The following is a 144,179-nucleotide window of genomic DNA, read 5'->3' on the forward strand; positions in this document are numbered from 1 at the left end:
TTGGCAAAAGTGTACCAAGTATATATTCCATCTTCAGACATAGACTTATTTACTGCAAAAGCTTCTTTAACAAGAGGGTTTATTTCATGGCAGTGTATTCGACAAAAATATAATAAAACTTGAGTTTTAATAAAAGAGTCAAGTGGAAATCGTCCTAACTCAGACTTTGCAGCTATATTACATGAGGTTTTTTTAATTCCAAGAACAGTTTTACAAAACTATGATGCACTTTCTCAAAGCTGAATCTATCTGTCAGTGATAAAATATCACAGTTAGTTCCATGCAAAGTGGCTCTATTTATGGCTCTATAAATTGAGTAATAATCTTCCATAAACCAGATCTCGCTATTATATAAAATTATGGGTTTAATAAGTGAATCAAATAATTTACATGATAAATCAACAGGGACATGATGAAAATTAGACATATATTTTTTTAGTGAAAATAACGCTTTAAGCGCTTTTTCGGATAGTTCATGTGTAGATCTCTTAAATTTTCCTTTATTATCAATAATGTTCCCAAGAAAATTATACTCTTTAACTTCAGTTAACTGATTTTGTTTATAAAAAAATTTTGACTCAAAAGAATTTCTAGAATGAAAAATCATAACTTTTGTTTTATTTGTATTTACAGTCAGCTGCCATTAGAATGATTTTCTCCAAGGAATGATGAAAGGTTAGGCATACGAACATAAAACATAATTTATTACTCAATATTTGCATATGATATTGCCATTATTGATATTTATGTTTTATAACTGATGAATTAAAAGTTGCTGTAGAAGTTATAGATATAATTTATTAATTGTACTGTTCCAAACTTGATAAGTTGTGGTACGTTTGGTTATATATATAATTTATTAATTGTACTGTTTCAAATTTGATAAGGTGTGGTACATTTGGTTATAGAGATATAATTTATTGATTGTACTGTTCCAAACTTGATAAATTGTGGTACGTTTGGTGAGAAGAAGCATTGCGGTTAATGTTTATGTTATCAAGTATTCCTTTTGATGCACGTAACTTGTATCTAAAACTACAACATTCTTTCAATGTAAACGATTACATGAAAGAAAAATATGTAATGTTTACCCTTTATTACATTTTTTTGAAAGTCTGCTTTTATAACATGGATGTAACATATTTCCTTCTTGCGTCATTTAGTACGTCTAATTGAATATTTTCTTATAATTACAATCTATGTACTAAAAGATAGAATTCTATAGTCATTTGCACTGAGGGGAGTGGACACAACGCCTGCATAAATATTACTGTTTTACCATTTTATATATGATGTTTAATATGTTAATTTTTCTATTGTGTATATTGTATTGTATTGTTTGTATATGCCTTCAACCCCCAGGGGTATAAATGTGCATTTCATTAATAAATAAATTAAAACTTTAATGGAACAATAACTAAATGTATTTAAAGTTATGAAACTCTTACGTAGGTTGTCACCACACGTTATACAGGATTATATCGAAAAATCTAGAGAAACCTCAAAACTCATTGCATTTAACACGGTTTGTATTTAAGATAAAATACGTTACTTGAAATGATTGAACAAACTTTTCGATGAAATACTAAATTGTTAACCTTTTTGTTTATAAATCAAGAGAGAGAGATAAATAGAGTATATCGTTGGATTACTTGAGTGTTTTATACTTGGTACATACAGGGACTTTCTATACTATTTCTTAGTAAAGAAAGTCCCTGGTACATATTACAAGTATAGATCGTTTGACCGAGCTTTGTTAGGGTTTGGAAACTTATTTTATAACATGGTTTGCTTTATACCGGCGTTTGACGTTTCCGCAAATTGGCATTAATTTTCCGGGAAAAAAAGATGACGTTTCCGAAAAAAAAAGTTTGCGTTTCCGCAAATAAATATCTTACTTTTCGGGGAAACAATATAACTATTCAGGAAAAAAATCAATTATCACTTTTCCGCAAATGATTAATTTACCTGTTGATTGAAAGCATTTATAGCCATACCACATCTTCTTTTTAATATTATAAAAACAAAATACATATTATAGCTCGTTTGCCCTAGCTTAGTTAGTAAACTTATTTTATAATATCGTTTGCTTAATACATATTATAGCATGTTTTCTTGGATTATCCTCTCGGTCAGGGTTAACTGATTAGCTGATGAAGCTTAGTGTACGGCAATACTTAAAACTTCACACGTCATTTAAATAATTAATTTGTACGTTGAATATTTTTCGACATTCTTTGATTAGTTATCCTACACATAGTTTACCACATATGGGAACTCTGTGTTTATTGATCTAGAAGTTATTCATCTTACTATTACTATAATTTAGAACAATCAATTCAGCTATTTTATTTTCCTTGAAAAATTAATGAAACACAGGCATTTAATTCTAACTGCTAATTACAAACTTCCAATAATATCTCAAATGAGCTGTTTCGTAGCTTAACCATCGAAGCCAAATGTTTATGATAATAAAACATATTTGATTGCATATTCCCCCGTCGAAACAGGTATATAATCGATCATTGGAATAACAAAACGTATAATATGTAATGCTACAATTGTTAAGAATAAGCCATTACTGTTTGTTACTAAAGACAACGATACAATCCGTCGAAATAAGTCCATAACTGTTCGATATCGTTACTCCATACAAAAATACAATCACTCTGAATTATCCTACTATTGTTATGCATTGTCACTCAAGAAAACTATACAATCGTTCTGAATAAGCCCACTATCACTACTGATATACATTGTCACTCAAGAAAACCAAACTATCGTTCTGAATAAGCCGACTATAACTACTGTTATACATTTTCACTCAAGAAAACCATACTATCGTTCGAAATCAGCCCACCATCACTACTGTTAAACATTGTCACTCAAAAAAACAAAATAATCGTTCTTAATAAGCCGATTATCAATATTGTTATACATTGTCACTCAAGAAAACCACAAACTCTTTACCTTATCGGTATCTGGTGGCATTATGTAGAGAACGTTTCATATTCAGCACAAGCTCTTTACTTTACCGATATCTGGTGGCCTTGTGTTGAGAACGTTTCATATTCAGCACAAGCTATTTACTTTACTGATATCGGGTGGCCTTGTGTTGAGAACGTTTCATATTCAGCACAAACTCTTCACCTTATCGGTATCTGGTGGCATTGTGTTGAGAACGTTTCATATTCAGCACAGGCTCTTTACATTATCGATATCTGGTGGCATTGTGTAGAGAACGTTTCATATTCAGCACAAACTCCTCACCTTATCTGTATCTGGTGGCATTGTGTTGAGAACGTTTCATATTCAGCACAAACTCTTCACCTTATCGGTATCTGGTGGCATTGTGTTGAGAACGTTTCATATTCAGCACAGGCTCTTTACATTATCGATATCTGGTGGCATTGTGTAGAGAACGTTTCATATTCAGCACAAACTCTTCACCTTATCGGTATCTGGTGGCATTGTGTTGAGAACGTTTCATATTCAGCACAGGCTCTTTACATTATCGATATCTGGTGGCATTGTGTAGAGAACGTTTCATATTCAGCACAAACTCTTCACCTTATCTGTATCTGGTGGCATTGTGTTGAGAACGTTTCATATTCAGCACAAACTCTTCACCTTATCTGTATTTGGTGGCATTGTGTTGAGAACGTTTCATATTCATTACACGCTCTTTGCCTTATCTGTATTTGGTGGCATTGTGTTGAGAACGTGTTATGATATTGTAATTATTATGTTTATTTATGTTGGCCTAATTTGTGTTGTATGGCCTGATAGTTGTTTACCAAATAATCTTATAACTGTGCAGTTTAGGAATCACTGGAACAATCACAGAATGATTAGAACTTTCTAGAATGATCCTTATAAAAGATGCGTAATTTAAACTTCCACGTTATTCCAGAAACTTCCGTTGTAACTTTCCAGGATTTTCCACAATGTTCCGTTCTAGCGTGTTCTAGAATAATCCGTCACAACTATATATATACAGACACTAAAGTTAAACTCATATAATTAAACTTGGACATAGACTTTGATAGACATTAGTATTCACAGCATTTGGATTGACACTTTTATTCTACAAACAACATCATACTGGATTGTGACATTAGTAGTGAACGTAATATTCAAATTGGATTCCGAAAGATTTCTGGATACAGATAAAGATAACAGATTGGACTCATATTTTGACAGTTAAGTTAACAGTAATATTTGTGTAATACCTTTTGTAAACTTTTGTATATTAAATATTGTTAAATTTTACTATTGATTTGTGTCTTTTGTTGGCTACAATTTAAAGGCGATTTCTGGCCGTAACAGAAATTGGGGGCTCGTCCGGGATACTGAACATATTTTATTCAAAATTTGTTTAATATTTTTATTATAACTAGCCAACAAAATTCTACAAAATGGCATTTGATGCTGGTAAATTTTTGAAAACGCCAGACCTGGAGAGTTTTGATAATTTAAAGAAAGAGGAATTAGTGTTGCTTGCTAAACAACTGAAATTAGCTTTTAAAGTATCTATGAGAAAACAAATTATAAAAAATTTGGTTATAGACAAACTAGTTGACGCAGAAATTTTAGGTGAAGAGGCTCTTGAACTTAAGGTCGAAAATGTTGACGCCTTTAAATTAAAACAGCTTGAATTAGAACATGAACTTAAATTAAAAGAACTGGAAATGAAGGAAAGATTGGAAATGGATAAACAAGAAAAAGAAAAAGAAGATGAATTCAAATTAAAACAAGATGAACTTAAATTAAAACAGGCAGAACTTGAAATGAGGGAAAGGCTAGAGATGGAAAAACTGAAAATTGAAATGGTCAAAGAAGAAAGCAACACTAAAGTCCAGCCAAAATCAGATTATTTTGATGCAGCAAAAAATATACGTTTGGTACCAAAATTTTGTGAAAAAACAGTCGACAAATATTTTCCACAGTTTGAGAAAATTGCTAATAATTTGAAATGGCCAATGCCGTATTGGACTACGATGCTGCAAAGTGTTTTTGAGGGTAAGGCAGCTGAAATATACTCCGCACTTCCATCAGAAAAAAGTTCTGATTATGACACTGTGAAACAGGAAGTTTTGAAAGCCTATGAGCTAGTACCAGAAGCATATAGACAGAAATTTAGATCTTATAAAAAGTTTGATTCGCAAACCTATGTGGAATTTGCTCGGGAAAAAGAAGATCTATTTGATAAATGGCTTACTTCAAAGAAAACAAATAACAATTTTGATCACCTAAGACAATTGATGTTATTAGAAGAGTTCAAACAATGTGTTTATTCAGAATTAAAAACACATTTAGACGACAAAACTGTTGAGTCAATACATGATGCAGCTGTTATATCAGATAATTATACTCTTTCACATAAAAGAAGTTTCAAGGGTCAAAATTATAATACTTCCAGTGGAAATTACAAAAATCAAAGCACTGAGCATACTGATAGTAAGCCTGTTCCACAGAATAAGAGTCAGTCCAGTTATAATATGTCTAGTTCAAAATTTGATACTTTTGAGAAGAAGTCACTGACTTGTGCTTATTGTAAGAAGATTGGTCACCTGATGGCTGATTGTTTTAGACTCCAGAAGAAGAATGAACGAGATATTAAGCCAAAGACCAGTGCTTGTACGACACCTTATATTACCAGTACATTGGAATGTCCTGCGCGTCAGGCTTTTAAGTCCAGTTTTTGTGATTACATGGAGGAATATAAACCCTTTATGTCTGATGGGTTTGTTTCTATTGTTGATGATACCACTCTTCAGCCTATTAAGATTTTACGGGACACTGGAGCTTCTCTATCTTTATTGTTAGAAGGTGTGTTGCCTTTGTCTGAGAAGACTTCTGTTGGTGCCTCCGTTTTGTTACAAGGTGTAGAGTTGGGTTGTATAGATGTTCCTCTTCATCGTATTTATCTGAAGTCAGATTTGATAACTGGACCAGTTGTTGTAGGTGTTCGTCCTAATCTCCCTGTTGAGGGTGTTACATTATTGCTAGGAAATGATCTAGCTAGGAACAAAGTGGTTGCTGAACCAATTGTTACCAGTGAACCGGTGGTGGATGTTAAATCACCTGAAGATGATGCTGAATTGTATCCAGCTTGTGTTTTTACTAGGGCGATGGCTAGAAAACAACAAAATGAGAATTTGCAAGAAGACAAATTTGATTACATGGACCTTTCTGACACTTTTATAGCTGACATTGAAGGTCCTGGTAGCTCAGAAAAGGCCATTACAAAACCACCTAGTGTTAACAAGAATGTTATTATGCCATGGCCAGACGTTAACAGCCATTCATTAGACCGAGAAAATTTATCTGAAGAACAACATAAAGACCCTGAGGTTCTTCAGCTCGGCCAGAGAGCTCAACCACAGGAGGAAGCAGACAAAGTGGCCGAATGCTATTACCATCAGGACGGCATTTTAATGAGAAAGTGGAGGCCTCCTGATGCTACCCCAGAGGAGGAATGGAGAGTTGTGTACCAAGTGGTGGTGCCTAAAGTTTATAGGCAAGAAATTATTGGTCTTGCCCATGACACCCCCTTGGCTGGACACTTAGGTATAAGGAAGACTTGCCTAAAAATATTGCAACATTTTTACTGGCCCAGACTTAGAAATGATGTTGCAGAATACTGCAAATCATGCCATATATGCCAGGTTGTTGGTAAACCTAACCAGAAAATACCACCAGCACCACTTCTGCCTATTCCAGCCTTTGACGAACCTTTCAGCAGAGTTCTAATTGACTGCGTTGGACCTTTACCAAAGACCAAGACTGGAAATGCGTATTTATTGACAATCATGTGTACATCTACTCGCTTTCCTGAAGCTATTCCGCTCAGAAATATCAAGACACCGACTATCGTCAAAGCTTTGATCAAATTTTTCACATTAGTAGGACTTCCTAAGTCTATACAGTCCGACCAGGGATCAAATTTCATGTCAGGTTTATTTCAGCAAGTCGTGTACCAGTTAGGGATTGCTCAGTACAGATCAAGTGCTTATCATCCAGAATCTCAAGGTGCCTTAGAACGTTTTCATCAAACATTGAAGAACATGATTAGAACTTTTTGTCTTCAATTTGACAGAGACTGGGATGATGGAGTTCACTTTCTACTTTTTGCGGTCCGAGAGGCTGTTCAAGAATCCCTTGGATTTAGTCCCTTTGAGTTGGTATTTGGTCATACTGTAAGGGGACCGTTAAAATTGATTAAGGAAAAGTGGCTTACTGAACATACTGACTTGAATCTTTTAGACTATGTATCTAGATTTAAAGAAAAATTGTTTACTGCTTGTCAAATTGCTCAGAAAAACTTAAAAAATGTACAGAACAAGATGAAAATATGGTATGATAAAGATGCCAGGGACAGAGTTTTTGAGCCTGGTGATAAGGTACTTGTATTTTTGCCAGTCCCTGGACATCCTTTACAGGCTAAATATTGTGGTCCTTATACAATAGAGAGTAAAATTAATGATTTGAATTATATTGTAAAAACTCCAGGTCGGCGCAAACAAAATAGAGTGTGTCATATTAATATGTTAAAACCATATTTTGAGCGTACTAATGTACTATGTGATAGTAAACCAGTTGCCACTTTAGGCATGGTTAAATTTGAGAACAATTATGACAAACCAGATGTAATTGAACCAACTTTTAGTTGTAAAACTATGGAAGAGACAGTTAGATTGAAAAATTCAGAAATTTTGTCAAATTTAGATTCAAAACTTGCACATCTGTCTTTCGATCGTAGAGAAGAAATAAAAACTTTGGTATTTTCCTTTAAAAATCGTTTTCCAGATGTGCCTAACAAAACAACTGCTGTTTGTCATGATGTTGATGTAGGAGATGCTTCTCCAATTAAGCAACATCCTTACCGGCTCAATCCACTCAGACTTGAAGTTATGAGAAAAGAAATTAAATATATGCTTGACAATGATATTATTGAGCCGAGTAACAGTGAATGGAGCTCTCCTTGTCTCCTTGTGCCAAAACCAGATAAAACTTTTCGTTTCGTGACTGATTTCAGAAAAGTAAATTCAGTCTCAAAATCTGATTCCTATCCGATTCCAAGGATAGACGATTGTATTGACAATATTGGTCAAGCAAAATTTGTGAGCAAATTTGATTTATTGAAAGGTTATTGGCAAGTTCCATTGACACAGAGAGCTCGTGAAATATCAGCTTTTGTTACACCAGATGGCTTATTTCAATATACTGTAATGCCGTTTGGCATGAAAAGTGCTCCAGCTACATTTCAAAGAATGATCAATAATGTTATAAAAGATTTAGACTGTTGTTATGCTTATATTGATGATCTAATTGTATGTAGTGATAGCTGGGAACAGCATTTAACACATTTGTATGATACTTTTGATAGATTGTGTCAAAATCAAATTTGACTGTTAATCTTGGTAAAAGTGAATTTTGTCAGGCCACTGTTGATTATTTAGGGCATACAGTTGGCCAAGGTCAAGTAAAACCTATAATGGCTAAAGTGGAAGCTATTTCCAAAATTCCTCCTCCTACAAATAGAAAACAACTTATGAGATATTTAGGCATGATTGGATTTTACAGGAAATTTTGTTCAAATTTTGCTACTGTTGTTCAACCATTGACTCATCTTTTACGAAAAGACTCTAAATTTATCTGGAGTGAAAATTGTCAAAACGCTTTTGAAAATAGCAAATCACTTTTAATTAATAGTCCAGTTCTGATTACTCCAGACTTTGAAAAACAATTTAAACTTGCCGTTGATGCAAGCGATGTAGGAATAGGAGCTGTTTTATATCAAGAGACAGATGATAATGTTGAAAAACCTATATCATATTTTTCTAAGAAATTAGATAAACATCAGAAAAATTATTCAACTATTGAAAAAGAGTGTTTTGCAATGTTGTCAGCACTTCAACATTTTGATGTATATTTGAATCCCACTGTATATCCTATTCTTGTTTATACTGATCATAATCCTCTCACCTTCATGCATAAAATGAGAAACAAGAATCAGAGGTTGACTAGGTGGAGTTTATTGTTACAGGAATATGATGTAATTGTAAAACATATTAAGGGTATAGATAATGTAATAGCTGATGCTTTATCTAGAGCTTATTAAATCACTTTGTATATATTATGTATTTTTGTTCATATTATTCATGATAAGTTTTTGTTACACTAAAACTTCTTTTAAGGGGGGAGGTGTTATGATATTGTAATTATTATGTTTATTTATGTTGGCCTAATTTGTGTTGTATGGCCTGATAGTTGTTTACCAAATAATCTTATAACTGTGCAGTTTAGGAATCACTGGAACAATCACAGAATGATTAGAACTTTCTAGAATGATCCTTATAAAAGATGCGTAATTTAAACTTCCACGTTATTCCAGAAACTTCCGTTGTAACTTTCCAGGATTTTCCACAATGTTCCGTTCTAGCGTGTTCTAGAATAATCCGTCACAACTATATATATACAGACACTAAAGTTAAACTCATATAATTAAACTTGGACATAGACTTTGATAGACATTAGTATTCACAGCATTTGGATTGACACTTTTATTCTACAAACAACATCATACTGGATTGTGACATTAGTAGTGAACGTAATATTCAAATTGGATTCCGAAAGATTTCTGGATACAGATAAAGATAACAGATTGGACTCATATTTTGACAGTTAAGTTAACAGTAATATTTGTGTAATACCTTTTGTAAACTTTTGTATATTAAATATTGTTAAATTTTACTATTGATTTGTGTCTTTTGTTGGCTACAATTTAAAGGCGATTTCTGGCCGTAACAAACGTTTCATATTCATTACACGCTCTTTACATTATCGATATCTCGTGGCATGGTGTTGAGAACGTTTCATATTCAGCACAAGCTCTTAACCTTATTGTTATCTGGTGGCATTGTGTTGAGAACGTTTCATATTCAGCACAAGCTCTTTACATTATCGATATCTAGTGGCATGGTGTTGAGAACGTTTCATATTCAGCACAAGCTCTTCCCCTTGTTGATATCTGGTGGCATTGTGTTGAGAACGTTTCATATTCAGCACAAGCTCTTTACCTTATTGATATCTGGTTGCATTGTGTTGAGAACGTTTCATATTCAGCACAAGCTCTAAACCTTATCGATATCTGGTTTTTTTCTGTTGAAAACGTTTATATTCAACACAAACTCTTTACCTTATTGATATCTGGTGGCATTGTGTTGAGAACGTTTCATATTCAGCACAATCTCTTTACATTATCGATATCTAGTGGCATGGTGTTGAGAACGTTTCATATTCAGCACAAGCTCTTCACCTTATTGATATCTGGTGGCCTTGTGTTGAGAACGTTTCATATTCAGCACAAGCTCTTCACCTTATCGGTATCTGGTGGCATTGTGTTGAGAACGTTTCATATTCAGCACAGGCTCTTTACATTATCGATATCTGGTGGCATTGTGTAGAGAACGTTTCATATTCAGCACAAACTCCTCACCTTATCTGTATCTGGTGGCATTGTGTTGAGAACGTTTCATATTCAGCACAAACTCTTCACCTTATCGATATCTGGTGGCATTGTGTTGAGAACGTTTCATATTCAGCACAGGCTATTTACATTATCGATATCTGGTGGCATTGTGTAGAGAACGTTTCATATTCAGCACAAACTCTTCACCTTATCGGTATCTGGTGGCATTGTGTTGAGAACGTTTCATATTCAGCACAGGCTCTTTACATTATCGATATCTGGTGGCATTGTGTAGAGAACGTTTCATATTCAGCACACACTCTTCACCTTATCTGTATCTGGTGGCATTGTGTTGAGAACGTTTCATATTCAGCACAAACTCTTCACCTTATCTGTATTTGGTTGCATTGTGTTGAGAACGTTTCATATTCATTACACGCTCTTTGCCTTATCTGTATTTGGTGGCATTGTGTTGAGAACGTTTCATATTCATTACACGCTCTTTACATTATCGATATATCGTGGCATGGTGTTGAGAACGTTTCATATTCAGCACAAGCTCTTAACCTTATTGTTATCTGGTGGCATTGTGTTGAGAACGTTTCATATTCAGCACAAGCTCTTTACATTATCGATATCTAGGGGCATGGTGTTGAGAACGTTTCATATTCAGCACAAGCTCTTCACCTTATCGGTATCTGGTGCTTTTGTGTTGAAAACGTTTCATTTTCAGCACAAGCTCTCAACAATATATATATCTGGTGGCCTTGTGTTGAGAACGTTTCATATTCAGCACAAGCTCTTTACATTATCGATATATGGTGGCCTTGTGTTGAGAACGTTTCATATTCAGCACAAGCTCTTTACCTTATTGATATCTGGTGGCATTGTGTTGAGAACGTTTCATATTCAGCACAAGCTCTTTACATTATCGATATCTGGTGGCATGGTGTTGAGAACGTTTCATATTCAGCACAAGCTCTTCACCTTATTGATATCTGGTGGCATTGTGTTGAGAACGTTTCATATTCAGCACAAGCTCTTTACATTATCGATATCTGGTGGCATTGTGTTGAGAACGTTTCATATTCAGCACAAGGTCTAAACCTTATCGATATCTGGGTTTTTTCTGTTGAAAACGTTTATATTCAGCACAAACTCTTTACCTTATTGATATCTGGTGGCATTGTGTTGAGAACGTTTCATATTCAGTACAATCTCTTTACATTATCGATATCTAGTGGCATGGTGTTGAGAACGTTTCATATTCAGCACAAGCTCTTCACCTTATTGATATCTGGTGGCCTTGTGTTGAGAACGTTTCATATTCAGCACAAGCTCTTTACATTATCGATATCTAGTGGCATAGTGTTGAGAGCGTTTCATATTCAGCACAAGCTCTTTACCTTATTGATATCTGGTGGCATTGTGTTGAGAACGTTTCATATTCAGCACAAGCTCTTTACATTATCGATATCTGGGGGCTTTGTGTTGAGAACGTTTTATATTCAGCACAGGCTCTTTACATTATCGATATCTGGGGGCTTTTTGCTGAGAACGTTTCATATTCAGCACAAGCTCCTTACTTTATCAATATCTGGTGGCATTGTGTTGAGAGTGTTTCATATTCAGCACAAGCGCTTCACATTATCGATATCTGGTGGCTTTGTGTTGAGAACGTTTCATATTCAGCACAAGCTCTTTACATTATTGATATCTGGTGGCTTTGTGTTGAGAACGTTTCATATTCAGCACAAGCTCTTTACATTATCGATATCTGGTGGCCTTGTGTTGAGAACGTTTTTTATATTCAGCACAAGCTCTTTACCTTATTGATATCTGGTGGCATTGTGTTGAGAACGTTTCATATTCAGCACAAGCTCTTTACATTATCGATATCAGGGGGCTTTGTGTTGAGAACGTTTTATATTCAGCACAGGCTCTTTACATTATCGATATCTGTTTTTTTTTTACTGAGAACGTTTTATATTTAGCACAAGCTCCTTACTTTATCGGTTTTTGGTGGCTTTGTGTTGAAAACGTTTCATTTTCAGCACAAGCTCTTAACAATATCGATATCTGGTGGTCTTGTGTTGAGAACGTTTCATATTCAGCACAAGCTCTTTACATTATCGATATCTGGTGGCCTTGTGTTGAGAACGTTTCATATTCAGCACAAGCTCTTTACATTATTGATATCTAGTGGCATGGTGTTGAGAGTGTTTCATATTCAGCACAAACGCTTTACATTATCGATATCTGGTGGCTTTGTGTTGAGAACGTTTCATATTCAGCACAAGCTCTTTACATTATCGATATCTGGTGGCCTTGTGTTGAGAACGTTTTTTATATTCAGCACAAGCTCTTTACCTTATTGATATCTGGTGGCATTGTGTTGAGAACGTTTCATATTCAGCACAAGCTCTTTACATTATCGATATCAGGGGGCTTTGTGTTGAGAACGTTTTATATTCAGCACAGGCTCTTTACATTATCGATATCTGTTTTTTTTTTACTGAGAACGTTTTATATTTAGCACAAGCTCCTTACTTTATCGGTTTTTTGTGGCTTTGTGTTGAAAACGTTTCATTTTCAGCACAAGCTCTTAACAATATCGATATCTGGTGGTCTTGTGTTGAGAACGTTTCATATTCAGCACAAGCTCTTTACATTATCGATATCTGGTGGCCTTGTGTTGAGAACGTTTCATATTCAGCACAAGCTCTTTACATTATCGATATCTAGTGGCATGGTGTTGAGAACGTTTCATATTCAGCACAAGCTCTTTACAATATCAATATCTAGTGGCATGGTGTTGAGAACGTTTCATATTCAGCACAAGCTCTTTACCTTATTGATATCTGGTGGCATTGTGTTGAGAACGTTTCATATTTAGCACAAGCTCTTTACATTATCGATATATAGTGGCATGGTGTTGAGAACGTTTCATATTCAGCACAAGCTCTTCACCTTATTGATATCTGGTGGCATTGTGTTGAGAACGTTTCATATTCAGCACAAGCTCTTTACATTATCGATATCTGGTGGCATTGTGTTGAGAACGTTTCATATTCAGCACAAGCTCTAAACCTTATCGATATCTGGGGTTTTTCTGTTGAAAACGTTTATATTCAGCACAAACTCTTTACCTTATTGATATCTGGTGGCATTGTGTCGAGAACGTTTCATATTCAGCACAATCTCTTTACATTATCGATATCTAGTGGCATGGTGTTGAGAACGTTTCATATTCAGCACAAGCTCTTCACCTTATTGATATCTGGTGACCTTGTGTTGAGAACGTTTCATATTCAGCACAAGCTCTTTACATTATCGATATCTAGTGGCATGGTGTTGAGAACGTTTCATATTCAGCACAAGCTCTTTACCTTATTGATATCTGGTGGCATTGTGTTGAGAACGTTTCATATTCAGCACAAGCTCTTTACATTATCGATATCTGGGGGCTTTGTGTTGAGAACGTTTTATATTCAGCACAGGCTCTTTACATTATCGATATCTGGGGGCTTTTTACTGAGAACGTTTTATATTTAGCACAAGCTCCTTACTTTATCTATATCTGGTGGCATTGTGTTGAGAGTGTTTCATATTCAGCACAAACGCTTTACATTATCGATATCTGGTGGCTTTGTGTTGAGAACGTTTCATATTCAGCACAAGCTCTTTACATTTTCGATATCTGGTGGCATTGTGTTGATATCGCTTCATATTCAGCACAGGCCCTTTACCTGATTGATATCTGGTGGCATTGTTTTGAATACGTTTATTGTATCTGAAAGTTCAGAGCATGAGTTCAACTTCAGTTTTATTGCGGGATTTGTTTAGCTAAGTATTTAGTTTTCTATGTCATGTTTTGTGTACTGTTAGTTGTCTGTTTTTCTTTTTATCCATGGCGATGTCAGTTTATTTTCTTTTTAGTTTAAATATTCCTTATGTATTTTTCGCTTCTCTTTTACTTTAAATTCAGAATAAACGAATAGTTTGTCATTGAAATAAAACGGTAAATTCAATTAATATTTAGAACTTAAACATAATAAACGCATCTAAAGTATGAGTATCACCCTATTCAATTTAACGGCCATTATTGGGAACGTTTATAACAAAATACAAACAACTCTTATATTTACAGAAATATAATCCAAGAATGAAGTTAGTACTCTCACTGACTACATAAGTGTGTTAAATAGTTCTATTCTTTAAAACGTTTACATTTATTCTTTGTAGAAGACTTTCATCAAGTCTCTTCCACATCAAGCAGAATAATTAAGTTTCTTCAGACAATATAACATGCCACTTGTTCGCTTAATAAAACATCCAAGGACTGTTCAACGATTATTGAGTTTGTTTTCTTCTATTTGTCTCATGCACAAGACTTAATTGGAATCTGTTTCTCTACTCGTAATTTAATAACAACGTGAATAAAAATAATGCCTGATATTTATTGACTATCAACATAAGAAATAGATTCGGATATTAAACTCAAGATAGCGGTGATTGGTTTGGGACATTCTGATTATCAGAAAAAGATGCATAAAGTAGGCTGATCGAACATTCTCATTGTACCAAAACTGATGCATTGCATTCAATACCATTTTATAGGAAAATCAATGAGTGTTTTTCACACGGAGTGAAGTGATTAGTTCGATCAACAATATTCTTAATCAGTAACACCAAGGATCACATTCCAGGATACAAGGTAGGACAATTATTTTATTATAGATTAAACATCGGCTCGTTTCACCAGTTCGTTTCAATTAAACAACAAATATCTGTTAATTGGCTAATTAAATTATTTGTATGTACGTGTAACGCTATCTCTTAGCTATATAACAAGCAAGCACTCGTTACATTAAGTCCGTGGATATATTATTATATTAGGACAGGACTACTGACTCAACTATCAGTCTGATACTGATCATAAAATAATACATATTCTTTAGATAATATATAAATTTTCAAACCATTAATTTAGCATTACAAATATACAGTTAACATTTGAAAAATTAATAATAAATTGTTAAATGTAGATTAACTATGAAATATAACCAAAATTCAAACATTCTATATAATATAATAAAGTTGGCAAGCATGTGTGTGTGTGTTTATGTGCGTATGTTCTGACTGTCGTTTCATACCAAGAATAGAAGAGTATATGCAGTCTATACATTACCGAGTACATAATTCTTGGTTTTTAATAGGAAAGAAGTCAAATGCAATAGATATAAGAATCAATCATTATCATACGGATAGTATAGCAAACATTGGTGATATACCTCTTCAACTGTTGCATTTCCTATACATTCATGGCTTTCGGATATTCTTTTGAGAATTTCTGATAAGGGTAAATCCAGAAAATTGTGTCGGACTCAACATATTTATAAAGTGTTGTTTTAAAATTGTTTAATTATTTAAAGGCAAACGCCCAATTAGGGAACAATATGTTTTGTTTTCGTTCAAATTTATATTAATTCCTGCCGAAATTAAATTAACTAAAGTTTCTACATGAGAATGACTATGACCTATGTGTAAAAAGAGATACATGTACATTAGATTTCTGTTGACATAAACAAGTGTCTAAATAATATCTCACTTTTTTTCTAGTAATTGTATTCCAGAATAATATGATTTCTCTGAACATACAAGCACAAGGTGTTTATAATTCATAAGTACAGACCAAACATGTCTGTTTCAAAACCATAAAAGAAAAGAGAATTCCGTTATTTCTAGATATAGCAGTTTATGTGGTGAGAATAAGAAGTACTTTATATGTCGTCACATGCCGTAAATCTCTATAATCTGAGAGAATAAAGATGTACAACGTCGCCGACTGGACACTTTTACGACAAACTGCAGAACACATTTGAAATACAATTGTCTTGGAATTGCTTCAAAGTACAAATTATAGCTGTCATTCTGAAATTATAACTGTCACTCGGAAGAAGTTCAAAATAAATGTTGCTTTTGAAATGTTCTTAAGGCAATTACAACTGCTCGGTTTCAAATCAACTTTCGTGTCAGTTAATAAACCTTACCATATTAAAATGAAACATGCAAATATAATTGCCGTTTTGAGGTGTAAAATGTCTTAACTTGACTTGATCAGTGACTTTTACATTTTCAAGGCTTTCGATGTCTATAAATAAGTGTTATGGTTCTGCTCGAATTTAATCCTGTCTACTAGATATAACAAACGTGCCTTTTTTCATTGTATTCTATAGTTGAGTATAAGGCACTTCATATTATCACGCCTGTAACAATTTTTCCAAGATATTTTAAAACGTAAGACCTCTTAATGTAGAGTTGTCGTTGGTACTCGTACCACATTTACATATATCTATTCTAAACTTTCGCCAAACAACGTTAATAATCATAAAAATAAAATGAATAAAATCACTTAATATTTTATTCGTTTGTCATTTTTATTTTTGTTTAACATGTGTGATACATTTAAGTTTGGATATCAGATTTCTAACTTTATTTCATTTAACCTATGTATCTTGAATCTACAATCACATAACTGTAGTTTATGTAGCATATACTATATGTGACTCTATACTAATTCTTACATTACTATAGTTAACATATGTTGTGTGAAACTATTACAACAAAACTTTGATCTACATTTTTTTACCCATAACGTTATGCATATGTCAATCTTAAACATAATATTGTGTGGACACTATTAACACGTGTAAATCGGAATCTATCACAATACCATATGTGTTTGTAACCCATGTTATATGAATATTTAGAGTATACAACATTTTTTTAAAACCTGATTGCATAACGTGTTTTTGTCATTTTATTCGGCCGCAAGTGAGGTGACCGTCACACATTTGCCTGAAGCTCTTAAAATTGTCAACAGAATCACAACACTTTTTTTTATTACATAGATGATTGTGATTTATATGAATTTCCCCATCTGTTATCTCGCATGTGAAATAACTTTTTTTTCATTCTACAGACTCCCATCCCCCTCCTTTTAATGTACCCTTACTTGAGAGTACACGCAAAAAGTAACGCCTAAGTTGGAAGTAATGTATTAAGTTAAGACTATTCCCTCCTTTTACTGTACCTTAATTGAGACCACTCACCAAATAGTGCATGTAACGCCTAAAGTTGGAAATCATTTATTACGTACAGATTTTCCCCTCCTTTTACTGTACCTTAATTTGAGACCACACGCCAAACAGTAACGCCTAATTTTGAAGTTATTTATTAAGTCCAGACCTTTCCCTCCATTTACTGTATCTTAATTTGAGACCACACGCCAAACAGTAACGCCTAATTTGGAAGTTATTTATTAAGTCCAGACCTTCCACTCCTTTCACTGTACCTCAATTTGAGACCACACGCCAAATAGAACATGTAACGCCTAAGGTTGGAAGTCATTTATTAAGTTTAGACTTTCCAAATGGCAATCATTTAATTGTACCTTAATTTGAGACCAGACGCCAAACAGTAACGCCTAATTTGGAAGTTATTGTTTATGTCCAGACCTTCCACTCGTTTCACTGTGACTCAATTTGAGACCACACGCCAAATAGTACATGTAACGCTTAAGGTTGGAAGTAATTTATTAAGTCCAGACTTTCCCCTCATTTTACTGTACCTATATTTGAGACCACACACCAAACAGGAACGCCTATGGTTGGAAGTCATTTATTACGACCAGACCTTCCCCTCCTTTTACTGTGCCTTAATCTGAGCCCATACACCAAACAGTAATTCGTCCGCCGAACAAGTACACTGATATTTTTTCACAATATTGTGTGTCCAACTACCGCCAGTTATACATACATGATGTAAAATGTTTGTTTTTACCATTATTTATCGTGGACTCAGTCTGTTTCTTCCAATATTCATCGTGGACTGTTACTATCGTTATTTATCTTGGACTGTTTCTACCAATTATTTATAATTGACTGTTCCTATCATAATTTATCGTGGACTGTTTCTTCCATTATTTATCATGGACTGTTTCTACCATTATTTTTTTCGTGGACTGTTTCTATATTTATCGTGAACTGTTTTAATCGTTATTTATCGTGGACTGCAGTTTCTATCATTATACATCGTGGACTGTTCTTATTAATATTTATCGCGAACTGCTTAAACCATTATTTATCATTGACTACATTTGTACTTCTTCCATTATTTATCTTGAACTGGTCCTATAATTGTTTAACATGGATTGTTTCTATCATTATTTATTGCGGATTGTTCCCAATATTATTTATCGTGGATGGTTTTTATCATTATTTTAATTTTATCGTGGATGGTTTCTAACATTATTTATCGTGGACTTTCTATCATTATTTATCGTGGACTGTTTCTACCATTATTTATCGTCGACTTTCTATCATTATTTATCGTGGACTGTTTCTACCATTATTTATCGTGGACTGTTCCCAACACTATTTACCGAGGACTGTTGTAACTATTATTTATCGTGGACTGTTTCTACCATTATTTATCGTAGACGTTCTATCATTATTTATCGTCATACGTGGTATTACATTTGTATATTCAAATATTGCGATTATTTATGCTTTTTAGTATTTATCTATACAAACATATGTGTGTGCCTATAAAACGCCAAATTGCGTAAGAGGAAAAGTTAAATAAATTAAAAGAATGGCAAAACGAATAAACAAAATATTTATTAACCTCTCTGTTTTATTTAACTGTTTTGCTTCTAAAATATTTTCAAAAGCTTTCTATAAAAAGTGGTAGAATGTTAAATCTAGTTACAACACATGCATGTATATCATTCAGTTAATCTGCTGTTTTATTGAAATATATGTAAGACAAGATGAAATCTTTGAATTAAGAAAGCAAATCCGATCCGGTTTGCTGTTTAAGCTAATCACTTTATTGACTATCTTTGAAATTAATGGAGCTTTATATCAGTATAATAACACGCAATTATACAGGAAAAAATGAAAATCAAATAGATTGAACCGGTAATGACTTTCATTGACAGCTTTCATAGAAAATGATAATCTTCAATGTGGAGATTAAAGTGTTCAAATGGATTTCATAATAGTGTACAGCAAAACTGCATAATGATTGCAAAGAATTAAACATGCATCCGTATCCGTAATACTAAATTTCTTGCTGTATTGCTATTTTACAAGCGACATCATCTACATATATTATCTTCATAACTCCTTGGTTAGTAACAAAACTTTTGGCACACAAAGCATATACTCCTACATAATAAATTTGCTATTATTAAAGACTTATGTAATAGTGCTTTGTCAAGTTTATACAATTATGCATTCTAGGTTTAATCGAAAGGTAAACTTTGCTTTGGCTCGGAAATCGTAAGAATTCTAAATTTAAAAAGTTAGTCTGAACTACAATTTACTATTAAAGTTTATGCGACCTACAGCAGTGTAATATTATAGGTATATAAATCAATATTTACTCATGTTTTATGCATTTTTAGCATTTTCAAATGAAGAGAGACTGTCGCTAGTTAACCAAGTCTTTTAATACCAAGTGAGTGTATGAGTGTAAGTGTGTTGGAAATAAGAATAATTTAAATACGATGTAGTATCTATGAAATAAACTAGAGGTATCTTGTACGCAGTTTACGAGGGTATCACCAGCCCAGAAGTCAACATTCGGTGTTGACATGAATATCAATAATGTGTTCATTTTTATAAATTTCCTGTTTACAAAATTTTGAATTTTAAAAAACGAAGGATTTTCTTATCCCAGGCATAGATTACCTTAGCCATATTTGGCCTAACTTTTTTAAATTTTGGATCCTCAATGCTCTTCAACTCTGTACTTGTTTGGCTTCATAAATATTTTGATACGAGCGTCACTGATGAGTCTAATGTAGACGAAACGCGTTTCTGGCATACTAAATTTTAATCCTGGTACCTTTGATCACTATTTACGAACATGTAGTTTGAAGTTTGTTAATGTCATCATGATTTGGCTCTAATATTACAGCAACAGTTACACTCGTCATGCAATGTAACTGTGGCTCCATGACAGTATATCAAAAAATAAAACCGGCCTTTCGACACTAAATATAAAACATGGGGAAAAAACTCATTACCCACCAAAAACTTGCAAAGAAAGGTGTGGGTGATCAACAATTAAGATGATTTCTGATTCATAGTACTTAAAAAGATCGAATTCTGTAATGATTTTTGAATGTTAAATGATTGATTATTGTTAACTTAGCTTCCAGTGGCAAATATTTGATGCTTATCAGGACGAGAGCTTATAAACAATAGTTTCAATATAATTGTTTTGTATAGCAGATCGACGGGTATCGAGGAGCTTTACAATGCCACTAACAAGTACTGATGTCATAAACTCTCAGAAATTAAGCTTTGCATATCATCGAAATATTGCAAGGATTCCAACATTGCAGAGAGCGAGACGCTATCTATATACGTAGAAGACACATGCAGTCCAATTTCCGAACGGGCTTTTTGAGAGAAGGTCTGAATACAGCCTTCGGTAGATCGTTGACTGAATAACAATTTAGTAGATTCTGTATCATGACGGCAAATGAGACCCCCCCCGGAAATAAAAAAAAGCGTTGACTTTAACGACTGTAGGTTATCGTACGACCTTCAGCAATAAGTAAACCCATACTGAATAATAAGCTATAAAAGGCAATGAAATTACAAATGTAAAACAACAAATCTAACGAGAAAAGTAATATGCATTAAATTATAACTCAAATAAATCGAGTGAGTAATATTAGCCAACATAACATCTCAATAATTGATATCGCTGTTTTAATTGTAATTTGCCCAATCCTCCCGTCATACCTCCAACTATCCCACCCTTTTGTCAAACCTAAAACTATCCCATCTTTTTGTCATGCCTGCAACTATCCAATCTTTCTGCCAAACCTCTAACTATCCCACCGTCATGTCAAACATCCAACTATCCCACCCTCATGTCACAAATCCAACTATCAAATCTTCCTGCCGTCCCCCGAACTATCCCTACCTTCTGTCAAACCTTTAACTATCCCTACCTTCTGTCAAATCTTTAACTATCCCACCGTCATGTCAAACCTCCAACTATCCCACCCTCATGTCAAACCTCCAACTATCCCACCCTCATGTCAAACCTCCAACTATCCCATCTTCCTGTCATCCCCCGATCTGTCACTACCTTCGGTCGAACCTCTAACTATCCCACCGTCATGTCAAACATCCAACTATCCCACCCTCATGTCACAAATCCAACTATCCCACCCTCATGTCAAACCTCCAACTATCCCACCGTCATGTCAAACATCCAACTATCCCACCCTCATGTCACAAATCCAACTATCCCACCCTCATGTCAAACCTCCAACTATCCCACCGTCATGTCAAACATCCAACTATCCCACCGTCATGTCAAACCTCCAACTATCCCACCGTCATGTCAAACATCCAACTATCCCACCGTCATGTCAAACCTCCAACTATCCCACCCTCATGTCAAACCTCCAACTATCCCACCCTCATGTCAAACATCCAACTATCCCACCCTCATGTCAAACATCCAACTATCCCATCTTCCTGTCACCCCCGATCTGTCCCTACCTTCTGTCAAACCTTTAACTATCCCACCCTCTTGTCAAACCCCTAAATATCCCATCCTCCCGTCATACCTCCAACTGTCCCACCCTTTTGTCAAACATATCCCATCTTTCTGCCATGCCTGCAACTATCCAATCTTTCTGCCAAACCTCCAACTATCCCACCCTCATGTCAAACATCCAACTATCCCATCTTCCTGTCAACTATTTCAGAAATGTCCCTTTTTTAAACCTCTCATTAGCTAACAACAGAGACACATACGTTGATCTTATTACCATACATATGACATATGCATGTATTTCCTAATAATAAAACTTCAAATTAAATTTCCAATAGATTTGGAATATTTTTCAAACTCAAAATAAATTGCTTATTATATCTTCAGTAAGTATTTGCATTGCAAACAACAAATAGCATCGCAATTAGCAAATCGCATGTAAAACATGACTATGTAAAACATAACTATGTAAATATCAAATTGATTACAGCTTAATTTGATTAATAGACACGAGAAATCAATTAATACGTCCGATTGATGTTTGTTATTAACAACGGAAAGATCGTCATCTAATATTCTAGTCATGTCTTTTAACCAATAAAAATCAATTCCTTCAATAATGAACAATTATAATAATCAAGAAGATCATAAGTAACATCCGATATACCACAGAAAAAGGGGGTAAAAAAGGGGGCAATACACATTTCATTCTAATGTCATTCGTCTGTAACAATAATTTTCATTGCACGTTGAAAAATATTTTGAAGGGTTAGATTTCACGCTTTCTACTTTGAGTTGCGATGTTTTAAGGCAAGTAATTTCTTACAAAATAAACAAGAAAGTTACATTTTGAGCCTCAAAATCCTCTTTTTGTCACTTTTGAAACCATATTGTATTCTCAAGCGTACGAAATGTATAAATACGTCTAGTGTTTATGTTTGAAATCGTGAGTATATGTTCCAGACCTTATGAGTATTTGGACCGTACGCGTACGGTCTGGACCGTATACGTACAGTATACTCGTACGGTCCGACCATACGCGTACGGTCGGAACGTATGAGTATACGCGTATGGTCCAGTACGAGCTAACCATACATGTCATCATATGGGTTAAATTTAAGTTTTACAAATTGATATTATTACAATAAGATTATATGCAAGATGCTCAATTCTCGATTTCATAACTACACCTGTTAGTGGTACTCTAACTTGTTTCGGGATAATCAAAATAGAAACAATACGTTTTATGGCTGGCTGACGTTAGCAACAATACGTGCCGTGACTGACGTTGTTAGAAAAAATACCTGTCTTGTTTAAACATATTTATTTATAACCTTTATTGCAAAATTACACCCATGAGGGTCAAGCAATACAATCAAACAAGACTATGTATAAAATTATTGCAACTTGAATATTCCTCAGACTGACAATTAGTTTTTAATTTCCCATAAAAACAAAGTTTGGATGTGGAATCCATTTTTGAAATTTTAATTAAAGTATTTTTTTCATATTCCTCTGAAACACACTTTTTTATATTACATTTTAACATGTTTTTTTGGTTGCTTAAAAGGTACATTATTATTAGAGTGTTTTTCTGGGTTTATTTTCATTTCTTTAAATTTTTTATCTGCAAATGAGTACCAAGAAATAAATTCCTTCTGAATGTAAATTTATGTTTGTTTGTAGAGATTCTTTAACCAGGGGATTAATATCATTACAATTTATTCTATAAAAATACATGAGTGTTTGAGTTTTTATATAAGAGTCCAAAGTAAATCTACCTAATTCTGATCTAGCACCTATGTAAGTGGCTGTCTTTTTCAGTCCTAATACTGCTTTACAAAATTTAGAATGAACCTTCTCAAAAGGATGTTTTTCTGCTAATGCAAGAGTATCACAAAAAGAATTATTTACTGCAGCTCTATTAGATGCCCTAAAAGATCCATAAACCAAATTTCAGAGTTGTATGTCAAAATAGGTCTTATAAGAGTATCAAATAATTCACATGACAAATTGGTGGGAACAAAATTAAAATTGGACATATATTTTCTCAATAAAAATAAAACTTTAATGCCTTTTTTTGACAGCTCTTCAGTAGTTTTTGTAATTTCCCCTATAGTTAATAATATTCCCTAGAAATTTAAAGTCCTTTACTTCAGTCAAAAAATTATAATTGAACAAGAGGGGTGGGGATTGTTTATAGATATTCTGAAAAAAAACTAGAATTTTAGTTTTGTTTGTATTAATACCCAACTAACATTTAGTGCAATATTTATTTAGTTTATCCCTGATTTTAATTCTTTTATACAGTTCTTTACTGTTGATATTGAAAATGGACTATCAGTACAAATTTTATGTTCTTAAGTACTCTTAAGCATATTTATATCTTTTTTTTTTTTAACTTTTTCTTTAAAAGAGTTATCATACTTTTCAGCTTTACCAAGATTTTGAAAATGTTCTTCATAGTTATTTAATTTAATATTTGAACAATCATCCTGTTTAGTGTCATCATTTTTTAATTTTTTAAGGAGTTCCCTATATTTTTTCGGGTCATTTTCTTGCAAATTTGTAAATGTTTCATATAAGTTCTTTTTAAATATAATTTTCTTTCTCTTTACTATTTTTTTAAAGTTTTTTTGCATGTGTAAAAGATGAAACAATACCTGACGTGACTGACAATATAAATAATATCTGAAGCGGATCACGTCAATACCTGACACGATTGATTAAAGAAACAATACCTGACACGATTGATTATAGAAACAATACCTGACGTGACTGACAGTAGAAACAATACCTAACGTGACTGACGTCAAAAACAATACCTGACGCGATTGATTATAGAAACAATACCTGACGTGACTGACGGTAGAAACAATACCTGACGCCACTGACGATATAAACAATACCTAACGTGACTGACGTCAAAAACAATATCTGACGTTGCTGACTATAAGAACAATACCTGACGTGACTGACGTTATGAACAATACCTGACATGGCTGACTAACGTTAGAAACAATACCTGGCATGGCGGACTGATGTTATATATAAACAATACCTGACGTGACTGACGTTGAAAGCAATACATGCCATGGATGGTTGACCTAAGAAACAATACCTGACGCGACTGACGTTCTTGTGGTATAACGTATCTTCTTTTTAAATTGTTTAGTTTATCTTTTATTTTGCTAGAGTTCCAATTTGGATTTTTTTTTATTAAGGATTGAGAAAAGGACAATCTTATGGAAAATATCTGTAATACACGAAGTTTGAATGACTTAAACAGTTAGAACAAACAAGAAATGAAACAGTTAAAACTAATAAGAGATACAAAGATCGAGAAACAAGAAATGAAACAGCTAAAACTAATAAGAGATACAAAGATCGAGAAACAAGAAATGAAACAGTTAAAACTAATAAGAGATACAAAGATCGAGACAACACACAACTATCAAACACTATAATTAATCTTAGAAATTCAATTAATGTGTCTTGAAGGACCAGACAAGATTGAGCGAACCTTGATAAATGTTTCTGTGTTCTCTGTAGAGTTTGATTTATTAGTTCCGGACTGTGACTGGTGAATTGACTAAAGTAGAAACCATATAACCAATACATATATAAGTTCTACATTAACCGGCTTATGCCTCGATTGTTAAGGTGACAGACCGTGGAACAGACATGAAGTTGGTTCCCGTAGATTGGAAAATCATTGATGGAGTCGCCAAGAGAATAAATTATTTAACTTCAAATTATAGTGAAAGCTGACAAATGATGAATAATTTATCTTTTTTTCTTTATTTGTGTTTTGTTTGTTATATTTATTTACATTTATATTGATAATTATATTTTCCGAGTAGGACTATTTAAAAAAGTATACATAGAACGCCTACACGGATAATTTCAAACAATTAAATCTAATAACCAGGACAACAATTAAATAACTGTTTAGTTATCAATTAGTTATATATCATTTTATTCTGGTATCTCCTAAGTTAAACAAAGGTATACAGAAAAACACATTAGTTAACATTACATTGCATATATGTACATATGTTAGTAAACTATTTGTAGAAACTCAAGCGGTGAGAGTTAATATAGATAATTTCCATACGAGATACTGTCTCACTTAACAATTTAAATTATTTGTTTAGCAAACAGGTAACTTTAAACTTGTATTAATAAGCTTTTATCCTATACCATGTATTAATAAGCTTTTATCCTATACCATGTATACCCATGTTAGGATTGATTGATTAAGTGTAGATTCCTTAAATTTCAGAGGCAAATGTTTCATAGATATAGGAAGATGTGGTGTGAGTGCCAATGAGACAACTCTCCATCCAAATAACAATTTAAAAATTAAACCATTATAGGTTAAAGTACGGCCTTCAACACGGAGCCTTGGCTCACACCGAACAACAAGCTATAAAGGGCCCCAAAATTACTAGTGTAAAACCATTCAAACGGGAAAACCAACGGTCTAATCTATATAAACAAAACGAGAAACGAGAAACACGTATATATTACATAAACAAACGACAACTACTGTACATCAGATTCCTGACTTAGGACAGGTGCAAACATTTGCAGCGGGATTAAACGTTTTAATGGGCCCAAACCTTCTCCCTTTTTCTGAAACAATAGCATAACATCACAACATATAAAAACATACGATAAAATATCAATTAGCAGACTTAACTCAATCAAAAAACGTATGATTATATACATGTTCAGGACGAGAACAAATAAAAAAAAATGCAATAGGTGCGATAGGTAATGGAGATCAACTGGGTTAAATGTCGGGAAAATTTGGACTGCCACGGAAAACGAGGGTACATTGAATAGGGACCGAAGTTCAGCCTTACCAGTCTATAAAAGAAGGGAATCGATAAAAACGTTTCTTATATCATATAGCGCTATTGTCTTATATCAATTGTAAATATGCAGTCATTCCATGCGGACAATGTTGTTTTCGGCAAAGAAAAATTAAGAAAATACTAACTTTAAAACTTATTGTTCAAATATAAACAACAATTTAGTCTAAATATACATTCAGAAGTTAGTTAACAGCAAAAGTTTATGTCAGTGTAAAATTTGTCACCCTGTTTTAAGAAAAGAGTCATTATTTTATTTGGGGAAATCTGCCGTTCTTCCTACAAATGTTAACATTCGTCTGAAATTTCCCACAATGTAACTCGTTGATATTATAAGACAATATCGTTCGTTGATATATGACACGTTTATATCGATTCGCTTCTTCCATAGACTGCTTACAACGGGCTACCGACAGACCCTTTAGGTGTAATACCACCATTGATTTTCCCCTATTAGTCTTTGTTAAATTTGCACTTTTCAAAAAAATGTGCAGAATTTATCTTTGTTTCAAATAAAGAAATACTTGGCATGAGTAAAGTTTTATCCTGTCTAGTTCTATAGAAAAAAGTTTCACATAACATTTCATTGCATATAAGAAAATAACCATCATTGGAAGTTAACCAATCAAATGTCTCCCCTTATTCTATCTGTGTACAAGGTTTAGTCACCATGTAACCTCAAGATTACAAAATTTTCTATAGAAATCACAAATAAAAAATGATGGTGTTTTGAAATACCCAAGACATATGTTTATGACACAGAAATAGTTTTACTGCAATAAAATGTAGGATTAATTACCTACAACGGTCAAATTCAAGGGAATATTTTTTAAGACCTACTTTCGTGACGTACCATGATTTGGTGGTATTACACCTTTAAAGACTTGTTACAATAATTATTTACATGCTGAGAGCGTGACACTACTCTCTCTACACGAGGCATTGGATTTTACGTCCCCACTCTGACCGGACGTGATTGTGTACTTAATACATCCCGCACTGCCAACCGGATGACACCTTCGGCAAGGGGTTTATTGTCGGTTAGAAGAAGGAATGTAGTAACCATATTTTGATTCACAAGTCAGTCACCGTTGGGGACCCCGTGTTATGACATATAGAGCACGCGTGTTGGGAAACAAAGTATAATCCATTCGACATGTTAAGATGTTTTGTTATGTTTTACATCGTAAGTTGTGATTGTCCCGGACTATATTCGGAGGCGGAGGGTTGAGAATGTTCATGTGCATATCAAAAACTTTAGATTGTGGTTGTCTTTTTTCATATCTTAGTATTTTTGTGAGATAGAGGATTGTTGCTGACATTTCTGTTATAGTTTCTTTAAATTTAAAGAAATTCTCTATTTTTACGACAAGGAGATATACAGCGTGGTATACTATAAAGGCAACATTCTAGATAGTGTTGAAGACCCGCATGTCCAATTTTATTGCATGTCGATACGGTTTTCTATTTTGTTTGGTTCCCGTGCCCTTACGTTAACAACTCTCTTCACGTCTGTTTGGTTCATTTTATAATAAATACACTTGAGCTTTATTCTTATTTCATACGTTGAAAAACAGAACGCAAGCATATGCTTCAAGCCATTTCGGTATTTGTACTATACGCGTTTATGATACATGTATGCGTATATACTAATAAGTCCAATCATACGTGTATGGTCCGGGTTTCTAACAGGATGACCGTTGTAAAGTTGTTCGATGAATTAAGAGAAAATAACAATAAGACATTTTGACTTAGCATATGGTAGTCAGTGTATAAAATGAATTTATAATACATGTATGCATTTGCAGTTATAACGAATGAAAATGTCACAAGATAACTGCAATCAAAAATAAAATACAATTCACTTTTTTTCTTTATCACTAAAGGTTTTCTTTGCTCTTTTAATAAAACCAGAAAAGTCACTATCTAACTGAGAAATACTTTTTTTTATTATAATTTTACATAGTGTGTAACTGATAAGAACTGGATGAGTTTTATCGACTTAATGTGTTATGTCATAAGAATACATTGTAGTGTTAAACTTTTATACAATCGTATAAATGGAAAAGAAAATGGTGTAAAAATGGAGCGTCAGTATTCTCTTAATTCTCTCTAAAGTCTCGAAAAAATGCAGGAAACCTATAGAAATGTCGTAAAAGTGAAGCAAATCTACATTTAGCAATGGTATACGTTTCCAAAGCCATTAGTTTTAATACCAATTATTGTTTTTAACTGCAGCAGTATTTTCACAATTGTCGTTGATTATGACGTCACCAAAAAAAATGTGATATTTGTAATAAGTGAATAATAACAAATTATCTTAAACGTGTGAACTTTACGCAGTAGAACGATTACATTTTGTGTTGCAGTCTCGTTGAAATATATAAAGCTTTCTTTTAATGAAAAAAAATATGATTTGATCCATTTTTAACCGGATTTTTGTGACAAAAATGTCGGTTTTTGCTGTGGGGATGTACGGCGGCCGGCAACCAAATGTTGTCAGTGCACATTTACTCATGAACCGTTCGAACAAAGCTTTTCAAATTTTAATATGTTGTTACACACAACAAAATGAAGGTCAAGTTCAATAATGACGATTTTGACTTTTACCGTTCAGGAGTTATGGTTCTTGAAAGATTGAAAAATGGCATTTCCAGTCGTGTCCGTGCATTTACGCATGAACTGTTCAACCAAAGCTTCCCAAATTTTAGTATGTTGTTACTGATGACAAAATGGAGGTCAAGTTCAATAAAGACGATTTTGACTTCCACCGTTCAGGAGTTATGGTTCTTGAAAGATGGAAAAATGGCATTTCCAGTCGTGTCTGTGCAAAAATTTACGCATGAACTGTTCAACTAAAGCTTCCCAAATTTTAATATGTTGTTACTGATGACAAAATGGAGGTCAAGTTCAATAATGACGATTTTGACTTTTCCGTTCAGGAGTTATGGTTCTTGAAAGATTGAAAAATGGCTTTTCCAGTCGTGTCCGTACATTTACTCATGAACCATTCAACCTAAGCTTTTCAAATTTTAATATGTTGATACTGGTGACAAAATGGAGGTAAAATTTGATATTGACGATTTTCACTTTCACCGTTCATCAGTTATGGTTCTTGTGATATTGGGAGGACACATATAAATGTTAATAAATCCGGTTTGCTGTCGTTGTTTATCGCTTTAACTGTTGTGTTTCCTGTATTTTTATTACAGTATTTTTCCGAGTTTTCATTTGTACGTTTTTACGTTTCACTAACCGAACTGGTTTTGAAGTCGTTTTAAAACAATTTATAAAAATAAAGAATGTTACATATAGATGTCATTGTAAGTTGATTGCATTTTAATGTCATTTTAATCCAGAGAAGAATTAAGGAGCTTCAGAAATTCAAATTGCTGCTAGAAAAAATGAAACCAAAATCGATTTTAAATCGAATTATTCAGCTATTTATGTAAAACTGAACAAATGAGTTATATTTGTACAATGAATTGTATTTGATATTTAAATCTGATATGCATTTCAGCAGAAACAAAGGCACGCATATATAAACTCATTGTTCAATACAATTAGCGATTTAGTGTCTCTCAAGTTTGATTTAGCTGTATTTTATTAGTTTAATTGAATTTCATTGACGTATGACAAAAGCAATAGTTTTCCAATATATCATATAACATACTTTTCTATAGATGCACAAACGAGTAATTAATACCAGAAAGCGCAATTGATCATCGAAAAACACTATTCAAACATAGAATGGCACTGAGAGAACAAACACAGAAATATTAATAAACAATTCCACTATTGAATGACTAATCATTCTAAGTGCCAATATTTACTCCAGTTAAATGTTGAAATAGTTAAATTGATTATTATTTTCTTCCTGTCGAGTGGCAAGTATGTCATGCACGACCTACTATAAAAAAAAATAGGCAAGTAATTACATTTGTAATGTATGGTACAACTGTTGTTATTACTCTTGTCTAATAATTAGAATAATGATATCTTTCAGCTTTATGTTTGAACCCTCGTGTTTTCAAGCTTTTGACACAGTGATCATATATTCCTTTCTTGATCCTGTGACCTCTCTATCTAACATGCCTTTGTGAAGCCTGTGATTTAGCGTTCTTGGCTCATATGTCGATTATGTATACCAGCTATCCTTTGGCGAGCCTGCGATCCAGGGATACAACATTCCGTGGCGAACCTAAGATCTACATGTATTCCGTAGCCTACATTTATTGACACTGTGACCTAGAGATCCTTTACAGATACTTTGGCGATCCTAAATTCCTCTGATATTATTGCGACATTTTTATTAGCAAATCGTTAGGTCATATATGCCTACCAAAGGCCCTACGTTGTACAGTTCCTACATGAAAACGGAGATATTCTATTTATTTCATCACAAATCTTACTATTAGATACAAAGATGTTTACCGTTAGAGAAACATATATAAAAACTCGTGAGAATTGAATATTGCTTGATATCAACTCTCGTTATTGAATTTAAAAGTAATTAAAGTAACTCCGCTAAATACTTCTTTGTTATAATATGGAAATTAAAGAACGAATCATTATTAATATTAATGTTGTTATTATTATAACTGTTATGTTACCTATCCGGTTAGACATGTTTTATCGCGTTTAATTAACTATTATCAGAGATATTTGCCTACTCAACAGATAAAATTTCTGGAGGAAATTCCTCATTTCACTTTTTATGTGACTTTAATGAACAGTTAAAGGTAATAATTCTTCTGTATTTCCCCCGAGGTTATATTTTCCTAGCTGCTGTGACAAGTCAAGTATCACTTTTATTTGGTTTTACTTTTTAATAACGTGCTGCTTATTGGTTCTTTTGTAATAAAGCAACAGGACGATGTCGAAAGTAATTACAATCACAAATGTACAACTCATTGCTTAGTTCCTGAGGGTAGTAATTAAATGTACGAGGTGAAATAAGAAGCAGATAATATGTAAAGTTATGTAATTTTGAAACATTTTATTAAATATTTTAATAGTAACTTAACAGTACAATTAGTCAATATTATTACAGAAATCGATTACGATTCTTTGTTACATGTATGACGTGGCTTTGTACTTATACATCCTGTCATTGTGTAATTGTACTTTATGGTAAAGTTGTGTATGCTTGTCTTTAATTTTTGCTAATATGCTCGGTCTATATGCCATTTTGTTCTTCTTTGTTACATATTTTTGTTTTAAGTGATTCAGATTATAAAACAATGTTGGCTGCTGTATGTTTTGCATTTTTACCTATACATTTTATGTCTGTTTGTTTTTTCCACGCATCGTTGTCAATATATTGTTTTTTTATGCGACTGTCATACAAGGGAGAGGTTGAGCAAGCTATAAACCAGGTTCAATCCACCATTTTTTACATTAAAAAAGTCTGTACAAACACAGGAATATTGACAGTTGTTATCCTTTTGTTTGCTGTGTTTGAGCCTTTGATTTCTCTATTTGATTAGGGACTTTCCGTTTTGAGTTTCCCTCGAAGTTCAGTATTTTACTTTTTACTTTTTTTTCATTCTAGGGACGATTAAGGGCTTAACTTTTTACCATAAGTTCTTTGTTTCCTTCAGTATGATCTTTTGAATTGTGTTGCAAAATAAGAGTTTTGACCCCTATTTCACGGTCTACTGAACATAGACAACAATAGTGCGAGTAGGGCATCCGTGTACTATGATCACATTATTGTGTGTTGTTATTTTTATCTATTGTCATTGTTTTTGGAAGATGCTGTTTATTTTTAGAACATTGAATTTCATGAATATCTCACTACGTCTTTTATTCAGATCCCACTCTTTATTCTTAACAATATACTATAGACATGCGTAGCTTTACCTTTAAAAAAAAATACAGTTCACATCAAATTCGTGATGTCTTCTACGCGAAATACCGTAAATTTCTATATATTCAAATACAATTATAAAGTAACTAGTCATATCGTTAAAGACTTTCAGGAAAATTTAATGACTGATATCTCATCATTTTTTAATGTGAACCATTTTCATTCTTAAGATGTTTGTAATAATTCCCTTTGTGTTGCTACTTTATGTGTGTCTATTGCTGTAGACCTTGTTTGTAATAATCCCTTCAGTTCTTTCACTTAGTGTGTCTATTACTGTAGACCTTGCTTGTACTAATCCCTTTTGTTCGGTCACTTCGTGTGTGTCTATTACTGTTGACCTTGCTTGTAAAAATCCCTTCAGTTCTGTCACTTCATGTGTTTCTAGTACTGTAGACCTTGTTTGTAATAATCCCTTTTGTTCTGTCACATCATGTGTTTCTATCACTGTAGACCATGTTTGTAATAATCCCTTTTGTTCTGTCACATCATGTGTTTCTATTACTGTAGACCTTGTTTGTAATAATCCCGTTTGTTCTGTCACTTCATGTGTGTCTATTACTGTAGACCTTGCTTGTAATTATCCCTTTGTTCTGTTACTTCATGTGTGTCTATTACTGTAGACCTTGTTTGTAATAATCCATTTGTTCTATCACTTTATGTGTGTCTATTACTGTAGACCTTGCTTGTAATAATCCCTTTGGTCTGTTACTTAGTGTGTCTATAACTGTAGATCTTGCTTGTAATAATCCCTTTGTTCTGTCACTTTATGTGTGTCTATTACTGTAGACCTTGCTTGTAATAATCCCTTTGTTTTGTCACATCATGTGTGTCTATTACTGTAGACCTTGTTTGTAATACTCCCTTTTGTTCTGTCACTTCATGTGTGTCTATTACTGTAGACCTTGCTTGTAATAATCCCTTTGTTCTGTCACTTTATGTGTGTCTATTACTGTAGACCTTGCTTGTAATAATCCCTTTGTTCTATCACTTTATGTGTGTCTATTACTATAGACCTTGCTTGTTATAATCCCTTTGGTCTGTCACTTAGTGTGTCTATTACTGTAGATCTTGCTTGTAATAATCCCTTTGTTCTGTCACATTATGTGTGTCTATTACTGTAGACCTTGCTTGTAATAATTCCTTTGGTCTGTCACTTAGTGTGTCTATTACTGTAGACCTTGCTTGTGATAATCCCTTTTGTTCCGTCACATCATGTGTGTCTATTACTGTAGACCTTGATTGTAATAATCCCTTTTGCTCTGTCACTTCATGTGTTTCTATTACTGTAGACCTTGTTTGTAATAATCCCTTTTGTTGGCACATCATGTGTGTCTATTTCTGTAGACCTTGCTTGTAAAAATCCCTTTTGTTCTGTCACATCATATGTTTCTATTACTGTAGACCTTGTTTGTAATACTCCCTTTTGTTCTGTCACTTCATGTGTGTCTATTACTGTAGACCTTGCTTGTAATAATCCCTTTGTTCTGTCACTTTATGTGTGTCTATTACTGTAGACCTTGCTTGTAATAATCCCTTTGTTCTATCACTTTATGTGTGTCTATTACTGTAGACCTTGCTTGTAATAATCCCTTTGGTCTGTCACTTAGTGTGTCTATTACTGTAGATCTTGCTTGTAATAAACCCTTTGTTCTGTCACTTTATGTGTGTCTATTACTGTAGACCTTGCTTGTAATAATCCCTTTGGTCTGTCACTTAGTGTGTCTATTACTGTAGAACTTGCTTTTAATAATCCCTTTGTTCTATCACTTTATGTGTGTCTATTACTGTAGATCTTGCTTGTAGTAATCCCTTTGTTCTGTCACTTAGTGTGTCTATTACAGTAGAACTTGCTTTTAATAATCCCTTTGTTCTATCACTTCATGTGTTTCTATTACTGTAGATCTTGCTTGTAATAATCCCTTTGTTCTGTCACTTAGTGTGTCTATTACTGTAGAACTTGTTTGTAATAATCCCTTTTGTTCTGTCACTTCATGTGTGTCTTTAACTGTAGACTTTGTATGTTACAATCCCCAGAAGACAATCAAATCGTATATTGTCAACATAAATCAATCCAGTTACCTTGTATACAAACCACAACATGGTAATGTAGAAGGCACTAGTAAGTCACTACGATGCCTCGATGTCGTTTTTACGATTGCTTCGACTTCATAAAACAATAAACTGGATGGTTGAGATATTAAATCACATCTTACTGTAGGTCTTATGTTTACTTGATGATTACATCAGTGTATACCTAAGTAATCAATTATAGACAATATATACAAGATGGAACTAATCAAACATGTCTTTCCGTGGTTCTTCTTATTTACCTTGAAGTTCATACATTATTTGTTTTTGTATTCAATTATCATTTAGTGTATCTATATCGTTGTTACTGCTAACTGTTTAAATTGTGCTATTTATAAATTCATCAGTTATGCATTATACGTATATGGAACTCAACACAGTGAACATACATACAATCGTCACATATTCTATATTGAAGCAGTTTTTATTATTTTAATCTGGTTAAACAAATAAGTTCTCTTGTAAAAAGTAAAAAACAAAAAACAAAAAAACTCCGAGAAAAATTCAAATGAAAAGTCCTCAATAAAAATCAAAAGTTCAAATTTCGGTCGTTATTCTAAAATTTAACTTTCTACGATGGACAAAATGTTAAAATATTTTTGAAGTGGTTCAATGCACATTTAAATTTTCTTAAAATTCAAGTTATGTTTTGAAGGACTATCGATAATTTTCAGAAAACTGCAAATCTACGAAAGGTAACTTCATTAAATTAAAGCAAGCAATACCGGTATATTCCCATTAGGATAGATTGACGTATTCCCTATAAAACATACACCTATGTTAATTAAGAAAAAAACACCACATAGACATGTACGACAATACACAAATATATTCGTTGATTTAAATAAGAGACAACATAAATTAAATAAAACTCGTGAAACAATTAGAAACATACCGTACATTTATTCAAATCATTAATTCGATACACATTAAATTTATTAAGTTGTACACTAAAGACAAACCTTGAAAGAACTGATCCAATAAATAGAGACAACCCTCTCAATTATATTTTTTTTTAAAACAACATACTTAAAGATAAAAATTCGAACAAGCATAATGAAAATAATTTTTAAATCAATTTGTGACACTTTCCCAGGAATCCGAAGGATATTCATAAGGTTTTAAATTGTAAAATGTGACAAAATAATATGAATACTTTATTTTTCAGATGGAACAGTGTAAGAGGATTTTTCAAGCATTCGGACGAAGAAAGAATGTCGATCCAAAGAATCTGTTGGTCAGTCGTTTTAGAAGAAATTTAAATACCTTCGACCTTATTGGAATAGGTGAGTGAATAAACGTACCATTAAAGAAATAATAAATAAAGAATAACCATACATTGTCTCGAAATATCAATGTTATTTGTACAAGGCTTGGAAACGGGTAGAAAGCAAGGCTGTGCCGCGCATTTCTGGTATGGTTATTCTTTCTATACTGCAACTCTTATTACTGTTCTAAATAAACTTTTCATGGTGAAAATCATCGATTTTTAATTTGGAGAAGATTACGTTAATTTTCCGCGAACCTGTATGTTTTATTCTTTAGTTTTCTATGTTGTGTCATGTGTACTATTGTTTTTCTGTTTGTCTTTTTCATTTTTAGCCATGGCGTTGTCAGTTTGCTTTAGATTTACGAGTTTGACTGTCCCTTTGGTGTCTTTCGTCCCTCTTTTATTGACGTTATGAAAAAAAACTCTACAGGAATCCATTGTCAACGTCATAAACAAGGTGATATATGGTCAGTGACTGTATATCACATATGAATATACAGTCAATGCAATTTGACTGCTCAAATAACACAGTTGCAGTATATAATAGGATTAAACACATTTTTTCTAGAGGTTTCGATGTGTAAACCGGGGCGGTTAACTCGCAAACTGAATAAAAAGTCCGAAGGACTTTTATGTCAAGTTTGTGAGTTAGAGACCAGGCCTTGAAGGCATAAAACTTTGCTCAGTGCTCGGAGCACAAAAATCATGCTCGAAAGTTTTATGACTGTGAGGCCCGGTTTACACATCAATAATCTCTAGAAAAAATGTGTTTAATCCTTAAAATTCTTCAGTCAAACATACGCTATTATTAATTTACATTATTACTTTCAAATTGATGGCTACTATATGTACCATCAGAAGCACAATGACATGTCGTAACTAAGGAGTACGCCGCCATCTTGACTTTCTATAAATTTAAATGTTCGATAAATGCAACAGAATCTAAAATGAACTAGCACCTACCTCAAAAACTTCATTTCAATAAGTTAATATCCGAATTTGAAGCGTACAAGTAACGAAATAATCTTTCGTCTGAAAGTTTTCAATTGTATGACTTCGTGTTTTGCCATGACGTAACTTCGCCAAATCATTTGTGAAATTTCCCGGAATTTTGTTCAAATTTTATTTTATACATTTTCAAAGCTTTAGTGCATTTTTTTTATTTCTCTTTTTTTGTTATATATGCATTAGAATAGAAACAACTGTTATGCAATTGTTTTATAATCTCAACTTGCTAAAAAAAATCCCAGTATCCCTGCAAGAGTGTTTATCGCGCAAGAATAGATTACAAAAGTAGTTTCGGAAACATGGTTTATCGAAGTGTAAACCAAGAGAAAAATTATACTTGACCAATCCAATTCAAGTATTTTTAGATATGCAAATGATATAAGAATTATATGCAAATACTGCTTGTGGAGTTTTAATTCCTCGAAGGTATCACCATTCCAGTAGTCAGCACTTCTGTGCTGACATGCATTATCATAGATATGGTCATAATTATAAATCAACTGTTTACAAAACTTTTGAATTTATGAAATACAAAGGCTTTTCTACCTCTGGAATAGATAACCGTAGCTGTATTTGGCCAAATGTTAAAGAATTTTGGTCCTCAATGCTCTTCAACTTCGTTCTTTATTTGCCATTTTTAATTTGTATGGATTGTGTCACTGGTTAGTCTTTTCTAGACGAATAAACGCATCATAGATACCATGATTGAAATTTTATATTTACGCCAGACACGCGTTTCATCTACAAAAGACTCATCAGTGACGCTCGAATAAAAAAATGTTAAAAGGCCAAATAAAGCACGAAGTTAAAAAGCATAAACGCGCGTCTGGTGTAAATACCAAATTTAATCCTGGTATCTATGATGAGTTTATTCACCAATACAGGATAGTAATACAACAATAATAAGTGTGATACAAAGTATCTTAAGATTCAATTTGGAATTCAACTTGACAATAATCCAAAGCGCACACAGGATGACATTAGACGATACGAAAATACATATCATAAAACAAGTGTTTCTTGTGGATTGTCGAAACTACACGATAATTGACTTAAGAGGCCGAGGTGCCACCAATTAGCATAGCACAACAACTATTGATTAAACGACACTAATTCTAGCAAACTCTGCGAATAAATCGAGCGGAAGTGCTTGAAAGCTAATCATGCATCTCTTTATGTTTAAGTAAATGTAAAACAGACTGTAATAAGTACCTGCAGAACGTCAGTTCACCTAAAGATGTCCCTTCTTTTATTTTCGTTTAGTTGCTTCTAAAATGATGTAAATACCCGATTTGCTTCTGTAATACATGAATGACACGCACTTATTTCAATTGCTGTTGAGATTAGTTAGCAAAAATATAAACGAGACCAACAACTTTAAAGATATGAATGACAATGAACCTTCTAATTATCTATTTGAATTTCCGTCTCTTTCATTATGAAAACGATAATTCATCATAACATGTATCCACTTTGATCTTTCTGTATTCCAGAAAAAGCACATGTAGGTCAAATGAGAGATCTACAAAAGCTGCATATTATGTAATAAAAAAAAAAATCCCGCCCCTAAAACATAATTATGTGTACTAGTTATGTAAAATTGTACGTCACAAAAAAAATCCGAAACCGAGAAAAGAACGAAAGAAACACACGAACACATACAATGAACACATACAAGAATAAAACAAATGATACAGCCTTCTGACGTTAGGGCAGTCGCAAAAACGTGGCGGGTTCGAACACAAACGTTTTGCAGCTTACCTTTGTGTTCAAAAAAATTTTCAGCACACTATTGCAATCAGTATAAAACAACATCTTAACACCATTGTAATCAAAATAACAAAAAAATCGGAATACCATTGACAAAACAATAAAAAGCAGAACCGAAAGCGGTGTTTCATAGTTGTTTAAGATAACATATATTTTTCAAAATGAAAATTAAGATCTGTATAATTTTACTATCCTACCATAAATATATCATAAACATTACAGGTATGGGAGGTTCATTGGGAATTGGAGTATATATAGTAATATCATATGTGATTAAACATCAAGCTGGTCCATCCGCAGTGTTGTCTGTTATAATAGCAGGTGTTGCAGCGTTGTTATCTGGTATGTAGTATATAAAGTAACATCATATGTGATTAAACATCAAGCTGGTTCATCCGCAGTGTTGTCTGTTGTAGTAGCAGGTGTTTAGCGTAGTTATCTGGTTAGAAATGCATATAGTAATATCATATGTGATTAAATAAAAGTCGGTCCATCCGCAGTGTTGTCTTTTATTATAGCAGGTGTTGCAGCTTTGTTATCTGGTTATGTTTCATCGAATCCATGCAACCACGTTATCATATTTTAACATTGTATATATTTGCGAGTTTATTTTTATGTATAAAGTGTTAGTTATATGCTGTTATTGCTTTTAATGACATGAATGAAATAGAGTAGTTTGAAAAACAAACTTTCGTTATAAAAAAAACCCTACAACATTGTACAAGTTGTTATAGTCCATCAGCTGGTAGGGCAAAAATTCAGTTCTGTGTTACACCCCAGGGTACCGCAATTTTTTTGCATAAATTTAAAGAGTAATATCTGAAGAATATTTTAAGAGGTGTTAGACTTTTGAAAAAGTGTCCAAAAGGGGTTAAAAGGGGACTTATTTCAGGGTATATCAAAAGTTTTGTTTTGCACATTATTACAGAAAAATGTAAAAATAACCAAGTATTCAGTACTATACTTTTTATTAAATGGAACACATCATATCTTATTAAAACGCAGGCTAATTTTTAATTAATTTTTAAATCGTAGAGGACCAAGAAAAAAAGGGAGAGAGTCAATTTCCAAAAGTCATGATTTTGAATGAAAAGAAGCATACGTACTAATTTTCTTGATTAAATGGTATATTTTTTTCACATTGAAACATATAGCATAAAGTATATAAAGCCTGTTGGAAAAAAAATTAAAGGTAAGAAACAAAAACATAGAATCAACGACAATCACAAACATAGGCAATCGCATTCATGAATTAACTCACATATTAAAACACACAAAACTGTCAGGGTTTCTAGATTTCTATTTTTTTTTAATTTAACAACCGCATCACCACATTTTAAGGTCACACATAAGGTCAATCCATAGAATCATCATCAGTTTAGTCACCTGCATCTACCGAAATATCATTATCATCTTTTCCATTATCTTTGTCGTCATCATTAGCAATATCAACGATTTGATAATGCTTATATCTACAAGCTTTCGAGCATTAACATACAGCTATTTGTTCAGGATAAACCTTGTTGAACAAATGAACATCTTTTTTGGCTCAACCAGCTTTACACGAACAGCACATCAGAATTACCAAAGCATCTAACGCTGGTGGTTGGTCTAGAAAATTGATACTGATTAAACCGCTCTAAACAATCCAACCATATTTGTTTGGCAACAGACCAGTGTTGTGTTTAAGAGAAGATTTACAAATCTTCGTCTGAAAGTTTGCTTGTTTAATGTGCTTTAACATTGCATCTTTTGCATTTCAAAATATTCTGATCTTTATTTATCGATATTTTTAATTTCGTAGCCATATATAGAACACGAAAACCTCTCGAGTGTTTTGACAACTCTTCGCCAACCTCTTCCAAGGTTTCACCAAGATGGAATAGACCTTCTAAAAACTCCACATAACGTTTAAAAAAGCCGAATGCTTTGCCTTTTTTATACCAGACAAAACACGTACTGAATCACAACCTGTATTGGCGAAAAATCCTGGCAGTTTTCTACAAACATTCTCACCAAATTTGCACACATTGATTGCACATTTAATAATCTGCATTTGGGGGATGTATCTGTCAGACTTACAATGTTAGAATTGATATGCAACTGTGAAAATAGTAAGCACATATTTCCACAACAGTGTCAGAAGGTATTTTAACAATGGAGTCGTTACCTTTGTCAGCTGCTTGTTTTTGCATTTTATTAAGAAACATTTTTTATCGGCGTCTTCCTATTTAATTATAAGCTAAAACCATTCTACGCTATTTCATTTTCAGCATATATTTTGTGGCACATACTTCCTTGTGATACAGATAAATCAATACATTCAAGTGTACATCTGTAGGATTGTTTACTCTTTTCAAAACAAAAGAATTCAACAAAAGCAACTTTGTTTCCCCCAACTAACAAACATTTCTTCCATTCCCAAGAACACGACTGTTATGGTTTAGAACTTATGGTAATGATTTGCCCTCCCAAGGACCTGCCGTTCTAATTTCGTTATGAATATTGTGCGAAACTATTCAGAGACAAAATCAATGCAGGACCACTTTTCGTAACTAAAAGAATGGTTTTTAAAATAACAATTGCCAAATCAAAAAAAGTGCTTGGTATCCTAGTTATGGTTTGAATAACTGCCATGTCATCAAATATCCACATATACTTTCCTTAGGAATGAGCCTTTTCAGGACAGGTTTTTATTTTTCATTACATGTGTACCATCAAAGTTTGCAAGAGACACTGGAAGAGGGCCTAATTCAAACTGGAGAACCTATCGCATAACTTGTCTGGGATATGACAAGCAGGCGACATTTTTTTTCATCTGCTCTCAATGTTTTTTTGTTCTTATCAGCCATTAACTGGTTGCATTTTATTTCCTTTTTTGAATATGTAAGCAATGATTTTCTTTTGAGTGTTTTGAAGATATCGGTTGACTTTTGAATAAGCCGTTCCGTAATGAAAATTTCTGAAGCAAAATTACCCTTTTCATACGCATTAAATATGTCGCACATTGATTCCGAAGAAGCAACAGAACTCGAGAACAAGCCATATAACTGCTCAGATGTTACAATGGAATTGGCCATATTTGCAGTGTCTGAAACAGTTTCAAAACATCAGTTTCGACTCGCTTCATTGGAGTTTTTCTGAGTTCTTTTGGGGTGGATGTTTCAGGGTTAACCATTCTTACCAATTCTCGAAATTTTAATGATATTGAAGCTCTTTCATGTGCATTTATCAACCAACGCTTATCAGAATTTTTATTTTAACTGAAACCAACAAAGCCATTTGTTTGTATCTTTAAGAAACCTAAGAAAGTAAAAAGTATTGTCAAACCCCACAACTGACTATTTGACGTTCGTTCAAAGCGATGTTTGTCGAATGAATGACTTAACAATCTAAAGTCAATCACTTTATAGCTAAAACACAAAATGTTATCAAGCACACCTTTATTGAGTTCGATAGAGTGCACCTTTTTTGAACGCAAAAAAAATCACCTTAATTTGTATTTTTTTCATAAATATTTCGTTACACATTCACTATATAAAATAACTTGACTCACAAAAACATCATAAATCGACAATTAAAGGTTTGTTTTCAGTTGCAAATTGATAATGCTATTGTGTGAATACATTGTACATGTTGTATACTGAATCAAAGACGGTAATTTGATGATTTCCGGTATTTCACGAGTATTTGCACGTACATATATTTTATTAATTAATTCATATTTTAGATGATAAATAAATACTGCAAATGATTTAAACATTGCATAATGATTAATTCTCAAAAGTTTAATTAACTAAAACGGCGCGGGTAATTGTATAACGAATGTCTTTACGAAAGGAGAAAATATGCCTCAATTTGAACCCAAAAAATCGGATTGTTTGTAATGTAAAAAACATGTTTTTTAAACAAAAAATCTTCCGTGTTACATTTAATATGCTAAGTTTTCTATCTGTTTTAGTTGTTTAAACCTATACTTTTTTTTTAATCGATTTATATTAAAAAAAACTTTTGGAAGGGACGTTTTTAATTCTCTTTTGGACACTTTTATTTTAGTCTAACACCTTGTATTTTATCAATAAGATAATGAAGTTGAATTCTATCCAAAAAAATCGCGGTACCCTGGGGTGTAACACAAACTCCTTAACTAGCGCGCTTTTGAGAACTAGCTGATGGACTATTACATGGTGAGGATACTATTATCTTTATAGTAGACAAACAAAATTCTATAGGTTGTGCACATACTAAATGATAACAAAAAATCACAGTTATAAAGAGAAACAGTGCTTTGTGTTAGTACATACGATTATGTCCGGAAATTTGTTCAACAAAATTATCAATTCTGGTCCCGTTACAACAATAAATTTATTGAAAACCATTTACAAACAAATAGCTTAAACAGAGAAATCCATTGTTCATGTAAAGTATTCTGATTATAGGCAAAGAGAGAAATTTTATTAGCGTAATAATTCAATCTCTCCATTAATAAAAAAGCTGTAACGATATGTATGGTATGTATAATGCTGGTAATCAATATAGTTATATCAATACTATTATGTTGCAAGCATTTAACCAGGAAAATGTATCGGTGCAGTTTATTATAACCGTTGGTCCCAGTCTCTGACCAAAAGCCTGTTTATTGATGTTTATTATGTAAACCGTGGGTCTTAATACTACCAAACAAACAGAAACTGGTGTCTGCATACTGCTTAAATGCACCATATGTGGACGGTGGAAAAATTCCCTTAACTACCACTACCTCGGTGCAGGTTCTGTATGAACTGAAAGTCCAGAATGGCACCGTATGAATAAGATCAAGCGTCTTGTTTTTTTTGTTGTTGAACTGAGCCTCAATTGGTAGATGTGAAACACAAGATCAGGATCAAGCGCATCGGTGCTTAGGCTGATCAATTAAAATCATTAACTGTATATTCTAGAAGGAGCCTTTGTTCTGTGATGCTTCTGTATTTCTGCAAGTCCCTAGTTAAATGTATTGTCCAAAAGAGCACATCGAGCAATAAAAACTGGTAACCTGGATGTTAATTAATTTACACATGGTCTAAATGTATTCACCTCCCCCATAATACTAGTAATTAAAAATTTAAAGATGTGGTAGGATTGCCAATGGGACAACTCTCCACTAGATTGTTCATTTTCCCTAGCTTTTTACTTTCTCATTTATGTATTTAGTTTCATTACTTGTTAAATTATTTTATCGTTTACTGATGGTTGATGTCTTTATGTCCAGTGGCAAAAGTTCTATGCATGCATGATCAGGACCAGAAGATATTTTCAACAAGTACAATGTGTACGGTCTGAAAAAGAGGGTGTCCGACATGAAGCTGGGGATTTTATACTGCCTTATGAAAACTAGGTTATATTGGATATGAATCGAAATTATTTCAAAGGGCTACCTATGGAAAACTGCAAGAGCGTGACATTCTCATTCAACGAGGCATTGAATTTATCTTACAAATTCTGACATGATACGGCTGTGTACTTGTACACCCCGCAGTGCCAAATGAACGGCTCATTTTCGAAAACAGATTTTTCTACCGGTCAGAGGAAAATAATATCGACTAAACTTCTTGTGATCACTAATAGGGGTGCAGTATCGCTTTTGACTATATTACGATATATGTTGTTAAATGTTGAGTTATTATGTATTGTTATATATTCATAACAAGATACGATGTTATATTCCCTTAGAATAACATAATAGCAAATGATAAGACTTTTCAAACTGTTCATTTATATATGTTTCTCTTTTTATATGTTATCGCAAAACAATGGTACCTTCAAAATTTTCTGTTAATGTTCAGAAAGTACATTATTAAGTCCTAAATTGTTTTACGTTGATTAATGAATATGGGGATATAAATATGCATAATATTTTGAACATAAAACTTTTAATATCCATTTTTGTGTTAAATGATGAAAACCAAACACACGTTTTCCATTAGGAACTGCATTACACACATGTGGATGTTTTTGTAGAAAAATTATAAATTTTAAGGTGAAATAACGCCAGTCTGACTGTGAACAGTAATAAACGAAGCATCCCATCGATTTATATATCATAGTTTTATGTCACGTCGACTCCGGCTGCAACAAAATGAGCAGTGAAAAATTGCCTAAAACTTCAATCAGGTTAATGGCATATTGTTGTATAATATTATCAGATGGGGGACTGTTTAACATCAAGCATGTATATCGATGACCTTAATAGGGTCAAGTATTACGATGAATTAATCTTAACTAGCAAACTTGCGGTCTGATATTTATGTAAAAAACAATAAACCATTAACCAAAACGACATACAACAACCGACAACCGCTGTTATACATGTTCCTGAATTTTGAACAATTTAAAAAAGGCCATTGGATGAGATAACATTTTAAATAATCTATACGTTTACTTTTCTACATTGGCTAAAGGAATAGGGGGAGGGTTGAGATCTCATAAACATGTTTAACCCTTCCGTATTTTAGCGCGTGTCCCAAGTCAGGAGCCTCTGGTCTTTGTTAGTTTTGTATTATTTTAATTTTAGGTTCTTGTGTACAATTTGGAAATTAGTATGGCGTTCCTTAATCACAGAAATAGAATATATTTGTTTAAAGCCAGCTGAAGGACGCCTCCGGGTGGGGGAATTTCTCGTTACATTGAAGACCTGTTGGTGACCTTCTACTGTTGTTTTTTTATTTGGTCGGGTTGTTGTCTCTTTGACACATTCCCCATTTCCATTCTCAATTTTATATTATACGAGAAGACCTCGTTTTGTGTGTCGCTTCTCTTTCTTTCCAAAATAAATAAATCATCATGACTCTGTGTTCTTTAGGTAACATGCATGTTACGTTGAAGGCCGTACTTTAACCTATAATGGTTTAATTTTTAAATTGTTATTTGGATGGAGAGTTGTCTCATTGGCACTCACACCACATCTTCCTATATCTATAGTCGTATTTGTCATCCATTCTTATGATTATTCAGATGGAGTTATCTTGGGAGACAAAATAGGTGTTCGGATGTTGTTTCCGTTATCAGACTAACTTATAGTCACAGATAAGACTTCCGGTTTTAAACATACACAAGAACAACCAATCGTATGATAGATTACAAAAATTAAAAATAAATAAGCCAATCAGGGCGTTTTCCATATCATGGGTTTTAGATCACAAGAACCACAACTATTAAACAGTTATGTTTACCTGTTATCTACCTGTAAAAGAGGAACGAAAGATACCAAAGGGACAGTCAACTACGATTATACTACTATAATATACTGAGACTCTCTGTATTCTGTCTACTTTTTTTCTGAAATATTTACTATCTAAGGGGTCATACCAGTTGCATATACATTGAAATAAGTAAAACATGTGGAAACAAGAATGTGTCCATAGTATACGAATGCCAAATCGGCACTATCATTTACTATGTTTAGTGGACCGTGAAATGGGGTAACATCTCTAATTTGGCATTAAAATTAGAAAGATCATATCAAAGGCAACATATTTACTAAGTTTCGAGTTGGTTGGACTTCAACTTCATCAAAAACTACCACGACACCAACTTCAACCTGAAGCAGGACAGACGGATGGACGAACGAACGAACGGACGAACAGACTAGAAAACATAATTCCCATAAAGCGGGCATACAAATTTATTGTTGAAGGTGAAAAAGTGAAAACTTTAACCTAAAGCCAAACAGAAGGACAGACGAACTAATGAACGGACGAACAGACTAGAAAACATAGTTCCCATAAATAGGGCATACAAATTTATTGTTGAAAGTGAAAGTAGGGTAGAGATTAGAGGGAGGCATGACTTGTTCGGGACGTCGGGATCGAGTGTTATGAAGCACGGGATTTCGGGATTGATCTTTACGGGATGCGGGAATACCTTTTTTTTAGCTCATCTGGCCTAAAAGGCCATGTGAGCTTTTCTCATCACTTGGCGTCCGTCGTCGTCGTCGTCGACGTCGTCGTCGTCGTTAACATTTTTTCAAACATCTTCTCCTCTGAAACTACTGAATGGATTTGAATGAAACTTAGCATGACTGTTCCTTAGTATATCCTGCACAAAATGTGCGCTTCGATTTTTGATCCGTCAAACAACATGGCCGCCGTTACTTAAAATAGAACATAGGGGTCAAATGCAGTTTTTGGCTTATATCTCAAAAACGAAAGCATTTAGAGCAAATCTGACATGGGGTAAAAATGTTTATTAGGTCAAGATCTATCAGCCCTGAAATTTTCAGATGAATCAAACAAACAATTGTTGGGTTGCTGCCACTTAATTGGTAATTTTCAGATGAATCAAACCAAGCATTGTTGGGTTGCTGTCACTTAATTGGTAATTTCAAGGAAATTTTGCAGTTTTTTGTCATTATCTTGATTATTATTATAGATAAAGATAAACTGTAAACAGCAAAAATGATCAGCAAAGTAAGATCTACAAATAAGTTAAAATGACCAAAATTGTCAATTGACCCCTTAAGGGGTTATTGTCCTTTAATGACAATTTTTCACAATTTGTTCATCATATTTGCTAACTTTAAAAAATCTTCTCCTCTGAAACTACTGATCGGATTTGGTTAAAACTTAGCATGATTGTTCCTTAGATTATCCTGCACAAAGTGTGTGCTTTGATTTTTTATCCGTCCAAAAACATGGCCGCCGTTACTTAAAATAGAACATAGGGGTCAAATGCAGTTTTTGGCTTATATCTCAAAAACGAAAGCATTTAGAGCAAATCTGACAGGGTAAAAATGTTCATTAGGTCAAGATCTATCAGCCCTGAAATTTTCAGATGAATCAAACAAACAATTGTTGGGTTGCTGCCACTTAATTGGTAATTTTAAGGAAATTTTGCAATTTTTGGTCATTATCTTGAATTTTATTATAGATAAAGATAAACTGTAAACAGCAAAAATGATCAGCAAAGTAAGATCTACAAATAAGTTAATATGACCAAAATTGTCAATTGACCCCTTAAGGGGTTATTGTCCTTTAATGACAATTTTTCACAATTTGTTCATCATATTTGCTAACTTTAAAAAATCTTCTCCTCTAAAACTACTCAACTAAATTCAACCAAACTTCAACTGAATGATCTGTAGGGTGTATAAAATAAAGTTTGTGCTTTATTTTTTATTTCGTCAAAAAACATGGTCGTCATGGCTAAAAATAGATCACAGGGTAAAATGCAGTTTTTGGCTTATATCTCAAAAACTCCAGCATTTAGAGCAAATAAGACAAGATGTTAAAGTATTTATTAGGTCAAGATCTACCTGTCCTGTAATTTTCAGCCGAATTGGGTAACTGGTTTTTCAGGTATAATGCCCCTGAATTGATGATTTTAAAGAAATTTTGCAGTTTTTGGTTATTATCTTGAATACTATTATAGATACAGATAAACTGTTAATAGCAAAAATGTTAAGCAAAGTAAGATCTACAAATAAGTCAATTTGACCCAAATTGTCAATTGACCCCTTAAGGAGTTATTGCCCTTTAAAGACTTTTCACAATTTGTTCATCATGTTGACTTACTTTAAAAAATCTTCTCCTTTGAAACTGCTGTATCAATTTCAGCCAAACTTAGGCTAAATGAGTTTTAGAGTATCTAGTATAAATTTTATATTTCATTTCCTTGTATGTCAAGAAACATGCTCATATGGCTAAAATAGAACATAGGAGAAAATGATTTTTTTTTGCTTTTGAAGAAAATAGGACGATTCAAAGAACATTTAAATAAATTGAAAAGCCAAAATAATCATTGATGAGAGATTTAATAAAAAAAATTCAGGTGAGCGATTCAGGCTCTTGAGAGCCTCTTGATTTTTAATTTCGGGATGTCGGGATATGAATTACGTTAAAATACGCACCTCGTGATTTCATGTTTTTAAGCCTGGGGTTTATGAATCAGGGCCCCTCAAACCACCCCTAAAATGAGCCTTAGTTATTTATACGAGATTCAAATCATACCATTGGCATGTTAATAGGGCTCTAAAAAGAAAAACACTGATGGATTGTCCTAGAAGCACATTTTATTAGAATAATAGTTATCTATAAGCAGTTTAATTTATTTCATGTTTGAAGCGGTGCAAATTTTCAATTAAATTTGACTTTTACCCCAAAAAAATACATTGTAGCAAAGGGGAATAATAATTGTGGTATAAGGCCAGAAACACAAAACTAATTGAATTTAACAGTAAGGAAACACATAACGGCCGTTGGAAAAAAAAGGGAGAGGGCTTTTGAAACCTTATATGAAATTCTCCAGTCATATATCATTTACAAAATGATATCCTACAACAGTTTACAAGCTGTATCGTAACTATATCCCTTCTTACGTAGTCTGTGTATAGGTTTTGTAGATGACTTACTACACAGTCCACACACATTAAACGTTATAAAATAAGACCTTAAATACCAGGCCATACGCTACAAGAACTCAGTTGCTGTATACAATACTGTATAGCGGGTTCTTTTTGCTATGTGTAAATAAAAAAATACTTATAAAATACAAAACATGGATAGCTATAATGTACAAGTCATGCACAGCTGTATAATACAATCATATATGTTTGAAAGAGTGCTATTGTCGTTGAATGCGTTCTACATAGCAAACACAGAAATCATTTCTTCTTTTTCAGGTTTCTGTTATTCAGAATTCACCACACGTCTCCCGCAAGCCGGGTCATCTTATGTTTTTGTATATGCCTCCTTGGGTGAGCTGTCCGCCTTTGTGATTGGCTGGAGTATGATACTAGAGAACATTGTCTTAGCTGCAGTAACTGCTAAAGCATGGGGTCAATATTTTGATGGTTTACTAAATGGTACAGTACAAAGGTTCGTAACAGTACATTTATCAATAAAATCATTATCAAATTCAGAATTGATACGTTTTTTTTAAATAACCAAGTCGTGTTAAAAAAAGTAGAATGAAATCTGATATTACATTACATAAGTTGGAATTTGCAAAAACATACTTTGTTAATAAAAAAATCTAGCGTTCTGGATGGAGGTTCCAGTAAATCTCAAAACAATCTTAGGAATTGGTTGATTGCAATATCATCAAAGCTGCGATTGAATTATCATTTTTCGTTCTAAGTCTACATGTCGATTAATACTTTTTTTTAAAGGTTATCAGGTCAAATAATAGATTATTGTTTAAAGGTGTAATTGTCGATTCACATCATCTGTAGTTCGAATCACGTCTCCATGAGACATCGTCGGTAGTTCGAATCAAGTTTCCATAAGACATCGTCTGCCGATAGACATCGCCGGCAAGCTAAATCATACCTCCACAAGAACATGCTTATAGGTGGGAAAAGCTAGTATTTGATCTGAACAAAAAGACACAAATGCGGTCAAATACATTTAAAGTTTTAGTTTTACAAAAATTCTCATCAGTATTACCAGCATAGCAAATAATACTCACAATGATCAACTTGAACAAAACACACGTATATCAAATTCTTCTACACAGTGTTATTACTTTGATATATTTTGTACTTACGTTCACCCGGTGTTTTTTGGTTGTGTTGATAATTGTTTTATCTGAAATTTAATTAAACCCCGATGTCTTACATGCAAGTGAACTCATCATAGATACTAGGATTGAAATGTTTTGTATCTTTGCCAGACGCGCTAGCTTCGAGGACCAACATCTCGTAATATGTTTGCGAAATACAGCTAAGTTATTTCATTTCCGAGGTAAACAAGCCTTGGTTTTTCCAAAGTTCATTTTTTTGCGAACAGTTAATTTTTATTGATGGCCATAAGTGCTTTCTACACTTTGTACAATGATACAACAAAAAATCGAGACTTATTGGAATGAATTGTTGCACATGCTTTCCATCAAAATATATTTGATTTTGTTGCTTGCAGTTACACCTGTGATCATTTACAATGGAAGGGAGATGAATTTTTGACCGACTGTCCAGATATATTACCATGTGGTATCTTGTTTATAACTTCACTCCTGTTCGTATGTAACGCAAAGGTAACTATACTTTGTATTCCCATTTCGTTGATACTATGGATTTATTATTATTCGTTGAATATCAATTTCCGTGGATTTCAAGATAATCTTGGAAACCACAATTTCCGATGTCCAACGAATTACATATTTTGTATAGTAGTATATGAAGACTTTGAGAATACCATGATATCAAATACTCCTGATATGCAAATTTCCCTTAATCCAAGAAAGTTGATTCCCACGAAAATGAATGGACCCACATTATTTTATCAAGAAAACTTCTCCTATTAACGCAGATTATGAAATGTTATATGTTCTCAGTATTATTTCACACGTAATTTTTCTCGTATTGAATTACAAGGAAAATTTTGTAACATTATGATTAAACAGATGTAGGCAATGCGTCAGTAATTCAACTATGTAAACATATTACAAAACAACTAGTTGTCAATATAATCAACACAGCAAAACACTTCATTTATTAATACAAATAGGTTCTTAAAATGTTGAAACTAATCGAAGTAAAAATGAAATAAAACCTTTTATTCAGAATACCCAATATACTTGTCATAAGCGCTTGTCATTGACTATATAAGAACATGAGAACTAGTCTATTTTTCTTCTGAAAATCTTTCAAAAATTATGTGAAAGTCATCACAATTCAATGAAGCTGCGCTTTTGTTGCAATACTGTTTCATACAATTAAAGGCTAACTATCAATCCGAAAAGAAACCTCATTTAAATAAAAGTGTTGTTGACGAAAAGGAACTTTATTTTTTTGTATTGTAATATAAACCTCCAAACCAGCTGCATAATCGATCAATACCTGTTATTTGGTTCGTAAGCTTGGCATATTTGATGATTTTTGTTCAAAAAACACATTCGTCAGCTTTACAGGACTTTATAAATAATAAAGTTTAAAATTTGAATTCAAAACAAAAAATATCAACGAAATTGAATTTAACATATTCTGTCAAATTAGTAATGTTACAGTTATTATGTGAATATCAATAATAAAAAAAATGTAATTCACATCATAGCAATACAAAACGACAAAATATATATATACTAGAACACACCCGCGAAAGGTATATAACTATGCGCAAGCCTTATTTTAGTTTTGGTATTGTCATCTGATAAAGTCATGCCGATTATAAGATACACAGTTTTTCTCTGCTTTCAAATCTTTCTGTTTGAACCCGTCGAACTGGAACTTATCAATTATTGGTAATATTAATTATTTGGAAAACAAAAGGTCCTGGAATGGAGTACTTTTTAATCAACAACATTGTCCTATATTAGTTATAAATAAAGATGAATTCTTTGATTCACTGTTTTACGTCATGTATGCCCACTAACAAATTGAAAACTGTTCCTCATTTTTAGTCTTGTTATCGTAGAAAGTCTTACTGATTAAAATACTACAATAGGTAGCTATTTGACAATTTAGTAGTAACAACCCTGTGATTATGACCTGTGTAAATAGCATATTAACCCTGAATACACCATTTGGTGGTGCGCATGTCAGTGAGGAAAGTATAGATTAGGTAATAGGTAACAGGTGAATATACTATTGGTATCGGTATCGGACTCGACCCGGAACTTCTTAATGATTGGCAATATAAATTACTATACGTGGAAAACAAAGGGGCCTGGAGTGGTGTAATTTTCAATCTACACCTTTGTACTATATTAGTGATATATAAAGTTGAATTATTTGATTCGTCGTTTTTACGTGATGCCGGCTGAAAAATTGGACTTAGTAATTTTAGTATTATAGACTGTAGCTAACACACTAACCGACCACCGATTAATGGATCCATGATCTTGTTTGATTTTGCATGTAATATAAGTCCTTGTATTTCTTTTACTCTTAGGTCATGTAATGTCTAAATCACAATTTATAAAATTTTAAATCATTTACACTAATCAAGGAATGAAATGCGTAAACAGGAAGACACGCATTAATTTAAACATTACCCTGATCACGAAAACGATTCTTGAACAAATCATTTAATCCTTGACAACTTTCATAAACTCCTCGTTTGTAAGAGAACAATATACCGTTTTTTGCTCTTTAATTCTTGTACGTAATCACGAAGAATGTTTTATTTTATTCATTCTTTTACATATTAAAAGAACCACATTTGTAAACAATCAGATTACCAATTGTGTTAAGAGAGACTTAATGAACAGTGACACACAGTTGTTTTCATCTGTGTAATTAAGAATATTTGAAGAGTTGTTTCATGAGCAAGCTTACCACATCTTCATATACAAGACAATTGATTATAAACATTTCTTGTATTATTTTAGGCGTCCACACTGTTATCGTTTATCCTTACTACAATGAATGGCCTAGTCGTTATTTGTATTATATGTGTTGGTATCTTCCATGTTCGTCATGAGAATTGGACGGACCCACCAGGCTTCTTTCCTTTTGGTTTGACAGGGGTACGTATTTTAAGGTTACATTTCATACTTCTTAAAATCAAACTTTTTGTTTCAATAGTGTTAGGCTCAAGGGTTTGACCGTCATTCCAGTAAGTAAATGACGGTTCGTTTGCTGGTAAATGCTTCATGATGAGGCATTGAAACATGCGACATATGATATTTTATTATGAAACAACTAAACGTTTACAGAAATTAATCTGAAATGAATTCAATGAAGGCCATTGTTTCTTGTAACATCTGGAAATAGCCACGACATTCCCTTTTTTATTTCTTTTCAAATAAGTGTTTTTGATTCAGTTTGATTTTGCTGGATATAAAATATAACATGGCGTTTAACAAACTTCAACTTGAAATTTGTAATTAGCTCGCAGAACAAAAGTTGACATGAAAGAGGCATGGTTGAACAAATTAATGGTAATCAGGACGTTAAACTAAGAAAACTAAGGTATAAAACAGGACGTATATTTAACGTAAACAGAACTTAACGCTAACGTACAGGGTAAAACAGGACACAAAACAAGTGAAATCAGGATGGTAGACTAAAGTAACACGAATCAATAAAAGATTAAACGGAAAGTTTAACAAAGGTTAGTAAGAAGGTCAACCGAACGCAGAAAAAGGTAATCGTCGTAACGTACACTTTAGATAGAGAAAGTTAGTCAATGGTAAAAAGAAAATATGAAAAAGGTAAAATTGAAATAAAAGCAATTCAAAAAGAAAACAAGACAGAGGTAAATAGAAAAAAAGACAAAGGTAAATGCATTAAGTAGTTACATAGGTAATCAACGGTAAATAGGACCCAATATAAATGCAATTAAGATTAAAAACAAAAACAAAGATAAACAGGATTAAAAACAAAGGTAGACAGGATGTAAAAAATCATTGGTGACGATCTAATAAAAGAAAAGATTTAAATGCCAGATAATGTACGAAGTTGAAGAGCATTAAAAACCAGAAATTCCTTAAAGTTTTGCTTTATACGGCTAAAGTAATCTAGTCCTAATCCTAACCACGTCAACTTGCATTGGTAGTATTTGTATCCATCTGATGAGTAACGTCTTTGTCAAGTGATTTTTATAGATTTTGTATTATGCTGTATTGTTACACCACTGTCCAAGGTCAGGGGGAGGGTTGGGATTCCGCTAGCATGTTCAACCCCGCCACGTCACAACACAGAAGTCCTGACTACAGGGCTGGTGATACCCTCGGGGAATACAAAAATCGTGTTAAAGACAAAGATAAACAGGTTTACATGTATAACAAAAATAAAGAGAGGTAAATATGACGTAAACAAAGGAAAATAGGAAGTGAGACAGTAGTTAACAGGACACAATACATTTTTTGCAAGTTCAGAGCAAATGAAAACGGGACGCAAGGCAAATTATCAAGTTTGCCCTACGCCAACAATTAAAATGCATTTATCAGAAACTGACGTTGACTATAGCATTATTTAAAAATGTGCTTATCTTTGATCTTTGAATGATTTTATGTCATATGGTATATCTTTTAAATCATTTTTTTATTATATACTAGGTACTCTATTTCGTGATCTTATGTAGTTGTAAAAGGCATCAATTGAGATATCAACTGGATATAAACTCTTCCGTTTTTTGTCCATTTCAGTCAAAGTAAAAGATTCACTAAATAAATCCATTAATTAAATTACGGCCTGACATTTACGAGGAGATAATGTTGGAATCAGCTAAACGATTCTAGTAAGAGCAGATCATGTCATAATATGGTAAAGATTTATAGGTGCTGTTCTCAAGATAAGAAATAGCTGTCCATTGCCCTGCTTTCATTATTTTTATATTTGCCAGAGATAATTAATGAACGCATTTTTCACTTAAACATAATGTCAGTGTAATAACAGATTTAGAGACGTCGATCGATACATAAATAGGTTCAATTTATAACAAAGCTCCAAAGAAAGATGGCATACGTAATAATTGACGAAAAATCACTTGATTTTACAAAATTGTACGTTGCATATTGCACTAATACAATCCATTCTTAATGCTTTGAAATGTATTACTTATTTAAAGATTGTGTTTAATACAAAGGGTACAATACAAACCATAACTAGTAAAAAGCAGAAAAGAATTAAACTTCTTATGATAGAAAACTAAACTCTAAAGACAAAACAGATTTTACTCAAAACGTAATACTGATCACCGGACATACCATGATGAACTGGAAACATCGAACTTTGCTGAACACCGTACACTATGATGAACAGGATACATCGAACTACGAGTATGCATCTTGATCCTTCAGATTTAAGTGTATCAGAAATTGAACAGATTGTGTTACTATCGAAACAAAACATGTTATATAGAAACAAAGACTTTGAAGAATATATGTATACAAAATTTAAAGCATCACAAAAAGATAGAAGTAAACGCGACTAGATCGTAAAACACTTATTGTGAATTCATTGTTTTCTGTTCATCTAGTAGCATCGGTCATATTTTTATGACGACAAAAAAAATATTATAAGTCATATTTAAAAATTTTTCTAAATTCATGAAAATTAATATTGCTTTCGAATGATCAATACAGATGTCCACCATTCCTACGTACTAAACATCATTAACCGAACACGTGCCAGATACACATACACAAAATTGAAGTATGTCCTTTTCGTTTCTTTTTAATCATTGTCTTTAGTTGAGATTATTATAAAATGTAAATCTGATTTTAACTAATTATGACAATATATTTTAAAATTATTTTTCTATTGTCAGATAATAGCCGGTGCTGGAACACTTTTCTGTATTTTTACTGGAATAGACTCCATGTGTTCATCGAGCGAAGAGACAAGAGAACCAATTAAAACTGTTCCACGTGCAATCATAACTTCCAACATTCTGACGTTCGTTATAATATTATGTGTGACGTTGGCTGTCACATTGTCATATCCCTGGTATAATTTACAAGACAGTATTGCTATACCTACTGCTTATCAAGATAAAGGAGTAAATGGATCGTTTTATGTGTTTGCGATTGGTGGATTATTAGGATTAACCGCTGCCCTGATTAGCAGTATACATGGAATACCAAGGTTGCTTTTTTCTATGAAAATGGACCGTTTATTATATCCGTGCTGCTTACTCGATCCCGACACTGGAGGCGTGTTTAAACTAACTATATTTCCTCTGTTGATAGCCTGTGTATTGTCAATGTTTGTTACATTGAATATGTTAATTCAAATGTTAGCATTGGGATCATTGATTTCATACACGTGTGTAGCAGTATGTGTTTTACATGTACGTTATCAACCAATACACGTTGGGCTTTTCCAGGAATATGACGACTTAAATGAAGATAAATATTTTCAGAGCACAGAACTTGTATATCCACTTTTATTTAATTCAAAAAACAATAACGGCTTGAGTAAAACTTTCATTGAGAAATCCGAAATTGGATTTTACAACCGATTGTCAAACGATCCAAAAAATCAGTTGATTATGCCCGACAAACCACGTGATAGCACGTATCACAAAATGGATAGTGTAATTAACGACACACCAAGTGGAAGTCAGAGTAGTCTGTTTCAAATTCCTCCAGGAGTTGCCATAGAACCATCAAATGCAACGTCAATGACGTCATCAATAGCACTTATTGTCTTCATTATAGCAACAACTGTTTTTTCCTTCATAGTAATATTTGCTAGTAACTCATTGTTTACTGGTTCGTGGTGGGCGACTGCTTGCTTTTTAATTTCTGTGATAACATTAATTGTAACAACTATTGTCATTGTTAAGCAGCCGCAAAATCCAACCAGTTTACTGTTTAAAACTCCATATGTGCCGTTTGTGCCGTTGCTAGTGATTTTTATAAATATGTTAATGATGTCATCACTATCATATAAAGCTTGGTTACGATTCAGTATTTGGCTTTTTCTTGGTAAGTTTAACTCTCAATACAGATACAATGATATAATTTTCATAAACTTCAGTATTCATCAGGATAACAATACGTTCGAAACGAAAGAGTGTTCATTATTCTTTAATGAATAAACTGTTTTATTTAGTGAACATAGTTATACAACTAATTCATATTGTGTTCTAACTATTCATTATCGTGATTTCACTTCTTATTTTGCGTTCCTTCCAGTGAACAATGCGTCCAATCTAGTGAGCATTGCATATTAACGTACGAAACCAGCTAATTAATGAATTGTTTTAATTGATTAATATTTTATTTAACGTTTCAGCTAAAATACATAACATTTAGCTAAGATAATAATCATTGCAGTCTAACTGGTGGACATTTTATCTTAAGAACAACAGTTCTATGTTAAAAAAAAAAAAGAACAACAGTTCTAGCAAATGAACATGTTGTTTTACGTCATTTGGTCGTTAATGGGAAGTTGTCGCATTGGCAATAATACCACATCTTCTCATTTTCATATTGTGTTAATAAGTTAATGATCATTGCCTACGCCTAATTGCGTTTTAAATAATGAGCATCGTGGCCCAGCCAATTAAAATTGCGTTTTAACTAATGAAAATTACTTTCTAACAAAGGCCAGAAGTACATTTAGTTCGAGCAATATCACATGTATAAGTTTCGTTCTAACTTCTTTAAATTTTTGTACAAATACTGAATATTCACTCATGATTATTGTTTTGTCACACATGTTTATTGCGTAATATCCAAAATTCACTGCATTTTTTAAACAGTCTGAAGAATGAAAAATACAGAATTCGGCATTTGTTTTTATAGTATTATGTGAAGCTATACATTGATCGTCTCTCAAAATTGATTGATTCGAAACAATTTTTCATTTGAATATCAATGGAGAGCACAAGTTATTAAACCCATCCAGCTCCCCACCAGAGACCAATATCGTATTAATTCGCCAATACTGCTCACTGTACGACCTTCACCAATGAGCAAAACCTATACCGCATAACAAGCTATAAAAGCAATTCAAACAATAAAAACTAACGGCTGATTTATGAACAAACAATAAATGAAAAAAGTTGGACCAAAATGCATAACGCGATTCAGCTGAATTACAGGCTCTTGACTAGGGGGAGGAAAAGGGGGGGGGTATAGATAATTTTTGTTTAAAACATGACTTTTTATTTTCAGGATTAATTGTTTATTTTATATATGGAATACGACACAGCACAGAAATTGAAATCGACGATCAAGAAGTCGTACTTTATGAAATAACTGACCAAGAAAGGACACCAATTAAGTGAAAAGAAGTTGTTGGGTTCTACGTTTATAAGCTGAGAGAGAACAAAGGATCACAGTATAAGAAGAACACCGTTTAAATTTATTCTGAAATATCCAAAACAAGCTATGATACCTTAGCCGAAAGACTATATGAATTATGATTATCATAAATTGAACTCATGTTTATTTTATTACAATTACAGTATGAATTAGATTGAGCAAATGAATTCAAATAAACAACATTAATTGGGAGCATGTTTGTTTGAATATTTGAATAAACAATAAAAAATCATGAATAACTTGATCTGTGTTCTAATTGTTATGTCGTCATATTGCTTTTACATTGCTAATGATCCCTATTTTATTCAAATGAGGCGGTCTCGAGGTAGACTGGGTGCGGGAGTTAGTAGCGTAGATCGTATGACATATATACATTGAAAATATCAGTTTCAGTTAGTAGCGTAGATCGTATGACATATATACATTGAAAATATCAGTTTCAGAGATTGTTTTGTTTGAATGATTGTTTACGCCGTGCAATGTATCCCTTCTCTAAGACAAGATACTTGTATCTACGTTAGCCATTTATTTTATGAAACATAGCAAGACCACGGTGGATACAAACCTGATATAGCTAACATAATCTCTCACTTGCTGTACATATGTACAAAATTCCCTGAATCACAATGTGTAAACAAAACAAAGACAAGCAAACAAATGTTTATACGTGGGGTACAGCCGTCAATATAGTGAAATACACCATCGGTTCAAACAAATGGGTCAAGAAGGAAAACACAAGAGGCTCTCAAGAGCCTGAATCGCTCACATTATTTTTTTTGGTTAAATCTCTCATCAATGATTATTTTGGCTTTTCAATTTATTTAAATGTTTATTGAAGCGTCCTATTTTCTTCAAAAGCAAAAAAAATGTTCTCCTATGTTCTATTTTAGCCATGGGACATTAAGGAGCTACGTTTCTTGACATACAAGGAAATGAAATATAAAATTTATACTAGATTCTCTGAAACTCATTTAGCCTAGGTTTGGCTAAAATTGATACAGCAGTTTCAAAGGAGAAGATTTTTAAAAGTAAGTCAACATGATGAACAAATTATGAAAAGTCTTTAAAGGGCAATAACTCCTTAAAAGGTCAATTGACAATTTTGGTCAAATTGACTATATTGTAGATCTTACTTTGCTTAAAATTTTTGCTATTAACAGGTTATCTGTATCTATAATAATATTCAAGATAATAACCAAAAACTACAAACTTTCTTTTAAATCATCAATTCAGGGGCATTATACCTGAAAAACCAGTTACCCAATTCGGCTGAAAATTTCCAGACAGGTAGACCTTGACCTAATAAATACTTTAACTTCTTGTCTTATTTGCTCTAAATGCTGGAGATTTTGAGATATAAGCCAAAAACTCTTTAAAGGGCAATAACTCCTTAATGGGTCAATTGACAATTTTGGTCAAATTGACTTAATTGTAGATCTTACTTTGCTTAACATTTTTGCTATTAACAGGTTATCTGTGTCTATAATAATATTCAAGATAATAACCAAAAACTACAAACTTTCTTTTAAATCATCAATTCAGGGGCATTATACCTGAAAAACCAGTTACCCAATTCGACTGAAAATTTCCAGACAGGTAGACCTTGACCTAATAAATACTTTAACTTCTTGTCTTATTTGCTCTAAATGCTGGAGATTTTGAGATATAAGCCAAAAACTGCATTTTACCCTGTGTTCTATTTTTAGCCATGACGGCCATGTTTTTTGACGAAATGAAAAATAAAGCACGAACTTTATTTTATACACCCTACTGATCATTCAGTTGAAGTTTGGTTGAATTTGGTTCAGTAGTTTTAGAGAAGAAGATTTTTTAAAGTTAGCAAATATGATGAACAAATTGTAAAAAATTGTCATTAAAGGACAATAACCCCTTAATGGGTCAATTGACAATTTTGGGCATATTAACTTATTTGTAGATCTTACTTTGCTGATCATTTTTGCTGTTTACAGTTTATCTTTATCTATAATAATATTCAACGATAATGACCAAAAACTGCAAAATTTCCTTAAAAATTACCAATTAAGAGGTTTGAGTCATCTGAAAATTTCAGGACTGATAGATATTTCACTTATTAACATTTTTACCCCATGTCAGATTTGCTCTAAATGCTTTCGTTTTTGAGATATAAGCCAAAAACTGCATTTGACCCCTATGTTCTATTTTAAGTAACGGCGGCCATGTTTTTTGACGGATCAAAAATCGAAGCACACACTTAGGAACAATAATGCTAAGTTTCATCCAAATCCATTCAGTCGTTCAGAGAAGATTTTTTAAAGTTAGCAACTATGATGAATAAATTGTGAAAAATTGTCATTAAAGGACCATAACCCCTTAAGGGGTCAATTGACAATTTTGGTCATATCAACTTATTTGTAGATCTTACTTTGCTGATCATTTTTGCTGTTTACAGTTTATCTTTATTTATCATAATATTCAAGATAATGACCAAAAACTGAAAAAAATCCTTGAAATTACCAATTAAGTGGCAGCAACCCAACAATGGGTTGTTTGATTCATCTGAAAATTTCAGGGCTGATAGATATTGACCTCATGAAAATTTTTTCCCCATGTCAGATTTGCTCTAAATGCTTTCGTTTTTGAGATATAAGCCAAAAACTGCATTTGACCCCTATGTTCTATTTTAAGTAACGGCGGCCATGTTTTTTTAACGGATCAAAAATCGAAGCACACACATTGTGCAGGATAATCTAAGGAACAATCATGCTAAGTTTCATTTAAATCTATTCAGTAGTTTCAGAGAAGATTTTTTAAAGTTGGCAAATATGATGAACAAATTGTGAAAAATTGTCATTAAAGGACAATAACCCCTTAAGGGGTCAATTGACAATTTTGGTCATCACAACTCATTTGTAGATCTTTCTTTGCTGATCATTTTTGCTGTTTACAGTTTATCTTTATCTATCATAATATTCAAGATAATGACCAAAAACTGAAAAAAATCCTTAAAATTACAAATTAAGTGGCAGCAACCCAACAATGGGTTGTTTGATTCATCTGAAAATTTCAGGGCTGATAGATATTGACCTCATAGATTTTTTTACCCAGGTCAGATTTGCTCTAAATGCTTTCGTTTTTGAGATATAAGCCAAAAACTGCATTTGACCCCTATGTTCTATTTTAAGTAACGGTGGCCATGTTTTTTTCACGGATCAAAAATCGAAGCACACACTTTGTGCAGGATAATCTAAGGAACAATCATGCTAAGTTTAATTTAAATCCATTCAGTAGTTTCAGAGGAGAATATGTTTGAAAAATTGTAAAACGACGACCGCCAAGTGATGAGAAAAGCTTTTAGGCCAGGTGAGCTAATAATAACTTATAGGAAAAGCAGATAATGAAACATGAAAGTAAATAAAAAAATGATAGGACAACACATTGGCGAGCCACGTCGAAAGTATAATACCCCAAAAAATGGACTACACAGAAAAGGTTGACAATTCATAGATCTATTGATAAGATGAAAGACGAAGTCAGTACCTAGAATGTATATGTTTATATTATTTTTGACGCTAACACTGAATATGTATCAACAAGGTCTTTGTCTATTGAGCTTTTTTTTTATGAACTTTTTTATTGGGGGAGATGATTAATGTACAATCGTCCAGTTTGTCATGAATTCTGGTACTGAGATTGCGTTTGTGTCAAATCCAATGTATGAATCTAAAATTAAGATGAATCCGTTTTTGATATATTTTTTTAAATTTCTACTTTTGGAGGAAATATTAATGGAACTCGTTCAGAAAAGGTATAGATTTTAATTCATGGAAAGAATATCATCAATATATGTCTGAATGAAAAATTAAAGGATTTTGCTTGTTTGATCTTTTACTTCTCAACAAGGGTCAGACGTAACTGAAAATAGGAAGAGTTTGACAAGGAGAGTCGCACACTTTGTTGAAAAAATCTACTAAATTCAATAAATAAAGGCAACAGTAGTATACCACTGTTCAAAACTCTTTAATCCATGGACAAAAAAACAAAATCGGGATAACAAACTAAAACCGAGGGAAACGCATTAAATATAAGAGAAGAACAACGACACAACACCGAACCGCAACACACACAGAAACGGATTAAACATCAGACAAAATCCCACGAGAATAACAAATATAACATCTAATCCAAATACATGAATTTGGGATAAACAAGTACCATGCCACGTCTTATCTTAATATCTCAAAATTATGAGGAAACAAACGACACAACATTAAAATGCAACACACACAGAAATGAACAATAATATAACAACGGCCATCTTCCTGACTTGGTACAGGACATTTTTAAAGGAGAATAAAAATTGTGGGTTGAACCTGGTTTAGTGGCATGCCAAACCTCGCACTTTTAATATGTTGTTATTAAGAAACTCCCCGATACTGGTCACTTGTTCCTCTGTGTTGCATGTTTTACCTTGTAGGTCTTTATTACAAAATATCCCGTGAATATTTGTATTGTAAAGAATTGTGAATTTTTCTTTCGGGCGATTTTTCAATTTTCCTGGGGAATGGTGGTTTAGAGTGTTGAAAGATAAAAAAAGGTTTTGATAAAATAAATTTCAGAGAAAAATCAGATAATGAATTATCTAGAACTTCTTTAGACTTTTAGAATCTACACGAGATTACTACCACTTCGCAAGGAAACAGATGCAACATACAAAACAAGAATGAGTACACGGATGTCCCACTCCCACTTTCTGTGGCCAGTGGACCATGAAACAGGTGTCAAAACTCAAATATGGCTATATAATTAGAAAGATCGTATCATATGGAACATGTATACTTAGTTTCAGGTTGATTGGACTTCAACTTCATCAAAAACTATCTCGACCAAAAACTTTAATGTGAAACGGGACAGATGGACGAACGAACGGATAATCGGACGCACATACCAGCAAACATAATGCCCTTTTACTATCGTAGGTTGGGCATAAATAAACCAGGCATGATCACCTCATGTCCTGCTGAGGTGTACCCCGATCCTATAACACATTCGGTAAAGCCGGCGAAAGATGATAGACAGAAAATGAAAATTGATTGATTGACGGGTGCTAAACGTCTAGTGGCAAATTTTTCATACATTCAGGACGAGAACAAGTCAACAAAAAACACAACAGGTAGGTTTTGTAATAATAGAGGTCATTCTTGATAATAGTCGGGGAAATTTGGACTACCACTTGAAAAATGTAGGTATATTGGATAGGGACAGAACTTTTGCCTTTGAACAGGCCACCTTAGGACCCCTCAAAGAGTTGTTGCAATGTTTCTTAACGTGTAAAAATCATGGTACTATCTTTACACGAGGCATCGGATTTAACGTCTTCATTCGGACCAAATACAATCTGCACAGCAAAACGGACTCCCCACTTTAGCGAGCGTTTTACTGCCGGTAGGAAGAAGACCATATTTTGTATTCCCAAGTCACCCCTGGGGAAGGGAATGTAGACGGTCAATAGAAAAAGGAACAACGGATATCAGCAAGAAGGTAATGCAACATATACTACGGGATTCTTTCAAAAAAGATGTGGTATAATTGCCCGTGAAACATTTCTCCATAAGAGGGGTAGATTGATAAATGGATGGTTGCTTAACGTTCAGTCCAGTAGAAATTTTTCCTGCAAGATCAGGACAAAACGCACCTGTGGCGTTCAACAGTAGATACCTGGTATAATATAGTTTGGCATTGCGTATGATCATTATTAAACGCAAGGGACTTAAAAGTAGAAAAAAAACTAGTCTCAATTCATTAATAGTTAAAATTGTATAGTTAATCATTTTACATAAAATATTCTGGTTAACACCCTTCGTTACATTAAAGAGAATGACTTTTCCGATTGTGCAGCCAAAGAGAGATAATTCTATGCATAATTGTCTATGGGAAAAACCCGCAATGTAATCTGAGTTGTCAGTAGGGTAATACATATTGATTTAACGTGCAGTGGCAATTATTTCATGTAGCTCTGACGTCTGATTTCACTTTCATAAGGAAAAGTAATTCATACCAAGCGAGTTAAATATATATCAATGAAAGACAATATTGAAAAGGTTTGTAAATTAAAGAATAACAAAATCACCCTTATATCTCTCGAATTTCACTTACAGTCATCTCAGTACCAGAATCTATGACAAACGAGACGATTTTAATTTTGAAATAATAAATTTCCCCCACCTAAGTAGCAATATACCCACTTCACCTGCATATGGGATATTTATTTGCCAACTTTTTCGATATTCAAGAGCTTGCAGCTCTTACTCAGACTTTGTAAAACGTCATCAGTGTCTCAGTAGAAATTTGATAAACCAGGGTTTTGTCAGATAACATGAAGAATGTATCGTCCTTTTTCCAAAAAAGTTCATCGGAAGGTACCAAGACCTTGTTGATAAATATTCCGTATCAACTTCACACACAATACATGATGGTCTTGACGTATAAATTCTGCGTACTGATGTTGTTTTAATTATCACTTAACAATGTGTTTTAGTGTTCTATCATTTGTATTTGTTCTATTAAAAATATAACTTTTTCTGTTGGACTGTTTAATGTAATATTTGACGTGGCTCGGTACTTATACATCCCGTCAATGTGTTTGTATAGTCTTTCATTTTTGGTGGTGTGTTTTGTATATGCAACTTTTGGTGTTTCTTTTGATTCTTATAACGTGACTCTGTACTTTATAAGATCCCATCAGTAATCTTTAGAAAAAAAAATCTGCCAGTCAAGGCACACCTCCAATTATAGCTGGAGTGACATCCATCACCACGAATATACATTTAATTATTACACAACTAATAGTTACATCCACCAGAATATTATATACACTAATTGTCAATTTATACTATACACAATTGGCTAGTATAAAATCTAAAATTATCTAAATTAGAAGTGATAATTTGCAATGTCTTATGCTGAGTCACCTACATAACACTTAAAATATATATAAATATATATAATTAACTAAAAGTTTTTAACTTCCCTCCTCTTTTTAAGATGTTTAGTATTCAGACCGAGTAGTCTTTATCTTGTTGTATGCAGTAGATGTAACATTTTCCTACATTGAGGTTCAAGAATATTTGATATATTATCAAAATTTGTATCTTTGTTGTTTTTGCAATAGTTGTAAGGATCGCAAATCAATCTAAATAGTTCAGTATTATTGACCCTGTTGCTCTCAGAGAAAATTCTACCAGCAGTTTTCACTCTTTTTTCCAATATTGGTTTTCTTACAGCATCTTGAGTTACACAAGTAAGCAGGAAATGGGATAATGTTTCTTCTCCATTTTTACATAGTTGACATGTTGGGTCCACTGTATTAGAGTCATATTTGGCTCTTAAGGATTGTAAGATGTATACCCCTGTTGCAATTTTCACTCGCGGTGGCAAATTTTGTATTATTTTCGGGTCAGAAGTAGATAAACTGACCAACGGATGACAATGACCAAGGTTGTTTATTGGAGATAAATATTGTAGGCTGTTGAAATGTTCTTTCTCATCCAAGATCTTTCTAGGCTAGTATGTTTTAATTTTTTTTTACCATTCTTCTTTTCCATGTCTCTTTTGTTGTTATAGTATCTAAACATTCTCCATGATCTGTTATTTGATATTTAAAACAGATTTTCTTTGCATCTATGAACCAACTGGGGTCACACATTCACGATTTTTACTACCGTTCTTGACAGGACCATTCCCGATTAAAATTTATTAAAAGTCTGATCAAGATCCTGTGAATCGTGGATGGAAATTCAAGCTAAAATTAAAATTTGTAAAAAAAAATAATTTGATCACGACAGCAATCAGATAGTGTTCAGGAAGCACCGATATTCAACCGTTTCTAAGCGAATAAGTCCCGATAATCCCGTTCTGAATCCGCTTCTAATCCGATTTGTATTTTTCGCCAGGTAAAATTCGACCGAGTCTGTCACGACTGCGTCCCGACTCTACCGAATGTAATCCGACTGAGATCAGACAGTGATGGAAGTTATTTGTTCGAAAACTGTCGGCATATTCGGGATGATCAGATACTGTCGGAACGTAATCCTATCACGGTCCGCTCTATCGCATTGCAAACGGCGTTGTCTGGTCTCAGTCGTATTGTATTCTGTAGTTGTCGGGACTCTGACGTGGGTATCGTTGACGAATTTCGTATTAATAACGGGACTGTTTCGGAACGGTTTCGGCAAAAACGGTTCGAAATCAACAAGATATGGATGCAATCTGGACTCAATCGGCAGAAAAACAGCTATGAAAAATTACTCCGGATCATTCCCGTTCCACAGGACACCGTCCAGAATACACAAGACATTGTTCGGAATTCGATCCGATACAGCAGAATCTGTCACGACATAGCCACGATTGTAATCCGATTAGACAAAATCGGCTGAGTTGCCCCGAATGTTACGGGACGCACCTAACTGTCGGGATGCTTTGCCGAACTATTCGGACCCTTACCGATCCGTAGGAATCTGTTACGAACTAAAACGAATGCGTTCAGACAATGATAGGACATTCCAGATAATTGAGGATACCAATCCGACTTTTTCACCTTTCATATCGTATTGCTGTCTGATCTCAAACGGGAGCAATAATCGGCAATGTGTGAACCCCGCATTAGCAAGATTTAATTTTCAATTGACGATTTGCTATTTTCGTTTCAACAGTAGATTTGTCAGAACATAGAATATTTCCAAGTGAAGTTATAATTTTTATATCAATTTAAGCATTTATGGGTAGTAGTCCAGATAATTAATATATAGCCGGGTCTGCAGTTGATATTGGTAAAGATAATATTTGTGTTATCGTTTTCTTGACCATGTAGTCCATATAGTAGGTTTGGCATAACATATGTTCTGAAGGTGGATATAGATGTAGATGGGTCTAGTCTATTTTCTCCGTGCAAGCCACTTGTCTTTAACTGCATACAGCTCTTCTTGCCTTCTTGATATTTTCCTCCGCAGTTACTAGTTGTGGGTTACAGTTCGATCTTTGTATCCCAACATGTGTGGCTTTATCAACTGTAGGCATTTCCCTATCATCCATAAGAAGTGTCGTATCATTATGGGCATCGTTGTTGGTTTGTATAGGTAGTACAACGCTTTTAGTAGGATGTATTATATATGACTCTCGTTTGCTGTAATCGCTAGCTATGTTGACTAGTATTTGAGCTTCAAACTGAGAATTACTAGTTATGGTAAGATGATCAGCAAAAGTTGGCGCACTACAATTGATCGTTCGCATATGTCCCCCAAACAATATTATACCGGTGTTACATATTTCGTTTAAAAGATCGTTTACATAAACTTTGTAAAGGTCGACACTAAGCGTGCCTCCTTGTCGGACACCTTGTTCAATATTAAATGCATTGGATTGTTCACCGTTCAATTTGACACTGGATCTTGCATTTTTATATAGATCATCAATCGTGAGTATTTCTTGCGGTGTGAGTTCCATATGAAATAATTTACGTATGATATTTGGGACAGGATAATTGTTTTTCTAGCCCGGCTCCTCCTTTTTCTACAAAAAACTCTTTTTGTTTGTTTGTTCTCTATCAATTTTAATGACACACGAATAATTATAGCACTTATCTGTATATTATGAACATTCATTAAAGGGGGGTCGGGGCAGAGGCGGATTTAGCCCCCTCCTTTTCTGGAAAATAATTGGTTGCTTATATAGGGAATCACTGAAGCATGATCGGAGCGGGCCCCTCTTAGGCAGTCAACGGGCCCCTGCGTATGAAAATTTCTAGATCCGCCACTGCGGAGGGGCCCTGATCCCAATATCCCGGGCTTAAAAACATGAAATCCCGAGGTTCTTAGTTTATTATACAAATTAGATATCTCGACATCCCGAAATTCGAAAAAATAAATCCCGGATCCCGAAATGGTCAATCCTGAAATTTCGATCTTAAAAACACCCGTTCCAGACGTCCCGAAAGTGTATTTTCTTTTTACAGTCCATTTTCAGTTTAATAATTGATCCACAGCAGCAGTATCGGCTTTTGCTTATTGTTGAAGGCCGTAAGGTGACCTTTAAATGTTAATTTCGGTGTCATTTTGGTCTGTTGTGGAGAGCTGTCTCATTGGCATTCATACCACATCTTTTTTTTTTGTAAAATATTTAGTGACTTGAGAATTTCAGGAAAGGTATCAAAACTCATAGGTAATTTGGGACAGGATAATTGTTTTTCTAACCCGGCTCCTCCTTTTTCCACAAAAAAAATCTTTTTTTTGTTTGTTCTCTATTAATTCCAATGACACATGAATAATTTAAGCGCTTATCTGTATATTATGAACATTCAGTAAAGGGGGGCGGGGCAGAGGCGGATTTAGGCCCCCTTTCTGGAAAATAATTGGTTGCTTATATAGGAAATCACTGAAGCATGACCGGAGCGGCCCCTCTTGGCTGTCAACGGGCCCCTGCTTATGAAAATATCTGGATCCGCCACTGCTCTTAAAAACATGAAATCCCGAGGTTCTGAATTTATTATACAAATCAAATATCTCGACATCCCGAAATTCGAAAAAATAAATCCTGAAATGGTCAATCCTGAAATTTTACAGTCAATTCTCAGTTTAATAATTGATCCACAGCGGTTATTGATATATTATTCAGACCCTCTCTTTTAGATAAACCCTGTGACCGCCGTGGAAAGTTAAAAACTTGAAAATGATATCAGACAGAAAATACACTTTATTCGTAGTATGTGTATTTGTTTCAAAGTAAAAAGTAAAAACGCAAACCGGAGGTCTAATCTGACTTAAATTTCGTCAAATGACGGATATAAGACAGAAAATACACTGTACGACGAATGTATGTTCAAAGTATTCAGAAAAACGCAAACCGGAAGTCGAATCCGACTTAAAATTTCGCCCAATGACGGAAACATATCCGGACGTCTTTTTTCTCGTTTTTCACCCACAATAACTCAATCTGAATAATCATATAAATGGATGACAAATGCGATTATGCACTGTTCCCATATGACACAGAGGCATGATGGGACAGGTGCAAACATTTGCAGCGGAATTAAACGTTTTAATGAAACCTTCTCCCTTTTTCTGATATAATAGCATAACATCTCAACATAGAAAAACATACGGTAACATTTCTATTGGCAGGCTTAACTCAATCAAAAAACGTAAACTATACCTGTTTTAATTCTGAAACAAAATACAATACAGATATTCCAGGTAACATCAACAAGTCATTTCTAGTTATTTACTCTGAGGACAAAATAAATGTTTGTTTCACCTTCAGCTGCCACCATATGTAGCAACAACCACGTCCGCCAGGTGGCGCTTCCGGTTCTAATTTTGGAATGTCAGTAATGGCGTACTCGCAACCCCTCGCTTCTATTACAGTCTTGTATTGATAAACCTTGACTTGTATGCTCCGAATGTATGTTTATTTTTATCGACCAATGGATATATTTAGTGTATATATTAAGCTTTGGGGAATTCCATAGCGAAATGTTGAAACACTCGTTAGGTAAACGTTATCGCATGCATTTACTACTGTTAATTCAAAATATACGCGACCAACAATTCTTTTTCTAAATAGAATTATTATTCATTTAACAACTTCCATATTAAAGTTTCAAATATTTTCATGTAAATGTACCGTATTTTTATTTCTTCAGTGGCACCCAAAATTAGGTCAGGAAAGATAACTCCGGACATTCACTACCGGAAGTTGATCTACTCGTGTCAAAAACATTGGCAAAACTGTATTGTTTTTCACTTTGTACTCATTATCTAGGACTTGTAAGTGTGTAATTGCAACAAATACTGCATTTCTTCATTGAAATAGGACCACAATATATTTGAATGGCTTTAGTCGTCCCAAATTACTTCCAGTATATAATCAGTGAAATACCGATTTTTGACCAAAAAAAATAATTTTTTGTTCCAAATTTACTTTTTTATTTAGGCTTTTTCTGGCTAAGTCAGTAAGTGACTTCATCTTTGTTCTAACTCAATTTCTTACAAATTTTTATTAAATTCTGAATGACACTGTCAGTGCATAATTATATTCTAATGAAAGGGGTTAGTCCAAATAATTATGACATCTGGCAAGGCTTTTTTTCTTCTGGCCAATCTGTGTTGCTCTCCTACGACTGGTCGTAGGAAAGCGACTCAAAAAAATAATAAAATAGCCTTGCCAGACGTCATAATTATTTGGACAAGGTCCTTACTTCTAAGTTCTAAGAGTAAGACTAGTGCATAATTATATTCTAATCACACTAATCTAATGATAATCCAATGAAGGGGGAACATGGTCCTTACTAAGTTACTTAGACCTAAGGCTAAGCTCAGTCCCTGTCCAGGACAGGAATATATATATATTAGATTAATTTATAATTCATATTATTATTCATAGTACACTCACTACACTGTAGTTTAATTAAATAATTTTACATTAAAAGTTTATAAGTTGTCTTACTTGTAATGTCTTTGAACTATACTAAAGTCTAAACTTAAGAAACGGCCCATTGATTTCAAATCAAATCCTTTCCCCGCCCCAATAAATATTTAATAGTCATTGCCTTTCTATTGGTTTCAACAGGTTTGGTGGCTATTTGTTAGATGGACAAATATATTGATAATGATACACAATTTGATTTATTCAATACTGAGCCTGAGGAAGACTCCACACATAACTATATTTTAGAGAATGACAGTCAGATTGAATTTGATAGTGACTCATATTCTCTCACACAGTACCAGTCACAGTTAGTAAGTACATTACATAAACTATTTTATGGTCCATTCAACAAAGAGGGGGGGGGTGCTGCATTGGCCTCGTCTGTCCGTCTTACTGCCTTTCACAAAATCATGTATAGAGCAACCAATTTTTTTTCTCTGTCAATTTACTTTATACCCAATTTATAGTAGATATATCTGGGAAGGGTATAAAAATATATTATTCTCTGTCTAAATGTAGTACACAAAAATGTCCTATATGTCTTTTTTTTACAGTTGTCTCCATCAGACAGTGAGGACCATCCTACTGACCATCCTACTGACCATACAGATGAAATCAAAGTTCTGTCTCTAAAAAGAAAATTGCCTGCTGCTGCATTCAATGTAAATATTATATTTCTGAAATTCATTGATTTAAACCAGTCAATTATTTTTGAAGATATATCTGGGAAGGGCATCACAATATAATTTTCTGTCTAAATGTAGTACACAAAAATGTCAAATATAAAAATGTTGTGTTTCTCGTTTCTCATGGTTTTTTTTATAGATTAGACCGTTGGTTTTCCTGTTTGAATGGTTTTACACTAGTAATTTTGTGGCCCTTTATAACTTGTTGTTCAGTGTGAGCCAAGGCTCAGTGTTGAAGGTTGTACAGTGACCTATAATTGTTTACTTTTATAAATTGTTATTTGGATGGAGAATTGTCTCATTGGCACTCATACCACATCTTCCTTTATCTATATATGTCTTTTTTTCAACAGTTTTCTCTGTCAGAGAATGACTACAGTGAAGAATTCAGCCCCAATGACTCTGAAAGTACACAGCAAGTTTTGTCACCACTAAAAGGAGAGCTACCTGCTGCAGAAGCATTTTCACCATCAATATTAAAGAAAGGTAGATGTACATTTAAATTTCATAAAGCTTGTCAGACTGTTTCCTCTGGGGAGTTTTATACATTCTCCAAATCAGTATACACTGGAGCTGTAGTCACATCTGGAGTTGTAAATGAAAAAGCAACACAAACAATAATAGGTGGTAGAATCTTGCTACTGACTTATAACTAAAAATGAATGTTCTTGAAAAGAACTCAATAAATGCAGAACTATTGCTAAATAATATAGACGGTTTGTCTACAATACCTGTACACAAATTTACAGTTGAACTTGCTATTACGTTATATAATTTTGCAAAAGAAAAGAAAATTGAAATTGGAAGCTGCTTATCACAGTGGATTGCTAAATTATTGAATAAAAATTTAAAAGCCGTTAAAATTTGACGGACCCCCGGAAATTCGGGCCATTAAAACTGACCGAATTTTAAATTTTATATTCACCAGAAGTCACGTGCCGTTGGTAATTGTGGGAAATCTTTGCAAAACAAAATAAATATTCCCCTAATTCAAATGGAATCCTATCTTGTTTTATCCTTTCTTTTGGATATTTCTGGAAATATTTTACATCAATAAGCACAAAAAAGGTAGGACTTTGTAACTACATAAAAATTTCTAACCGGCAATAAAAATTTCTTGTCAAAATTAGATTTCAAAGTTCCCCCCAAAATTTGCTCTCAAACTCCAGACGTAAAAAATGGCTTCGGCGTTATGACGTTGTAGGAAGGCGTCCCAGAAAAAAAATAAAATAGCCTTGCCAGACGTCATAATTATTTGGACTAGTAAAATACATACTCCCCTCCTTCTCCCACGAAAATCAAATGATTACTGCTTTTAATAGATGACCGTAAAAGATCGTAAAACAACATTAAACTATTTTAGCTACATTATTTTATAAAACGTTGGGAACGCATTTAAAACTTCGATCGTATAACCAAAGTATTACAATGAGTATTCGATGCGAAACGTTCAGTAACAGGAAGATAACTATCGAGGTAATATGGGGTGGAAATTGGAAAATTTTGGACCGGAAAGCGAGGATAATCGCAGAAGACGCAGCTTACTTCATTGTATATTAAATTTACAGCTCACAATTTCACCAAAAAATATTTTATGTGGTCATTTAAACATGTCACAATAACAATTAACTTGGTGATTACCGCGAGATAGATTAAAGTGTTAATATATATAATGAACAGATTAGAAACAATAGTTAGAACTATGAACGTCAAAATTATTTTGTATTAACCTGGGTTGCTTTAATTTCTGTGCATCTATAAATTAGAGGATAATTGTATAATGAGTGGTGGTCACGTAATAGAACATGTCAACTGTTAACTATTTACTGACTACACAATAATTTGTCACTTAAAACAACAATTACCTGTCAACTTAGATAGCTTTAAGTATCAAGGCCCTGTTTTAAATAGAAGTGGGACATTTAAAGACGTATCGTATCCGTTTCTGATACGTTGACGTATCTGAGAAAATATCTATGTGTTTGTGTTTAATAGATTATTTTCAGGTTTAAATATATGTCTTTCTATGTTTGATATCTTTCTCACATTTATACCCATTCGTACACTCTTTTTATTACATGACAGTTTTCAACTTATGAATACTCGTTTATATGGTATCACTCTAAAACATCACCACTTCTCCGTCGTGAATTTAAGATTTATGAGTCCTTCTCAGTTCTGTAGCCATGTGTATTATGAAATTGTGTATTAAAATTAAAAAAAAACAATGATACAATAGAGATTTGTCATATTGTGCATATATAATATAAAGAAAACTTCGTTCAGAAAATCGGGACTTTGTGGCAAATATATTAAAATCTACAGACTTGAAAAAAGAGATTTTATCATAAAATTTTAAACATAGTTTACACACTTCTTAATGTGCTAGCGTTTATTGTAAACAAAAAGTCATTACAATGTAACAACTATTCAAAAACAAAACTCGTATTAAGTCCGAGATTAGATCACTAAAGTCGAGCGCACCCTAGAAGGTGTACTTCACTACATATTTGAAAAAAAGATAGCATTTATAAATTTAGTTTAATGGTATAAGTAATCAATTCGACTCATGTGATGTGGATGATTCAATTCCCTTTTCTTAGCAAATATAAAGTAAGTGTATGAATATTATTAACGTTACCTTTATTTGTTTTAAATTTCAATTTCACGCCTGGGTAGTTCTAATGGTTTAAATATCAAGTTTCAAAACATATACAAGAATATAGATTGACACGGAAATCACGTGATTGTTATATGTGTGTAAATATAAGCTTCTGTTGTCGTCCGTGCAATGATATTATGTTTTCATGATTGTATAATAAGTACTGAAATAAAATAGAAACATCACTTTTAGCGCAATAAATATAATTAAGTCCAGATTTTGACATACAAGAAGCAAGTGTGTAAACATAATTAATATATAAATTGAACAATTATTCAACATTATTTATATATCAGAAATGAAAGAGATAAAAATATACATTGCCGTTTCCTTTTCTCCCAATCTCTTTTCCCTTTTCTCGATTACTAGTACTACTTTTTAAAGCACGTAAAGAATTACTTGAATTATAACCCATATCTACGTTTAGATACGTCAACGTATCAGATACGGATACGATACGTCTTTAAATGTCCCACTTCTAATAGAAACTAGCTTTAATCCACCAATTTGTACAAGAGTATTTCTGTACCAAGTCGGGAATATGACGGTTCTTGTCTTTTTGTCTGAGATTTTAATTACCTACTGATTAGGGATTCTTTTTTGATTTTCCTTTGAATTTAATATTTTTTGTGATTTGACTTTATTTCATACTACCAACGTTAACATTATTTATTGTATTTACCTGTGACTGTGTGTCGTCACTCTTTTCCCGAAGTATCTGTAACTAGTTTTACGTGGAATTAATGTGAAAGCAGACACATGTTACTCAACGCGTGAAGCAGCCTCTAAAAAGCACAATAGATAAATGAGGATTTTTTAATTAACCAACACGGTCTTTAATAATTGATAGGAATATTTAATTCTAAGTTAACATATCCATGTGTACTAAAAGAGGGACGAAAGATACCAAAGGGACAGTCAAACTCATAAATCTAAAACAAACTGACAACGCCATGGCTAAAAATGAAAAGGACAAACAGAAAAACAATAGTACACATGACACAACATAGAAAACTAAAGAATAAACAACACGAACCCCACCAAAAACTAGGTACTAACTCTTCCGAGACACTATTACTATTCGGGCCATTACTCTCTTTAAAACTTTCTTTAAATTATGGACACTTAGGAGAATTGTTATATTCAGTAAGCGACAAATTGAATGAATTTCATTCCGATTAAGGGTGAGCAGGGAATAGAAATATGGTCATCATCGGTCGCCCTCCTACCGGCTGTAAAACCTCGAGAAAGTTCGACGTCTTTTGACTTCAAAATGTACAAATGTGCAGCCTTGTCCGACCAGTATCTTGAATGCCATGCATTCAAATAATAAAATAAAAGTATAAAGAATGAACTTAAAGAACCCTTGCAATAACTCTTGAGGGGTCCGTAGGTGCCTTTTCGTAGGACTAACTCTTAACTTAGTTTGCTCATAGGTACAGCCATTGTGCGCCCATTGTTAACCTGGTAATACTTGTCGGCTGTTCTGGGATCTGGAGCTATATGCCGAGCTAGCACAATATAAAAAAATAAGATATATGATTGCCAATCAGATAACGCTCCACAAGAGACCAACATGACACAGACATTCACAACTATAGGTCAACGTACGGTCTTCAACAATGAAGTCAGCAATAAAATGCCTCGAGATGACAATATAGAAGAATTTAAACGAAAAAATCAACGGCCCTATATATATATAAAATAAATTGAACGAAAAAAGAATTTGAAACACATAAACAAACGCTAACTACTGAATTATATACTCCAAATTTGGGGCAGCCACATGTATGCATAATTTGACCAGGTTTAACATGTTAGCGGGATCCCAACCCTCACTTAACCTGGGATAGTGGTATAACAGTTCATCATAAGAATCAACTATAAAAAGAAGTTGCAAAAGGCTCAAATTATCAGAAGGACAAAAATACAAGTGGACGTGGCCGGGTATTTGTACATCTCAACAATAAAAATACACTAGGAACAGATATAAGAGTACTGGCAGTTAACCGATAGTCTGTTCAAATTCATTAACAACTTGTAACGAAAATCAGGCATCTAAGATTAGTTTATCAATCCGAACACTGTACGACCTACAACAATGAGCAAAACCCATATCGCATATTCAGCTTTAAATGGCACCGAAATGACCATGTAAAACAATTCAAACAAAAAAAATAACGGCCTCATTTGTATAAAAAAAATATGAACGGAAAACAAATATGTAACACTTAAACAAACGACTACCACTGAATTACAGCCTGACATAAGATCGAACTATTAAAAACAGTTGAAAGAGGCTTAACTCGTCAGATGGACAAAAAATAGAAGAGGACGAGGTAGGATACTTGTACATCTCCACATCTAAAAGACACTTACAACAGATCAGTATTTTTCAATATTTTCCTCTTCCCTTCTGTATCGCTAGTTTCCTGTTTTCTTTCCTCTGCATTGTTTTTTCTATCCCTTTTCCTCTGCATCGCTTGTCGTGAGTTTAATGCCAATGAAAAGATTTGCGTACGCTTTTAGTAGCGGTACAGAGCAGTCTTGCCTTCCATCACTGTTGATATTATATTATTAACAGGCATGGCCATTAGTGTTCGATCGTGTTGTTAATATTATTTGTCAGCAGTAGAGGGTTGATGAGTCATGTGTTTTGAGAGTGGCACTCTTAAGATTCAGGAATCGCCACTCTTTCATGCGTAGATGTAGTCTTTCTAATTATTGTTGCCGAAATAACTTTGGGTACGTCCCACTCTCTGTATGGCCTTTTGACGTTATTGCTGGTCATCTTGCAAACAAAGTTGTCTGGTTTTGGATATGAAACTTCAAACAAATAATTAACTATTTTCGTTTGCGGGAAAGATGGAATTAGTTTTTATATCGGTACCTATTATCCATTACCCATTAATTAGTGTCGCTATACACATACCACCACTGGTTAGCTATTTTTTAGTAAACCGTTACCCATTAACCATTGTCAGGTATATAGTTACCCGTTAAAATACCTTTATAGGAAGAAAGATAAGAAGTTAGCAATATCTTTTAACTCTACTTTCCGCTATATAGATGACGTTCTTTCACTAAACAATTCAAAATTTGGTGACTATGTGGATCGCATCTATCCCATCGAATTGGAGATAAAGGATACTACAGTCAGCTTCATATCTTGACCTACATCTAGAAATTGACAATGAGGGTCGGTTGAAGATAAAACTTTACGACAAAAGAGATGATTTCAGCTTTCCAATTGTGAACTTTCCATTTCTAAGTAGCAACATTCCAGCAGCACCTGCATACGGGGTATATATCTCCAAATTGATACGATATTCCCGTGCTTGCATTTCCTATCACGATTTTCTTGATAGAGGGTTACTACTCATAAGGAAGCTATTAAACCAAGGGTTCCAAATGGTGAAGTTGAAATCATCCCTTCGTAAATTTTACGGACGCCATCACGAGTTGGTTGACCGTTTTGGAATAACCGTTTCACAAATGATATCGGATATGTTCCTTACGTCGTAACTACAATCTTCTTCTTTTTCATGAATTTGACCTACCGAATTAGACTATTTACCGGATTTTTAATCACATAAGCAACACGACGGGTGCCGCATGTGAAGCAGGATCTGCTTACTCTTCCGGAGCACCTGAGATCACCCCTAGTTTTTGGTGGGGTTCGTGTTATTTATTCTTCAGCTTTCTATGTTGTGTCATGTGTACTTTTGTTGTTCTGTTTGTCTTTTTCATTTTTGGCCATGGCGTTGTCAGTTTGTTTTAGATTTACGAGTTTGACTGTCCCTTTGGTATCTTTCGTCCCTCTTTTACATAGTTATTCATTAAACCGTAACCTATTACCCCTTAACCTGTTGGCTAGTATATCGTTACTGAATATTCATTTTTCCGTTACCAATTAACTGATACCTATTATACCATTACCGATTATGTAATATACCCATAGAAAACATGACGGATCATTTTTTTTTAATTGACATACCTTTAACTAGTCTTCAATATTTATCATGTTTACGACTTCTGCGAATAAAATTTTTTTTTTTTTTTAAACAAAATATACAAAATATAAGTAACTGTTCTTGCTAATTTATAAGCAAAACAATCTAACAAAAGCACAAGCTTTGTTCTAAAAAAAACCGCTGGTTAACACTAATCTTTTCCTTAATTTATTTCAAACTTACCTACATTCAAAACCGTTTCACGGACAACAGTTGTTCACAGAAACTTATGCATGGGTACGATTTTTATTCCATAAATATGTAGTACTGGAATCTACTTTTAAAATTTATTGCTATGTTGTTACTTTACAATTAATGCATTATTAAGTTACCTGTATTGTACAGTAGTTGATATTTTACTTGAAATTTAAATTCTACATGTGTTTAATTACACCCTCCCATTTTCTGTATTCAAAAGGTTTGTCCATTTCAAATCTCTTACAGTTATGATTTTTGAACATTGTTGGTATTATTCCTGTACCAAAACTTTAAATACAATCAAGTACTGTAAAATACAGGTACCGAAACTTACAATATGTTCAAAGTGAAGAAATAATACTAGATTTTAAAAGTTAAATTTCCAATACTACAGATTATAAGTACCGAAATAGTACCAATTCAACAATAGATAATAGGAAGATTTAATGTTTTCCGTCCTTACTTTTAGAAACAGTGTCATCCTGTTATTTACAATGTTCTCCAATTTGTTTTTTTCCAATATTTGTGAAGTACTCCTTTAGAGAATAGTTTCTCCTTTACCTGATTTGCTCTCTTGCGATCTAACTTCTTACACATTTGCGGAATAAATTTGTTTCCCTAGGTCTTAGTATACGAGTTCAATTCGAATTTTCTTTTCTTTACTGTCTTATCCTTCCTCTTCATGCCAGAACAACTTGGACCATCATTGCTTGGTGAAACGTGAGCGATGGGTTGAATTGCGAAAATTTTGTTTCCTGTTTCTGTTGAAAAGTCACATGAACTTTCAGTATTGGTTTCAGCGATGCATTCCTCTGGTGTGATTGCTTGTGGTATACGTATTGTCAGGTTTATTGCTGTATGTACCGTTACGGGGATATTCGCCGCCGACAGAATGTCACTCCCCAAACCAGGAAACACTGCAAAGATTGTAGGGTTAAAGTTGTCTTGTCAGTTGCCTTAAAATTTGTATATATCCTCAATATTGCATTGTTCAAACAGCTCTCAATTTCACTCTTTGGAGACGATTTCAATATGATTAGATCTTGTCTAATATTTTCCCAAGGTTGGTCATTAGATTTATTATACATATCTGTTATTGATTTTTTTTCTGTGCAATGTTGCAATAGTGACACATAACAAAACAATCTCATAATGGTTAGAGATAAGGCTTACATTCTGCTATTCATTTTGGTTTTCATCGACATTACTTTCCATGTCCTTTTTCTTTATTTCTGTCTTTATTGTATTAATCTCACTTTGTACTTCCAGTTGATTTCTTTCTAACTCTTTGTTTTTGTTTTCAAGAACACCACTTCCGCTCTTATTTTTTCATTGTTGTTTATTAGCTCTGAAAGGGCGCTTCTATTTTCCGTGATAAGTTCTTCTTTAAATGATGTCAAACTTCTGTTGAACTATCAGTTCTAAGTTTGAAAGTGATATAAATTCTGAAAAAGAAGAAAAAAGTGACGGATCAATTTGAACTATCAGCTCACAAGAGTGTTTTAAAGGTTCTGCTTTAGTTTTTCTTGAGCATCGACTATCCGTTCGTATTAGGAGATTAATAATTTTGTAATCTTATATCAATTACTTTGTAAATAGAAAGCGAGATCTTATCCAACACCAAAGAGTGATCAGATGCGTTAACTGGAATCATTTGCCTGATCCTGATACCATCACTTAACATCATCTCTTAATTTATTCTTAAATCCTGTCTTTATTATCAATTGTCTCTTTATCTTCTCCATATCCTCATATGTAACGTTCTCTGAACCTTAAACTAAAATGAAATCTTATCGTATCCTGATGGGTTAAGGGTAGATCAAATCTTATTTAAATCTTTACAAACATAATCGTAGCCCTAAGCCTTAGTGTAAGAGTTAGTTGAGTGAAGTAGTATTGTATAGTATAAAACATTATAGTATAAAATTGAGAATGGAAATGGGGAATGTGTCAAAGAGACAACAACCCGACCAAATAAAAAACAACAGCAGAAGGTCACCAACAGGTCTTCAATGTAGCTAGAAATTCCCGCACCCGGAGGCGTCCTTCAGCTGGCCCCTAAACAAATATATACTAGTTCAGTGATAATGAACGCCATACTAATTTCCAAATTGTACACAAGAAACTAATATAAAAATAATACAAGACTAACAAAGGCCAGAGGCTCCTGACTTGGGACAGGCGCAAAAATGCGGCGGGGTTAAACATGTTTGTGAGATCTCAATCCTCCCCCTATACCTCTAACCAATGTAGAAAAATAAACGCATAACAATACGCACATTAAAATTCAGTTCAAGAGAAGTCCGAGTCTGATGTCAGAAGATGTAACCAAAGAAAATAAACAAAATGACAATAATACATAAATAACAACAGACTACTAGCAGTTTACTGACATGCCAGCTCCAGACTTCAATTAAACTGACTGAAAGATTATGATTTCATCATATGAACATCAGGCACAATCCTTCCCGTTAGGGGTTTAGTATCATAACATATATGAGAAGAACATAACCCGTGTCATGCCAACAACTGTTTTTAGAATAAATGTCTTTAGTTCCGACGCAAAGACCTTATCAGTGACTCAATATTAACGCCAAAATATGCAAACTTTAATGACTTGACAACAGTATCGTAATTATATCCCTTCTTAATCAGTCTATTTTAAGGTTTTGTAAGTTTCTGAGGTGAATACTGACACCTTTGTGCTTTATAAAGAATATTTCCATAAAAAATTGGATGTGAAATACCTGAACGTATAAAAAGTCTGCATGTTGAGCTATATTTACGAATGATGTCCTTATACCGATGATAAAATTTAGTAAAAGTTTTGACTAGTTTGTGATATCGAAAACCCTGGTGTAATAATTTTTCAGTAATACATAAATTTCTCTCGTTAAAATCCAAAACATTGTTACAAACACGAGCGAATCGCACAAGTTGAGATATATAAACACCGTAAGATGGTGACAAGGGAACGTCACCATCTAAAAACGGATAATTAACGATAGGAAATGAAAAATCATCCCTTTTATCATAAATTTTAGTATTCAGCTTTCCGTTAGTGATATAGATATCAAGATCGAGGAAAGGGCAGTGGTAATTATTAGTATTAGCTTTATTTAAAGTAAGTTTAGCAGGATAAATTTCATTAATATACATACTGAAGTCGTCATTATTGAGAGCCAAAATATCATCCAAATATCTAAAAGTATTATTAAATTTGTTTATCAGATGTTGTTTTGATGGGTCTTTGCTTATTTTTGTCATAAATAACTCATAACAATACAAAAAGAGGTCCGCAATAAGTGGTGCACAGTTAGTCCCCATTGGAATTCCGATAATCTGACGATATACGGAATCCCCAAAGCGAACAAAAATGTTATCTAGTAAAAATTCAAGGGCATATATAGTATCAAAGCATGTCCAATTAACATAGTTTTTTTGTTTATTGCTACTAAAAAATGACCTAAAAGAGTTTGAACATATATATTCACATTCTGATTTTTTGAATGCCCATTTAATTAGGTGTGTGAATTTTTTCTTAATGAGAATGTGAGGCAATGTGGTATACAGGGTAGAAAAATCAACTTTGAACAGATTCAAAATCACCAATATGAGCATGCAATTTATACAGCACTTCCAACGAGTTCTTGACACTCCAAAAGTAATTTATTCCACTATTTTCGAAGGCCTTATTTGAACAATTTATTATAAGGTTTTTAATTGTACCAAGTGTGCTGGTAAGAAGAATAGACAATTTAGTAGTTGAACAATGGCTTGAAGACGAAATAAATCTATATTTGAAAGGGGTTTTGTGTAGCTTCGGAAGCCAATACATAGTTGGGACTTTCATTGTATTTGGCTCTGCTTGTAAAGCGGTGGCTAAAATTTATGTTTGTTACAGATTTCGTTTTCTGAAAATGGAGTCAGTTGGAATGTTGGTGAATTGGTGATTTCCTTTTTCAGAACCTCAATGTAAAATTTACGTCAAACAATAATAATATTATTAGCAGCAACAAATTCTTTGGCTAGTTCTTTTAGTTTATGTTTGATACGAGAAATAGGTTTATTGTGGTTATTGTTAATAGTAAAATGTTCTTTAAAATGTTGAATACGTATATCAACTATTTTCATTACTGAATTAAAAAAAGAGTCCAAAGATTTTTTGTCAGCTTTTTCCCGTTTTATCCATTTCATACAGTAAGTATGGAGTGAGTCGTGGATGATATTACGACACTCATTCAAATTAATAATTGACGGGGGACGATATTTAGGTCCTTTACTGAGGAATGATTTTAACTCTCGGTCTTGAACGATGTTAAGATCTCCTGTTATAACATGGGAAATGGGTCCATAAATATATGCGGAATTACTGCAATTACATGAAGTAGGTGTATTTTCACTGATATTAACACCTTTACACAATTGACTATAATTAAACACAAATTTCCGGGTAGATTTCTTGTAAATATAACAAATAAGAGGTAGCTCAGTATTGTCAAAATAACCAGGAATTTGTTCTTTAACAGAATGGTCGTTAAATATACCGGCAATATTTACAAAATCAAAGCCTTTATTGACATACTTAATTTTAATAAAATGTTTGTTATGATCTTCAGGGCGATCAATTTTGGAAAATAATTTAGAAGAACAATATGCCATAATAATTTGAACAATTTCATACTTAGGACTGCTATATGAAATTGTGTTGCAATCCTTCAAAATTTTATTTAACTTATTAACCGGTAACGAACAGAGTTTTGTTAACAGAAAATGTCTGCCGTTGTTTTTTGAAATAGAAATTAGGTCCTAAATATTGGTATGATTGGCCCGAAATTTTCTTTGATTGCGATTTGTTCTACGACCGTGAGAACGGTTTTTACGAACAGTTTTAGAAACTATATCCAAAATGTTTACGGAATTGGTTCTAGATATATATCCAATTCCCATGATATTATCATTTAGACCGAGAGGGTAAACTGTCTGTAATTTTTTAATCCAATTTAATTCAATTATTTTCCGTGATAGTACAAACTTTGAATGCGATTCACCAGGCTGCTTATTTACTACTTGTAAAGGTTGAACTGCTAAATATTTAAACGGATGGTTGTGCTTCTTAAGGTGTTGGTAAATGATATTTTTGAATTTATTAGGTCTTTTAAAAACGATACAGATGTTCTTGAGTGCGTTTAGATAAATATCGTCCAGTTTCTCCTACGTACTGGATACCACACCCCGGTTTGTTTCATGTGAGTAAATAAAAAATACTGTTTGTTTTTCAAGTTATATCAGTTTCAAAATTTAAAGAAAATGTGCGACTATTAAACGTGGACCTTACGTATTGTTGGTGGAAAGACGGGGACATGTAAGTCATTTTTTGGCATGACACTTATCGATAGAAGGGTAACCACGATTTTTATTGTTAAAAATGTTAGCGATGGTAGTATTTTTAGATAACCGATTTTTAAGATTGAGACGTGTAGATACCCTTTGAACAAGTTTAGTTTTTAGTATTTTTCCGTTTCTAAGCTTCATAATTGTTTTGTTAGTGAATTACATAATAAAGGAGCAAAGATTGGCGTCCAGAATATGAACCAGCATAAAATAATTAAAGTTATGTAAAATTGATAAATTTTTGTTCGGCTGAAAATGTCAAACGCCATCAGTATAAATTACCCGAAAAAGATGGTGTATATCAGGGTAGGACTGATGGCTGACTAAATAGTAGAATGGGGCTGAATATTGAAATACTACTTTTTGATAAATATTTCTAAAGTAATGAACTAGAGCAGTTCTCGCTCGGACACACACTCCATAATCTAATATATTATAAGAGCATAAACCTGAAGCACGGGGAGGCACTCTACTGCCTCCACACGGCACTAAAGACAAACTCTGTAAAAAATAAAATTGAGAATGGAAATGGGGAATGTGTCAAAGAGACAACAACCCGACCAAATAAAAAACAAACGATAGTATAGTATAGCCAAACTTGGTAAAGTTTTATAGTAGATCGTATACTAGACTTTCCTACACCTTATTTTCTCACGAAGGTTTTTAGTCTCAATCCCTGCTTGGCGCATCTTCTCACTCTTCGATATTGACCTTCTAAGATGCTTAATGTGTATAATCTTTCTAGTCCACCATGCTTCACAACCATTTCGAAATTTCGAAATATCTTTTAAAAACTCCAATAGTCTGGTATATTGGACAATAAAATTAACGGTATCAATTTTCTTGCACCAAATGCGCATTTCGGCAAAACATGTCTCTTCATTGATGCTCGTGGCCAAAATATTTGAAATCCAAAGCTTAGATAAAAGATGGAGAGCTATAATCCAAAAGGTCCAAGTAGTATAGCCAAATCAGAGCTTTGCATGAGAGAGATACATTCCTTAATTTATAATCGCCAAGATATGAACTGAGTAATCCTGGTGCCAATATGTTTAGGTTTTTATTAAACAAACCATTCAAGGCAGTTCTTTCCAGTATTTCTTCTATTAGGTAGTTACTTGACAAATAGTGTCACATTATAAAAGCTTGTGGCATATGTTAGTGTGCGTTTGATTCTGCAGATAAATATGGCATCCCTACGTTCAATTGGAAACATTAATTGATAAGTGGATTGTCCCAATTCCTTGCTCGATCAAATGCCACTGTCATTTCTGTACAATAATCATCTGCTTGCTCGTCCATATAATGTTTAGGCTTTGACAATGTTTTTTGAAAGTGTTTTGGTGCTTTCCGTTATGTAAAATTCCTCGTTTTCTATTGTGCATGTTACCTTTTAGTTTTTCCAATGATATAGATGTTTAATGTGTGTCACCCGCCACAAACAGTGAGTTCTAAGACCGAAGCATATGTCTTATTTATGATTTGTCTATTGTATGTATTTTTGTTTACTTCGGAGCAGGGTCTTTCTTGCTGTCCTTGATCATTTGATCAGATACTCATGATTTTGAAATGAAATAAAATAACATTGATTATGATATATTTAAAAAAAACAATGCGTACGTCTGACGCACTTCTTATTCAATATCTTTGTTACTTTAACATTGCCATGAAAGTGCGAGGTTTGGCATGCCACAAAACCAGGTTCAACCCACCATTTTTTCCTTTAAAAATATCCTGTACCAAGTCAGGAAGATGGCCGTTATTATATCATTGTTCGTTTCTGTATGTGCTACATTTCAACGTTGCGTCGTTTGTTTTCTCTTATTTTTGAGTGTAAATTCACATTACGATAAGACGTGGGACGGTACTTGTCTATCCCAAATTTATGTATTTGGTTTTGATGTTGTTTTTTTTTATTCTCGTAGGATTCTGTCTGATGCGTAGTCCGTTTCTGTGTGTGTAACATTTCAGTGATGTGTCGTTATTCTCTAATATTTAATGCGTTTCCCTCGGTTTGAGTTTGTTACCCTGATTTTGATTTTTTGTTCATGGATTTATGAGTATTGAACAGCGGTATACTACTGTTGCCTTTATTTGATCATAGATTCATTAATTCATATATTTATGAACTCGAAATAAAACTAAAAATTTTGCCCATTAAATATATCACAAACAATCATAGAGTCTGTTTTGGTTACTGTTGATGCAAACTATGAAAAATAATCATAACAAACAATAATATTCAATGAATAAAAACATGATACAGTACTTCGTCAACATTTTTCGTATCCCTTGATTCATTAATAATATATATATTCCCAATAAAATATATAACAAACAAAACTAAAGTCTGTTTTTGTTATATCTTGATTCAAACAATGGCACAAATAGGCATAGGAATCATTTTCTATGGATAAAAAAAACAGGATACAATTAAACTAAAAATATTGCCCATGAAATATAACACACACAATCAAAGAGTCTCTATTGAAGGTCATATTGATTTAATACAATGACAAATGAGCATACTACAATTTTCAGATAACGTGACCACATTTGATTGATCTTTTATGATTTGGTAAATCTCATTATTCTTTTTCTTTCTACATAAATGCTGTCCACAATAATTTTCAATATGTCCGTGTCGTTTTCCGGATTCATTGCTTTCATGTTGGCAATTTATTTCTGTCCTCCTGGGTCCTTTTCAACTTCTACTCGTTTTCACTTCTTACAAATTTTCCCTTTTTAAGATTCTGTTGGCATATGTCGATTAAGATTTCGGATTCGGATTCAGTAAAAGATCTGCGTTTGTGTTTCTTTATCTGTTGTTCGGGTACTTCCTCATTATCGGACAAAATTAGATTGCATTCATTTAATGGTGATAGCGGCGGAAAATAGTTTACAACGTCATAATCTTCTGTTGGGTCACTTACATCATCATCTATGTAATCTACTTTACTTATCTGATCGTCAGAAATTTCTTCATCTGTCCCTCACTTGTCAGCACGACAATTAATTGCACCTTTTCGTTTAGGCGTTGGTAAACCCTAACTTCCGCCAATCCAGCTGTTACGGCAGCATGCGTCATACTCCTAGCTAACACTTCTCTAGATTCGGGCACCGCATATGAATCAATTAAAGAATTTTCTTCAGAACAAAGTATATGTACATACGTTTTATAACGAAAACTATCCATTGAGTTATAAAAAAACGTATGCATTATTTTTTTGATTTGAGGTTTCTTATGACTTTAAACAACACTATGTATACCAATATATATCTTTTTCACCTATTTATGGATCAGAGCAAACTTCATGTAACATATGCATAGCACATGTAAATTGTTTTTTTCTATTAAATAATCTTATAGATATTTCTATATTAAGAGATCGTGGAAAAAGAGAGAGAGAAAAAAAGAGATTTCCAAAAATAATTATATTTTAGATGTGTAAATTTTGATAAACAATAGTCCTGTTCTTAAATATTTGAAACCCTGTAACACCCAAGTCAGGTTGTGCTGTAAGGTTGATGTTAAATCCTGACTATTGAAAAGATAAATGAATAAAAGATTCGGGCACCGCAGCGCGAACATGAGTTGATGTGGGTTTTGTGAGTCTCGTTACAGATATGGCCTTCTCAGATAGACCCTCATTCCACAGGCGTTGAATGGCTTTATTCATATGACTACTGGTCATAGGTACAACACTGCCAACATGCTTGGGGTACGATAAACATACACTTTGATTGTCCTGTTGCTGGAAGTTTGAAATTCATTTCAAATTTTGCAATAACATTTTTCAACATGCTATATACTGCTCTATTTAGGCTGGTTATGACTGGACCTGTTTCTGCAATTTTGTAGGAGGCGACCTAAGTCAATAGAAGTAAGTATTAAATTAACTAAGTAAGTAGGTAAGTAAGAAAGAAAGTGCATAGAGCCCATAGCAAATAGTTATCAAAAGTACCAGGATTATAATTTTATACGCCAGACGCGCGTTTCGTCTACATAAGACTCGTCAGTGACGCTCAGATCGAAACAGTTAAAAAGCCAAATAAATACAAAGTTGAAGAGCATTGAGGATCCAAAATTCCAAAAAGTTGTGCCAAATACGGCTAAGGTAATCTACTCCTGGGGTAAGAAAATCCTTAGTTTTTCGAAAAATTCAAAGTTTTGTAAACAGAAAATTTATAAAAATGACCATATAATTGATATTCATGTCAACACCGAAGTGCTGACTACTGGGCTGGTGATACCCTCGGGGACGAAACGTCCACCAGCAGTGGCATCGACCCAGTGGTGTAAATAGTTATCAAAAGTACCAGGATTATAATTTTATACGCCAGACGCGCGTTTCGTCTTCATAAGACTCGTCAGTGACGCTCAGATCGAAACAGTTAAAAAGCCAAATAAATACAAAGTTGAAGAGCATTGAGGATCCAAAATTCCAAAAAGTTGTGCCAAATACGGCTAAGGTAATCTACTCCTGGGGTAAGAAAATCCTTAGTTTTTCGAAAAATTCAAAGTTTTGTAAACAGAAAATTTATAAAAATGACCATATAATTGATATTCATGTCAACACCGAAGTGCTGACTACTGGGCTGGTGATACCCTCGGGGCAAAACGTCCACCAGCAGTGGCATCGACCCAGTAGTGTAAATAGTTATCAAAAGTACCAGGATTATAATTTTATACGCCAGACGCGCGTTTCGTCTACATAAGACTCATCAGTGACGCTCAGATCGAAACAGTTAAAAAGCCAAATAAATACAAAGTTGAAGAGCATTGAGGATCCAAAATTCCAAAAAGTTGTGCCAAATACGGCTAAGGTAAGTTACTCCTGGGGTAAGAAAATCCTTAGTTTTTCGAAAAATTCAAAGTTTTGTAAACAGAAAATTTATAAAAATGACCATATAATTGATATTCATGTCAACACCGAAGTGCTGACTACTGGGCTGGTGATACCCTCGGGGACGAAACGTCCACCAGCAGTGGCATCGACCCAGTGGTGTAAATAGTTATCAAAAGTACCAGGATTATAATTTTATACGCCAGACGCGCGTTTCGTCTTCATAAGACTCGTCAGTGACGCTCAGATCGAAACAGTTAAAAAGCCAAATAAATACAAAGTTGAAGAGCATTGAGGATCCAAAATTCCAAAAAGTTGTGCCAAATACGGCTAAGGTAATCTACTCCTGGGGTAAGAAAATCCTTATTTTTTTGAAAAATTCAAAGTTTTGTAAACAGAAAATTTATAAAAATGACCATATAATTGATATTCATGTCAACACCGAAGTGCCGACTACTGGGCTGGTGATACCCTCGGGGACGAAACGTCCACCAGCAGTGGCATCGACCCAGTGGTGTAAATAGTTATCAAAAGTACCAGGATTATAATTTTATACGCCAGACGCGCGTTTCGTCTTCATAAGACTCGTCAGTGACGCTCAGATCGAAACAGTTCAAAAGCCAAATAAATACAAAGTTGAAGAGCATTGAGGATCCAAAATTCCAAAAAGTTGTGCCAAATACGGCTAAGGTAATCTACTCCTGGGGTAAGAAAATCCTTAGTTTTTCGAAAAATTCAAAGTTTTGTAAACAGAAAATTTATAAAAATGACCATATAATTGATATTCATGTCAACACCGAAGTGCTGACTACTGGGCTGGTGATACCCTCGGGGACGAAACGTCCACCAGCAGTGGCATCGACCCAGTGGTGTAAATAGTTATCAAAAGTACCAGGATTATAATTTTATACGCCAGACGCGCGTTTCGTCTACATAAGACTCGTCAGTGACGCTCAGATCGAAACAGTTAAAAAGCCAAATAAATACAAAGTTGAAGAGCATTGAGGATCCAAAATTCCAAAAAGTTGTGCCAAATACGGCTAAGGTAATCTACTCCTGGGGTAAGAAAATCCTTAGTTTTTCGAAAAATTCAAAGTTTTGTAAACAGAAAATTTATAAAAAAAGCCTATTTCTGCTACCAAAAATAGAAAAAGTACATGGACACATGTACGTGCTGCCGCTTCCGGGTCGATATTGCTCGACACATGTCACATAAGCCGGCAACGGCGGATGAATATTACCAGATTTATAATCAGCGAGAGAGAGCTAAGCCCGTATGTCAACCGATTGCTACAGTGATGAAAGATCAATTAAATGAAGAAAAAACCCATCTGCTTTAGGGATAGATGGTCCGTATTTAAATGTGGAAAACAGCATCCACTGGCCAAGTTGTTTAAAAACATTCCGCAATTTCCACATGATTGGAAAAGGAGCATTTTCGTATCCTATCGAGAGGCAGAATAAACCGTGTCTGAGATGACCTCTAGTCATGTAAACAAAGCGACCAAACGTATATAATTTAGTTACCAATTACCACAATTCAGTTACTAATTACTGCAACAAAATAAGCCTAAACGTAAAAGTATTTGCGGTGATTGGTTACAGGTTACCAATTACCGTAAAGAACGTTACCAAATACCGCTACAAAGTCACCTTTTAACGTGCATGTTTTTGCGGTGTTTGGTTTGAAAGTTACCAAATACCGTATAAAGAAAATAAAATCTATCAAAAGTGGGCCTTATTTAGTATTTGGTGTCCAATTTTAGATATTAACACCATATTTGATGATCGAAGGTTAAAATTAAAGTAACATGTTTGCAATTTCAGGAAAGTGATTCATCATCGGATTCAGATTGTATTGCAAGTACCCAAAGTACATCAACACGGTCGAAGACAATACCAAAATGAAAGGTTTCTTTCCCATTCTCAAAGAGGAAGACAATAAGTTAATAGAAAGTAACTAAAGATGCAACACAGAATAAGAAAAAAACTAATTAGTGGGTTGGATAAAATAAAATCAACCCCAAAAACACCGGTTCTTCGAAAGGCATCAACTAGTAGTTAGTCGGCTTATTATCCGTTCGCTGATACGGAGACAGATGATAAGGAGGATCACATCGGTAGCTGTTATCAAATAGCACCGACACAGGATGCAAGGTCTAACCCTTCACAAACAACTCAGAGAAAGAGGAAGACTATAAGTAAAAAGAAAGTAACTAAAGATGCAACACAGAATAAATAAAAAAAAAATAACAATCGTGGGTTAGCTAAGAACACTCAAGTCTTGCTAGCCTATATGTATTATGATTATCATAAATTAAACTCCTGTTTATCTTATTAAAAAGTGTGAATTAGATTGAGCAAATAAATTCAAATTAACAACATTAATAGGAATGATGGTTAAGTGAATATTTGAATAAACAATAAAAAATTATGAATAACCTTATATGTACTCTTATTGTTATAAATTTACATTGCTAATGATCACTATTTTATTCAAATTAGGCGGTGTCGATGTAGCCTGTACTGCGGGAGTTAGAAGCTTATATCGTATGACATATATACATTGATAATGTCAGTTTTACAGATTGTTTTGTTTGGGTGTTTAAGATAGGGGTACAGTAGTCAACGGCATGTTATACAACATCGGTTCAAACAAATGTGTCAAGAAGGAAAACAAAATGACTTATTTGATTTTAAACATATTTTATTCATTAAGATATGAAAAGAATTGAGCAAAAGGCACAGCCTATTAAATCTCTCTCCATATTACATGTTCAAGGTATTACTCAATCATAACAACTGTTATAAGTGTCACTTATGGTTTTTCCAGTAAAAAATGCATATCACTTATATCAAATATAAAAGGGGAAATAACTCTCATATGGAGTCTCCGGATAGCTTCGGTCAAAATAAATTGAATCATCCTGAGGATATAACGAGCAATTTGGTAAAATAAATTTGTCGTTTTCTTATACGGTTGCGAATATTAAGAGATCACAAGAAAAACAGTGTTCGGGGAGATAACTCTTACATTGAAAAGATTTTGGTTACCTGGTGTCAGTTTCAAAAGCGTATTAATTGTTTGATATCATATACTATATATCTAAACGACATCTTGCGAAACAAAAAAATTGCAGGGAAAATAAGTTTGCGGAAGAATTTTTTTTTTTTTTAATAAAAACCAATTGTTCAAAGAACAATTGAAGGTCTTTCAACAAAAAAGAATGTATTTTGATATGAAAATATTAAGAGTGAGTTGAAAATGTCAGTTGCTATAGCTTTATGATATAAAAATTTGAATTTCGAGCATAGGTCAAAATCTAGAACGTCCAATTAACCTATGACCTTGATCTCAATTTCAAGGTCACAAACCAAGTATCCCAAATCAAAAGACCCTAAGTCTGTATTATGTATGGTTCATGAGTAATATCACTTTACGCATAATTCTAAATATTAGAGGGGCAAAAACTCCCATTTATTGTTTACACACCCTTCCAATCAAAATTTATAAGTTACGACATGTCGCAACTTACAATTTTGTAAAAAATATTTGTTGAAATCTTATAAAGTTAATGAAAATAAGTGAAAATAAGCTAATCAAAATTTATAATTTTGACCTTGACCTTTAACCTTGACCTAATTTTCATTTTTATGGACTAAGGATCTCAAATCAAAAGACCCTAGGTCTCTATCACTTATGGTTTACCAGTTAGAAATGCAAATCACTTATATCATATACAAAAGGGGGGATAACTCTCTTATGGAGTCTCCGGCTAGCTTCGGTCAAAATAAAATAGAATATCCTGACGATATAACAAGTAATTTGGAAAAATAAATTTATCGGTTTCTTATATGGTTGCGAATATTACGCTATAACAAGAAAAACATTATTCGGGGAGATAACTCTTACATTGAAAAGATTTTGGTTACCAGATGTTAGTTACAAAAGCGTAATAACTGTTCGATATCATATACCATACGTCTAAGTGACATCTTGCGAAGCAAAAAAAAGTTGGCGGAAGAAAAAAAATAATAATAATTAAAAACCAATTGTTCAAAGAACAATTGAAGGTCTTTCAACTAATAAGGATTTATTTTGAAATGAAAATATTAAGATTCAGTTGAAAATGTCAGTTTCTGTGTCTTTATGATAAATAAATATGAATTTCGAGCAAATATCAAAATCTAGAACCTCAAAAGTTACCAATGACCTTGACTTCAATTTCAAGGTCATAAAACAAGGATCCCAAATCAAAAGACCTTAGGTCTGTATAATGTATGGTTCATGAGTCATATCACTTAACGCTTAATTCTAAATATTAGAGGGGCAAAAACTCCAATGTATTGTCTATGCACCCTTCCAATCAAAATTTATAAGTCACGAAGTGTCGCAACTAACAATTCAGTAAAAAATAATTTGTCAAAATCTTATAAGTTAATGATAATAAGTGAAAATAAGCCAAAATCAAAATTTAGAATTTGACCTTTGACCTTGAACTAATTTTAATTTTTCTGGACCAAGGATCTTAAATTAAAAGACCCTAGGTCTCTATCACTTATGGTTTACCAGTTAGAAATGCATATTACTTATATCAGATATAAAAGGGGGGATAACTCTCATTTGGAGTCTCTGCATAGCTTCGGTCAAAATGAAACAGAACATCCTGAGGATATAACGAGCAATTTGGAAAAATAAATTTCTCGGTTTCTTATACTGTTGCCAATATTAAGCGATAACAAGAAAAACAGTGTTCGGGGAGATAACTTTTACATTGAAAAGATTTTGGTTACACAATGGGAGTCACAATTTTTTTTTAAAGCATAATTACTGTTCAATATCATATACCATATGTCTAAGCGACATCTTGCGAAACAAAAAAACTGTGAAGCAAAAAAAAGTTGGCGGAAAAAAAAATAATAATAATCAGAACAAAACCAATAGTTCTTTCAACCGAATAGGTTGAAAGACCTAATAATCAGAACAAAACCAATAGGTCTTTCAACCGAAAAGGTTGAAAGAACTAATAATAATAATCAGAAGAAAACCAATAGATCTGGAAAAGTGGAAAGACCTAATGAAACAAAAAATAAGTAACTTTTAATCAAAACGATGAGTGTCATTTATATATATTTATGAACAGATTTAAAAATAGCAACATTCATTTTATATGAAAATAATCTGTTTCCAAAAAGTAATTATTCAATATTTATATCAACATTATCAGCAATGCAGTTACTGGAATCAAGAAGGATCTGTCTTACATCATTGTACTTATGGCAAATGAAAAAGAAATGTTTGTTGTCCTCAACAGGGTGATTACAGTTTACACAAAAAGTGTTCTCTGATTAGAACTGATTGAACATATGAGATTTTAGGTTGCTACATGTAGCATTATGTCTGAGTTGACAATGAATTATATTAAGTTTCCTTATCCCATAGTTGAAAGATTTAAATATATCATCATTATCATAAGTCCTATAAACTTTTCCAGTCCACTTCTAAATATATACAAACTTGGGGATTTTTGTAAACTTAAAGGAAGACTAATCCAAAATCTTATAGTGGAAGGAATGAAACTATTAAAGTAAGAGCTAGTTCTAGCAAGAGGCGGACGAAAATAGTTACTTTCATTCCTCAAAGTATAAGGGGTTTGTCTGGGAAGATATGACTGGACTAACTCATATAAGTATGCAGGTGTCATCCCATTTAATATTTTATAGAAAAGTATAAGTTTATGTTTATTACGTCTATTCTCCTAATTTAATATAAAGTTTTTGTCTGGAGGAATTACGTCGTAAGCCTGTAATAATTCTAGCGGCTTCTATCTGAAAACTTTCAAGAAGCTCAGACTCGTGCTGGGAGCAATTGCTCCATACTCTAATATAGGTCTAATAAAAGCCTAATAAATACGTATAAGTCACTTCTATCTATGTTTAACTTGACGAAGCACAGATAGACGAGAGCATGCTTTTTTTATAAATAATATCAATATGTGAGTTCCATGAAGCTGATGACTGAATTGTTATCCCAAGATGACAGTGAATAAAATTGAGAATGGAAATGGGGAATGTGTCAAAGAGACAACAATCCGACCAAATAAAAAACAACAGCAGGTCACCAACCAAAATATTTATTTTCTCAACCTCTTTCCCATTTATCCCAAAAAGTTCAGGTGGGTGTTCCCTTTCCTTTCTATTAAAGCAATATTTTTTGTTTTCTTAGAGTTAAATTGAACAGCCCATGATTTTGCCCAATATGAGATAACATCCAGGTCATCAGTCGAAGAAGCAGCTGCTACAGCAGGATCATCATCTACTATAACAAATAAAGAGGTGTCATCTGCAATAAGTCTGATAACATTAGAAATGTCATTTACTATATCATTTATATAAATCAGAAACAGAAAGGGTCCTAAGACTGATCCCTGGGGGACACCTGCAAAATGACTTATAGACGTAGCACGGTACTTTTATATCCCAAATTAATTTGTTGCGTTTGGTTGTCGTGTTTGTTGTTGTCCTCGGATTTTGTCAAATGTCTTAATGTTTGAAGTTGTATATTGTATTGTTTTCTGTTGTATCAGTGTGTTGTGTTGGGGATAACTACTCATCCATTTCATTTGGTAGATTTAATTTTGGATCAACGTAATAAACACAGTCTATTTGGTTTGCAGTTTGTTCGGAAGAAACACCCACAAAGCTTGAATTTTTTGTACAGAAACATGAAGAGGAACTCACAGAGAAGGACGTGATCAAGAAGATAGTGGACCGTGTTAGAACTGAGGCTAGAAAAGAGAACAAGAACTGATTTGTGTAGGACTAAGACAGCAAACATTTGATTTTCTGGGGGGGGGGGGGGGGCTATGTTTTTTTTTGGAAAAAAAGTTTGTTTCCAGGTTTTGGTGAAAAAAAATAATTTGTTTCGGACACTGAGAAAAAAAAATTGTTTGTTTCACCCTCAGCTGCCACTATATGTAATGCTAAATTTGAAAGAAAAAAATAGTTTTTGGTTTGTCGCTAAAAAAATAGATTGTTCTTCGCCAAAGGCGAAAAAAAAAGTTTGCACAGAAAAAAAAAACCTAAGCCAAAGAATGTTTGATGTAATTTTTCTTATGACTTATTGGTTTCTCATTTGGAACACTGGGTTTTATTATACTGAAGTTTATTGATATTTTATGTGCCAGTATTTATTTCTTTAAAAGAAGAAACATAAAAAGAGATTTTTTGATAGACAGGAATCCATTAAGATTATTGATTATGACTTATTGTTTTCTTATTTGGAATATTGGGACTTATTTCACTGAAGTTTATTGATATTTTATTTGCGGGTAAGCCAGGATGATAACAGAAGTGGCTTCACTACTTGGCCCAAGAGTAACGAAAACAATCAGATATTGCCACTTAACAGCAGTCAGGTAAACATGGCCATTAATAGATTGTGGGCACAGGGCCCGGTCAAAAAAATTATGTGCCACAAAATTACGTAAAGCCACCACTACCCATGTGAGGACAAAAACCTCGGGATCAAGGGGAAACTAAGCGCGCCATATGGCACATGACCACAAACACAAGACGGACAGGAGGAGGTGACACCACTGGAAAATTCAAAAGGGTCAAAGATTATGGAGGAAAATGTAGAAGAGGATGACAACGTTACGAGGATAGTGAGGGGACAATAGATTACGATCCAGAACTACCTCCACAATCTCCACTGAACATACGAGAGTTATACAATTAATTATCTAATTACTACTACAATTAAAAATTTATTAGTTTCAAAATTTTTATTGTTATTAATATAAGTTAAATCAGTCATACAAATCTAATCTTGAATTTTATCCAAATGCTTTCTTAATTTTAGGAACACGTCTTAAAAAATTAAATGTGGCGTCACTTTGGGCGTCACAATGACTATGGCTAACAGGGCTGTGATTTTGTAATGTATTCGTTTTTATTCTATAGCTAGTCTCCACTTCAGTTTAATTATATAGATCTCATGATATAGTCATTTTTGTAAAATTTACTGTTTGCAAAACTTTGCATTATTCTTGATGTTTTTGTCCCTGGCGTATAATCATGGCCTCACAACTTGTTTGAAACCTATGGTTATCCTTAACTTTGTTGTTATGGCTTTCAACTTTTTTACATCTGAGCTTAGTTTTGTGTGGACGTAGCGCGCGTTTGGCGTATAACTTTTTTTTTTTTTTTTTTTTACTTTGACTAAACTTTAATTTATAATTCTGTAAATTGGTTATTTCAATTTAATTTCTTTGTGATATTTGTACTGATTTTATCTATGTACGTAGTGCAACATAATGGAAAAGCTCACAGTTCTGTTTTCACATTTGACCAAAAATAAAAGACTTTCCAAAACAAAGAACAGAGATTGTCGATTCTGATAACACATAGTCAGCAACTTATCTCACAAATAAAATCATGATTAAGATTGTTTTTTGATTTACATAAAACAGAAGGTAAATCATGATTGTTATAAAATCATAGTTTTCAACCCGTAGAGTGTCTTTGATCACTGTTTCTTTGAGACTGATGACCAAAACAGTTTACATGTACTATAGACTCTTTGTAGATTTACACCGGTAAGCTCTTGGATTTTCCCATTATAAATCCAACCATGATATAATTATACAAAACTTTCCTTGAATAGGAAACCTCATCTTTGAGGTTGGAACCAAATAGAAACAAATAATATCTGTCAGTTTTACACACAGACTAATGCTAGCTTTGTTTTTGGGTTCTCTGTTTAAGATGAATCTCACTAATTATAAATAAAGGCAACAGTAGTATACCGCTGTTCAAAACTCATAAATCCATGGAAAAAAAACAAAATCGGGGTAACAAACCAAAACCGAGCGAAACGCATTTAATATAAGAGGAGAACAACGACACAACACCGAAACGGAACACACACAGAAACTGACCAATCATCAGACAAAACACCACGAGAATAACAAATATAACATGAAAACCAAATACATGAATTTGGGAAAGACCCAGTTTTCGCTTGACTTATGCACTTTAATTCTTATTTTTGACAGTTTTCCAACATCACTTTCTAATCTAACATGTACAATCCCTTCCTTATCAAATTCTGCTAGATCAAAGTATCCATCTTTGGTTTTCTTTGCCCTGTTTTTAATAGGATCATGATAATTAAGAGGAATAACTTGTAATAATGTGTTGTAGAACTTGTCTTCTCTGTGATCAGCTTTCCCACTACGAAACAAAATCTCATCTAAAGCAACTGGTGGTTTGAGTATTACTTCTATGTAATCATCTTGGTTAGGAGCTAATGCCCAGAAAATGTCTTGTCATATATAAGCTTTCTGTACAGTAAATTTGAGGTAAGTTGTCAAGAAGTCCTTAATTCAGCTGGAGGATTCATATAATAATGGGAGATATAACTTCAATTAATCCTGACTCAACTTGCTTCGGAAAACTAGTTTGTACTTCCCTCCCAACTGATTCCACATAGTCATTGTTGTATGGCTCTGCTATGAATACAATAATAAGACAATCCCGTTTCTCCTGTGCAGTCAGACCATTAACTAAAAACTTCAGTGTATTACTGAGATAACTGATTTTTTCTCTTTTGATTGTAGGTATGCCAATAACAATGGAAGCTCCTAATTTATTTTTTGACAGATGATAGTTTGGTTTTCAGACTTTCTGGATGCCCAGTAAGATGTGGAAGGTATGTAAAAATGCTTTGTAGATGTAAACTGGTTCCTGGCTGGTTCTCTTCTGTTATATTATGTAAATGACCTCTGAAAAGTTCCTGGAGCTCAGAAGACATATAGTCAGATTGAGATCTGTTAACAGTAGAATTCTGTGAGACCATTTGTAGAAAGTAATTGAACTGATTTCTTAGGTTATTTAGATTATCTTGTCTTTCTCTGTTTAATGTATCTGACATCTACAACTTGTCTTGTAGTTCAGCAAATCTGACCTGAAGTACATGATCATAGTTCCTGTCTTCCTTAGAAAACAATGCTAGCCAAAACACTGTGCACAACACTAGACCAACTGTAATTAGTATACTCCTAGGTCTTGCACTCATCAAATCGTTTCTGTGTGTGCTACTTTTCGGTGTTGTGATGTAGATCTCTTGTATTTCATACGTTTCGCTTAGTTTTAGTTTGTAACCGGGATATGTTTTTTTCTCTATTGATTCAAGAATTCTAAACAGCGGTATACTATTGTTGTCTTTATTTATAGCAAAACCAGATAATGAAACATGAAAGTACGAGAAAAACAAACAAATGACGGGATGCTTAAGTACCGAGCCACACCAAAAGTTAAATACCAATAAAATGGACTACACAGAAAAGATTGACAATTCACTGATCTATTAATTCCGTACCTAGAATATACATACTAATATGAAGTCTATGAGTTAGTTGTCTGTGGTTAAAAATGACAACAACAAACCTTCTACTGTTGTCATAGAAGACGTTATTCGTTCTCAACAGTGATTTTTGTGAGAAGCAGTCTTGATTACCTTTTCGGAGCACCTGATGTTATACAAGTTGTTCAAGGTCTGTGATTCTCAAAATATTTCAGTTTTCATGTTGTGTGTTGTTGTTTTTCCTTCCATTAGTTGCCCTTTTTAAGAGTAACCTTTTACATCTTGTCACTAAACACGTTACCTTATCAAGCAACTTTGAACTTTGATTGTATTACGAACAAAGTTTACCCTGTAAATGACTCTTTCAAACGAACACCTTCATTCTTATTTATTGTGTTTCACTTTAACAATCAGGGGCCGGTTGTTCAACTTGTCGTTAACTCAACGGTAGCGTTAGCCTTAACGTGTCGTAAAAAAACTTAACGTGGCGTTACTTAAAACGGATGGTTAAAAAGCTGTTGATCAAGTTGATTTAACAGTAGCTTTAGCTAACGTGACCGTTAACAAATCTTAACCTGTCGTTTATTTTCTGTCAAAAAGAGAGACCAGGGGAAAACAAGTGGTGGACCACAGGCTAAGCCAGTGAGTGTGGCAGTAAACAGAACCATAGATCTGTGTAAGGACTCTGCTTCCTTCAAGGGCATAGGAGGTGAGGTGTAGAAAACTGCATCATTGGTATGTAATATTTTGTCCTATCAATTTAAAGTTTCTGTAGATCTTTCTCTGGAAATTTCTAAACAGTTGTGCTTTTAATATGCCTTAGTTGAAGGAATAACATCGATGTAGAGACAAAAAATGATGTCCGCCGATATCACTATGGACCCAAATTATCGTTGAAAACTGTTGAAATAAAGTTTTTCCTTGCTCATGTGCTAAATTGTCACCCAAGGATATTTTTATAGTTATTCATATATTTGAAAGGTATTTAACCAATATTTATTTCTTAAATGATCAAATCGTCTGCATCGCCTTCGATGTTTATGCACTTAAATGTACTAAAAAATGAGCTTGCCCTCACAATCAGTGACAATATAAACATTACAAATTCCGCATGTTAGGAAATATAATTATACCTTCTTGAAATGTTATTTTAAGAATAACAGTACTGTAGTTGAAGAGTTGCCACCGTCAAATTTGTAGATTTGACGGTCGCAAATGCAGTTTTACTGGCGACGCGTAGCGGAGACAGTAAAACGGGAGAATTGCGACCGTCAAATCAAAATTGACGGTGGCAACTTTTCAACTACAGTACTGTTATTCCGATTCTAATGCATTTCAAAAAGAAATAATACGATAAAACTTGGAAAAATGTCTAAATTTGACAACAACAAAAATCCGCGAATCTTCATAAATGATTTTAGCGCGAAAAGCGTCATACGAATGAAAACTTACAAACTGGAAACTATTACGTTACCTGTACGCTTCAAAATCGGATAAAATAACATTAAAACGGCTAATCGGAGGTAGGTGTTGTTTTATTTTGGATTATATAGTAGTAATCGAACATTTGTTGATTCGATCATTTCAAAATGGTTGTTCCTCCTTAGTTACGCCTGGTCAACGGTGGATTTTACGGCAACTTTCAGCCAATGAAAAAGAATGTAACATACAAATGGCATTAGAATCAATCTTATTTGCGTTTTCCCTGTCAATATGCGAATAAAGAAAAGGTTTTAACCCTATCATTTATTGTGAATCTACATCAATGTCCCATGCTGATATGCGAGTATTCTGAACAGGTACTCTCTTCAATTTGTTAATGGCGCTCAATCAAAATATGTATTCTCGGCCCGAATGAATATCGTACCATAGAAATGTTCGTCCCTAGCTATATCCTGTCTTTGCTAGAATTTTACAACTTAAAAAAACCAACAGTATCATGCAGGAGCACCCATGGAGCGAGTCCATATAGACTTCTTAGGACCGTTACCCGAAACGACAATGGGAAATACAAATATATTGGTTATGGTAGACCAGTTTACTAAATGGGTAGAAATTATACCTTTACCATCACAAACAGCTGAAAAAACAGCAAAAGCAGCTGTGAATGATCAGTATTTAGTTGTAATATGTAATCTTAAAGCAATCCTAATTCTAGCTCACTTTTAAATTATAGTTTATCATAGTTATCAAAAGTACCAGGATTCATGTGTGACGTCATGCTGTTTCTAAATTTCATAATTCAAATGTAGCATTACGTTTGCCTTTTCGCCATCGTATGTGACGTCATTTTTTTTAATTGCGTTGACGCCTGGACTGATTTTGGTGTGTCTATGCTGTATTGAACTTGCCATCATGTATTCGGGTCTAGTTTTCTGTAATAAGTTAATACTTCAGTTTCATTATGAATATATCTTTCACATTCATTTGTTAAAATTTACTGTTTGCAATAGCATGCATCGTTCTATATAATATTGTTCTTATCCCGGGCATAAAAACAATGCCGTATTTAGCAAAACCTTTTCAACTTTTGATCTTCAGTGCTGTACAACTTTGTACTTTTTTTCACTTTCGATCTTGTATATCTGGGCGTTATGCATGTTATGTATTCGGATTTAGTTTTCTGTAATTAGTTAATATTCAGTTTCATTATGTACAACTCTTTCATATTCATTTGTTAAAATTTACTGTTTGCAATAGCGTGAATTGTTCTATATAATATGAATGTTCTTATCCTGGGAATACAAACAATGCCGTATTGGCAAAACCTTTTCAACTTTTGATCTTCAGTGCTGTACAATTTTGTATTTTTTTTCACTTTCGATCTTTTAAATCTGGGCGTCGCTGATGAGTCTCGTGTGGACTAGACGCGTTTTTGGCGTATTGAATTTTAAACCTGATGTTTTTTTATTATCTATTAATCATGCTTTTCTTTGTCTAATATGGTCTCCTTTTTATTTGTATTGTAGTCCTGTAATATTTTGTTTTCATTTCAATGTTATTTTTAACTGTGTCATTAAAGTGCGAGGTTTGGCATGCCATAAAACCAGGTTCCACCCACCACTTTTATTCCCCTTTAAAAGTGTCCTGTACCAAGTCAGGAAGATGGCCATTGTTTATATATTGTTCGTTTCTCTGTGTGTGTTGCATTTTAACGTTGAGTCTTTTGTGTTTTCTCTTATTTTTGAGATAAGACGTGGCACGGTACTTGTCTATCCCAAATTCATATATTTGGTTTTGATGTTATATTTGTTATTCTCGTGGTGATTTGTCTGTTGCTTGGTCCGTTTCTGTGTGCTGTTGCGTTGTTCTCCTCTTATATTTAATGCGTTTCCCTCGGTTTTAGGTTGTTACCCCGATTTTGTTTTTTGTCCATGGATTTATGAGTTTTGAACAGCGGTATACTACTGTTGCCTTTATTTTTCACACGTTTTGGGTGTCCATTCTCTTTACATAGCGATCCAGGGAGAAATTTTGAGAGCAATCTGTTTAAATCAGTGTGTTAAACTCTACAGATACATAAAACAAGGACAACCGCTTATAGACCATCTGTAAATGGTCAGGTAGAAAGGTATAACCGGACTCTAATGGACATTGTAAGATGTTTCGTGAACAAATCACAAAAGCATTGGGACGAATATCTCCCACAACTTGCTAGTGCGATTAGATCATCAGATAACAGAATGACAGGAATTACACCTAATAAAATGATGCTTGGAAGGGAATAAACATGCCAGTAGATTTGGTTTTTCGACCACCAACAGATTGTGAGAGTGATGAGAGCGAGGAGGCATATGTCAGTCGGTTGATTGCAGAAATTAGACAAGCGCATAAAATCGCGCGTCAAAAACTTAAAACTTCGCAGGAATATATGAAAAGGGACTATGATATACATGATATAAAGATGAGAAAAAATGAAAATGTTCCAGGTGACTTAGTATTTATCATAGATACTGCAAGTGTCAAAAGACGGGAGTAAGAATCTTGACCCTCCATGGAAAGGGCCAGGTATAATAGTTCAGAAAATTACGTCAAACGTTTATAGAGTAAAACTAGAAAAGTCATGACCGAATGAAAAAGTGCAATGATCGCAATATTCCAGCTTGGCTGAAAAAAATCAAGATCAGTTTTACGGGATGGTGAAAATATTTTAGTAGATAATGGAGACATTTATTGCATTAGTAGATAATGGAGACATTTATTGCATTTGTAGAAAAGGGGATCAAGTTGCGTTCATGATACAGTGCGACCTTTGCGACGACTGGTATCATGGGACTTGCGTAAATGTCACTCCAGAAGTGGCCGAGACTTACGCGACGTATCACTGTCCGAAGTGTCAAACACCGAATGATATATAGTGGGTCGTGCAAAGTGATAGTGTATATTGGAGTTATAATTATTGTATTCTTTATATTTCAGGATTTATCCAGTTTTGACTGTGTTGACATTGACATTTTATTGACATTTTTTCATATATTTGTGTGCGTTTGCGTTTTGGATTTTGCGTAGTTGTAAATTATATATAGATATACGGATAGTTTGATTTAGTAATACGTTCTTTACCGTGTATACGGTCACATACTGCACTCGAGGGAAGTGGTCATCAACAGTGATAATGCGGAAATTGTTTTTGAGGACATTTCAAGTTGTTCGAAAGACACGTTGTTAGATGCAGAGAGCATCGAGACAGATTCTGTGGCGGATATTGATGAGTTTGAGGATAATCCTCATATTGGCTATGATGAAACCACTGGGGACATTGTAGTGAACGAACAGATGCCCAAGTCAGATTTACCATCTAAATTACCAACATGGACGTATGAACAAATCATTCAAAAGGAGCGCACATGCATTGTTAAGGAAGACTTGACCAATATTAGAAATTCTCTGTCTCAGTGTGAGAATATTTAGTCATCAGAATCTGAAACAGCAGAACCTCGTTGGTTTCCAAAGATGACAGAGAATCTTGAAGTAAGAAGAACGTTCAAGCTGGATGCGATTGAGAGTGATAGCGACTGGGTTGACAGCTCGAGGGATGATAATAACAACTCGGTTTATGAAGAAATATCAGAAGGTAGCTTACAAGTTGAAAAAAAGAAGGATGATCCTCGTAACTCATCATGTCCATTTGAGGGATGCGATTTTGTGGGAAGAAAACTCAAGTTTCATACGCAGCACATCCACATGCCGCGCATCTTGTGGGACAATCCACAACCACCAGTGAGGCAAGAAAGATTAGCAGAGGTCCATCAACTGAGGGGTAATGTGCTACAGTATCTAAGTGAGTGTCTGACTGGATACAGTTCCATGACTGAGCATATAAGATGGGCAAATAACAACATTGCCAAAATGATATCCAAGAGAAGTGAGATCCTCTCTAATGCAAGGATCCAGATGGAAGGGCTTTGTGAGGAGCTTAAATGGCGCAAACCAGACAGGTATGTTCTTCGACCCATAGTGTAACCTTGTACACTGGAGATACCAGGTTTTGTTTAGCCAGTATTTGCTGAATGAACAGCAATCAACATATATGTGTTTGGGGCTGGTATTAATGAACAATATTAAAAACCTGGAAAAATCACCACTTGAATATGCTAAGACATACTCTCTCATTGCTAGAGTGCTTGCCATGAGAGAAGAATTGGATGTGGACGTGGATGAAGAGACAAATGAAATAGAAACACCGACAATAAAGTGTATGTCACTGGTAGAGTCCGACAGAAGAATAGTAAAACTTAAAAGAGTGACATCAGATGAACCAGTTAGCCCTGTAAAAAGATCCAAACAGGAACACTCCAGTGAATTACGTGTACAGAAGAGGAGTGTGCTTGATGTGTTTGACTCTCATTTCCATCTGGATCGTGCCACTACTAGAATATCTTGTGATCCGACCACTATTACCATAGAGCGTTGGCTCGGAGAGCAAATGGAAAGACCTCCAGTAGTGCCAGTAAATATAAAGGGTGGCCTGTTGATATTTTGCGACCCAGAAACATATCCGGAGACAGTTCCGTTTGATTTAAAATGGAAAGTGGCTATTAGACTTCACCCGAAGAAAATTTATGAAGCATCACCACAGTCGGTAGATATATTTTTTGAGTATGTTACCAACTCGCGTGTTTCAGCAGTAGGGAAGGTGGGGCTGGACAGCAGCATGAATCCTGGTAGGGCTAATTTAGATAGACAAGAACAGTTTTTAAAAGAAATAACCGAATGGATTAGACCAACAATGCCACTCATTTTACATATTAGGAGTAATAGAGAAGATTTATATTCCAAAAACCTATATTACAGAGCTTTACAAATTTTTAAACACCATTGTCATCCGGATAATTTTTTTTTTATACTACACTGTTTTACAAGCGATAAAGAGACAATAACGTCATGGCTTTCAAAATCTAGAAATACATATTTTGGATTTACACACATCATAACAAGATTTAACCAACAACAGATTCAGGCTCTTCGTTACATCCCTGTTAACAGACTACTGGCAGAAACTGATGCACCTTACATGCCACCGAGGGGGATTCGAAAAAACACCCCAATATATGTTGGAGAAGTGGTTGAAAAACTAGCAACACTGAGGTACGTTGACCTCAAGACAATGGCATTGGCAACCTTGGAGAATGCCCAGAGAATTTTTGTTTAAGTGTAATATACTTATTTCGTTGTGTATATAAAATGTTAGTAGATCAGATGTATGCACGGAACAAATAGTGGTATACATAAATGTAAATATGTTTATTGGATTATCCTGCTTGTGTAATAATCAGTGGATTAAAAGATATAGTACAAGTGAACAGTCCGAGCTGAAACCAATAGTGTTAATGTGTAAATATTTCACATGTATAGGACAATACAATGTGATTGTTGGATTATTTTTTTTGGATTGGATATTAAATGTGTACAGTGATTTAAAGTGAATCGTAGTCGTTAAGTGATGAAAGTTTGTGAAATATACCCGTTTACACGGGCCCCCCGTTTTCACAGCTGACAAAGTTAACGCTAATTATTCCATGCTCAGTGCGAAAGGAGCAAAGGAAGAAATGTATATATGTTTTGTGAAGTATATAACGTTGAAATGCAGAAATGTTAGGTATTTGGCAAGGGGAAAATAAATTTCTTTGCGTTGAAATTTTTTTTTATTTTTTATCCGTTACATTTAAATGTGATAAGAAGAAGATTAAGTTTATTTCTAGCAGAAAGCTCTAGTGGTGACATAGTGTTCATATAGAAAGTTTGTTTAAAAACATAAAAGAGGATACAGGAGCATCCTTCCGTCTTTTAAAAGGGGGAGGGTGTGAATTTTTAATCAAACGGAACTGTCTCCGGATATGTTTCTGGGTCTCAAAATATCAACAGGCCACCCTTTATATTTACTGGCACTACTGGAGGTCTTTCCATTTTCTCTCTGAGCCAACGCTCTATGGTAGATACTGACGGAGACGAGATAACCATATAGGCCAACCGGAAGTGTGTGTGCGGAGTAATCGTCCTCTTGTGAAAGACAGTTGATGACGAGTGTCACAGATATATTGCAGAGACTATTTGAGAGCATTTAAGAGTGACAATACTTAAACCTACAATCTAAGCCTTGCCGATCACAGCATAATTGGTAAGTTAGCTTAAATATACATCAATATTGTTCTATTTCTTGTCATAATGATATATTTCAAATATGAATTACAAAATGCGTTGAACCATAAACGTCAAAATCATTCAAACGCGTAGCTATATAACTTTTGGACTATTACAAATCTGTATATTTCTGAAATTTATTCTTACATACTTTTGATTTTTTAACCCTGTATGCTAAAAGAGGGACGAAAGATACCAAAGGGACAGTCAAACTCGTAAATCTAAAACAAACTGACAACGCCATGGCAAAAAATGAAAAAGACAAACAGAAAAACAATAGTACACATGACACAACATGGAAAACTAAAGAATAAACAACACGAACCCCACCAAAAACTAGGGGTGATCTCAGGTGCTCCGGAAGGGTGAGCAGATCCTGCTCCACATGCGGCACCCGTCGTGTTGCTTATGTGATTACAAATCCGGTAAATAGTCTTAATTCGGTAGGTCAAATTCATGAAAGGGAAGGGGATTGTAGTTACGACGTAAGGAACATATCCGATATCATTTGTGAAACGGTTATTCCATAACGGTCAACCAACTCGTGATGGCGTCCGTAAAATTTACGAAGGGATGATTTCAACTTCACCATTTGGAACCTCGCCTATGTGAAATTTTAAGATTGTTTGTATGTAGTACATTGAACGACAAATTTATGTGATGTATAAAAAAAAATTTGACGTCAGACAACCAAATCTATGAATGTGTTAATAGATAGATGTTTTTGTGTTCTGCTATATTTTTCCTTTTTAAATTGATACACGATTATGACTGCTGTTCCAATATTTTGACTATTTTATTAATTGTGTCTGTTTAGTAAACGCATCATTGTAAGTATAACAGAATTTGATGAGACGGTCATCATATTGAGAGGGTTAGCGCTATAGAACCAGGATTTATCCACCATTTTTCTACATTTGAAAATGCCTGTACCAAGTCAGGAATATGACAGTTCTTGTCCATTAGTTTTTTAAGCGTTTTGTATTTTAATTTTGCCATGTCATTATGGACTTTTCGAATTGATTTTCCTCTGAGTTCAGTATTTTTGTGATTTTACTTTTTCACGTAGTTTTGCATTATTGTGTTAGTTTATAATGAATAGGGGCTTACCTCTTAAACGGTAAATGACTGTGTAAACCTATTATTCCAGACTTATTTCATAAAATAACTTCAAAATTGAAAAAAGAAATATAGATTCTCTAATTTTTTAAAACAACAAAATTTTAATTTTATGTCCAAATTCTCCCAACTTTTCTATCCGCCTGTTTCGTTTTCCTTTGGGAGATTACTACGCATCTTGTTGCCATGGTTGCAAATGAAATATATTTTAAATCATGAAAGAACAAATTAGTAACTAAATATTTTATAATATTAACCAAATATTTCAGTAATAGGACACTATTTTTAATTCAACAAATTGTTCATAATTTCCTACAAAATAACGTGTCCACCGAAATATCAGCGCGGATGGATCATCAAAACTAACTACAGCAATGGCGGAACAGCTGTTCACCGTTCACAAATCTCTTATTCCTGGGAACTATCACTGTCAAATATGACCCTCCTACGTTTCCTTTGCTGAGGGTTATTGTCAGGTACGCTATGTATGTTGATGTTGAATGTTCCTCCATATATTGGGGCCCCGAAAATATAGTTAAGCCCGGCAGGTGCGACTTGACCTTGTCCAACTGAGATCTGCCTCTCGGATGTTGTTGTTGTTTGATGGACATTTCTTTCTCCTATGTTATTGTCTATCGTGACCAATGTTTGTGATGCCTGAATTCTGTCATCGCAGCCACCAAGAATACAACTGGCGATCTCTTTATGTTTACTTGGATTAAGTTTAGAGTAGCTAGAAATGCTTTGGATATTTCTGTGTCCAGATATCTGAAATGTCAGAAAAAAAAATCTTCATGAGAAACCATTATAAAAGCACATATTGTCATATACAATTAGTCCAAATAATTAATATACAATAAAGTGTTACAATCGTACACAAAGTACACATGAGAAATTCTTGCGAATATTTTTTTACATGTTTTAGGAATAATGCTTTTGACATTTTTAAATTCTGGACGGGATATATTATATACATGTTTATGACTGAATCCTGACAAAATTATTGAACTTACCAGTTACAGATTAGTCCACTGACACTTGTTTCTATCCACCTTCAAATTGATAGAAACAAGTGCTTGTGGATTAGTTTTAAAAAAAGAATGAGAAATTAGGAGATGGATTAGTTTTAAAAAATGAAAGAGAAATTAGGATGTGGTTAAAAAAAAAATCAGGATTTAGGGACGACACCTCAGATTCTGACCTATCCCCCTACAATATTTTCCTCCGCTTTCAATTGAGATGCTACATGTTTAATACAAGGTTTAGTTTTTTACAAAAAAACAAATTATGCAGTTTGTGTAATGTACATGATTTCTATTCCATTTTCATTAAGAGGCGTTAAATATTATCACCTATTTTTCGGGATGTGTAATGGCGGATCATTCACAAATACCTTGACTACTTTGTCCTGTGAGAATCAAAATATTTCATGGTTTGGACCTTAATGCCATTATTAAATAACACATGATAGCTTGCAATTGTCACAGTTAAATTAAATAGCACATTCACATAGCACAATAAATATTTTTTTCTTTATAATAATTGGAATTAGTTTATTACCTGCTTTATATGGTTATGCTCGACTCCTGCATCATCCAGCTTCTGGAGCATAAAACGTCGAGCAGAATGGTTTGTTAGATGACTTTCTGCTCCCTCATCCTGATCATCAATTTCAGTCCTGTTTTCCACTTCTTTTATAATACCTAGAATAACAAACAGAAATCATTTAAGTTTTGACAGTTTGACTTTTGATAAAGTTGTTGAAAATATTAATTTTATATAGATGTACATGTTGTGAAAATGTTACGAAATTGCTCATTGTCGAAGTCCTCATTGAGACTTAATTTTAAAGACCATCAACAAAAGTGTTGTTTTTAAATGATAATAACTTTCTCTGTTTTGAATTTCTATGTATTAATTTGAATTTTGTTTGATGAAGACATTGACTATCTATTAATTTTTAAGAGTTATTGGTAAAGTTATACTTATGTACTGAGGGATTAAAAGAGAAAATGTATTTCACAATTGTCAGAAAATACATATTTTTTTCCCTTATTTATTGATATCTATTCTTACTTTGTTTTGATTATGAGTAAATCATTCGAGTTCTCTAATCAAGGTACAAATGTAGCTTAATTATGGAATTTTAGGCTGAGCCTTGAACGAATCTGTTTCTATATTTTTTTTATAACTTAAAAAAAAATTTAGATCATACATCAACCAACCTATTTCGAAAGTAAAGTGTTCTCCTCACTAGTGAAATACACGATCATTAATGTAATTGGAATTATATTTAACCTTGTTAGTACAACTGTAGTACACTTATCTATCGATGAGTGATCCAGGTTCGAATCCTGGGCAAGGTAAATTGACTGATGGCCAATTACAATAATTGGAAATTTTAAATTCCCATTTTGTTTGTTTGTGTTACTATATATAGCTAATTAAAAGTTATCTAAGTTTTAAATTTGTTTGTGAATTTTAATTTGATCAAGACTAAGGCCCATACTTTAAAACTTTTGATAACTCATTATTAAATAATGTTACATGGTACATGTAGGACTTGTAATTTGGTACAAAATCCTGAATTTTGTTTTATAAACCTTTTTTTTACCTCTTAACCACACCTATTTTTTTTTTGTAGAAAAGCACTTTTTTGGCCTGTACTGTGTCATTATCAAAACCAAAATTAATTGCCAACAAACTTGGTAATAAAGAAAAAGAGCTAAATTAATGTGTTGAGGCAATACGAAATAAATTTCTTCATTCTCAGTCATTAAAACTTTCTTGAAAAATTAAGATATTCGCTAAAGATAAGCAAAAAATCAAAATCCATTTTTGAGGGTGCAGATACATGTACATGTAGGATTTAAGGACTATTTTTGTTAACTAGACCTTATAGGAGGGGTTTGGAACTGATTTATGGATGCGGATCACTTTTATTCACAAGGTTTAATTCAGCAAATTTCATTTTTTATCAATTACAAACATGTCATCCAGTGTTTCCACATTTAATGTAGGTCCAATATAAGAATCTGAAAAAATGAATTTCTTGTCACCTTTTCTACAAGCTTGAGAAAAAAAAATTCTCTAATTGTGCTATTTTCACATTTGCTGACCGGTGTGAGAAAAATATTTCTCCTCACTAGTGAAAAATCTGTTCTCGGCAAATGTTTTGTTTTCTTTTCATTTGTCCTATTGTGACGTCATGAAAAAGGCAACCTTGCCTGGTGACGTCTCATATAAAGAACACAATTTTCTGAAAATCTTTGAAAAAGAACGATAAAAAGCATTAGAGAAACAGATTCCGACACTATAACTCGTGTATTACAATATTTCTCCACTCGAGACAGTTAAATTTTATTATTTAAAGGGCTCGGCAAGCCTCGCGCTTTAAATAATAAAATTTAACTGTCTCGAGTGGAGAAATATCATAATACATTTGTTGCATTGTAAGAAAGAAAAGTTTTTAAACCTGTAGAATGTAGACACCTTGTATTTGTTTATTGACTATTTTGTACCTGATTTTTCTGCCATTATCTTCATAAACTTGCCCAGCTTATTTACTCCCACTATCTGACTTTTGTACCATCTTGTGGACTTATTTGGGTTTGTATTCTCTTGGATGTAAAATGGATCCTCAGGTTTGGAGAAATTTACAGGACGCTTTGATTTGTACAACTTGTAGGCCTCAACAGGACATCTTGTCTGGTCAGTCAAATTTTCCCTAGCCCTCTGAGGTATTTCCCTTTTATTTTTCACATCTGTTCCTGTCCTGGTTTTTGTATTTCTTTCATTCATTTGTATATATTCATTATTTTTGTGATCTTTACAAAGTTTTACATCTCCCCACCTCATCTGATAATGCTCTGTGGCCGGGAACTTGTACATCTCAACAATAAAAATACACTAGGAACAGATATAAGAGTATTCGCAGTTAACCGATAGTCTGTTCAAATTCTTAAATAACTTGTAACGAAATCAGGCATCTTAGATTAGGTTATCAATCCGAACACTGTACGACCTACAACAATGAGCAAAACCCATATCGCATAGTCAGCTTTAAATGGCACCGAAATGACCATGTAAAACAATTCAAACGAAAAAAATAACGGCCTCATTTGTTTAAAAAAAACATGAACGGAAAACAAATATGTAACACTTAAACAAACGACTACCACTGAATTACAGCCTGACATAAGATCGAACTAAAAAACATGAACGGAAAACAAATATGTAACACTTAAACAAACGACTACCACTGAATTACAGCCTGACATAAGATCGAACTATTAAAATCAGTTGAAAGAGGCTTAAGAGGTTTCATTATGTATATCTCTTTCATATTCATTTGTTAAAAATTTAATTGTTTTATATAATATGAATGTTCTTTTCCTTGGCATACAAACAATGCCGTATTTGGCAAAACCTTTTCAACTTTTGATCTTCAGTGCTGTACAATTTTGTATTTTTTTCGTCACTGGTGAGTCTCGTGTGGACTAAACGCGTTTTTGGCGTATTGAATTTTAAACCTGATGCCTTTTGTTATCTATTAATCATGCTTTATTTTGTCTAATATGTTCTGCTTTTTATTTGTATTGTAGTCCTGTAATATTTTGTTTTCATTTCAATGTTATATTTAACTGTGCCATTAAAGTCCGAGGTTTGGCATGCCTTAAAACCAGGTTCAACCCACCACTTTAATTCCCCTTTAAAAGTGTCCTGTACCAAGTCAGGAAGATGGCCATTGTTATAATATTGTTCGTTTCTGTTTTCTCTTATTTTTGAGATAAGACGTAGCACGGTACTTGTCTATCCCATATTCATGTATTTGGTTTTGATGTTATATTTGTTATTCTCGTGGTGTATTGTCTGTTGCTTGGTCCGTTTCTGTGTGCTGTTTCGTTTCGGTGTTGTGTCGTTGTTCTCCTCTTATATTTAATGCGTTTCCCTCGGTTTTGGTTTGTTGCCCCGATTTTGTTTTTTGTCCATGGATTTATGAGTTTTGAACAGCGGTATACTACTGTTGCCTTTATTTAACTCGTCAGATGGACAAAAAATAGAAGAGGACGAGGCAGGGTACTTGTACATAACAACATCTTAAAGAGACTTGCAACAGATCAGTATGTTCCTTTGCCCCTCTGTATCGCTAGTTTCCTTTTTTCTTTCCTCTGCATTGTTTTTTCTATCACTTTTTCTCTGCATCGCTGGGTTTAATGCCAATGTAAAGATTTGCGTACGCTTTTAGTAGCGGTACAGAGCAGTCTTGCCTTCCATCACTGGATATTATATTATTAACAGGCATGGCCATTATTGTTCGATCGTGTTGTTAATATTATTTGTCAGAAGTGGAGGGTTGATGAGTCATGTGTTTTGAGAGTGGCACTCTTAAGATTCAGGAATCGCCGCTCGTTCATGCGTGGATGTAGTAGTCTTTCTAATTATTGTTGCCGAAATAACTTTGGGTACGCCCCACTCTCTGTATGGCCTTGATGACATTATTGCTGGTCATCTCGCAAACAAGGTTGTCTGGTTTTGGATATGAAACTTCAAACAAATAATTAACTATTTTCGTTTGCGTGAAAGATGGAATTAGTTTTTATATCGGTACCTATTATCCATTACCCATAAATTAGTGTCGCTATACACATACCACCACTGGTTAGCTATTTTTTAGTAAACCGTTACCCATTAACCATTGTCAGGTATGGAGTTACCCGTTAAAATACCTTTATAGGAAGAAAGATAAGAAGTTAGCAATATCTTTTAACTCTACTTTCCGCTATATAGATGACGTTCTTTCACTAAACAATTCAAAATTTGGTGACTATGTGGATCGCATCTATCCCATCGAATTGGAGATAAAGGATACTACAGATACTATTGAGTCGGCTTCATATCTTGACTTGCATCTAGAAATTGAGAATGAGGGTCGGTTGAAGACAAAACTTTACGACAAAAGAGATGATTTCAGCTTTCCAATTGTGAACTTTCCATTTCTAAGAAGCAACATTGCAGCAGCACCTGCATACGGGGTATATATCTCCCAATTAATACGATATTCCCGTGCTTGCATTTCCTATCATGATGAGGGTTACTGCTCACAAGGAAGCTCTTAAACCAAGAGTTCCAAATGGTGAAGTTGAAATCATCCCTGCGTAAATTTTACGGACGCCATCACGATTTGGTTGACCGTTATGGAATAACCGTTTCACAATTGATATCGGATATGTTCATGTTCCTTACGTCGTAACTACAATTCCCTTCCCTCTCATGAATTTGACCTACCGAATTAGACTATTAACCGGATTTGTAATCACATAAGCAACACGACGGGTGCCGCATGTGGAGCAGGATCTGCTTACCCTTCCGGAGCACCTGAGATTACCCCTAGTTTTTGGTGGGGTTCGTGTTGTTTATTCTTTAGTTTTCTATGTTGTGTCACGTGTACTTTTGTTGTTCTGTTTGTCTTTTTCATTTTTGGCCATGGCGAGTTTGACTGTCCCTTTGGTATCTTTCGTCCCTCTTTTATATAGTTATTCATTAAACCGTAACCTATTACCCCTTAACCTGTTGGCTAGTATATCGTTACTGAATATTCATTTTTCCGTTACCAATTATCTGATACCTATTATACCATTACCGATTATATAATATACTCATAGAAAACATGACGGATTATTTTTTTTTAATTGACCTACCATTAACTAGTCTTCAATATTTACCATGTTTACGACTTCTGCGAATAAAAAAATTTTTTTTTTTTAAACAAAATATACAAAATATAAGTAACTGTTCTTGCTAATTTATAAGCAAAACAATCTAACAAAAGCATAAGCTTTGTTCTAAAAAAAACCGCTTGTTAACACTATTCTTTTCCTTAATTTTATTTCAAACTTACCTACATTCAAAACTGTTTCACGGACAACTGTTGTTCACAGAAACTTATGCATGGGTACGATTTTTATTCCATAAATATGTAGTACTGGAATCTACTTTTAAAATTTATTGCTATTTTGTTACTTTACAATTAATGCAATATTAAGTTACCTGTATTCTACAGTAGTTGTTATTTTACTTGAAATTTAAATTATACATGTGTTTAATTACACCGTCCCATTTTCTGTATTTAAAAGGTTTGTCTATTTCAAATATCTTACAGTTATGATTTTTGAACATGGAATACTGTTGGTATTATTCCTGTACCTAAACTTTAAATAAAATCAAGTACTGTATACTACAGGTACCGAAACTTACAATATGTTCAAAGTGAAGAAATAATACTAGATTTTAAAAGTTAAATTTCCAATACTACAGATTATACAGTAATAGTACCAATTCAACAATAGATAATAGGAAGATTTAATGTTTTCCGTCCTTGCTTTTAGAAACAGTGTCCAGCCTGTTGTATACAATGTTCTCCAATTTGTTTTTTTTTTTTTTCCAATATATGTGAAGTACTCCTATTGAGAATAGTTTCTCCTTTAGCTGATTTGCTCTCTTGCGATCTAACTTCTTACACATTTCCGGAATACCTTTGTTAGTCTTAGTATACGAGTTCAATTAGAATTTTCTTTTCTTTACTGTCTTATCCTTCCTCTTCACGCCAGAACAACTTGGACCATCATCGCTTGGTGAAACGTGAGCGATGGGTTGAATCGCGAAAATGTTGTTTCCTGTTTCTCTTGAAAGGTCACATGAACTTGCACTATTGGTTTCAGCGATGCATTCCTCTGGTGTGCTTGCTTGTGGTTTACGTATTGTCGGGTGTATTGCTGTAAGTACCATTACGGGGATATTCTCCGCAGACAGAATATCACTCCCCAACCCAGGAAACACTGCAAATATTGTAGGGTTAAAGTTGTCTTGTCAGTTGCCTTCAAATTTGTATTTATCCTCAATATTGCATTGTTCAAACAGCTCAATTTCACTTTTTGGAGATGATTTCAATATGATTAGATCTTGTCTAATATTTTCCCAAGCTTGGTCATTAGATTTATTATACATATCTATGTTATTGATTTTGTTTTCTGTCCAATGTTGCAATGGTGACACATAACAAAACAATCTCATAATGGTTAGAGATAGGGCTTACATTCTGCTATTCATTTTGGTTTTCATCGACATTAATTTCCATGTCCTTTTTCTTTATTACTTTCTTTATTGTATAAATCTCACTTTGTACTTCCAGTTGATTTCTTTCTCTAACTCTTTGGTTTTGTTTCCAAGTACACCACTTCCGCTCTTATTTTTTCATTGTTGTTTATTTGCTCTGAAAGGGCGCTTCTGTTTTCCTTGATAAGTTCTTCTTTAAATGTGTCAAACTTCTGTTGGACTATCAGTTCTAAGTTTGAAAGTGATATAAATTCTGAAAAAAAGAGAGAAAGGAGTGACGGATCAATATGAACTATCAGCTAACAAGAGTGTTGAATGTTCTGCTTTGTTTTTTCTTGAGCATCGACTATCCGTTCGTATTAGGATATTAATAATTTTGTAATCTTATATTTATTACTTTGTAAATATAAAGCGAGATCTTAATCCTGTCCTTTATTATCGATTGTCTCTTTATCTTCTCCATATCCTCATATGTAACGTTCTCTGAACCTTAAACTAAAATGAAATCTTATCGTATCTTGATGGGGTAGGGGTAGATCTAATCTTATTCAAATCTTTACAAACATAATCGTAGCCCTAAGCCTTAGGGTAAGAGTTAGTTCAGTAAAGTAGTATTTTATAGTATAAAACATTATAGTATAGAATAAAACATTATATAGATATAGAAAGATGTGGTGTGAGTGCCAATGAGACAACTCTCCATCCAAATAACAATTTAAAAAGTAAACCATTATAGGTTAAAGTACGGCCTTCAACACGGAGCCTTGGCTCACACCGAACAACAAGCTATAAAGGGCCCCAAAATTACTAGTGTCAAACCATTCAAACGGGAAATCCAACGGTCTAATCTATATAAACAAAACGAGAAACACGTATATATTACATAAACAAACGACAACTACTGTACATCAGATTACTGACTTAGGACAGGCTCAAACATTTGCAGCGGGATTAAACGTTTTAATGGATCCAAACCTTCTCCCTTTTTCTGAAACAATAGCATAACATCACAACATAGAAAAACATACGATAAAATATCAATTGGCAGAGTATAAAACATTATAGAATAAAACATTATAGTATAGTATATAGTATAGTATAGTATAGCCAAACTTGGTAAAGTTAAGTATAATATAGTAGATCGTAAACTATACTTTCCTACACCTTATTTATTAGTCTCAATCACTGCTTGGTGCATCTTCCCCTTCTTCGATATTGACCTTCTAAGATGCTTAATGTGTATAATCATTCTTGTCAACCTTGCTGCACAACCATTTAAAAACTCCAATAGTCTGGTATAGTGGCCAATAAAATTAACGGTATCAATTTTCTTTCACTAGATGCGCATTTCGGCAATACATGTCTCTTCAGTGATGCTCGTGGCCAAAATATTTGAAATCCAAAGCTTAGATAAAAGATTGAGAGCTATAATCCAAAAGGTCCAAGAAGTATAGCCAAATCCGTGAAAGGAATCAGAGCTTTGCATGAGGGAGATACATTCCTTAATTTATAATGGCCAAGATATGAACTGAGTTATCCTGGTGCCAATATGTTTAGGTTTTTATTATTCCAGTATTTCTTCTATTAGGTAGTTACTTGACAAATAGTGCCACATTATAAAAGCTTGTGGCATATGTTAATGTGCGTTTGTTTCTGCAGATAAATATGGCACCCCTACGTTCCATTTGAAACATTAACTGACAAGTGGATTGTCCCAATTCCTTGCTCGATCAAATGCCACTGTCATTTCTGTACAAGAATCATCTGCTTCCTCGTCAATATAATGTTTAGGCTTTGACAATAGTTTTTGAAAGTGTTTTGGTGCTTTCCGCTTTGTAAAATTCATCGTTTTCTACAAAAAGTTCAGGGTCTGTCAGTGGGTCATAATCGGGTGTATTGATTCTTTCTGTTATGTAAAATTCTTTGTTTTCTAACTCTGAAGTTACTTGAGTCTCTGTCGTTTCTTCAATAACAGGACTGGTTTAATTTCCTGTTTTACGTATCTTATGCTCATTCCAGTTGTACTGATCGTTTCCTTCGCCCTTATGATATGATGTTAACTTTTATAACAAAGTCTCCGTTAATCATGAATTATACAAGTTTTACACATGTAACAGACGAATTCAGATACCCTATTACCATAAATATTGCTTTGTTAGTATGTATTGTCGTCTCGATCCATTTACAAATGAATGTTGAGTTCAGTAATCCCTCAATACTTGTGTGTCTATGTTCCTCCACACATGGTTTGCTTCTGTTCCACATTGAAGTGCTTCTTTCATTGGGACTCCATTTTTCTGTAAGTATTAGGTAATTGCTCTTATGGTTCCATTGTTTAAAATAATGTCACTATGACTCCTACTATGTTGTTCATTGGCAGCACTTATATTTATATCATCTTTTACATCTTGTTGTTCTATTGGAACATCACCGATATCCTCGTCGCTAGACGAAATAACCACTACTTGGTTAATAACGTCATCTTCTTGGCTGGACGAACTCGCACATTTTACACATTCTTGTTTTATTGAAGCATCACCGATATCCTCGTCGCTAGACGAAATAACCTCTATTTGGTTAATAAAGTTATCTTCTTGGCTGGACGAACTTTCATATTTTACACATTCTTGTTTTATTGGAGCATCACCCATATCCTCGTCGCTAGACGAAATAACCTCTTCTTAGTTAATAACGTCATCTCATTGGCTGGACGAACTCTCATAATTTACAGAGGAAGGCTCAAATCCGAGATGCCAAAAAAAAAACGTTCGGCAAGAAATTGTGTGGGGCTACGACAGCAAGGAAGATGTATTTTCCTGCTCTCAAAATCCATTTGACAAATGAATATTTTCGAAATTCAGATTGTTCATACTGCATTGTTCATACTGCATGTACTGTGGATTCATTTATTTTTCGTGGGTACCAATTTTCGTGGATCAAGAAAAACTTGCATATTCGTGGATATTTAATTTCGTGGTTTTGCTGAAGTCTGCATACAAACTTATAGAAACATTATCATTCGTTGAATATTTAATTTCGTGGTTTGACTGTGCCCCCTGAAATCCACGAAAATTGGTTTCCAACGAATAATAATGAATCCACAGTATATGAATTTTGTTACTCGAATGTTCCATTCTACACTTAACTCATTTTGATCTTTTTTGCCTCCTCTTGTTTCTGTTTTAGCTTTTGTATTTCTTTTTAATGCATTTGGGTGCTTCATTTTGCTGGCTTTTGGCCTTTTAAACCTTTTTGGATTCGAGCGTCACTGACGAGTCTTTGGTAGACGAAATGCACGTCTGGTATATGTACTAATTTAGTCCTAGTATCTATGATGAGTTTATATTCAAATAGTTTAAAGTCAGGTCTTATTTTATCTTCTACATCTTTTCCATTTTGTCCTTTATTTTTGTCTTGGTTTTGCAAATTCTTAAGAAATTATTGGATTCCCCCAAACATTGCAGTTTTGAATTTGTCTTCTCTTCTTTATAAAATCAATTCAGCGTTCGTCATGGTCACATACTCTACAAGGTTAATATCACAGATTAAGAAAATATGCAAAACAATTCTGAAGTTTTTTTACATGTTGATTTAAATCTGAAGGATTTTAAATGTTTCAAGTCAGCAATAGAAATGAACAAACATTATCACATCGGTTACATTTGTTACATATTATTATCTCCATAAGCAAACTTAACTATTTGACCGTTTAATTACAAATTATCAATTGAATGTCTGCACTTGAGAATGCCGCCTTTATGCATACAGCTTTTGAACGTTTAATTGCGTCGAGAGCTTAGGGGTAAGGGTTAAGGTAAGGGTTAGGGTTGGGGTTAGACGAAAATGCAAAAACGGTAGCTAAATTTTCTCATCGGAAATATTTTCTGAAAACGGCTTTTGCCAGGAGAAAGTGCGGTAAATTCACTGCATTTGTCTACCTTTTTGTCACCACTGGTTACATTTTGGCTTCATTTTTGTAACGGCTGGTTATTTTTAGCGACATTTTTTAATACCGCTGGTTACATTTGCGGTAATTTGAATACCGCTCAAATCTTGATTTGATATAGATTAATTATTTCTCTAGTAGTATAACACTTATTTTAATCAATAATGTAGAATTTATTGCTAGAGTTCTTGACTTTTTTGGGTAAAAATGGTCGGTAGGTGTATAGATGAGTACTTTTTGGAACATAAAAGTTAAAGGGTCTAAGTGTCAAAGTGCTATATTTTTTATTCATCAGTATGTGTGCCACTATTAACTCTTTCTTGAATATTTTTCCTGCAGGCATAAACATTTCATAATATTGGTACCTCTAGAAGTATAGTTTTCCTGGTCTACGGATACTCAATTTTTTGTCATCATCAATGGAAGGTGCCAATACCTCTTCTTGTTTTTATAATATTCTTGTACTGACCATGATATGATCTGTCTGGTATCTAGTACTAGCTATCTGTCAGTTACAGTGAATTTTCCAATGCTGAAGTTTTTATAGAACATAAATAAGTACATATATTCATTAGGTCAAGCTTTTTTCCGTTTAAATCAAGATTTTATGTTATTGATTGGTATTGTGCATGTTACCTTTTAGTTGTTCCAATGATATATATTTTTAATGTGTGTAACCCGCCACAAACAGTGAGTTCTAAGACCCGAGCATATGTCTTATTTAGGATTTGTCTATTGTATGTATTTTTGTTTACTTCGGAGCAGGGTCTTTCTTGCTGTCCTTGATTTATAGTAGCATAGCCGCATTTTTGCACACTTTGATTGAGCAGTTTGTTATATTGGGTAGCTAGAAAACATTGTTGAAAGCTGTATGATAATCTCTGTTCATTACTTTTAAACAGTCTGGTCATTTGTCGAATTGGCATTGATTTCATATATCTCCATTTAGTTTTATAAAGATAGAAGCAAAACACTGTTAACCAAGTTTGACCATTTGAGTAAGAAATGCTTACTTAACATGCTTAAGTAACACACCAAGAGCAAAATAGAACTAAAGCACTACTTTTGAACAGAACATGTTTTTTTTGTGAATAAATAAGCAGAAACTTTTAAAATGAATTTTATTTATTTCTAAAATACACAAAACATTATCGCATCTCTAGCGTAAAAAAATGTGTACCAAGTCAAAAAGTATTGCTGATTATCATTTGATTAAATACTCATGACTTTGAAATGATATAAAATAAAATTGATTATGATATATTTAAAAAAAAACAATGCGTAAGTCTCTTTTGTTAGCTTTTGATTTAATAAAAAATTGGAAATAAGCATAACAATCATTTCCTATCAATTAAAACAGAATGCCGCACTTTTTCCCCTAAAAAATGTCCTGTACCAAGTCAGGAAGATAGCCGTTGTTATATCATTGTTCGTTTCTGTGTTTGCTACATTTTTACGTTGCGACGTGGCACGGTACTTGTCTATCCCAAATTCAAGTATATGGTTTTGATGGTATATAGATATAGGAAGATGTGGTGTGAGTGCCAATGAGACAACTCTCCATCCAAATAACAATTTAAAAATTAAACCATTATAGGTTAAAGTACGGCCTTCAACACGGAGCCTTGGCTCACACCGAACAACAAGCTATAAAGGGCCCCAAAATTACTAGTGTAAAACCATTCAAACGGGAAAACCAACGGTCCAATCTATATAAACAAAACGAGAAACGAGAAACACGTATATATTACATAAACAAACGACAACTACTGTACATCAGATTCCTGACTTAGGACATTTTATTCTCGTAGGATTTGTCTGATGCTTAGTCCGTTTCTGAGTGTGTAAAATTTCAGTGATGTGTCGTTGTTCTCTAATATTTAATGCGTTTCCCTCGGTTAAAGTTTGTTACCCCGATTTTGATTTATGAGTTTTGAGCGGTATACTACTGTTGCCTTTATTTGATCATAGATTCATTAATTCATATATTTATGAACTCGAAATGAAACTAAAAAATTTGCCCATTAAATATATCACAAACAATCATAGAGTCTGTTTTGGTTTCTGTTGATGTAAACTATGAAAAATAATCATAACAAACAATCATATTCGATGAATAAAAACATGATACAGTACTTTGTCAACATTTTTCTCATACATTGCTTCTTTATTAATATATATATTCCCAATAAAAATATATAACAAACAAAACTAAAGACTCATTTTGTTAAATCTTGATTCAAACAATGGCACACAAAAGCTTAAAAATAATGTTCAATGGATAAAAAACAGAATACAATTAAACTAAAAATATTGCCCATGAAATATAATACAAACAATCAAAGAGTTTTTACTGAAGTTCACCTTAAGCATAACACAATTTTCAGATAACTTGAACAAATTTGATTGATCTTTTATGATTTGTTAACTCTCACTCTTCTTTCTACATGAATTCTGTCCACAATCATTTGTCCATATGTCCGTGTCGTTTCCGAATTCCTTGCTTTCAAGTTGGCAATGAGTTTCTGTCCTTTTCAACTACTTCGCTGAGTTCTTACAACTTTTCCCCTTCTAATATTCTGTTTGCATATGTCGATTAGGATTTCGGATTCTGATTCAGTAAAAGATTTACGTTTTTGTTTCCTTATCTGCTGTTCGGGTACTTCCTCATTATCAGTCAAAATTAGATTGCATTGATTTAATGGTGAAAGTGGCGGAAATCGTTTTCAACGTGATAATCTTCTGTCGTGTCACTTATATAATTATCTATATTATCAACTTTACTAATCTCTTCATTAATTGTCAGCATTACATTCAATTGCATCGTTAGGGTTAGGGCTAGCGTCCCGATAATTTTCGTTAGCCTTTTTTTAGGACGCTAGCGATGTTACCGTCGTACTTTTGGCTACCGGAGATCACAAAGGCTACTTTTGGCTACCCAGTGGGTTTTTTCCGCACCTCTCTGACTACCAGGATACTTTTTCGCGATAATATACCTACCTGTTTTGGCTACAGGGGAAAATGGTGACACATTGAAGTGATTTTTTAAGTTGTGTTTTTTATACGTTTTGGAACATTTTGAGTTAAAATAGGCCAATTTTGGAACATGATTTTTTTGTCTTAATTTCAATTGGTGTAAACTCTGCCGAATTTTGATATATCTGGTTTAATTTTCAGGTAGCAATAGAAAATTATATACGCTTTAATACCATTCAGAACAGTTCTTTCATATTTATCAAGAAACGGCTAACCCTTGCTGTTGAATATGACTTTGGATTCATTTTCGGAAATCGATTTTACGTCTGCTAAAACAAAATGTATGGTTTTACGTACGTTGATTGTAAATATTACAAATGTAGAATTTTGGTTATTTTCTTTCTGTTTGTGTCGTAATTTTTTTGTATTTTTATTACTTACTTTTTTTCGGCATATGCTTATGAAATCTACTATTCTACCAAAAAATAGATCTGATACTAATCTACAACAAGACACTGAAGAACAGAGGCCTCAATCAAGAAAGCTCTGAAGACGTTCTAAATGACGGTAGTGAAGAAAAAAATGCCCCTGTCGCCTCTTTACAGTAATGACATTTGTGAAGGAAATCCTGACCCTAATTCTGATTGAAGAAAACCCCATCGCAGAAGATTATAAATACGAAATAGGAAAATTCCATGTTGATTTCTTCAGAAGATGCACTTTTCCAGAGTAAACTCCCATTCAAATGGCATTTTTTTTTAAACCAAAATTAATTGCGAAAGTGTTTATACTTATAATCATTATCTTGTAAACGTCTTTTTTGTGTTCATTTAGTTATCTGCATTTTTGTATGAAATTTGGTTAACTTAATTAACAGACACTAGACCTTAATTTCACTGATGTTTTACTATCTAAGATGGCGAAATACCCCCATAATACTTTAATGTCATATACGTGTTGAAACCGCTATCATATGGTTTTAAAGTCGACAAGAAAAAAAATGCATTTAGCATAAAAAGTTTAATCCAATATTTTCTTGAATTCCAAAGAAACTCGAATGCATACTCGGTGAAGCCTGGATCACCTGTTCAATTTCTGCGATATTCGAACATAAACTCGCCTTTTTCAATCTGTTTTGTCGTAAACACACCTTTTCCTTTTATAAATGGTAAACGACAAATATACACATCAAACAGCTAAAAAAAAATTAAACTACATAACGATGATTGATTGATTAGGTCAAATATAATATTAATAAATATTTTGTTAGTAAATTATATTTTTTTTCGAAAAAAGAAACAATTTTAGAAAGTATTTTCATCACAAACAGTTGAATGCTTATACTAGAGAACGTGTATAATTTGAAATTTATTATTTTCAAACTTTTTAGCAAAGCAAAGTATGAAGAAAAAAAATATTCACCGCATATTTATAAATTTAATTTACATTCAAGTCCATCTGCTTCACAGAGTCATATAGTAAACAAGCATATCACAACTAAATCAAAGCTTTAGGCTTCTTCTGAACATTTGAAGGTCCCTACTATGCATTGGACCCAAACTGCACAAAAAAAACATTTACATATGGTTTCATCTCGGCCTCTAGTAAGTGTTCTACAACTAATCTGTCAGTGCTCTTAACTAGTTCGTTAACTTCTATTAAAGAGCTTATCATAAACTATTGTAATAAAATATATGAACATAGTGGTATAAACGATTTCTGGAGTATCAAAAATTCTTTGGATGTTTTAGATAAATTACGGGTTTTTGATTCTGTTAATAGTTTTGATTTTTCTACTTTTTACACTACACTTCTTCACTAACTTATTTCCTATTTAATTAAATGGTCGTTAGGTAAAGCTGAACATGCTGAATGTAGATATATTTGCTGCAACTCATTTGAAGTCTTCTTCTCTAATGAGAAAGGTAAATATGCTAGATATACTTACTGGAGGTGTGATGAGATGATTGAAGCTGTTAATTTTCTCCTTGATAATATTTACGTACGATTTGACAACAAAGTCTATCGACAGATTGTAGGTATCCCCATGGGCACTTATAATGCCCCTTTAATAGCAGACTTGTTTCTGTACTGTTACGAATCGCAGTTTATGACTAAACTCAGTAAAGACCCGTCGAAATTGCATTTAATTGACAAAATCAACAACACTTACCGTTATCTTGATGATATTTTTTCGTTAAATGAAAAATAATTGTCTTAATATATTGCTGAAATTTACCCCAAGGAACTTACTTTAAATGAATCAAATGTATTCTAAAAGGTTACCTATTCAACACTATAAACAGATCATTGAATATTGTTTTTATTGGTATAAATATTGATTTTGTTATTAGTAGATTAAAAGCTAACTAAATATTACTAGTATGTTATATACATGTACATTTTCGTATCGATACCTTTAACTTGGCATTGCACAAGGTTCATTCTTCTCTGGCTGTTTATGACGTCTTTACACTAAATCCATTGTATGTTGGATGTTTACAGATTGAGTGTTTAGTCTAAGAGGTATGGTTCTTTTTATTAGTTGTAAAGAGCTTTGAACTAGCTGTCAGATAACTGCGAGTACTCATAGATCTGTTCGTTGTGTCGGGATGTATAAGTACCCGGCCACGTCCACTTTTATTTTTTGTCTATCTGATGAGTTAAGCCTTTTTCAACTGATTTTATAGTTCGTTCTTATGTTGTACTGGTATACCACATGTTCCGAAAAAAGTATCCACCAACTATCAGTTTTATCAGAATTATCAGTTTCTCAATTATTTTGATATTTCGTTATAGTTTTTATTGCTTGAAAGTTATTTTATGTTATATTGTCTAACATGTTTAACCCCGCCACATTATTTATATATGTGCCTGTCCCTAATCAGAAGCGTGTTAATCAGTGGTTTACGTTTGTTTATGTGATACATATTTGTTTTTCGTTCATTTTTTTACATAAATAAGGCCGTTAGTTTTCTCGTTTGAATTGTTTTACATTGTCTTATCGGGGCCTTTTATAGCTCACTATGCGGTATGGTCTTTGCTCATTGTTGAATGCCGTACGGTGACCTATAGTTGTTGATGTTTATGTCATTTTGGTCTTTTTCGGATAGTTGTCTCATTGGCAATCATACCACATCTTCTTTTTTATATATTCACACATACATACTAACATCCATACATACAAACACACAAACACAATCACATGGTGGTTAATGATCAGCTTAAATAAAATACATGATTATGACATATTCAAGTGCTAAAGAAGTCACTTTATTTTGGTTCTGTCTGTTCTTTCTGTTATCTTCAGAACTCACAACGTACTCGATTAATCTTCTTCAGGTAGGTTTTCCCCAGTTTCCTTTTGAGCTCATCCAAAAACTGGCATCCTCTATCGTCCTCTTCCATTGATGTTAAAATGCTGGCCAAATTGACGGGCCCCTTTTTTATGTTGTCATTACAAATTTCCAGCAGTATTTTTGCCTCCTCTGGCTGAAAGCTCCTACGCTTGTTGTATCCTTTTTGTGAATCTATGATGTCATGGTTAATTATTCGAAAGTCCTCATTATCCTTCTTTGAATCTTCTTCTCCACCAAACGTAGTAGCTTCTTCATAAATCTCTTTATCTTTTTCGTGTATCTCGATATCTTCCTCATTCATTTTATCCATCTCTGCAATAACGGGCCAATGTATACTGTTACTGATGTCTTTGGTTGGAGCGGTATCTATTTGAGATTCACAAGTACTGTCAATTGCAATGTCGTCCGGAAGTTCGACTATATTAGCCCTTTGCATCGGCACCATAACCGTAGATATAAAATGTGTAACCATCATTGCCTTGTTCCTCTGATCAATCATATCATAATGCCGATCAGCTGTCACAGGACTGTGGGTCATGTGCGCGGCCAACGATTCCCTGCTGGTAGGGTCAGCCAATCTTACATGCGTGGCCGTGCTCTTTCTGGTTCTTCAGGCCGTGATGCATTTCTGATGTATTGGTCCCTTTTCCAGATGTTCTGAGTGGCCTTATTTACCATGTTGGATGTGATAGACGACAATTGTTGGTCTATTAGGACGGTAATGAAGATTGGGTGCTTTGGATCTAGTTTAAACCCTGTTATTTTAGTTGTCCATTGAATGTATGACAGCACCATATTGAATATTTCGTGTGACATACCAAGGTTAACTGGACCCTGTTCACCCGTTTTGTGTTTTGCAATCTAATAGACATATTGGTAGATATTTATATGTTTAGTTTTAGAAAAATGAAGACATATTTTCAATTTTTACAGTTGATTGATGCATTTGGACGCAGGTGGTTACTGAAATGAGGCAAATGGCTTCGTTTTGTGAACTTGTAAGCATAATTTGCAAATAGTTGCCAAATACCTTTTATTGCTTACAACATACCGCAAAAGGTTACCAAATACCGCAAAACAGTTACTATCTACCGCAAATACTGACGGTATTTAGTAGCCTTTTTGCGGTGAAAAGAAACTACAGTGACACCTGGGTAAACCGAACCTTGATAAAATCGATTTTCAGTTTTAACCAAACAATTTTAAAAGTCTCACAAAATTTCCCTATCATTTAACGTTAATCTAACCTGAAAAATCCGAACCCTGACACACCGAATTCTGAACGCTTTTTGAAGGCTCATTAGTAAATTTGTATCTAAAAATTACCTGTCAAACTTAAAGTCATACTACAGCCTCTCTTTTCGCCATTTTAACTGTCTCTAAAGATTTATTGCAATTTGTTGCTGCAGTCCTTTTAACAACCGATTTCGCGTTGCTTTTAATCTTTACTTACACAATTGTTTTTCAAACTGATTATAGCAATAGTCATACATTTACTTACCATCTCAACTGCTCCGTTGATGTCTGTATGACCCTTTTCCACTGATTGTAATATTTTTGGAGGCTCCAGGCCTTTGTGCGTTCGACTGCAATAGCCTCAGCAGAAGGTTATTTCTTACGTGTAAGAAGTCAGATTGTTTTATTGTGTCTGGTGTCTTTCAACTTTGCCTCCGCCTCGCTGGCCACATCACTATGCCAAAATTCCGTAAAATTTTCTGGCGTAATCATGGTCTCTGCAAAGCAAAGAGCTCATATTTTTTTTTTTTATTTGTGTAATTCAAATAGAATAAGTATGAGGCAAATGAGAACTATTCTCTTCTGAACTATTCTCCTCTGAACTATTCTCTTCACTACTATTCTCCTCTGAGCTTTTTTGAATCATGTCCTTCTTTTAAAACTTAATGTTCACTGTGATCTTCTGGTATTCCGAGTCTATTCGTTCTTTCTTCATCGGACATGCTTGGGGAAGGGTTGGGATCCCGCTAACATGTTTAACCCCGCCACATTATTTATGTATGTGCCTGTCCCAAGTCAGGAGCCTGTAATTCAGTGGTTGTCGTTTGTTTATGTGTTACATATTTGTTTTTCGTTCATTTTTTACATAAATTAGGCCGTTAGTTTTCTCGTTTGAATTGTTTTACATTGTCTTATCGAGGCCTTTTATAGCTAAGACATAATAAGATTAAAGCGTTATTTAGAGTCGGTATAAGTAAGCAATTGGCCCGAGAACATAGTTATTTCGTAGTGCATTTCTTTAAGACAATAAATTCAAATTAAAAAAATCGCACCTGCTCTTTCTCAAAAATATTTTTACAGTGTAGTGTACTACCAGTGAGACAAATAATATCAAAATTATAGAAACTTCTACCAGCTCTAACTCAAAATATTGACAATTCTGTGTTAAGGGGGTGTAAAAGAAGAGGGACGAAAGATACCAAAGGGACAGTCAAACTCGTAAATCTAATACAAACTGACAACGCCATGGCTAAAAATGAAAAAGACTAACAAAAAAACAATAGTACACATGACACAACATAGAAAACTAAAGAATAAACAACACGAACCCCACCAAAAACTAGGGGTGATCTCAGGTGCTCCGGAAGGGTAAGCAGATCCTGCTCCACATGCGGCACCCGTCGTGTTGCTTATGTGATTACAAATCCGGTAAATAGTCTAATTCGGTAGGTCAAATTCATGAAAGGGAAGGGGATTGTAGTTACGACGTAAGGAACATATCCGATATCATTTGTGAAACGGTTATTCCATAACGGTCAACCAACTCGTGTAAAATTCAGTTTGACAGCTTCAGACGTGAAAAAGTTTTACCTTTTATGGACCAATTTACTACTTACCATAAAGTTTCAGCACCCAAATTTTTTTGACATGTAATTACATCCCCCTACTTAATATTTTATGCATATAATATCAAGAAATGAATTGGGAAAGTGTATTAAATAAAACATGCAAGTTATACACTGTTTACACTAGGGACTATATTCGTAGACAACGAAAACCAAAGGACGTTAACTGTGTCCTTGGACCAATTACAAACATAAGCTCTGAAGAGCTTTTAAAACCGACATAACAACAAATAAAACAAAACATTGCTCATTGTTGAAGGCCGTACGGTGACCTATAATTGTTAATGTTTGTGTCATTTTGGTCTTTTGTGGATAGTTGTCTCATTGGCAATCATACCACATGTTCTTTTTTAGATCGTGCTTATTACTATATTATAAATTGTGTCCTCTTCTTTGATGTGTCTTTTAACGTTTTGTCTTTTTCTACCAGAAACATCACATATCGGCTCTCATCTTGAGTTTTTTGAGTTGATAAGACTTTCTAGCTACTTTGTGCTTTCGGACGAGGTGATCTGTCAATCTGTCTACAATAACCATGCATCCTTTATATGGGCATCATTTGATTATATACCCCTTTTTGCTCCTTATCATATCCTTGTAAGGTAGGTATTAAGTGTACGTTTTTTAAATTCTTCATATGTTGAGGATAAATTTGTGGCTCACGTAAGCGTTTTGATCCTTTATTTTGGGTGTTATTTGTAGTTTTTTTGGCTTAGAATTCTTTGCAAGTGGTGTTTTTGTCTTTTTCTGACTCGGAATTGCATCCTCCCCGTCTGAAGTATCTGTCTCTTGATTTCTTTTTCTCTTTTTCTCAGTTGATTGTGAAGGGTTAGACCTTGCATCATGTGTCGGTTCTACTTGATAACAGCTTCCGATGTGATCCTCTTATCATCTGTGTCCGTTTCAGCGAACGGGTTATAAGCTGACTCACTACTAGTTGATGCCTTTCTAAGAACCGGTGTTTTTTGGGGTTGAGTTTTCTTAGTTAACCAACGAACTGGTTTTTTTTTCTTATTCTGTGTTGCACCTTAGTTACTTTCTTTTGACTTATTGTCTTCCTCTTTATATGAGTTGATTTTGAAGGGTGAGACTTTGCATCCTATGTCGGTGCTACTTGATAATAGCTACCGATGTGATCCTCCTTATCATCTGTGTCCGTATAAGCGAACGGGTTATAAGCCGACTTATTACTAGTTGATGCCTTTCTAAGAACCGGTGTTTTTTTTGGGAGGTTGAGTTTTTTTAGCTAACCCACTACTGGTTTTTGCTTATTCTGTGTTGCATCTTTATAGTTACTTTCTTTTGACTAATTGTCTTCCTCTTTGAAAATGGGAAAGAAACATTAAATTTTGGTATTGTCTTTGACTGTGTTGATGTACTCAGGGTACTTGCAATACATTCTTAATCCAATGCGGAATCACTTTCCTGAAATTGGAAACATGTTACTTTAATTTTAACCTTCGATCATCAAATATGGTGTTAATACCTAAAATTGGACACCAGATACTTAATTAAGCCCAATTTTTATAGTTATTGTTATCTTTATTGGTAACTTTGTAAACAATTACCGCAAACACATAAACGGTAGTAGGTAACTTTTTTGCGGTATTTGGTAAATTAATTGCGGTGTTTGGGAACTTAATTGCGGTATTTGGACACGTAATTGCGGTATCGGTGACGTTATTGCGGTATCTGGTAACTTTCTTTACGGTAATGGATAATCTGTAACCAATCACCGCAAATACTTTAAGGGTAAAAGGTAACTAAATTGCGGTATTTGGTAACTAGATTGTGGTACATGTATTTAGATACTTATTTGCGGTATTTGCATACGTAATTCCGGTATTCGGAAACTTTATTACAGTATTTGGTAACGTTATTGTGGTATTTTGTAACTTTCTTCAGGGTAATTGGTAACCTGTAACCAATCACCGCAAATACTTTAACGTTAAGGCCAATTTTGGTGCGGTAACTTAATTGCGGTAATTGTTTACTTATTTGCGATAATTGGTAACTAAATTGTTGTATTTTGTATCTTAATTGTAGTGTTTTGTTAACAGGAGTTCTAGTTAGTTTATTATCTTTGTGACTGATTAATAAATTTACTAATATAACAAAAAAATACAGTAGTACTTACCATCTTCTCTGCTATCTTTTTTCTCATGTAAACAAAAAGTCATTAAATAAAAAAAAGAAAATAATAAACTAAACGACAAAATAAAATTTATAAAGAAATATCATTTTGAAAATTTAATGCTCGAGTCTCACACCATTCAACTAAATGAAAAAAATCATGAACTGAATAAACAGCAATATAGTTGAAGACCATGAAAAGAAAATTGAGAAACATCGAAATTACTGTTTTGACAAAATAACAGAGCATCGGTGAATTCAAAATTTGATAAAAAAACAGACAAAACCATAAGGAGATTCAAACGTAGGCATAATTGTTGAAAAACTGTTCGTCTTCGTTTAACTCTCTTTTTCATGGACTTTCTCAGGACTTTAATGTGTTCTACCATTCTTCTTGCGCACTCCATATCCTCTTTTCTGAAGACTTTAGTGTCCATCAGAAATTCCAATGCTCTTGTTGGAGAACATAAGCTTGATAACAAGGACCCCGGAACCATTGTGTCAAGATGATCATTCATCCATCCATTAATGGCCTATCTATCAAGTAATGTATCTACGGCCATCCTTTCTCGAAGATAACCATGGCCTGCCTAACGTGTTGTGAGGAGGTTGTGTCGAAGGCAAGATACGGAAACTCCATCAGCCAAGTCTTAATTGGTTATGTAATAACAATCTCCTGTTCGGATAACTTCCGAATAAGCCTCACTTTTCGTACTCTGCATTTCTGTCCTCTCCTGAGTTTTCAGTGTTGATAGGAGTTGCTTCGTTCAATACTGGTTTACTACATTGTTGTTGTTCGGCAGGATCACAATCTGAATGTCCAACAGCCTGAATGTCTGACTGTTCTGGTTCATTTCGTTGGTCCACATGCTCACTGTCTGAATCAGCAGTGTGAGTGTCCTTATAAGCTTATAAGCCGAGTGCTCTTCATCTTCTGATAGTGTCTCTCTAAAGCATATGTTTGATCTTGGAATCTTGTCAATCATTAGCTTGGCTGAGATTATATAAGAAAATGATGAGTGAAATGTTTGTTTTTTGATTCCAGGAATTTTTTAAAGAAAAACATGATTCGATTGAATAAAGTAATCAATGATTTCTGCCACAACAGAACTAAATTTATAATTTTTTATAGTACAAAAATCAAAAGCCGAAATGTAATCTTCATAATTTACAAAACTACAAAAACCCAGAGGAAAACAATTCATGACACAAAATAATTGAGAAACAAACAAAAAATTGTGGGGTGATTCTTTCCCTGTCTTCTTCTTTTCATATTCTATCCTGTCTATTTATCTTAAATAATCACAAGGTTATTAAAACTCACAAATTATCTTTGAAACTTTCCCCACAATTGATCAGTTATCGACCTATAGTTGCAATGGACAGTGTTATCCAATAAAAACCATGGATTCATAAGCGTCATTTCACATATTTTTGATATATATATAAATTAAATTTTTGATAAAATTTGAGTTCGAAAATTTGTTCCCCTCAATTTCAGTTACTAGATAATTAGATTGATAATTTCTGCACATTTTCAAACAACAATTTTTAAAATCAGCTCTGATTAAAATAGAGGACCTACCCTTTCGCATCTTATCTTTTCTAATATCAGTATCAAAGTGATGGATTTTGGTAATGTTAAAGTATATAATAATATTTAAAACACACATACAGAGTTATATATTCAAGCATGTACCTTTGATACTTTTTTAGTCCTTTTATTTTGAACAATAAAATATGTATCCAAAGGTCTGCTTTTCAAAGTTCATAAGTATATGAAAACAGGTTTCATTTACATCCTATAAACATTGGGTTCTGCGGTGATAGACTACAATAAGTGAAATAGTAGGGGAGGCTTAGGTTTGCACTCGGTATTTCACTATATCTTGCGTTTGTTTCATTCCGAAACCCGTTTTGAAATTTTAGAGAGCAGTTGCCATCCAAATATAGTGATAGGCATTTTTCTTATCATTGTAAGACTACAACATGATTGAAGTAATCTCCACATTAGCTAAAAAGGAGGTATGTTGGGCGAAGAGGGTAGGCATTTTCAATTCAATGCTGACACAATATGCTTGATGTTTTGTTTGATCTTAAACATGTTTTGGATGCCAACAGCAATGAACTTTCAGAAAAGGTAAAGTACAACTAAACCCTAGAATGAGAAATTTACATAAAATTAAATAGATCACTTGATTAAATTAATTGATAGAAAATATTTAAAAAAAAAAAAAAAAAAAAAAATGATTAGGGTGTTGTCAGTGTTTCACTCGGCATTTGACTATATCTTGCGTCATTTTTAATCCAAAACCCGTTATTAAATTGTATAAAGCAGTTTTATCGATCCATTTATAGTGGCAGGCGTTAAATGAAAAATTGTAAGACTTCATTATGTTTGAAGTAACCCCTAGATTACACATGTAACTTAAATTTGGGTTTAGAGGTGATTTACTACCGTAAACATTGAACTAGTTGTCAAAAATGCCACTAGATTGAACCCTGTCACAGATCATCCTAGTTTCACAATCTTTTTAACCATAACATATCAAACAATCAGACCTTGGGAGTAAACAGAACATTTGTTAGCAAATTTAACGTTCAGCGTTCAATTGCTTAAATTTCAATCGGTAAAAATAATTCAAACAAAATAAGAGGTCGGATTGGTACAAAACTTATTATGATGCTTTATAATGTCACTCCCCACCTGCCTGCCAAATTTACAGTCATTAAAAACAAAATATCTAGCCCCAATATAGAATATATCAAGTTAAGGATCGTAAGATAAAATGACTCGGTATACCAAGTAGACACCAATAGTGAAGAAGTCGCATTTTGAACATGTATGCCTCATTTTTTGTTGGGGGGGGGGGGTTGTCCCCTAAAATTGATGATTTTGCTAACCCTTATTGATTGGAAAAAAAATGTTTAAACCCTCAAAGGGAAAAGGCATATGGTTAGGTTTGGACGTTTCCCCTTTATAAAGAAGACAAGTTATAAACAAATAAATGGGGGTAAGACCCTCCCTCTAAACTTTTAGCTACCAAACCCCCTCTTACCCCTTCACTGGAAGTCTTAACCCAAGGGACCTGTAGCCAGGGCCCCGTTAAAATATTAGCGGTAATGGGCTACTGGTCTTAGTAAGGGTGAGGGTTAGTGGTGCGGACGAAAATTGTACCAATATTTTCCCAAACAGCGTGATTTCCTAGCAAATGGATACCTATGAGCGTGAATTGACTACTTTTTACTGGAATTTGGTATATTTTGACGGGAATCGGGCACATTTTGCTTCAAAACGTGAACAAAGTAAAGAAAACTTTTTATATATATATATTTTAACACTCTAATTGATTCTTTATTACACAAATTAAATTGCTGTATAACAATTAAACTTGGTGCACAGTATTTCATCAGGTTTCCCTGTTAAATTACCACTGAATACCCAGGGATAATATTCAGTAAAATTAACTAATGAATTATATTGGTTTATTTAACACATTAAACTATTATTATAGTTGTTACAAATAGTCTTTGCTACTTCACAAAAAGTATTTTCAGATATATATATATATATATATTCATAAAAATTAGCTACATAATAAATACGGAAATTGATCATTCATCCGGAATGAGTTTTTTTTTAATTATCTAATCAGAAACTAAATTGCGGTCGAGTGACCTCGCATGACTTTTTGTTCCTCGTGTCTAGACAATAAATTATGAAGTGTTTCGAGAATTTGGATTATTAATTTCGATGTGGTTTTGATAATCCTGGTATTTTTGATAACTATTTGAAAGCATGGAATAATATTGCGAAGTTGGTAAGTTGGATTGTAAATATATTTTTCATAGTTACACTTTCAATCTTAATTAAATTTGTTATAAATTTGACCCAGATAAGTACCGTGTCATGACCTTTACCTGCCAAAGTTGTAAACAATGTACACAAATGTAACGTACAAGTGTCTAAGTCCCCATATATTGTCAAACACACACACACACTCACACCTCTGACATATACTAGCTGTATATCTGAATTACCTACATTAACATTCATAGTAGTAATTATTGTACAAACAAACCTTTGCACATAACATGCATAAGTCTAGTCGTTTAGTAAGTATGGATGATACTGCATCATAGAAGATTGATGAATTACGGCATCACAGAGACAAAAACCAAAATTAATGGAATTGAATGTATTCTATATTTCAAAATCATAGTATGTTAACAATAACAAAAATAAATAAATTTAATATAGAAATAGTTTCTCACTGCTTAAAGGTGCTTAAATAATAATGTCAAAATTTAAATTTATTCATTTCCCACACAAAACCACAGTCATTAGTTAACACTCTCTTACCATTCCAATATCATAACATTTTTACAAATACAAAAATAAAACAATTCAAAATAGAACCAGTTTCTCACTGCTTAAACACTTTTAAATAAAAATATCAAGATTCAAATATATTCATTTTCCAATCAAAACTACATTAAATAATTAACACTCTCTAACCATTTCCATATCATAGTATTTTTACAAAAACAAAAATAAAACAATTCAAAATATAACCAGTTTTTCACCACCAAACCTAAACAAAACCACAGTCATTAGTTCACATTCTCTTACTAACTAACCCTCTCCTTGCATCTCCTCTTTCTCTCCGTCTGCAGTCTGTCTGTAATCTTTTTTCATATCTCTTTGCATCCTAGCCTAGACTGGAGGTTGAGCAGTAAAATGCCTCCCCCCACCGCACACTACCCGACACCCTTTCCATAACCTCAGACTTTTTAATGTTTCCTTTTAGGATTAAGTCATTACACAATTCAAGTAGCTCTGACAATTCTGCGGCCTCGAAGGACCTACGGCCATGAGACTTCTTCTGATTTACATCACATTCTTCATGACTCTTTTCGGACTGAGGCTTCTTCTTCTGTTTTACTCCACATTCTTCTTGACTCAATAAAGACACTGTACCATCTTTTTTGGGGAATGTGGTAAAAATACTTTGCTCCTTTTCAACCGGGATAGTTTTTAGCATTTTAGTATAATCTTTCAGAAATCCATAGAGTTTTGCATTGACATGTATAACAGCTGGACCGCCTTCCTGCGTCTTGTGTTGGGCCACCTTAAATAGATGTAACAACCAATACACTATTATAAGTGTTTCTATATCCATATCCGTTTCTTTACAAGGTTGATTGTTTTGAACGTGACTCCCTAAAGTTTAGTGATATTTAGACACATTGTTATAAACGTAGTCCAACCTCGTAACAAAGCAAATTTTGATCTTAACAAAATATACCATCACGGAATTTGTTTTACAAGGGAGATATTTTCATCGAAGAGCCTCGCAGAAGGTTTTAGTTTGCTATTGCGGGTCTGTAGACGACTAAGACAAAGATATATCGTAGGGGAAAAATAATAAGGGTTCATTGAGTGTACACGCAAAATGATTTAGCAGGTTTTCTGGGTTTCTCCATGAACAATTCAAACCAAAAAAAACGTATAATCGGGAAACAGTTTACGAATCAGAATTTTCATGGACGAGCCGTGGAAAAATTATGCAGCAGGTTATTGCGGGTCTCTAGACGTACTGGCAGAAAAATATAACATCTGGGAATTTGTTTTTACATAGTAAAATATTCATCGAGATGAGACGAAGAAGGTTTTAGCAGATTATTTTGGGTCTCTCGATGACAAATATACCCGCACTTAGGTATGTCTCAGTTAAATCTCATACAAAAGCGGGACGTTGATCTATATGTCTTTTTTACGAGGGATTTTTTTTTATCGGAGAGCTGTGAGATGTTTTTTACTAGACTAACGCGTTTCTCTCGACGAACAGAGCAGATTAAATATACCATCAAGGAATTGTTTTGAACTCGGGGGCATTCTTTCAACGTTGAGCCCCATAGAAGGTTTTTAGGGCATCTGCGATTTCGGTTGGGCTCTTTCGACGACCAGGCAAGTACAACGTACAAGTAGGACACTTTTTTCAACATGCAGATTTTGCTATCAATTTAACGCAGAAAATGATTCATTGGGCTTTCTTTGATCTCCTGACTGAAAAGCAGATTTTTATTCACAAGTGAGACTATTTCATTGAGCTTGACATATTTAAGCTTGGCTACGTCTTATCACTCGACATACACGGCTGGAAAGATTAACCATCGTGAATTTTTTTCACGAGGCATACTGTTTCATCGAATAGCACCTGATAATGTCATAGCAGGCTACCGTGGTCTCTCGGCGTACTGGGACGAAAACTAGACATCACAGGGAATACCGTTTGACGAGAGTCTTTTTTTATCGAGGAAAAGAAACGAATAAAGTTTATTTGAAGAGCCCAATTGCTGAGATCTTGTTACAATTTGGAAATCAAATTTGCAAATAAACTGCAATGGTATATGAAATAACTGAAAAGCTGGTAACTTTTATAAAGAAAATAGCAGAGGGTCGGGGGAGGTGCCGGTGTTTGAAACCCCCTTTATGTGGACGATCTACCCCCCCCCCCCCTTTTTGTCCTTGGTTGGGACCCCATTTTCTTAAAAATGGCTGAATCCGCCCCTTTGTACAATTTTGCAATAAAAAGGTATCGAAATGTGGCATCATATTGAAATAATTGTTAGTCAATATTGAATCTTTCATCATCACTGTTTTTGTGGTTATTGAAAGTATTCTATTCTCTCAAGTTGAACATTTCCTTTCAGTTTTGGTTTGACATTTTTTAATCAGCCGACGAAAAATATCTTATGTAATTTAACTTAAAAACCATGGAATTGAAAATTTAACGTTGCCCTTAAAATAAGACACATAGAAATTTATGCTAAAATTAAATTTCCCAGGTCTGAATGGTTTGGCTTTTTCGGGTTTTGAATGTACACAGCTATGAACAATCTAGTTAGAGAAGGAAAGATGAGCTACGAATATTCACGATGAGAAGGATTACCTATTACGCTTGTTGACAATAAAGTAAATAAAAACACATTTTTATATATTTTAAGGAACCAAGACCAACCTTTCAAATACAGGAATGCACAAGCTGAAATGAATGTCGCTTCTTCTTTACTAATCATTGATATTATATATGATGCAAGTCCTTAATATAAAACTTAAGTACAACTATCATATAAACTTACCATTATCTAAGAAAATGAGGGCATGGTGATATAAACTAAACAAGAAATACACGTACACCTTACAATCATTCAATACACTAAAACTAGTTTACCTTTTGCTTATATATAATTTCTTAAAAAACAGAAAACAGAAAACTAAACATTGAACAACGAACGATAAAAATGAGGCCAAGGTCAGATAAAGATGTCAGACAGACATTTACAAATCTTCCATACAGCAAATAAAGTTGACCTATTGCTTGTAGTGTAAGGACTCAAAATTCAAAAACATGACTTTGACCACCGAACCTTGAAAGTGAGGTCATGTTCAAGTGACATCTTTCAGTTAGACATACACATCTTATAGATATCTTGTTCTATTGTTTTTTATTTGTCTTTGTTCTTTCATTAACATTAGAACACAGCCGCGAAATCGCGGGCATTTACAGCTTGTAAACTGTTGTAGGATGAATTTTTATAAGGAATAAGAAGCTCTCTCCCTTTTTACCAGAGTCCGTTATTTGTTTCCATAATTTTTGCGTTTCTGTCTAAATGCCACTGGAAGGAGTTGAATCCTGAATAAATTACTAAGTCTTACTTCTATCCTACTTTCATTTTGGCCAAATCACTTCTTTCACTTACAACAATAAATGTTTTCATTTTTTTTTACTTATTTCAACATATATGAAATTGATATGATCCCTGAAATAGAATATTTAAAAGAAGACAATAGACAAAATACTTGGGAGGGTTGACCCAATATAACAATTATGAACCTTATTCAAAGACCATGATAGAGGGAAATAATTGTGGTCTGAACCTTCTGTATGCTTTAACATACGTATATTATAAATAAAGTGTATTTGCTATTAACTTAAAATTCCAAGTTTTTTCTACACGGCGATCAATGCTATGATTATATAGAGAGTCTCTTTTTATGACAGAAGTATATCATAGCATATATGTAGATAAACGCGAAAACAGTTGTCCTCTCTCTAAATACTTATTAAAATCATGTTCAAGTTTCAAACCGGAAGTCTTATCAATGACTAAAAGTCAGTCTTAATATGGAAACAATATCCGGACGGCTTTTTTCGTTTTTCTCCCAAAATAACTCAATCTAACTGATTATAAGAATGGACGACGAATGCGATTATACATGTTACCTATAGGACACAGAGGCTTTTGGAAGGAAGAGAAACGACAAATCAAATGAGTTCTTCTCCTTTAATAATATAGATTACTTCTACTGTTTGGTCTGCTTTCTTTAATATCCATTTGATGAGGCTCGATTTATCCCGTCAATGTGTGTATTATTTTTCACTGGCGTGTTTTGTGTGTGCAGCTTTTTGTATTTCTTTAGTTTATATGACGTGACTCTGTTCTTAAACAGATCCCGCCATTATTATATGTTGTCTTAATGTTATTGTTCTAATATACATTTGAAAATACTTAAAACAACAAAATTGTTTTACTCGCGTAGTGGTATTAACCATATGTGGGTTCTTGCCAATTCTACAGCACTTCTGGTTGATTTTAAATCTCGGTCTATTCATGGAATTAGTTCTCACATAACTTTTTTTAAACCCTGTATACCATGTGAAATTGTACTTTTTTGGAAAATACTTTGAACGAAAAATAATTTTATATATCTTCCCAAGTGACGTTTATATTTTTTGAAGTCATACACGCGTAGCAATTGCAAGTGGTTTTTAAATTTGATGCTTTCTGTGCTTTTTAATTATATATTTGTTTGTTTTGAACAATGATGACTGATGTAATCATATTGTGACTATTTTACCTATTTTGTCTGTTTTGTTCACACAATATTGTAAATATGATCAAATCTGGCGCGACTGTCATACAACGGAGAGGTTTAGCGCCATAAAACCATGTGCAATCCACCAATTTCTACATTTGAAAATGCCTGTACCAACACGGGAATATGACAGTTTGTTTGTGTTTTATCATATGACTTTGGCATTTGATTAATTCCTTTCCGTTTTGAGTTCAGTATTTTTGTGATTTTACTTTTCGTACATCAAATATAGTAGAATTACTGCATACAGTATAAGAACAATCTACCAACTCACAAAAAATTAACTAAAACCATTGAACCATGAACATTCAGGTCAGGGTCAGATGACACCTACCAGTTAGATATGTGCACCTTACAGTCCTTCCATACTTTGCATATGCTCAACCTATTGTTTATAGTATTCCAGATATGAACGTGACTACCAACGCTTATTCTTGTTCACTGATTAATGAAATGGGATCGAGGTCATAAGAAAACTGTCTGACAGGCATGAGGACCTTGCAAGACACGCACATACCAAACATAATTATCCTCTTGATCATAGTCAAAACATTAAATGAGCTTCAGGACAATGGATATGTGAAAAATGTTATCCTCGTAATATGTGGCATCTTAATACAAGGTATGATGGACCACGGTTTTTCACTTTCTAAAATGAAAAGCTTTTAAGAATTAAGCTAACAACGCCGCACCCACTGCTGCCACCGCCGCCGATTTATTATTTCTTTGTCAAACTGTCTGTAACAAAAGTCGAAAGGTTGACAGCAAACTTGAGCTGTATTGTATTAATTACTATTGTACAAACCCTTTTTAATGTCTATCATATTAAATCTGTTACATACATACATACATACATACATACATACATACATACATACATACATACATACATAGATACAAGCATTGTTGGCCTTACAGAGGTTATTAGATATCTCAATCGCAATAATTTAGAAAAATGCGGTAAAAGGTACAATTAATTTAACCAAATATTGCTGCCTAATAGTTTTTGAAAAAATATGTTTAACGAAATGCTTCTGCAGCATTTGTTTTGCCTTGCATAATTATTCTACCGCAATGTTATGGAGTATAAATTTGTGTTGATTGTATGTATGTATAAATGTATATGTGTGTTTCTGTGAGTATGTTTGTTTATATCTATACGCGGTTTTTAGAGCATCAGCTACTACTTCTCGTCTTTTGTTTGAATCTAAATTGGCAACAGCTTAATTTTGCTTTTAGGCTTATTTTTTGCATGTTTGTCGTGAGGCTTATATTTCCTTTGTTTTGTTCTTTAAGATATCAATATCTTACTTTTTGCCTATATTGCTTTTGATCTGGCATACGTACGATAACCGTCTTTTTTTCGGTGTTGAATATCAATTATATGGTCATTTTTATAAATTTTCTGTTTACAAAACTTTAAATTTTTCGAAAAACTAAGAATTTTCTTATCCCAGGAGTAGATTACCTTAGCCGTATTTGGCACAACTTTTTGAATTTTGGGTCCTCAATGTTCTAAAAACAGTTGTTGGTATGACACGGGTTATGTTCTTCTCACATATGTTATGATGGTATGATACTAAACCCCTTACGGGAAGGATTATGCCTGATGTTCATTTGATGAAATCATAATCTTTCAGTCAGTTTAATTGAAGTCTGGAGCTGGCATGTCAGTTAACTGCTAGTAGTCTGTTGTTATTTATGTATTATTGTCATTTTGTTTATTTTCTTTGGTTACATCTTCTGACATCAGACTCGGACTTCTCTTGAACTGAATTTTAATGTGCGTATTGTTATGCTTTTACTTTTCTACATTGGTTAGAGGTATAGGGGGAGGGTTGAGATCTAACAAACATGTTTAACCCCGCCGCATTTTTGCGCCTGTCCCAAGTCAGGAGCCTCTGGCCTTTATAAGTCTTGTATTATTTAAATTTTAGTTTCTTGTGTACAATTTGGAAATTAGTATGTCGTTCATTATCACTGAACTAGTATATATTTGTTTAGGGGCCAGCTGAAGGACGCCTTCGGGTGCGGGAATTTCTCGCTACATTGAAGACCTGTTGGTGACCTTCTGCTGTTGTTTTTTATTTGGTCGGGTTGTTGTCTCTTTGACACATTCCCTATTTCCATTCTCAATTTTATCTTCAACTTTGTATTTGTTTGGCTTCTAACTATTTTGATCTGAGCGTCACTGATGAGTCTGCTGTAGATGAAACGCGCGTCTGGCGTTTTAAATTATAATCCTTGTACTTTTCATAACTATTTGTTGCCACATAGGATTTATGTGAAACAGTGTATCAATTTACTAAACAAGGGAACTTATATAAATGCATGTACCAATAAAGTCGAGAAATATATATAAGGCGTAATAAAGTGATTTCAATTTTTTTAATCTTTTATTGCAAATTAACAAACAAATCTGTATAAGTAAAGGGTAAAAGAATAAAAATGATATATTTTGTTCATATTCGAGACAAGTACTTTAGAAATTTGAATTATATTGATTAATTTGACTAAAAAACACAGCTATTATATTTACTTTTACAAGAAACAAGATAACAAAAGTAGCAAAAAAGATTTAAGTGTCATATGCAGCAATATTTAAAAAACAAAATGGTTTGAGTTTTAGATGCAGCAATATTTAAAATAATTGGCTTGTTGCAGTCCTTGCAACTTTGAATCAAATGATAATGCAAACTTCTCTCATTCTGTAACATCTATTACAAACATGTTCAAAAATCATACCATTGTTTAAATTTATTTCTGATTCAATAAACTTAGAGCAGACATACTATAAATGTTTCATCGTTTAAGAAATGTTTTCATTCTTTTCTAATAAAACAACGTTTTAAAGTATTATAGCAAATTTGTTTCTGACAATTGATACAAATATTCAAAACGTTCAAGGGATTTAGATGAAAACCAAAACTCTTATTTTGTCTGATATCGTATACTTACATCATTATGAACACAGATGTTTTACCACGTATTATATATCATATTTACTTTTTTCAAGAAACAAAATAACAAAATAACAAAAAGGATTTAAGTGGATTGATAAGCAATATTATGAAAAAAATGGTTTGATCTGTACATGTATCAATATTCATAATAATATGTTTATTGCAGTCCTCGCAACTTAAAATCAAATGAAAATGCAAACAACTTTCATTCTGTAACATCTTATACAAACATGGTAAATAATCATACAATTGTTTAAATTCATTTTTGATTCAATAAACTTAAAGCAGAAGTATTATTTACGTATCCTCGTCACAGATTAAGTTTCATCCTTTTCTAGGAAAACAGCATTTGAGAATATTGAAGAAAATTTGTTTCTGATAATTGATAAAAATATTCAAAACAGTAAAAAGATTTAGATAAAAAACAAAAATCTCTGCCATTTTGTCTGTTAATCAAATCTCACATCATATTATATTTACTTTATTCAAGAAACAAGATAACAAAAGTAATAAAAAGGATTTAAGTGGAATGTTAAGCAGTATTTAGAAAAAAAATGTTTTAGATGTTGCAATATTCATAATAACACCTTATAAAAACATGTTTAAAAATCATACCATTGTTTAATTTATTTTTGATTCAATAAACTTATAGCAGAAATATTATTAATGTTTCTTCGTTAAAAACAAGTTTTCATTTTATTCTAATAAAACAACATTTTAGAATATTGGAGCAAATTTTTTTCTGATAATTGATAAAAAAAAGTTAGCATTCAAAGTATTTAGATTCAAAACAAAATGCTTGGCAAATTTTGACTGATGTTTAAAAGTCACATCATTAAGAACAC

At 33.5% G+C, this 144,179-nt stretch overlaps 4 protein-coding genes across 4 annotated transcripts; 3 read left to right on the forward strand and 1 right to left on the reverse strand.

Annotated features, from left to right (window-relative positions):
* The first annotated feature begins 15,065 nt into the window (after positions 1–15,065).
* On the forward strand, positions 15,066–58,893 carry LOC134701185 (cationic amino acid transporter 3-like). Its single transcript, XM_063562323.1, has 8 exons — positions 15,066–15,194; positions 36,078–36,195; positions 39,180–39,299; positions 49,612–49,807; positions 50,849–50,963; positions 53,259–53,396; positions 56,144–57,305; positions 58,500–58,893. The coding sequence occupies exons 2-8, from the start codon at positions 36,078–36,080 to the stop codon at positions 58,610–58,612; spliced, it is 1,962 nt and encodes a 653-aa protein (XP_063418393.1). The 5' UTR covers positions 15,066–15,194; the 3' UTR covers positions 58,613–58,893.
* Positions 58,894–69,680: 10,787 nt separating this feature from the next.
* Positions 69,681–72,450, forward strand: LOC134701186 (uncharacterized). The gene is made up of 4 exons (XM_063562324.1): positions 69,681–69,689; positions 70,340–70,447; positions 71,663–71,770; positions 72,148–72,450. Exons 1-4 carry the CDS (start codon positions 69,681–69,683, stop codon positions 72,448–72,450), a joined length of 528 nt encoding a protein of 175 aa, XP_063418394.1.
* A 32,378-nt stretch (positions 72,451–104,828) lies between these two features.
* LOC134701187 (uncharacterized metal-dependent hydrolase YcfH-like) lies at positions 104,829–105,929 on the forward strand. Its single transcript, XM_063562325.1, has one exon. The coding sequence runs from the start codon at positions 104,829–104,831 to the stop codon at positions 105,927–105,929; it is 1,101 nt and encodes a 366-aa protein (XP_063418395.1).
* A 2,516-nt stretch (positions 105,930–108,445) lies between these two features.
* On the reverse strand, positions 108,446–111,838 carry LOC134701190 (uncharacterized). Its single transcript, XM_063562326.1, has 3 exons — positions 111,559–111,838; positions 109,598–109,740; positions 108,446–108,805 (listed from the first exon to the last, which is right to left on the reverse strand). The coding sequence occupies exons 1-3, from the start codon at positions 111,836–111,838 to the stop codon at positions 108,446–108,448; spliced, it is 783 nt and encodes a 260-aa protein (XP_063418396.1).
* Between the last annotated feature and the right edge of the window lie 32,341 nt (positions 111,839–144,179).

The sequence above is a fragment of the Mytilus trossulus genome, unplaced genomic scaffold (assembly GCF_036588685.1).
Source record: "Mytilus trossulus isolate FHL-02 unplaced genomic scaffold, PNRI_Mtr1.1.1.hap1 h1tg000233l__unscaffolded, whole genome shotgun sequence".
Classification (NCBI taxonomy): Eukaryota; Metazoa; Mollusca; class Bivalvia; order Mytilida; family Mytilidae; genus Mytilus; species Mytilus trossulus.

Excerpts from the sequence above, each read along its gene's own strand:
- LOC134701190 (XM_063562326.1), bottom strand. The coding sequence starts at position 111,838 with ATGAATGAAAGAAATACAAAAACCAGGACAGGAACAGATGTGAAAAAT. Across the intron at positions 109,741-111,558 it reads GATAATGGCAGAAAAATCAG|GTATTATAAAAGAAGTGGAA; the intron begins GTACAAAATAGT and ends TTGTTATTCTAG. Across the intron at positions 108,806-109,597 it reads AGCATAACCATATAAAGCAG|ATATCTGGACACAGAAATAT; the intron begins GTAATAAACTAA and ends CTGACATTTCAG.
- LOC134701187 (XM_063562325.1), top strand. The coding sequence starts at position 104,829 with ATGAACAATATTAAAAACCTGGAAAAATCACCACTTGAATATGCTAAG.
- LOC134701185 (XM_063562323.1), top strand. The coding sequence starts at position 36,078 with ATGGAACAGTGTAAGAGGATTTTTCAAGCATTCGGACGAAGAAAGAAT. Across the intron at positions 39,300-49,611 it reads TGTTGCAGCGTTGTTATCTG|GTTTCTGTTATTCAGAATTC; the intron begins GTATGTAGTATA and ends CTTCTTTTTCAG. Across the intron at positions 49,808-50,848 it reads CTAAATGGTACAGTACAAAG|TTACACCTGTGATCATTTAC; the intron begins GTTCGTAACAGT and ends TGTTGCTTGCAG.
- LOC134701186 (XM_063562324.1), top strand. Across the intron at positions 70,448-71,662 it reads GTACTCATTATCTAGGACTT|TTGTCTCCATCAGACAGTGA; the intron begins GTAAGTGTGTAA and ends TTTTTTTTACAG. Across the intron at positions 71,771-72,147 it reads TGCCTGCTGCTGCATTCAAT|TTTTCTCTGTCAGAGAATGA; the intron begins GTAAATATTATA and ends TTTTTTCAACAG.